General features: G+C 41.8%; 5 protein-coding genes and 1 non-coding gene across 14 annotated transcripts; 3 read left to right on the top strand and 3 right to left on the bottom strand.

Annotated features, from left to right (window-relative positions):
* Window positions 1-33988: 33988 nt before the first annotated feature.
* TRNAT-UGU (transfer RNA threonine (anticodon UGU)) lies at window positions 33989-34061 on the top strand. The gene has a single exon. It is a non-coding gene; the product is annotated as a tRNA-Thr (tRNA).
* A 541-nt stretch (window positions 34062-34602) lies between these two features.
* On the bottom strand, window positions 34603-51477 carry HHIPL2 (HHIP like 2). Of its 2 annotated transcripts, XR_002111702.2 has the most exons (10): window positions 49347-51477; window positions 44551-45203; window positions 43452-43595; window positions 42783-43114; window positions 41282-41408; window positions 40795-40940; window positions 38775-38856; window positions 37273-37385; window positions 35928-36010; window positions 35142-35156 (listed from the first exon to the last, which is right to left on the bottom strand). XR_002111702.2 is itself a non-coding variant. In XM_010706679.4 (9 exons), exons 1-9 carry the CDS (start codon window positions 49719-49721, stop codon window positions 34792-34794), a joined length of 2307 nt encoding a protein of 768 aa, XP_010704981.2. In that variant the 5' UTR covers window positions 49722-51169; the 3' UTR covers window positions 34603-34791. The 2 variants fall into 2 exon arrangements, 1 of the variants encoding a protein (XP_010704981.2); XM_010706679.4 differs by lacking the exon at window positions 37273-37385 and having other exon boundaries at window positions 34603-35156; window positions 49347-51169.
* Window positions 51478-53494: 2017 nt separating this feature from the next.
* TAF1A (TATA-box binding protein associated factor, RNA polymerase I subunit A) lies at window positions 53495-63621 on the bottom strand. Of its 2 annotated transcripts, none has more exons than XM_010706678.4 (10): window positions 63485-63621; window positions 62956-63125; window positions 61564-61677; window positions 60198-60396; window positions 59345-59475; window positions 58367-58525; window positions 57259-57325; window positions 55948-56068; window positions 54689-54849; window positions 53495-53819 (listed from the first exon to the last, which is right to left on the bottom strand). In XM_010706678.4, the coding sequence occupies exons 2-10, from the start codon at window positions 62968-62970 to the stop codon at window positions 53698-53700; spliced, it is 1089 nt and encodes a 362-aa protein (XP_010704980.2). In that variant the 5' UTR covers window positions 62971-63125; window positions 63485-63621; the 3' UTR covers window positions 53495-53697. The 2 variants fall into 2 exon arrangements, with proteins under 2 accessions (XP_010704980.2, XP_085075319.1); XM_085219193.1 differs by having other exon boundaries at window positions 63421-63569.
* Window positions 63498-92009, top strand: MIA3 (MIA SH3 domain ER export factor 3). 7 transcript variants are annotated; one of them, XM_085219192.1, is made up of 30 exons: window positions 66744-66946; window positions 67604-67737; window positions 72924-73010; window positions 73990-76912; window positions 77864-78163; window positions 79060-79100; window positions 79228-79269; window positions 80043-80174; window positions 81061-81082; window positions 83017-83105; window positions 83257-83334; window positions 83426-83536; window positions 84350-84421; window positions 84638-84742; window positions 85476-85598; window positions 85707-85830; window positions 86680-86729; window positions 86831-86921; window positions 87049-87187; window positions 88002-88103; window positions 88205-88265; window positions 88371-88406; window positions 88507-88574; window positions 88907-89004; window positions 89146-89277; window positions 89452-89520; window positions 89648-89724; window positions 89861-89932; window positions 90575-90737; window positions 91096-92009. In XM_085219192.1, exons 1-30 carry the CDS (start codon window positions 66802-66804, stop codon window positions 91422-91424), a joined length of 6015 nt encoding a protein of 2004 aa, XP_085075318.1. In that variant the 5' UTR covers window positions 66744-66801; the 3' UTR covers window positions 91425-92009. The 7 variants fall into 7 exon arrangements, with proteins under 7 accessions (XP_085075312.1, XP_085075311.1, XP_085075313.1 ...); XM_085219186.1 differs by lacking the exons at window positions 66744-66946; window positions 79228-79269 and adding an exon at window positions 63498-63822 and having other exon boundaries at window positions 79009-79121; window positions 89864-89932; XM_085219185.1 differs by lacking the exons at window positions 66744-66946; window positions 79228-79269 and adding an exon at window positions 63498-63822 and having other exon boundaries at window positions 79009-79121.
* A 716-nt stretch (window positions 92010-92725) lies between these two features.
* Window positions 92726-119553, bottom strand: AIDA (axin interactor, dorsalization associated). The gene is made up of 10 exons (XM_085219195.1): window positions 119304-119553; window positions 116145-116214; window positions 110595-110648; window positions 108333-108387; window positions 104588-104651; window positions 104110-104216; window positions 98842-98964; window positions 96867-96989; window positions 96261-96378; window positions 92726-95490 (listed from the first exon to the last, which is right to left on the bottom strand). The coding sequence occupies exons 1-10, from the start codon at window positions 119411-119413 to the stop codon at window positions 95394-95396; spliced, it is 921 nt and encodes a 306-aa protein (XP_085075321.1). The 5' UTR covers window positions 119414-119553; the 3' UTR covers window positions 92726-95393.
* A 76-nt stretch (window positions 119554-119629) lies between these two features.
* Window positions 119630-136094, top strand: BROX (BRO1 domain and CAAX motif containing). The gene is made up of 13 exons (XM_085219194.1): window positions 119630-119766; window positions 121073-121210; window positions 121979-122085; window positions 124286-124382; window positions 125866-125961; window positions 126639-126711; window positions 127037-127142; window positions 127686-127775; window positions 128504-128589; window positions 129424-129505; window positions 130238-130388; window positions 131742-131901; window positions 132382-136094. Exons 2-13 carry the CDS (start codon window positions 121110-121112, stop codon window positions 132466-132468), a joined length of 1236 nt encoding a protein of 411 aa, XP_085075320.1. The 5' UTR covers window positions 119630-119766; window positions 121073-121109; the 3' UTR covers window positions 132469-136094.
* The last annotated feature ends 6343 nt before the right edge of the window (window positions 136095-142437 follow it).

Raw genomic sequence — 142437 nt, 5'->3', positions numbered from 1 at the left:
GTTGATCAGTGGCAGAAAATTTCTTTAATGTGCAAATAACCAAACATTATATGCACAATCAGAGCAGAGGCCACTTTACCCTGCAGCTTCCATCTGTCAAGCTACAACCCCAGTACTGCAATACCCAAGTCATTCAGAACTCTCTTAATATAACTCCTCTCTTTGAGACTGGGGATATTCCATTATCCCTAGTATGCAGGCAAGGAATTCAGGCAGAGAGTGATGCCTAATCAGGCTAAAGACATCTGAACTCTACAGAACTGCTGCAATTAAACTTTACTCATCTGAGTCCAAGTTGACAGTTCTCAGTCCTTACCAATCCCAACCAGTCCCTCTTGGTGGATGGTCTTTGCCTCCACAATTCACCTTGGCAGGCCCTCTTCCTACCTTGCTGAAAGAACTTTTATCCACCACATTGCTCTTCCTCTCTTCACAAAGAACTGAAGAAAGATCTTCAGAGCTAAAAATCCCTAAAACGTAGCTCTGTTTAGCATGGACAGTCACAACCAATGGCCTTATACTAGGACAAACAGGAGACAACGATAATAACATGGAAAAAAGAACATTCTCAATCTAGCAATGCGCTGCTTTCTCCTTCTTTAGACAGCACATCTCTGTCTCTTTAATTACAGCAGCCAGGATGTGAACAGATGCTTACTACACCCAGCAGCCCAATGATTCAGGCAAACTTTTAGCTATTAGCAAATCCTTTAGGTAGCTGACTCAGGCAAACAAGATGTGCAGATTCCCCCCAACTGATTAACCACTGGGTTTGCACAGGCTTGGCTCATTCACACAGATGTCGGAGATACAAATGTCCTCGGTTGACAGCCCTGTTCTCAGTTATATCATTGTTTTGGATTGAAAACAAAAACATTAGCATTCACAGACATCTTGTCTGGAGTTGGGACAAAATTCCCCCATATTAGTAGGTGAGATGAATCATAATTTGAAGTTATTCAAATCAAGAAAATAAAAGACAAGAACAAGATAAGGGCTACAGTGATAACCAGACCACATTTCTCTTAAATATATCCCACAGATTTATATACTGCTTACAGAAATCTCAGTTATGAGGTCAGGCTCTGTAACTGCCTCCCAAGGAAACAAAATCCACGCAGATTTTCAGTGACATCTAAACTGGTGAATTCAATTTCTTCAATAATCAAACCTAGCTCCTAGAATTTCCTGCTGCTGCCTCTATTTTCAGCTTCCACAGTCATTTCATCAGCCTTCATTTACAGTGATGACAACACACCCATTGGCTACTTCTCCCTGAGTGCCTCCAGTTTTACACCTTTTAGAAAGAAGATTCTCCCAAAATCCCATGCCACAACACAGATGTGCCTCTTGACAGCCTCTCCTGCACCAAGCGTGCACAGACAGTTCAAGAAAAGCAGAACTGATCTTCCAGTCCTTCATCTCTCATCACATCTGTGCCTGTTCTTGTCACATCTTTTACCCTGTCTTCTCCCACTGCCATCTTTCTGTAATTCATAGAAACACAACCCTCTACTTGACAATTACAAGGCTTTCTTAACTCATTTGTTGATGAAGAAAAACAGAAATGGAAGCAAGTAGACATGTCTTTTTCCTTATTTACTTTTAGGGTGCCACAGGATTTATCTTCAACTCTAACTGGATGGATCTGAACACTGGAAAGATCCAGACAGCCTTTGGGGTGCCTGCTGCAACTAAACAAGCATTTATGTTTGGAGTGGAGATGCTGGAAGACTGAAGTCACATTAACTGTCAAAGCTGAAGTTCCCCAACATTTTACAGATCTTTGAAGTACCACAGACTTCCACAAGACAGCTACAAAGATGTACAATGGATGTAATTCATTTTCAACTCCATAGGCTCAAACTGTAAGACCCTATGCAAAAGAAACTACCCACTGTTCAGTGGAGTCACCCCCTGCAAGGTGCAGACCATCTCTTTAAACTTCAGTTACCTGGGAATAGTCATTAAAACAGATGCAGAGCACAACTTCTAGGATCAAGCCCTAAAAATGGCAGTACAGAGTGCCAGACTGAAAGATTATCAAAGCTAAGAAGTCTCTTCCTGCAGGCATTGTAAATAATCTCTAAAGCTGATCTGGGGACAAGAACATAGAAACTTCTTCCCTCAAAAACTATACTTGCCATCCAGTGTTGCACATATCTATTAAAAGTCATGTGGCCTTAAAGGCATTTGTGAGTCACTTAAGCTAAAAAGTTCATGTGGTCCATTTGCTTGGAAGACAAACATTTGATCTTGATGGCAAAAAAGGGCAGAAGGGGAAAGTGAGAAGAAATCCTCCTTCCCACCAGGAAATAAATCACTCTGGATTAGCAATGGGAGTAAAAGAAAACTGCATTGCTAGTCATCTCTGCAAAAATCCATATTCTCATCTTGCATATGCTAATGCAGTGCTGGACAGTGACTTTCTAGATGTACTGCTTACCACTTTTGGTTCCTTTTATTTATTTCCTCACTTCAGCATAGTCTTCATCTAAGAAGCAATTTATTGCAGGCATTATTCCTACCATGTGTCATGCTGATGTAAATTTTCCCTTGTGATCTTCAAAATTCCATCCTTTGAAGACCTCTAATTTCATGTGACTGGGTCCAGAGAGGGATAAATGTTTACAAGTTCTGCCTTGGCAAAACATGTTCACCTCCAGTCCACCCTATGTAAGCAATAGACCACAAAAAGTCTAACACACCAGTATTTTTGTCTGCCCATTCAATGTCATCATTGCCATCCTAATGTTAACTCAGCTGCTGACAGGCAGGTATTGCCAGCAGTGGGCTAAGTGTAAACCTTAATGTGACTTATTAATCAGTTCCATCTCACAAGCCCTAATATAACAAAAAGAAGCATAAATTAATGCCTGATCTGTTAGTATACGGCTTTCATATAGAGAAGTGCACCTATTTTAAGTTTCCTGACAGTTTTAGTTCAGGCTTTGGAAGATAATATAGTAGCTAAATATACTAATGGCTTTAGTTTGATTTATGTTTGGATTTAATTTGCAGGGAAGTTCAGCACTGTTGAAAGGTGCTGTATCAATAGTGCTGGTTTTCAGCACATTTGACTTACTGGCTCTCAGATGCAAAGCAGGATTCAGCTTCGCTTGTACTCAGTACTTGCTCATTTCCCAACTTCTGAGGAAAAAACCTAACTAATGAATAACGTGGAAGATAGCAGGCATGAGAAATAGGCACTTTTCAGAGGGGAATTCAGCCACCTGAAGTCTGCTCGCTTTTTCCCTGTTGTCTATAGAGAAAGCTCTAAAGTAATTTTCAAGCTTCAGGTACCCCACTCCAACTCTGTAAGCTGGCAGCATTTACAGCCCCAGGAACTTGCCCCATTCCTATTCCCATGCTGCTCCCCTTGTGCTGCCAGAGGAGGCTGTGTCCCCACTGTGGGGAGTCAGATGGGAGAACTGGTTTAAAATAAGACTGCTCATCACAGCCACACAACCACAGGGAGCTGTACAGGAACGAACAGCCAGAGGGTGGTTAGGTTGTACTTTCAGTAGCTCAGGTGGCTTCTTCCCTGGTTTAAGTGCTTGGACACCCTAATGTCTGTTTACTGCCTAAAATCTGACATGGTGAATCCAGATCTCCCTCTTTTTTTCCTTTGTGGTATGCACACAAGCTGAAGTGGAACTGTGAAGTTCAGCTTAGCTTTAATATGAAGTAATCACAAACAGGGCTAGGTAACGCCTGCCACATTCCTTGTAATGACTGTGCACAGATGTTCTGTATTAAAAACTAATATTTACTGAAATACTTTCAAAGTTGCATCAGAGCTCCTCAGAGTATGTTAAAAATAAGCACATGCAAAATATTACATGTAGCTGGGATCCAGACTCCTGCACCAAAACTACAGACAGGTATACAAGTGTTTCTTTGCTAATACAATAGGCCAAAATCAATCCCCTTCATCTAAACACCTCTGAACTCTGAGGCTGTTTTTATCCAAAACTAAATTTGGCCAAATGATTGTTACCCTCCAGTGAGTACATGACCACGTACAGAAAAGTTCACTGCATGATCAGGTTATTATATGAAGTAATGTAATAAACTGTGATTTAAACTTAATAGCCTAGGACAAATTTGCCTGTTTGTTCAATGGAGTGAACTCTTAACCTCTGCTCATTTACAGGGATCCAAGATTCCTCAACTACACAGAACAATCCACATTGCCTCAGCAATTTGTTAAGAAATATTTGTTTCCCCTAATAATGAGTAATAATAAAACAGCACATGTGGTTCTGATAAGAATGAGCGAAATAGGATGGCCTTGAATTCCTATCTGATTAAGAGACCATCATATGACAAATCCAGCAGAAACAAGTATCTGCCTCAAAACCAGGGAAAGTACTTGATTTACAGTGCTAGGTGGATGTCTGCCACGATTTTCACACACTTGCCTATTTGGCTGACCTCTCCCAGACTTATTTTCTGCTCACCAACAGATTTCACATGTTTTTAAATATGGTGACAACTGGGAATTCATAAATAATATATCTCCACAGAAATATAACTGCCATGTCTGAGGAGTTCCGGCTTCAGGCTGGATCTGCAGCAAAAGCCAGACAGCTTAAGTTTATAGCAGCACTCCACATTCTGTGGCTAACCTGTTAAAGTGACCCTGCTTGTACTCTGCTGCCCAGAAGTGGGAGGCTCAAGCAGGTGGCACCTATACACAAGCACGAAGTACTGCCTCTTGTCATCAGAAGTTACTGTAATGCATGACAAATTTAGGCAGGTTAACACCAGAGAAAAAAATTGAATCAGAGAAAGCATGTACATGAGCACTATTGTTTAAAAAACAAAAATGAACTTGTTGAATTTCTGCTTGCATTGTCAGGAGACCTTTTCAGAGTCATTCATGCCCTTCAGATAGGAATGGCAATCAGCATTCATGGACTGGAGCATCACTTCACTCCTGCACTACAGAGCACACTCCCTGCACTGCTTACGCTTTCCTGGAGAAAGCAAAGCACAGCAGAATCACTTGCAACGGGGCAGTTTGGGAGCTAACTGTTACAAGTCTGCTTTGCTGGCTATCCTGCCATTCTCTCTTGCCTCACAAATTGTCTGAATTACTGTCTTGGATAAGAAATCTGAGGAAAACCAGGATTCACTCTACACCCAAATTTTTTTGTTCTAGATTTCAGTATGAAATCAGAAAAAATGAACATAGAAGGGAGTTTTCACAGATGAAATACATAAATAGATATTTCGACCATCTTGCCATCTTCCCTAATCTTATTAGGAAAACTCTTATTTTTCTTCTGAAGGTTTGTTTTGTTTTTGTTTTTATGTTTATTGAGCTACTGTTTGCTGTTTAAAACACCCCATAAGATCTGTCCTGATCTGAAATCATCAGTCACAGACTGATTGATGCTAAAAATCTCTTCCTATGCCCCCTGCTCTTCTCCAAAATCATCAGAAGCCACCACGTTCTGCCTAATTACAACCATAAGGCACCATCTGAGCAGTAACTGCAACCATACTCCCTCGTTACTCATTCCAGATTCAACAGATTTGCAATTATAATAAAGTTCCACCCCTCTCCCTGTAATATACAAGACATGGCTCACTCAAAGAAAACTGTTCAAAATGCTAAATTAACCCCACTTCAAACTGTCAGGTGAGGTAAGACTTCTCAGTATGCATAAAAATCTTGCCATTTTTAATAACTTAGATGCTAAGAGCAACTTCTAAACTTATTTTAAATATTCCATGTAGTCACTACCATGCAAGTGACTTATGAGTGTCCTAAATGTTTTTTAAATACTGGGAAAAAAGATGAAAAGCAGCCACTGCATCGCATGGAAGAGCCTGGTATTCTGTGGGTGTGAGAACTGCAGCAGACAGCCAAGGCCGTCTGGCACAGAGGAAGAAGTCCTGTTACTCTCTTCACCCAAACATACAATCCTTGAAACTGGAGATGGGAAAGTCTAAGTCCATCTCCCAGTCTAACAAGAAGCATCATTCCCCAGGGCTTACCTACCCATCACTTTCCAATTACTGAAGCAGGGGATTCTTCTACCTCATGTCCTGGGAAAGTAGACGTTGGTGTAATGAAACTCACAGCTACACAAATTTCCTGCACATTCAGCTTGTTTTCCTCTCCTTTGTCTCATTCCATTACTTCTAAACATCATTCTGAAAGTATCTTCTCCTTTCTGTGGCTGTCAACTCCTTTTCTACGCCTTCCCAAATCCCATGTGACTTTCTTATGTATGGTGTGGTTTTCTACTGTTAACGTTGTACTTGGACTTTCTAATCTTTCACTACAATTATCACTGTAATCTCCAAGTCTAGCTAGGGTAGAACTTTTCTGAGACAACTATCTAAGAAATACTAAAAAAACACTTCCCAAGTTGCAAGTTAGCAGACAGCATGAATTATTTTGCCTTTGGAGGACTTTGCAATGTAAGAATGCCGACTTCTAACTGCCAGAAAAATGCTAGGTACCAGACACTGAGGGACACCATCGGTGACCACCTCACAGATGTTTCCCATCCTAGCTGCCCCATGTTCACACTTCAGTTTAAGAAAAGGCTGCTTTCAGCACCAGTCTTGGGACTCGACCTCTTAATTCCCTCCTAAACCACCAGTGGTCTGGCCTAGCAGAGCCCAAACAGACTATACTCTAGACATCCTTTCCACAGAACCACTAACACATTTAGGCTATGACGATCCTAATACCTTGGTAAACTGTTGAGACATCACAACAGCCTTTAACCTATCTTAACCCCAGCAGAAGAGACTGGCGGAGTTGAAGCACAAAAGAACATGAGCACAGAAAAGCTATTATGTTACTGCCACGTCTGTAACATCTGAGCCCCTTTTCACTGTACAAGCAAGTACTGAACTGCAAGCAGCTTCTCCTCCTGTAGTCTGCCCTTCCATCCTGTCCCAGAAAAAAAATACAATGCAGAAGGAAGTTTCGATTTGGTAGAGCTAATGGTCCTGTTTATTTTATTGTACCTTTGTCGTGCATCTGTATCAGTCAAAGAAACAAATATTGGAAATAAAGAGCAAGCTAGCTTGTAACAGTCACGTGAAGTCTGGGGACATCGTCAGGACAAGTAGGGTAGACTGTGAAATGCAGGGCAAGGCCAGATGCGATAAGTGAGTTAAAAAAACATGCATCCTTCCCCACTTGCAGACTAAGAGGGTTCATTCACTCCCTCATCTGAGCGCTGCCCGTGCTGTGGAGAACTGGGACAACTCATGATGATGTATGAAAGCCCAAGTGCTAGTGCAGACACATCCACCTATCCTCTGAGCACAGGACAGCTCAGACAGAGCAGCCATGTGGTCGGCTGAATGTATTAAGTGTTTCCTCTATGCTTACTCCATGCATGCACTGGGAAATGTGATGGCTCTTTGTGAGACATTTTCCAGATCCTGTCTGACTCTTCTGCAGATAGGCAGTTCATATTAACATTTTAATAAATCAGGTCAATAATTGCAGCAAAATCCCCAGCGCTCTGATGTAGTGCTAAGATGAAAAAGCACAGGGAACAGCTCTTGTTTGGAGCACATCCCAACATTACACAAGGCCACCTTTGCACTTACCCGGGTTAGTACTTGTAAATCTCATCAAACTCAGTCAGAAGGTCATATTCATCTTCTTGAGAAATCCCGTGGTGGTAAGAGTTGCAGTTCCTTGGGGACAGGCTTGTTTCAGGACTTGTTCCTAGGAAAAAAGTCAGTGGCTGAACTGCCCAAGAAAGGGTCGCAGTCAGGCAAAAGTCACAGGGGCTGCCAGGCTTGTACACTCCATCAGAATCACTGCAAAACAGGCAGATCCCAAAAAGGTCCAACCAGCAAATGTGCAGGGTAGGCACAATGGTCTGTGAGGGCAAGGTCACGTTCCTCTCTGACCCACAGTATGTCCTGCTCTTTGCTGATGGGTCAGAAAATCTTTCCCAAATCAGAAAGACAGATCCCACATCCTGAAGTTCATGTATTCCTCTCTACTTGGGGAAAATGCTAGGGGCCATCTTTTGGACTGAACCCATTTTCCAACTCAGAGCCAGTATCCCAGTCACATCAAGCAGACACACATCTTAGGATACCTGGCACTTTCCTCAACATGGCAGCAACACAATACATACCATGCAATCTACCTGCTGCTGACAGCGAGCTTTATCTGGCATGGCAAACCACCCCAAATAATTTCACTCAATAAACCGTATTTCAAATATCATAAATCTTTTCTCCTGTGGGAGAGAGACAAAACATAAGTCTAAACAAACAAAGTTCTTGCTGCTCTTTGAAATTAAAGCTTTCTTCCTGCTTTACACAGTGTCTTTCAAAGTTGTATCGTTGGTGGAAAGACCAGATGCTTTTTCAACACAGAAAATACTACAAATTCTGCCTGTGAAGCTGCTCTTAACTATTTGCCATATGCTACACTTCCTCCACTGGCTGTATTTTGCCTTGTTGGCTTGCTAAATTACAAGGTACAGCCTCCTGTACTGCTGTGTGGCTTATTGCCTTAACTGCTGCTGAAAAGAGATCCTGAGGGAATGGCAAAGCACTATGCATACAGCACATTGGAATGGCTGTCCCTACCAGTAATGCCTCTGCAAAATAGAGACTCTTCTTTGCTTGAGGGTATAACAGAAATGTCTCTGATCAAATGCTGTTATGGCTCGTTACTTGGGGAAATCATACGAGCATTTATTCACTACTGGATTCCATGGAGTAAGAACTTTTTTTTCTTTTTTTTTTAATATAAGTAGGCATTCATACTTTTTTTTAACCTAATCCTCATATGCAAACCTGTGTCAGGAATTTGTTTCTTTTGTTTTCTGTCTTGTTTTCAGGCTTAAATCATTCTTTACAGAGAATAACTGCTATGGTTTTAATATAAACTAGTCCAATTTTATGGGAGACTATTGTAGAATTGTACAAGGAAGAACGTGACCACTTAAAAGTATTAAAAGCTCTCCAAGATTTAGACTTCCACCTCCAAACCACTCTAAACAATGACAATACAGTTTATCCTTTTGCTCAGAGTATCAAACAGCCTCTCTCTATAGTTCAGGTTATAGATGTGGACAGAATCAGCCTCTGCTCTAAATTTGCAAGATTTTGATTGATATCTCTCTAAATATGTCATTTTTCAAAATGTAAATCATGAAAAATACTTAAGAAACAGTAGAGTAAACGTGAGATAAAGCCCTGTCAGGTAAGCGGTTTTAAAAATCAATGCTTTTCAACATCTTGAATATATTCTGTGACAGAGGAAATTTTTTCACAGAGGAATTTTTTTCCTGCATTACAGTATTGATCATGCTCTATCTAGCTTCCTTGTCAGACAACTTCTCTGATGTTCCAGTATCTTGCTCCTACTTTATCAGTGTGCAGCATGGCTCTTGACAAAAGCAAAGATCTACTTGACAGAAATTCACCTCTTCCAACAGGAATAAAAGCTGGCATCCAAAGGTATGTCTGCAGTGGATTTTCACCAACACAAAGAAAAATGCCCTGAAGTGGAAATTCTGACTGGGAAGTTTGAGTTTAAAAATTCAAAAAAAAAAAAATGACATCAAAAACATGAAATTGCAGAATGAATGTACAGCAATGCCAGTTGGATTTTGCTTTGAAATAAGCCACTTACTATGCTAGGGATAGGAGGAAATAGAAAAAAAAGGTATATAGGTTGAAGCTCCTCTGAAAACACCAATAACAATAAAAAATAACAGTTTGGCCTATGGTGATGAAAAGTTCATATAAAAAATCACAACAAATTAAACCAAATGTTTTCATTGCAGCAACTTCACGATTTGCTTTTTTCTTGAAGGCTTACCAGAAATGGGCTCAAATAGCAATTCAAGTTCTGGTTTTGTTTAAATGCTTTTTCACGATAAGGAGCATCTGATAAAACAATGCAGTATAAATGACATTCATATTCATTCACGTTGGGTCACAGCCAAATTCAGCTCCACATTAAAACTCCAAACATGCCAAAGTTTAGATGCGGCCAGCGTTGTTTTTTTCTATTCATTCTAATTCTAAGAAAATTATTTCTAATTTCTATTTCTATTCCATTTCTGCTTTCTGCTGGGAACTAGGAGAAGTCCCAAAATAGGTGTATGCTGTACCATCCATTTATACACTCAAACAGGAAGGGAAAACGCTAAACCCAGGAATGTTCAACAGGACTGTGAGTCAGAGCTGCAACTGGAACCTGAGTTGTGTATTTCCAGGCCTTTAGTTATTTTAAACACAGTCTCAACACGGAGTTGGCATGAGATATTGCATTTCTATTATAAACCAAGTACTCAGTAGCCAAATACAGCTCTAATTCCAGGAGCTGTGGAAGGATATAGAAGTTTCCTGTAGCCTTGCTACTACTACCTGCCCGTATTTGTTTTGTGGTACGACGAGAGATGTCTGATCTCCATGAACCGCAATATGGAGAGAAGAGTTGAGAGAGTAAGGAAATTAGTCTCTAGGTATTCTTCTAATTTAATAAATATTTCCATGTCAGGATGCCTCTGTCTTTGTCCAACAGGGTTCTGGGCTCTTGGACAAAACTGACATTGTGCTGGTGTTGAGGGACTGCACCCTTGCTGGTAAGGACCCTACACCTCCCAGCAAGTTTCTCTACCCAGTTCTTTTTGGGGGGAACAGCTTCCCCCTGCTGCTCCCTGACATTGTTCATGGACTTGAACAGCAGCCTCATAGCTTTCCCCTAAAGCTATGACTCCATCTAATCCCATACAGCAAGCAAGATCTGACACAATCTGAATACAGCAGCCACCTGGCTCAGGAACCTTTCTTTTATCCAAGGCTATGTTCCCCACAATTAACTGTTTTCTATATAATGAGAAAGGAGGAGGGATATAGTGGCTGAAAACAAAGCTGTCACATGCTATGTTCGTCTAAGTTACCATTGCACTGAGATCTAGAGATGAAAATCTCTCCCCTGCTTTTTGGCAGAGTGCATCTTAACATCTCTTTTCTTCAGCTGTTGCTTTAATAGGTTCCCTTAATGAGCAAATACCTTAGAGAGCAAACTAACGAGAAGCACAGATGATAGAAACACATTCCATGAGAACATCTCACATCACTTCCCTCTCTCCCTGTTGGCACTAAGATGACTGTATGCTCCACGCTTTAAGGACTTAAAGAAAAAAAAAAATCAACACCAACACATTATTTTCACATCTCATTTGCATCACAGATGAATAGTTTTCAAACCAAATCAGATCAGTAGTCCATTACCATCCATCCATTTTAAGACACTGGGCACTGGGAGAATCTAAAACTAAACAAAGAAGGAAAAACTCTCCTTTTCCAGGCTTATTAACCCCATAGGATACGCTTTGGGGAGTAAAAGACTTATTTGCAGCTCCTCTTTTGCCCTTTTTTAACACTGACTAGAACAGGACTTGATTCTGAGCCTCACTAAAATGCAGCCAGGTACACAGCATAGCCTTCAACTCCTACACTGCATGGGAGTAAAAGGCAAAGGGAGACAAGCCAGGCCAACTCTTGGTGCTAAGAAATATCCTTAGAATTCTTAAAGTCCACAGCACACCTTTTCTTGGAAGTCTTGCCATTCATTCCTCCTCAGAGTAAATCACGCATCTGACTGTCAGGAAGTTACATCTGAGGAACTAGAATGGCTTTCCCTGCACTTCCATGAGTTCACAGAAAACACGGATCTGAGGACAGCACAGAAGAGACAGGGCTGGCTCGTTCCACTATCTGACCTAAATACACGTCCTTGTAAGGTTCGGCCACTGGCTTTGGCAAGACCTGAACAGAACAGCAAGGAACCCAGTAATTAGTCCAAAACTCACACCACCCTTACAACAGGCACAGACCTGTTCAGAGTACTATAGGATCTGCATGAGATCTTTGGGAGGAAATTATTCGTTTCAATTGGAAGGAATATATTTCCACTTTTAATGGATGAGGAACTGAGAGAAAAAAAATGGTCAGTTAATTCTTTCTCAGATTCCTGCATGCATATTTCTGTGGAAATAAGCAATTAGACCCCTGATATTTAGGTCAGCAAGCCAATTCCTCCCTCTCTCACTTCAGACAATGCATTATAACAGCAGTATCCTCATGAGATAAGATACAAAATTCAGAACAAAAACATGGAAAAAATTAAAATTATTTGGGAGTCTAAGCTCTCTCAAGTAGAAAATGAGACGATTCCATACTTCCTATGTGCTTATTGTATTTGTGCAAAAATTGCAAAAAGAAAATGGAGACAAGCACAGTAGTTGCTGGAAAACACTTCCAAATATTGTATAACCTTTGCTGCTATAGTGTTCACACTACATCCACCTTGGAAAAGCAGTTGGACCTTAGCGAAGGGAAAAGACTTGGAGGCCATGGGGAAGGCAGTCTATGCTAATCACATGGGGCAAAGAGAAGGCAGGGCTATGTTCATCTCCATCTAAACAGGAAGAAGAGGTCGCTGATGGACATGGCCAACACATTCCTCACTGAAGCAACAAGGCTATTAAAACTAAATGTTATGTCTGTGGCATCAACTCATCTTTTCTCAGAAGCATCAGCTCCTCCTCTTGTGATCCACCAGGAAACCTAAAGCAACCCTGAGGTGCCTTTATGACACACTCTCAACTGTGGGACTGTAACCAATTAGTTTCCACTCCGTTATGTCTGTGACAAGCATCAGGCAACTAAACTTACATTATGTCTAGTTGAGAGGGGTTCAGTGTACCGCTCAACTGGTTCACTGCTGATACTTCATGTTCAGACAGGATGTTTTAGTCAGAGACCCACACCGCACCGCATAAATATTAAGTACATTGTTACGTGTCCCTGTAATGGGAAATTCCTTTTATTGCACAAACTATACAGCTTCAGTGAACAGGCTTCAACTCAGTCATAAATGGTTCACTCAAATAGTGAGGCAACCATAAGGGCTGGGCTGAACGTTTTATTCCTCCAAGAAAAAAAATGGTTTCTTTTTTGTTTTCTTTGTAATCAGATGTTCGGGTTTTGTTTGTTTGTTTGTTTTTCTTTTTTCTTCTTCTTTTTTTTAATGATCAGAATGCTACATTTTCTGTCAAAATGCCTCTAAAGAATTACTGGCAGCCAGACTCTTAACTAACCAAAATGCCAAGCTTTTGAAGAAACAGTTCATACGAACACTGCCTTTTGTTGCCTTTTCTGAAAAGCTCTGAAAAAACTCTTTGCTCTTCAGCTCACCCACCTCTTCAGCTCAGGTGAGCAGAGTGGGCAGCTCAGCATCGTGCCCATGGCTTCCTCCCTCCGCTACTGGTACTGCTGCATGCAACCACACAGCAAGGCCTGAGCTACAGGCCAAGCCACTCTCAGCTTACAGAACTAAACAAATCTCAAATTGTCATCCCATGGCACCCTCTCCTGGCACTATTGCTATATATGACAGTGAAGTGTAAGTTCCAGCTCAGCAGATTTCATTTCTCATTCGCTGACTTCAAACCTTAGAACTGGGAGGAATGGGACGGCCTCCAGATATGTCACCCGATAAAACTTAGCTTTTAAAGGACATGGATTGTTCAGGATTTCATTTCAAACCAAATCAATTTTAGGGTTCTCTTGTAAATTTAAAAGTGACTCTGGAGAATCAGGATTGAACCTTCTGCAGTCCAAAGCACTTCTGAAAAACACTCTGCATTCTTATTAATCAATAAATTATAATAAATAAATGAATTGCCAGAGTCACGTATACAAATAGATCTCTAGTCTCCAAACAATTTTAAATAGGAATATTTGCTTTATTGGCAAAAGTCTTGAAAACTGAGTCTGCAAAGGCTTCAGCATATAATTGAAAGCATTCTCTGACTGCTTCTCTTTCCTTTCATTATCAGTTACCCTGCCTCCCTTGCTGGCACTGAGTACAGATCAATACAAAAGAGAATGAAAAGCTATGCTGAGCTTTTACAGTGTGGAAAGCCGTTATCCTGACAGCCTTTGGGCTGGCCAGCACTGGGCACACAGAACACATTAGGAGAGGGCCTTAATCATTTCTCCACTGAAAAGAGGAGTTTTCTTGAGCCCACACATATGACGTGTTCACCTGGCCTGGGAACAAGGGCAGCCTCATGGCACACAATATCTCCCACAAAATTCTCTTAGAACTTCATGACAGAATTTTTCCATTTCAGACAGAGAGTGAGCACAGGAACCAGAATGCATGAAGCCAGTACTGAAGAGGCAAGTCACCTTCTCCAATGTGACTTTATTTCTCTGTACATCCTCCTATTGCTACTGTGATATAACCATATGTCCCTTCCTCACACAGACATTGCAAGCTTGTAAGCACTATGCTAATCAGATCTGGACTATCTAAAAGACAACACAGATTTATTTTAAAAGCAGAGTGGGTTTTGTAGACTTATAATAACAAAGCAACTAAAATAACAATGCCAACTGTTTATGGTTTAGATTTGGACTGGAGGGAGTAACTACTCTTTTTGCAAGGACAAGGGAGGCAAGAAAGATGTTTTTTTAGCCTGCTTAATCAAAACTAATGAGCCCCTGAAACCCTATGTTTCTCTCAATCAGCATAGTATCAGCAGTGACACTGTACTAGCCATTCTCCATCAAAGAGCAGCCCAGGGGCCATCCAACAAAACTTCAGTGCGAGCAATTCCAAATTTCTCCATAAAGTAAAGCTTGCCTATATTTCCAGACCAGATGGTTGAACTGTGAGACGATCCATCAGACGGCTCTGAAGTGTTTAATACAATTAAGGATACACAGTCCGGAAATGCCCTGGGCTCAGTCAGTTTGTCCACAGATTTCTTTCAAAAACAAATCTGCACAGCCCCCTTTTGAATAAACACAATGATTTCTTAGCCAACAGCATAGGAATCAGCCATCAAGGGAAGCAAACAGAACCCCTTGCTAATGCCTCCTCACCCCCTGTAAAAGGCAAGATAGCAAAGGAACAGAAGATAAACAGTTGATAACCATCATGAAATAGGATCAGTTTCTCAGAGGCAAACACTTAGTGTGCATAGTGCTTTTCATCCAAGCAACACTAATTCTCTCTACGCTTCTCAAAGACTTGCAGTTGTAACCACTCTGCAGAAAGCAGCTAGCCTTGGTTTTCCTATATTGTTCTCCATCAGAAGATGTTGAAAAAATAGAACGTACTGGGGCTGCCTTTTTTTTCCTCATTACTGATCCCATTCTGCCTTTGTTTGCTTTCCATCTGCACCATCGTCAGCCTAAAGGAGCGGCTCCAAAAGCCTGATGATCTTCCAAGTTTAGGAAGACAATTTGCTCTTGACACCAAGAGGGACAGACAGCTCCTATTGGAGAGAACAGAGCTCACGCTTCTCACTTCAAAACAGCAACTCACACAGTCCTAACTGCCCTTTGTCAGCCATCACACCAACAAGGGGACGCTGGTACTAAGAGCAGGAATATCCATCTCTGAGTCACGCCAGTCACATTTGTACTTTTTCTACTCTGGAGTGAAAAGAGAGACTTGGTATGTAAGATGATCCCCAAATAGAAACAGAGGAAATTATAGAGTTCTTACCAGTAACTTGAGGTACACTAGACATAAAGCACATTGTATATTTCTCCATAACAACTGAGTGAAAACCAAAGATATTTTCACTGAAAGACACCTACCTGTGCTAGATCTGGGGAAAAAGCCAACAAATAAACAAAACCCACAGGTTATATGATTGCATGGCTGCTACTACAATCAATGAATGACTGAAGTTATGAACTACTTAACTACTTTAAGGCAACATAACCACCAGCGGTAGCCAGGAAGGACTCTCCCATTTCCCGCTCCTGTCACTCCTTTCCATTTCCACTGGAACTGAGAGCTGTGCAGAGCTGTGCTGGCTTTTGAGTTTTTCTGCCAGCACTGATAGCACGATCAGAGATAGATGAGAGAGCAAAGGGCTGGAAGTGATCCTGGCATTACCACCTCAAATTGAATTCATATGCCTATAAGAGATACATGCAACTTTTCTTCTTGCCCCTCTTCAGCCCCTCTTCAGCCCGAGCTTCACAGCAGGTAGCGTTCTGTTTTGATCCAGCAGCTCAAGGAGGAGTCTGTTGTGTGGCACTGCTAAACAGCCAAACAGATGGAAAAATACACAACTGCAGGTGAGAACTGTATTTGTTGCCCGTGCTCAGCTGGACAAATTATAGCCTGATGCGTTAGCTTCAGTCCCTGCAACACCAAACTGCTGTATACTTGCTTCTTTTCTACTTCAAGTTTTCTTTTGCACTATAACAAGGCACATGCAAAGTATCTTCTCCCATTGTGCAAGACTCCTGACTCAGGCGTTACTAATTTAATGGCTGGGAACTGCACAACACAGCATGCCTAAGAGCAAGTGAAAAACCTCATACTACGCATTTTATTATGTGTAATGAATGGAAATCATGCTTGTAAGAACAGTGTGAGACATCTGACACCAGAGAACAAGAGCAGACAGGCTGTAGCAGGATTTCAGGTTGAAAGATCCTGTCTACCTCGCATCCCACAACAGACCTTATGTCAGTAAGGATGCCTTTAGCAAAACAATATCACCAAGCTTGAAAATGCAAACCAAGAGATCTTTGCAACTTCTAAATCCAGGAAGTTGTAGCTGATCAAGATTTAAAAAATTAACATGCGTACATGCATTGATAGCTTAAATGCAAGATTTAAAACTCTCTTTGAGTGCTAGAAGGATACGACACAATTGCCTGCACTTGGGGTGTCAAAGTTGCCACTGAACGCAAGCCAAGTGCACAGGGATGCAACAGGAGCACTTACTGGGAGGCTGCATGCCTCCTTGGGTTACCTTCCACACGAGCACTTTTGAATCAGTCACTAGCTGGAAACCTCACTAACTCAAGATGTCTTACAAGTTGTGTCATAGAAAGCCTGGATAAAATGTGAGTTCCCTACTGGTTTCTGTATCGCAAATTCACCATCACACTTTAAGCTGGCAGATGCAGCAACAGACAAGAATTGCAGGAGTCATATCAGCAGAAATGTCACTGTACCCTCCATGACGCAGTCCCGTGTTTTTCTCCTTGCAGCTTTGCTGTACGAGGCTGGCAGGTTTACAGGGGTGAGAAGTGACTTGGTATGGCCTTGCACATGCCTGAGCGACTCCATACATTTGAGCTGTCCAACAGCGTTAAATTTATTGTTTCCATGCAGATAACTTGCAGTGAGTTCAGTAGATACCAGAACTTATTGTAGTGCTGCACATGCAGTTGCACAGAGCTTGACATGGATTGAAACAAATTTTCCAGTTTCTCTAACATATATTCAGGATCTTCTCACACAGCCTGTCTCACATACTGCTAACAAGATCCCCGTGCTCCACATTCTCAGCTCCCATGATCTCATCCCACCTATAACCTCTACCAAAAAACCTACACAGCTCCTAGTCCACTCTCAACCTGTGATACTCTCCCTCCCCCCAAGCTCATGGAAAAAAACTTCTGTAGAAATTCTTGTCTACAGATGCTTTGATAAAACAGGCTGTTTTAGCACAAGGATGTATCTATGAGGCAACACAACTGGTGATTCTGAGATAAGGTTCCCTTAGCAACACCCTAAATTACCAGCTGTATAGCCCTGGCTGAAGTGTCATAGCAAGACAGGTGGGATTGCATAGGGAGAAGACTTATTTGGCTCTATGAGAAGTATGGAAGTCAGCAAATCACTGTAAGGTGGAACATTTTGGCTGACATCTCCCTTATTTTCTTTTTCATATCAACTTTGGACAAATTATTGTAAGTGCAGTTTTATATATTCCAACTCTGACAGTTCCAGATGATGTCCTTCCCTGCATAGTGAGGTGTGTAATTCAGATCTCAGTTTCATTGGACAATTGCAGATTACAGCTCTGAAAAGGTCTCAGTTTCTTCTCCCTGCATCTGAGATGAAAATGAAAACCAGAGGGGAGCACTTGATGGAGATTTTGCTGATGGGATCACCTACAGTTTTCTCTATTGGTACAGATCACAGTTTATAAATTCAGACAAAGAATTATTTTTATTTAATAGCATCCCACAAGTCAAATGATTTTTCCATCCTGCAGCAGTCATGAGGGTCAGAAAGGATGTTAAACATAAGCAATGTAGATGAAATGTACACATCTTAAAACGGTGTCCAGATCCTGAATTACAAAGCTAAAACTCTGATTTAAAATTGCAGGCTTAGACTGACATAAGCTCAGACTGTCATCTAATATAGATGAGAACAGCACAGTGTAAGGCAGGATCTGTTCTGCTCAGAATGAAGATGGTACATGAGAGCCTCAGATTCTCTTCTAGAAGAGAGAAACTCTATGTCCTTCACTTCTACCTTTGACTTATCATCTGACTCGTGTAAACTGCATCTCTGGAAGTACATCACCTGGATGTACCATAGCTCTGCCTCTAATGCTGGCAGTAGTTCCAAGCTTGAACTTGTGATCAGTCCAAGGAGCTTTGAGGAGCTCAACCTGTCATGTTAACTCTGAGTATGAGATTCCACATTTAAAATGTAGCATAATTCATGCTGCTAAGCACAGAGTGCCTTCACCTGGGCCTAACAAAGAAGTGCTTGGCAGGACCCCAGAATCTAGCATACATCCACAGGGACCTATAAAGCAGCTGCTGTCAGATAAGGTGATCATCTAAAGTTTGGCAGCTCCACCCAAGCATAAGGAGCACTTGATAAAGTTGCTTCCTCAAGGACAAACTTTGTCACATCCACTGGTAAGGATGGACACCATGAATGCGGGATTCCTTGCACCAGACAGTGCCCACCAGTGTGAGTTCAGCTGGTGATAAGCAACCAAAACCAATAGGAGATGGATGTGCACTCTCACAAATGCTGTTCCAACCTCTGAGGCTGCTTTTGTCTACCACATACCAGCGAGCACATTGATCCACTGAAAGAACATTGGTCTCAGTGATGATCCTTTTCCAAGTAACACTGAAAGAGAACATGAGCTTAGAGCTTCCTTGCACTGCTTCACAAGAGACAAGTGCTAAAATGGGAGCTGGGAGAATGAGCCTGGAGAAGGCATTTAAGGGAATAGCCACAGGTCAGAGAGATGAGATAAAGGTTTTCAGGCTTTGCCAATTCATCTAACCAACACTGTGGTCAGAGCCTGAGGGCTTTGGGATTTTCATCTACATAATCTTCACATTTATTAGATTGGCAAGCTTTCAGTATTTTTCTCTTGGCAAAGCTGTACTTGTAAAAGGATGAGTACTTTAACTGAGGTGGAAAAACCAATCTTTCCCTGCCTCCCCCAAAAGCACACAGAGGACACAAACAGCACACTGCAGCAGCCAATAGCTGGTGTTACTGATATTTTCTAACCTACCTCCTAGTAGGTCAGGTGGAAAGAGTCCCTCTAGGGCTTCTTCAGATAAAGCATGATTGATCTGCTCTTGCTGAAACATATTGTTTCTTTAAGTGCCTCTGTAAACAAACTAATTATCAAACGCCTACTAGACTGTATTAAATTTATTCATTTAGCAATGGAATCTGCACTATCTAAATCAGACCAGAGCAGTCATGTCCACTTTCCATAGATTATCTAGTGGAGAAAGGATACTAGGCTTCTTTTTATTCACAATCTTTTCTCCTTTTCCTTAAACCCACCAACCCTTTGCAACAAGGATTTATACAGCTAGCAATCTGAAGGGGGTCACTGGAAGCAAACAATCCTAAAACGAACATGGAAGAGAACTGGAGACTACATTAAACCCAGATTGGTGTGGTACAGTTGTTACTGCAAATTCAGGAATTCAGAGGGGACAGTAATGTGTCATGCCTTCTCACTAAGCAAGCCAGAGTGATTTAGAACAAGTTACCATTAACTCAATTTGAAATAACAGCTGAGTCTTGAGATTACCTGGACTTCCTACTTACTGCTTCAAACATAAGCTGCAATGAACCACCTTGCAGCCTGCGGTTCTGAATTCTCGTGAGCCAGTAAGATCAGAGATTTTCAGCAAAGCACTTGTAAAAATACCCCTTGCTGGGACTGCTGAGGAAAATTCAATTGAGACAGAAAACAGAGAAATTAACACCAAAGAATAGAGTGTCTCTTCGGATTGATTTATTCTCCAGTTCACATTCTTAGACTCAATTACACACCATCCATATAAAATGATGTATTTATTACTATGCCTTTTCCAGATTTCCCACAATATATACCAAGAATTCTCCTTCCAAAGAGCTCTCAGTCCAAGGATGTGTCTAATGGGATAGGTACAAAGGAATCCAAGCATCTTTCTTTGCCTTTTTTTCTTAGCTAAGTGCACTAAAACAACAGCTTGGATCTGCCCACACTGACTTCACAGACATGTTCAAGGACTCCAAAAGTTAAACATGTACACGGCTAATTATAGGCATAAGAATAGTTTAGGAGTGCCCATGTACTCTCCACACTAACACAGAAGCATCTGGTGGACTGAAGATTAAATTGGTACTTCTATATGACTGCTGCAGCTTTTTACGTTCTTCAGAGGACTTCAAAAGTGCGTATATTTGTTCTGGGAAGAATCCAAACAAGTTCCAGTCACTCATCATATAAAATCACAATAACTGAATCAATCTTGAAAAGCATTTCTCTTTTTAGTACTGTTTTGTCCACATAATAATTATTTATTTATCAGAAATAGGAACTGGCCAATTTTCATTTACTTGAAGATATGACCATTTTTTCCCCAGAAAATCTCCCGAGTGGTAATCTCTTGTTATTACGGGCATTAGTGCCTTCAATCTTGAAGCAATCCTGCTTCAACTGTAGAACTAAATGAAAACTTAGTTATAAAACTGACAAGACAACAGCAATCCACCATTGGCCAGGAGATTTATCGCACTGCCGGAATTGCTTCCATCAGAAGAGCAGCCAATTAAACAATAGCTAAGTGGAATGTGCAGCAAGTTTTTGCCTACGGTTGCACTGGTGGAAAGGTCACCAGAACTTGGTCCTCTGTACGTAAGGAATATCTTGTCCTTTCTCTTGGTGATTTTTCTGGAACACTGATGCTGAGCTTTTCCACCATGCAGGGGAAACGCTAGCAGGAAAACAAGAACGCACAACACCCAGAAAACCCAATGTCTTAATTGGAAGACTGAGAATATTTCATTAACTGCTAAATTATTCCCTACCTTGTCAGGTAAGATGCATTTGATAGCCCTGAAAGTATAAAGCACTGTGAGACCTAGGAAATACAAGGCAAAGGATGTTCAACATAACCTACATCCTCCTGCACATAGTGCGTTGGGTCATACAGTGACCTAAGGTTTCCTCTGGGGCTGGACCCTCTCTGAGCTCTGGCACTGGGTCTGGCCCTGTGTTGGCAGTGAGGTGCCCCTGAGGCCGCAGGCCAGGCCACGTTCAACACAGTCGTGCGCTCCAGCGGAACTTCAGGTCTCAGCAAAGTGAAACCTACACAGTGCAGGAGAGACTGCACTGTATTTTATAAAGCAATCTCTAGGTAATTTGACTTCTGCTACCTGACTATGTTTTGAAACTATTTTCTATTGAAAAATAAAACACTGCAGGAATACTGCAATATGACATGATATCATTCAACTACTGTGGACACACGCTGGTGTTACAAACACTTTTTTGTTTTTTTAATTGCATGGTTGGAATGTTACTTCTGGAGGTGTTTAAGGCCAGGCTGGATGGAGCCCTGGGCAGCCTGACCTGGTGGGTGACAGCCCAGCTCATGGCAGGAGGGTTGGAACTGGGCATCATTAAGGACCCTACCAACTCAAGCCATTCTGCAATTCTATGATTAGACCTGTCAAATTAAGGCATACTAGGAGGCAGAGAAAAGGCCAAAGGACCATTAGCATCCAGGCATTTCAGCATGCTTCTGAATATCACAGATAGTGACACAACTTCAAAATTTTGAAGATCTAGACATGTTCAGATTCAAATATATATACAAACTTATCATTGGCTCCATTCTAATCCATTAGAAATTAAGTCTGTATTTACCAGTATAACTTGTAGACTGATCTGCTTCTCATTTACGGGGCAAAAGCACATCTGTATCCTGACCCCATCACTTCCCATCACCAACTACACATAAATATTGAACTAGCCTTTCCACAGGTGTTGAATTCAGTTCTATTTAATGCGGTGGAAATCACGAGCTTGATAAATCCACTGCCCTTTAACCAATCCTGATTGGAGGTCACAAGTGAGTCACTTCTAAATTTACTCACATAATAGATAAGTAAATTGGAAAGAGCATTTCCAAACAAAATAAAAGCCTCAAAACATCAGTTACCTAAGTAAGTTAAGATGCTTAGATATATTCTCCAATCTGTGGCAGGTTGAGGCATCCTTTAAAGAAATTTCAGTTAGGAAAATAATTAACATGCATGTATAGGCTTTGAAAAGGATCTACTGTGTACAAAGAGCAGCTGCTGATATTTATGCCCCACAGAGGCTCACTTGGACTTTGATTACAACAGTTTAACGTTCAGACTGTAAATTACACTCAAGAACAATTTATCCCCTCATGCAGATGGGATCTAACTTCATCAGTCTCATTTGACATTCATAGTGGTGTTTTTAAAGCTTTTGAGCACATCTGATCACAGAGTCAGCTTGACAATCCTGCTAGAGGGGATTTGTCAAAGCCATTAAAGCTGAGATTGTAGCAAGTGTCTGAAGGATGTTGTGTCACCTGCCTTAGCCTTCATTAGCTAGCTGGGACCTCAGTGATAGATATATCTGCGCTATTACTGAGCTAATCTAAAAGACAAAAGCCTCAAACCAAAAGCTTAACACAAAGCTTAAACTAAATCTTCAGAATTCTAAACATTCCATTCATTCTTTTCTCCATTTATTATCAGCTCTGCACGATCTATTACATCTAGAAAGCCAAAGAAAACTGCCCATACCCAGAAGAAGACTGTACAAGCAGTATTTCCAAGCAAAAGCAGGAGAAATGGCAAAGGAGACAAGATCAAGTACAAAGCTGAACTGTGATTCCAAGTTTACTCAAAAGAAGGGAAGTTCAAAGTTTGGTCCACAGTTTGGTCCTTAACAAACAAAGGAGGCATTTGGAAACAGCCAGTTACCACCTAGAGAACCTGTGATTTGTCAGCAAAAGCAAACTCTGAAATAGTAGCATCTGCCTAAGCACACAAGGAGGTCAGATTTTCAGTGCTCAGTTAGCAGGCTTACGGAAATAGTGTCAGAAGAGGAGTAGAAGAGGAGTGGATTGCTTAGAAGTTGACCTTCAGATCTTTCAAGCATATGGCTCAGGAAAGCTTTCCAGAAGAAATTTGAGAGAAAGGGATTATACCAATTAGTAGTGTAAGGTTTGAGGGAGAATCACAGTTTCCCAGCATTCAGGACTGTTCACTTCTCTGATTCTTTTCAGCTCATCTCTAACAGAAACCAGATCTGAGGAACAGCTACTCTTCCACTTCTCTATCCTAAGAAAAGGCATGACATTATGAGGCTGCAGGGTGCCTAAGTACTACTGCTATTCTTGTTCACCTCATAAAATACAGATATTCATAATTTGGTCAGAGTGTATGTAGGACCCTCGGCAGTTCGCAGCTGAAAACAAAAAGAGAGAAAACAGAACTGCAGCTGCCTGCATAATCCTTATTCCAAATGGTGACCAGCAATGGGAACCCAGGGACTGGATTGCAGAGAGAGGTTTCAATACGACGAGAAAATTTATGTGGGGGGTAGGAGGGGGAAATAAACTGAGCCCTCCTGCCCACCATTCATTTCAGTTTGTTCTTGGACATATGTTAAACTAGTTCAGTATCTGGGGATGAATTTATTCTTCTAAGAGAGAAGAGCTGCTGAACTATGTGTTTTGTTACAAAACAACTGATTGGCCTGTGTGTAGACAGGACCATGCAAGTACATCCATCCACCTTAACCCTAGAAACAAAAAAAGGAATGAACTTCCAGTAGCTCAGAGAAACAACTTCTCATTGGCACTTGTGGTAGAACTCAGTCTGATGCCCTCATTAGCCAGCTGAAAGACACAGCTTCAAATTTCTTCTCAACCTTATTCAGCTTTCAAAGCAGAACCTGTGATACGTCTCACTCTCTTCAAGATCAAAATCATAGAATCATAGAATGATTTGTGTTAAGGAAGGAACTTTAAAGATCACCCAGTTCCAACATCCTCTCAATAGCTCTGGCTGCCCAGGGCCACATCCAGCCCAGCCTTGAACACTTCCAGGGATGGAGCAGCCACAGCTTCTCATGGCAGCCTCTTCCTGAGCCTCACCACCCTCATAATGAAGAGTTTCTGCTTTACATGTAATCTAAATCTATCCTTTTTTAGCTTAATACTTCTTGTCTTGTCACTATATCACCAGATAGAGTCCCTCCCCAGGACACTTGTAGGTATAGTAGAAGGCTGCTATAAGGTCTCCTCAGAGCCTTCTCTCCACCAGCCTGAACAACCCAAGCTCCTTCAGCCTGTCTCTATAGGTGAGATGCACCAGCCCTCTGATCACCTTCATGGCCATCACAAGAGTGGAGGAGAGGCAGACAATCACCTCCCTCAGCCTGCTGGCCACCCCACATAAAGGCATGAATAATAATTAAGTTCAACTGGTGGCCCGGGCAATTTGTGGCCCCTGGGGGCTAAAAGACCTTGTTCCAGCCACACCCCAGAGCATGTTTCTGCTTCAGCACAAATGTCCAGGAGATGTTGGCAGGTCTCAGAACACCAGGAGCTCTGAGCAGGAATACCTCCAGGCACGCAAGAAAACAGGGTCAGAATATTCCGAACTAACTGCACGAGAGAATGAAACACGGCTACTTTTGTGACTCTGACTTTCAAACTGTTGTCTCTAGCAGCAAACATATGGCAAAATCAGAAATAGAGCTGGGAACAAAACGTTATTTTCAGTTCATTTACTTTTCCCTGAAGAAAAAAGCAAATCACTTAGCTTTCCTTATTGTGTCCAGACTTAAGCAACAGTTATTTTTCACAGTTGATATATTATTTACTATACACACATTTTTCCTCCATCTACCAGAGAAGAACTCCAGAACATTTTTTTCTTGATTAGCATAGGCATTGCCTGTGAGACTCCAGTGCGTTTCATAGAAAAGGGAATGTGAGCACTTGAGAAAGGTGACTGATAACTTGACAGCATTTGTTAATTTTTTTTCACCTTTCTCAGTAATTGAAACTCAGAGCAGACCCACATTTGTTTCTTGCTTGGCATCTTCCATTAAGACAAATATTCAAACCCTTACAAAAAGGCCACGACTAAGAGAACAGGCTCCAGCCCCCAGTAGTGTTGGGACACATTCTCATTTCCTACTTCCCAGTGAAGTTCCAACTTCACAACTATACAGCTTCTTGGAAGAAACTGCCATAAAAAGTTTTATACAAGAATTCTGATGGCTATTAAAGTGCTGTTCCTTGCATCTAAAAACAGCAATAATGAACTTTTCATTTTTTTATTTTCCAGAGATGGGCAGTTTGGGCCATCCTGTTGCTACACTTCCATTCCATTACAGCCCACATGACACCGTCTAAATCTATTTTTACAGTGGTAGTAATAATACCTCATATTTTTAGAGCGTGCTACAAAAAAACACATCTGCCATCCCTTTGGGAAGTCAGAGGGAAATGCTGGACAGCTATGGAAACAGGGCACAAGGAAAAGAGTCAGAATCCATACATGGGGAGAGATGACCTCCTGGCTCCTCTGCCTCACATTCATTCCTGAACTGTCGGTTTTCCAAAGAACTCAAAAGCTCACTTGGAAAATGGGATCAGTAGCATGGCTTTCCCTGGAAAAAGCTTCATGAAATCACGCTGTATGCCAACCCCACTCCAAGGAAACTTCTAACCTGTAAACTGGTTTCAGCCAAACTTGAGAGGATTAACATCCTCTAAGATCATCCTCCATTCCTCACCTTTTGGCAATTCTACAGCAGAGACCTCCAGGTTAGTGCCTCCAGACAGGGAGAACTCAGCTGCTGTATACTCTTGCACACAGCCAGGCAGCACAAACATTCACATGCATATATGTATACACGCAGGCACAAATATACACTTTTAGTGACAGACTGATCAGCATATGCAGACCTGTGAGCAAGCTATTTCCTACTTTGTGGACTTCCATAAAATGACATGTGAGAACAAGCAGCAGAGTAATGGCAGCACACAGCTTTCAGTGTGCTGTGTTTTGGGGCAGCTGGCATAGCTGACACGCACGCCAGGGCTGAGAGGCACTGTGCAGCCATGCATAGTCTGTAGGGAGCTCTGGGTAGTTTCAGCAAGATTCAGGGATTAAAAAAAGCACAGTCAGTGAGATATAGATGTTACTGCACTTCCTTCAGCCACCTGCTCAAACACAGCTAATCCTTCCGCTGCCTCCAGGGAAGCCATCTTGCTCTCCTCAATAGGTGAAGATTTCTCTCTGTCCCTCCCATTGGGTTTCCAGGAATGTCTGTTTCCAAGGAAAAGGCAGACATTTTGAATACTTCAGCTTTTGCTAAGATGCTTTCCTGACCGCTTTCAAAAAGCAGCGAGTATTTTTAATAACTATGTAAATAAACACAACTTGTTTTTGATCCAGAGCGGGGGAAAAAAAATAGTCTAGCTTGTTATGAAGGTACACAACTGTCATGAAACCATCTTTCCCTTGCAGCCAGTTCAGCTTTGAGCAAGTGATACCTTGATTCTTCAAAGATCTTAATCATCACCAGATCTATCACCATCAGAAACACTTTATTTTAACAAGTAGCTTCAAATTTGATCTGGAGAAATAGTTTTGTAGCACAAAGACTTAAATTGGACAGCATCTCTTCTGCCTCAATCCCTCACATTAAGTCCATAAGATGCGTATTAACCTCAAGAAAAAAAATACTGCATATACAACAAGAGTGCACAATGAGTCAGAGCTGTTATTCTGCAGTGCAGCTTGAGAACAGTGATAGCTTCTACATAGAACAGTGGTGATGCTCAAATGCAAGTGATGAGCACCAAAACACCCACTGGATGTGCCAGCCTATGAGCAAACAGGGATACGTGGAATACAACTGCCTTTACATTTCCCTTATGTGCTATGCTACCTTTCCAAAGAAAACAAAAGATAAACGAATTTTCATCAACATTCAGTCCCTAACTTTCCTCCAGAGCTGCTCAAACAGCTGCTTAAAAGGCAAGAATTTCCTTGCACGTGGTAATGGATGCTTGTCCAGAAGACTACTGAGATGACAAAAGCAATTCTGAAAGGTCACCAGATCTGCTGTGCGTTTGAACTGCCTTCCTACAGAAAGCAGAGTATCAGGGAAGGGATGGTCACCTGTATCTCACACTGGGATGCAGTACAGATGGAAGCAGTGCACTAACTCAAACCTGGACATTGCCTTTGAAGCCACTGCTGCAAATGGTAATGCCAGTGGAAAAGTCATAGCAGATTAGTTTTGCTGATTCTTATCTAGTTTCAGCTCATGATGTTTTGTTAAAGGGTATTTTGGTGGTGTTCTTGGTTTTTTTGGGGGGGGGGGGGAGAGCAGTTTTTTTTTTTTTCTTTTTTCTGTCCTTCTTGTTTCATTTACAAGTGGATAATTCTGGTGTAATTTAAGGAAAATGTTTTTTAAAAGAATTGCTCAGGTTAGAACTGCAGAACAGGACATTTCAGGCACTTCTTAACCAAACAGCACTTCATGCTCCACATGCAGAAGAGAAGGCAGGACTCAGCAACAGGCTGAGATCCTCCAGTGCTTAAAGTAACCTGTACAATGGATATACCAATGTTATGGTATAACAGAAAGCATGGCTATGATGTTCTTAAACCAAAGCAGGAAACAGAAAGGATAGGTAAATTCACACGTAACCTGGGCTCGCAAGGGAAACTCCAGTAGAGTGGATCTCCAGAAGGGATCCTTCCCCACTGGCAATCAGCTCTTAAATGGGCCTAGGAGAGGTGCAGCCAGGCTCCACCCCTTCCTGCAGCACAGGAGAATTGCCTTCACCTGTGCTCCCGTGGCTGACTCATTGCTCACCTCAGGTGGTCAATCAGAGGTTCAGGCCATGATTCAGCAGCCCCATACATAACCCAACAACCAGCTTCAAGGCCACCCAAACTCAGCTGAAAGCATTCCCTGATTTAAACTACATTTTATTAAAAAAAAAAGTAATCCATCACCACTTGCCAATTAAAAGGAACTCATTAAGCAACTTTTACTATCACTACAGAGTTTCTTTAAGAAACAAAACTGACTGCACTGAATCTGTCAAAACAAAATGCCCAGAACATCACGTTTCACAAGAAGACCGAGGCGGTGCTGCAAGTCCCTTCTCACAGAGGTTGATGAGGAAAGGCAAGCACGCCAGTTTTGCTGATCTGTACCTCTGCTGAGATAATCCCTGGTGCACCCAGCTTCCCCTGGGACACAGAGCATCAGATGTGAAGAGGACAAAGGTAGGCAAGCCGTGGCAACCTGTTAGGAGACACACCACATCTGCAGAGAAAACTGTCACTGCTATTTACCTCAGATCAAAGCAGCCAAAGCTATCTCTGCAATAAGGGAAGGAATCCTGCAAAATACCAGTAAAACTGAGTTCAGGAAGGACTTTAGAAAAGAAAATACCGTAGCATAAGAGAATTCTTAGGGATAATTTATGAACCAGTTGTCTGAAGAGTCATTCCTTTGTTTTACTTCTGCTGTAAGCAGTTGAATGCAAGATAAGGCGACAAGATATGGAATATGCATGAGCTCGGCTCACTGTTCTTAACATTGAGATGGATGTAAATTCACAGAACGTGGTTGACATCTGCAGACTGACACCAGCTTTACACACAGTTAAACACATATTTGTTCAGTAGGGCTGTTAAGGATATTCAAGCAGCTGATCAGGAACAAGTAATTCATTTTATTAATGATGACGTTGGTCCAGACTGAGGGTCAGACTATATCTGTTTGTGCACCGGCCACCTTATTTTCAAGCTCAACTCCTATCCCTGGAGTCAGAAAGGTTTAAGTGCTCTCTTTCAAATCCTGCTCCTTTTTAACAGCTTTCCTCAGGGAAGGGAAACTTTTCTGTGTGCTGCCCTCAATGACCTTCAGCATTCCTCCTTACCTTGGGAGTGACTCCGTTGCAAAACTGCTCCATACAACAGAAAAAAACAAAATGGGTTACGCTGGCTAGGTAGTTTGCAGAGGGCCTGCCTGCTTGCTTTCACACTGCTTTTACTGAACAACTGCTACTTGCCCTCTATTTCTATTAGCAGTAATGCACTGAAACAAATGAATAGAATTAATGTCTGGTAAAGGTCTTATATAGTAAGGAGGACACATTAAAAGTTTACCTTACTGCAAAACCACAGAAGTTTTACAGATCACATATAAGCAAAGATCTTTCACATTTGGCACACTCTTAAAAGTAAGTTGTCCTATAGATTTGGGTTTGATTTTTGTTGTTGTTATTGTTGTTTTTAATGCATGTTAGAAAAATCACTTTTCGGCATTTTGAGTCTGCTAAATCAGGAGAATTTCCCCCATCTTTTCATGCAGTACTTAGGTTCCACCTAGTGGCTTTCAACAGCAATAACGTCAGACAGAAGACAACACATTTTATTGCCTAAATACTTAATTTTCAAAATGTGTGTTTCCTTGTAGAACCGATCTTACTCTTCCTTAGACATGTAATTTATCTTTCCATCTCCCTAAAGGTTATCTTGGCCCTCTGACAGGAATTCTTCAGCTACCCTTACTGTTTTAAACTAGAATAATCAAGGAAGGGCTTAAGTTGGAATGGAACAGACCTTAAAGCCCACCCAGTCCAATCCCCAGCTATGGACAGTGCTGCACCTCCAGTTCAGCTGCCCAGGGCCCCATCCTACCTGGCCTGGAGCACCACAGCAGTAGTACTGTGCCAGGGTCTCACCACTCTCTGAGCGAAGAATTTCCTCCTAATATCTAATATAAATCTCTTCTCTTCTAGTTGAAAAGCCATTCTCCCTTAAAAAGTCACTCTCCCTCCTAATTATAAGCTCCTTTTAAATACTGGAAGGCCACAACGAGATCTCCTCAGAGCCTTCTCCAGACTGAAAAGCCATAGCTCCTGTATAATCAATGAATATAAAGATGTTATAATTATGAAATAAACAAGAGGGTCTGACAAAGCAGATTATAATAACAAAAAGAGAACAGACAGAATGCTTACCCACATCCCGGGCTCACTGCAAAACTCCAGAGGAGGGATCTCCAGAAGAGACCCTTCCCCACTGATAGTCAGCTCTTAAATGGGTCTAGGAGAAGCTCCACCCCTTCCGGCAGCACAGGTGAATTGCCTTCACCTGTGCTCCCATGGCTGACTCATTGCTTGCCTCAGGTGGTCAGTCAGAGGTTCAGGCCGTGATTCAGCAGTTCCCATACAGTTCCCTCAGCCTTTCTTTGGAGATTTTCTTCAGCCCTAGAAAGGTTTTATATCAAACTAAAGCATATACCTGTGCAAATGTGACTGTGAAGATGGGCTAGCTAAGAGCATTGCACCTTGCATACAGGAGCTGGATAGCACTGTTGTCTATTAAATAAAGCAGTTCTTGTGTCTAACTCCAGCCATGTATCAGCAGGGTAGTGTCTGGTCACTAGCAGAACGTAGCAGGTAACAAATCTGTCATGACTGGTAAAATCTGTCTAATTTCATAGTATTATATCATTAAGGATGGAAAAGACTTCTAAGATCCTCTAGTCCAACCCATCCCCACCATGCCCACTGACTACATTCCTCAGTACCACATCTACACGGTTCTGCAACACCTGCAGGGACAGTGACTCCACCACCCCCCTGGGCAGCCTGTGCCACTGCCTCACTTCGTTCTGAAAAGAAACTTTTTTGTAATATTCAGCCTGAAAACAGTTGACATTTTCAGCTCAGAATCCCTTCAGAGTCAAGCAAGAAACAAGCACTTACTAGACTGTGATTCAAACACCTATTTGAGACGTTTACCTTCAGGTGAGAGGAATTTTGTCTTAGAAGTGTCTCGCTTCCTCATTTCCATTATAAAGACACTCCAAGAAGCTCAATGATACGATGCTATCTGCATCGCATCTTAAATCCCACCCAGGGCGCCTAACAAAAACTGTGCTGCACCGCATGTAGAATCATAGAATGGCCTGGGTTGGAAGGGACCTCAAGGATCATCAAGCTCCAACCTCCCTGCCGCATATAGGGCCACCAACCTCCACATTCAATACTAGACCTGGGTTAGTCTAGTTATAAAAGGCTGCCCAGGGCCCCATCCAATTTGGCCTTGAACACTTCCAGGGATGGGGCAACCACAACCTCTCTGGGCAGCCAGTTCCAGCACCTCACCACTCTCTTGGTAAAGAACTTCCCCCTGGTATCAAACCTAAACATCCCCAAATCAGCCTCCCACCTGAGACACCTCTGCTCTGCCTGTCAGGAGGCGCGCGGGCCATGGAAATATGTGGGGTTGGTGTCTGAGTACCCAGTGTTGTAGAGTGACAAATATGTTTGCATCAGCCACAGCTCAGAGTGTGTTGAAAGCTCCACAGGCATCCACAAGTAAGAACAGAAACAAAATATGGCTATTTTCATAGAATCATAGAATCATTAGAGTTGGAAGGGACATTTGAAGGTCATCTAGTCCAACTCACCTGCAATGAACAAGGACACCTACAGCTAGATCAGATTGCCCAGGGCCCAATCTAGCCTCACCTAGATTTTTGGTCTCCAGGGACGGGGCATCCATCACATCTCTGGGCAACCTGTTCCTCACTCTAAAATACTTTTTCCTTATATCTAACCTAAATCTATCCCCATCAAACTTGAAACCATTTCCCCTTGTTCTATCACTAGCAGACCCTGCTAAAGAGTCTGTCCCCTTCTTTCCTATAGCTCACCTTTAGATATTGAAAGGCCACTATCAGGTCATCTCGGAGCCTTCTCTTCTCCAGGCTGAACAGCCCCAGCTCTCTCAGCTTCTCCTTATGGGAGGTGTTCCATCCCTTGGATCATTTTTTATGGCTCTCTGGATGCACTCCAACAGGTCCATGTCTCTCCTGTACTGAGGACTCCACCTGTGGCTGCAGTACTTCAGGTGAGACCTCACCAGTACGGAATAGAAGGGCAGGATCACCTCCCTCACCCTGCTGACCTTGCTTCTTTCGATGCAGCCCAGGATACAGTTGACTTTCTGAGCTGTGAGGGCACAATGCTGGCTCATGTTCAGCTTGCTATCCACCAGTACTCCCCAACTCTTTTTCAGCAAGGTTGTGCTCAATCCTTTCATCTCTTAGCTTGTATTTGTAGTGGGGATTGCCTAGACCCAGGTGCAAGACCTTGCATTTGGATTTGTCGAACCTCAAGAGATTCACCTGGGCCCACTGCTCAAGCCTGTCTTTGGTCCCTCTGGAGGGCATCCCATCCCTTGGGCATGTTGACTGAACCCCACAGCTTGGTGTCATCAGCAAATTTGCTGATGGTGCACTCAACCCCAGTACCAATGTTGTTTATGAAGATATTAAAGAGTATTGGTCCCAGCACTGTTGTCTATTAAATAAAGCAGCTCCCCCCTGGGGGATGCCACTTCTCACTGATCTCCATCCAGACACTGAGCCATTAACCATTACTCTCTGGACTCAGTCCTAGAGCCAATTCTTTGTACACTGAACAGTCCACACATCTGTATCTTTCCAATTTGTTGTGGTGTCAAAGGCCTTACTGAAGTCAAAATAGATGTCATCAGTGACTCTTCCCTTGTCCATTGATGCAGTGACACCATCTAAAAGGCCATCAGGTTGGTCAAGCAGGATTCATAGAATGGTCTGCGTTGAAAAGGACACAATGACCAGCATATGGGCCCATTTGTTCCCCATCTCCCAGTGAGCTCTAGGAAGACAGAAAAGGGAGCCTGGAAGCAGGACTATTACAGCACTTCGCACTTAAAAAACAACAGTGACAAGTAGATACACCACCACAGAAAACTAGCTTTCAATACTATTCTGTTTTCGGAGTACATCTCACCCTACTGTTCAGTTCTATTAAACTGGCTAAAGTAGGTTCTTCATAGCGTAGGAAAAACGTAATAACATTTAAAACAGCTCAATTTCATGATTTGTGGAATGGATGAACAGTCTATATTTGCCTTAGGGCAGCTTTTTCTATCCATTCTTATTTCAAGGAGCTTTGCTTTTGGTCACATGAAGACAACTGTCTCTTCTCTGCGGAGAAAAGGAGGCAACCTTTCACAGTTTTAAGTTTTCTTGCTCTGTAAAAAATGGAGAAACTGAGGCCACACCACGTCTTCCTTGTTGTTGAGTCCAGCCCCTGCTTGTGGTTTATCTGCGAGAAAAATCGTTCTGCAGCAGTTATTTCACCAAACCTGAGGACACTTACAACAACAAGCTGGTTGTAATCACTCAGTTTACACTGATTTTGTTTGTGGTGGTTGGGTTTGGGGGTGTCTTTGGTGGGGAAGCTTACATCATGCCCTGCCTCACAAAGCCTGGAATCACCTCTCCCTCCATAGCAGGTTACTCTGGTGGGCTCAAGAGAACACTGAAGAAACCCTTCCGTAAAGCTTCACTTCGTCACAGAATCCTTCTTGCTGAAACAGCATATTTTATCACATGTAAATGCTACTTTATTCCACGCTTATACAACTGTACTCGCTGTCCTGTTGATAAACCGGCCAGGCCGACCCGCTGCTCACAGACGATAAGTGAACTTCGGTGCTCGCCTTCCGTCAGCATTTCCCGCCAAGAGCAACGGCTACGGAGAATCTGCAGGGCGGGATAGAGCGGAGCCGCGCGAGATCCCAGAAGCAAGAGGCAAGGCGTGGCCTGCCGTTCTCTGCCTCTGGTGTACACGGTTCCAGCTGCTCGGAGCCGGCGGTGCCGGCGAGGAGGCAGCAGAACGCGGAGCTGGGCCGCAAAGCACGGCGCGCGTGGGGGCGCGCGGCGCCCGACATCCCCAGCCACAGGAGGCATCGGCAGGGCTGGAACTGATAGGTGGCTCCATAGCTCAGTGGTTAGAGCACTGGTCTTGTAAACCAGGGGTCGCGAGTTCGATCCTCGCTGGGGCCTTCTAAGCTTTTGGCTTTTTTTTTTTTTTTAGAAAACTTTCTCTTTCTAATCGAATAGTTCCGTTCCGAACCCGCCTCCCCACTCCACTGGGAAAAAACACGCATGGCCGCAGGGAAAATGCGTCGCCGTCTCTGCCCCGCTCCCAGCTCGGCCTGAGGGCCGGTTGCTAGCACCCCGCGCTGCAGTGTCAGCTCGCAGCCGGCCTCGCGGCAGGGCTGCAGCCAGCAGGTGGCAGCAGCAGGAAGCCCAACGCGGGAAGCAGCGCCGGCTGAAGCCCGAACTGCAAAATGGTGCCACGCGCTGCGGCTCCAACCTCGCCCTTGGGGAAGGCGGTACGGGCACAGCCTCGGCAACGCCGCGGCCCCGTTCCTCCAGTAAATAAACCGCTTTGGGGGGGAAAAAAAATGGCGGTTTGTTACAGCCCACAGCCGCCGAGAACGCAGCGGCCCCAGGCGCGCTGATCTCACGGTACTCCTAACAGTGCCAGCCCACGTCCCCAGCCCTCAGGAACCCACACGTTTTTAATAACTTCAGTAAAATATTGTTAAGTGCAGTTAAGGTTTATTGCCATTAAAGTTTAATAGAACACATAGAAACTGCTAACACTGACAGAAAGGGAGGAGGAACAATGAGCAACCAAAGGAAAGAATCAATTCAGAACATTTGTTCCACCACCTTATATGTAACTTTCTTGTTTGGGGGATGGTTGTGAGGTTCAAAAGCTGCTGCTTCATCTACTCTCCTTCCTCCTCCTTCCCAGTTTTTCCTTAGCTTGTGCAGCTTTCTTTGGGAGAAGCTTCTTGGCTTCAGTTAGCTGGGAGCTCTTCCTTTTCGGCAAAGATGGTGCTGGTGTTGTTCTGGAGGCCCTTGCAACCTTCTGCTGTTTCTGCTTGGGCTTGTGGTGTTCACCACCAGCCTCGGTTTTCAGTGTCTTTTTATTGGACAGAGCTGGTTTCACTGTTGATGCTTTTATCTTGGAGGATGCCATCTTTTTTGATTTCTTAGAAGAAGCTGGTGGGGTAGCTCCAGGGGGGGTGGAAGATCTTTTTGGAGGCTTGGTTGGTGAAGGTTCATTAAGGAAATCAAGAACAGTCTCTGAGAAGAGTAATTGAGATGTTTTGTTATCCCTATTTTAAGGCAGAAGGCTAATTTAGAAAAATACTGATACAAACTCTTATTAGAAGCTTAGAAAAATATCTGTCATTCTAAAAAGAATAAACAGACTGCATAGACATCTATCAAAAGATTCTTGGGTTTCTTGCAAAATAAAGTCTGTTTAATCTTAGAAATTATGAATGTCTATTTAGGAAAATAAGTCCTGAAGGAACGTAAGAAAGCCTTGCACACTTCTTTCTGACCAACTTAAGAGTATGAATTTTTCTCATTACACCAGTATCTAGAAATCCCAGATAAGGCAGTTTCAGCTTGCTAAATCTTGTTTCTACTTAATAACACAATGTAACCTCTGCTCTGGTCTACTAGGACTTAGAACAGGAAAAAAAAAAAAGAAAAAAAAAGAAGAAGAAGAAGAAAGGAAAGATGACTCCCCTAGATTCATGGAGGAAGAATGATGTTATTTGACCTGAGGAGCTTTTCACAAAGCAAGGACAGGCACTCAGAACTTCCCAGACCAAATCCAATGCCTAGGCAGAACCATCAATTCTCCTGTGACGCCTGTGAGCACTGTTGCTTTGGAAAATTCAAATACCAAGGTCTATCAGTCAACAGAAGCACACAGTACATGTGATTACCTGACTTCAAGATAGGTCCTGCTTAGCACTTTGGCTTTTAACTTCACTAGCTACATCAATCATATACAAAGCTGTTGACAGCTTTGTTTCTTGGTAAAATTAAAGCCCAACTTACTTGCACGTGGAACAAATGCTATCCGTTTGCTCTTTATTTTCACTGTTACGGGCTTGTATTTACATTTCCCTGGTGGAGCTCGCCTTGGGAAAAAAAAAAAACAAACAAACAAAGATGCACAGATACCTGAGAAACTGTCCAAAAGTTTATAAGATCACCTAGTCCCAGCCCCCTGCCATGAGTAGGGCTGCTGATCACTAGTTACAGAGCTCTTTTTGCCCACTGACAGCACAGCATAAGGAGCTACAGCCAGTCCCACAGAATTTGGTGCGACATTCAAAGGGTGTTGCTTTGGACATAACCGAAGGGACTACACAGAGCAATAGACCTACATTTACCTATATTTTCTGATCTCCACCAAGAGAAGGGCTGAATGACAAATAAGAACATGCTCTTCCAATTTGGTGTGCTTTTAAGCACAGAGCACAACAGAGCATGACCTCAGGCACAGCATTTTCTTGTGATCAGCACTCTCCTTCAGACATGGGCAACAGCCAATTGAGTGCTTTCCCCACACCACTTCAATTAAAAAGAAAAAAAAAGACAAGCTACTAGGGCAGGCTTGGTGGTGGCTTTTGTTGTTTCTCCCTCCACCCCAACTTTAAAGCACCTTCTAGCACCTCTTCCCCCTCCACTCCTGACTGGGGAGTTTGGTGCCACTCCAGGTAGAAGCACGCCAGCCATGTGGGGTACAAACAGAACAATCCTATAAAAAAACATGAAATTGCGAAGAAGAATGGGAAGAAAATCTCCACTGAGAGTATGGTCAGAAGGCCAAAGCGCAGCCCAGGAGCTGGAGATATCAGCATTCTACTCCAGGGCCAAGCTTTGCACACCCCGGACAAACTTGCCAAGCACTTAACCTGACAGGCAAGGGCAAAGCTGAGCAGTTCTGCATCCAGGCTAAAGGAAGCCAGAAAATACAAGAATACATTCCAGAGATCCACCTAGAAACAATGGATATGAAGCTCCAAAAGCACTGGACAGAGCTGGCTTGTTTCCAGCAAGCCTTTCAGAGCAGTGAAAGCATCACGCTCCTGGCAGGGGGCTTGCTGCTCCCATGGAGCCATCCTAATGCAGTGCATTACTGCACAACAATTTCTGGGCAGGAAGCCTCCTGGAGAGGCTCCTGCAGGGAAGCAGAAGGCCACACTTCCCCTCTTACAGCAGGGAAAGGAGAGGACTTATAATTTTCATATTATAATGAATGCAAGAAGAAGTGGAGCATATTTAAAGTGGTCAGTGTTTATGGTTGCTCACAATATTATATTTTTTTTTAACCCAAAAGTTTGGAAAAAGTTGCATAAGTATACTCACAAAAATAGACTTCTGCAGGGATACTTACATAATGTGCAAAAACATTTTGCTTGGAAAACTCTGGTTCACACTCCAACTGTTTGAACGCTGCATGAACTGCCAGGTTTCACTTCTCTTTGTTAAGAGGAATTGTAGCTAAACCTGGGATTGCATTTTTATTTTTATTTAATACTAAAACTCAAAGTACATCACAAATATCTGCCATCATTTCCAGACTCTGTAAATGCTAGTACATATTTTTGGGATTTTTCCATTAGACGACTAATCCCTGCTGATTTCAGGGAGAACTGGGTGCTTAACCTGCAAGGGATGATCTTGCAACCTGTTTTCCTCTTTGCCACATCAGCTTTAATATTTCTCCAGTTCATGTGGAGAGGAGGATTTTCACATGGAAAATTAAACAAGATTCAAAACTATCTGCCTTCCGTGTTGTAGTTCTTAAGGGCACATGAGGTTGACTCCGTAAGTTGATTTCCTTGCATAAAATTAGGGACAGACATCCATGCAGTCCTGTGTCTGGTCAAGTGTCAAGTTAAAAAGAGCAGTAAGACATCAAAGAATCGGACTACCTGTACTTTTCAGTTATGTAATAATCAGCAAAACGTCACTGTTAAATGTTTTAGGGAATGTTCATAGCTGAGCTTGTTAAACTGCATCAGCCTCAACATGTAAAGAGCCTTGGCATCAGGAGAGTGTTCATCTGTTTTCCATTTAGATTGCTTTAGCAGCACTCAACACTGTTATGACCACGCAAGATAAAAGTCCTTCATATACAGAAATTGGGTGCTATGAGGGTTGGCAGTATCTTCTTTCCTCTCACAGATGAACTGTGCCAGGCAGATTTGAGTTAGAGAAAACAAGCCCTGGTAAGATGCTTGGTAAGACAATTGATTTGCACCTTTAATTTGCTAGTAAATGGAAATACATTCAACCCTTCACAGCTTAGGCTAGGTTTGAATTTATGAGATGGGCCAAGAGACTTGCCCATAACTATTTGCTTTCGTGTTTCCACATATCAGCCTTTTACTGTGATTTACTACTTTATGGCTTATCATTTTCTGACTTCCCTTTCATTATAGAAAGGAACATGATGCCAGCACAAAGTAAAATCAAAAAAGAAAAGTCTCCTTGCTGTAATCAAATCAATTTTCTTTAATTTACAAGATCTCTGGTTGAAGTGTAAACAAAATGTTCCCCTCTCATAACCCTGAAGAACATGCATTTAGATATCACTGTGTTATACTTTAAAGGCGCAAACAAGGAGATTCGATTTTTATCCTCACTGTCCCAGATTTTAAAGTTATCAGACTTGGTCCATTTTTGGGTACACATATGATAAGTGAGGAACAAGTTCATTGAAACCGAAAAGTTGCACCAGATGTACAGTGGGTCAACAGAATTCAAGGTCTGGAGGTAGAAGGTAGTGAGATTATGCTTCAGAAGTACTTTGAATTCTGTTTCGCATGATAGTTAAAGAATGTGTGGTGATTACAGAAGAATTTGACATTAAAAACATCTTTAGTTACTAACCTTGCAGGATCAACAAATTTGTAAAGAGATCCATGTGGCGCATAGGCACTGGGATAAGAAGTGGACATAAAATACAGCTCACCTAAATGGAAGCGAAGAAAAGCAGTTTCAGATTCAAGTGTCCAAACTGAAACCCAGTTCCAGTTTTCCCTGTTTTCTGTCTCTTCACTAGTTAACATGGTCAGAAAGAAAACCCCTTTGGTTGCTCCCACAGTCGCATCTTACTTCACCCTGCCATATTGTAGGCTGACTTCTGGAGCCAACAAGCGATCTCCTGGTTGCAGCAGAGTTTCACATAAGAAGAGCAGCCCTCAACAAACACAGAGCATGAGCAGGGCCTCCACCTGGTTACTTTCCTATGTATAAAGATGTGCTTTTTAAAATTGTTTTTACCAAAGAAACATGCAAAAGCTAGAAATTAGAGAGGAAAACTACAAAAATATTCATCCATCTCTCAGAGGTACCAAAAAAAAAAAGCATGTAAAGGGTCTAGACTGGCTATCCACATAAGGCAGAAGCTTCTTATTACTGTATGGCTGCCAAGGAGAGCAACTGCTCTTGATGTCTTTCCTTCAGCACCCACTAAAATAATATTCAGGCAAATTATAGCAACTTGTGAAAGAGAAAAAATTATTGTAGCATTCCAAATTACAGCACCATATTAGTTTCTGAACAGCAACAAGTAGAAGAGACATTTAACATCCACTCACCCCACATGTAGTTAGAACAATTAAAAATTGTACATACCTCATGATAAAGCCTAAATCTGACAAACATGCCAGACAAATGGCCTAGGATCTTTTTCTGACAAGCAAAGCTCTTTTCTACTAAATCATGAAATCTCTCTCTAAAGCATATCTGAGTATCCCATAAATTTGCTCTTGCTTTTTACATTGCATAGACCTTTGTCAGGAGACTAAGCAGAAGTAAACAAAGTGTGCATTTTATCTCTGTGGAAGTCTAGTCACCATGACCACAATAACTCTATGCACTGAGACATTTCCACTGAACTTTGAAACTAGCATCTGTTTTCATTGCCAGTAAAATCTTGGTCTATAATCTTAGTGTGAAGTGCTGTTGCTTTGAATACATGGAGGAATTTAATAAGAGAAAGAGATTCAGATAAACTATAAGAACTCAAACAAGAATGAATCATGGAATCACAGGGGTTGAAAAGGACTTCAAGAGATAGAGTCCAATTCTCTGCCAAAGCAGGTACGCTACAATAGGTCACAAAAATAGGTGTCTAGAAGGGCCTTGAATATTGCCATAGAAGGAGACTCCACAACCTATCTGGGCAGCCTATTCCAGTGCTCCATAACCGTTACCATAAAGATGTTCTCCCACATGTTAGTATTGAACTTCTTATGTTCAAGTTTTAGGGCATTATTCTTTGCCCTATCACTACGTATTATGGAGAAGAGCCTGGCCTCATCTATTTGCCTCCCAACTCTCATTAGAGATTTATAAACATTTATCAGATCCCCTCTCAGTCTTCTTTTCCCCAGCCTAAACAGACCCTATTCACTCAGCCTATCCTCATAGGGGAGAAACTCCAGGCCCTTTATCATCTTTGCGGCCCTCCACTGGACTCCTTCTAGGAGATCCCTGTCATTTTTGAACTGGTTAGCATGGAACTGGACACTACATTCTAAATGAACTGTCACAATGAAGGAACAAACTGTCTTGATGCAGCCTTTTCATTAATAAAATAACAAAAAAGAGGGTGCATCATGAAATCAACAGCAGTTCAAACTCTGTAGGGAACCTGGAGTACTCCAAGTGAAGTTCACTTGAGGATCGGATTCCCGAGCTTCATGAAGCCAGCCTGCAACAGCCTCACAGGGCACAAGACATCTCTGAGCCCCCTACTTGCCACACTGAAATTGCTACAAACCTGTCATGTAGTGCTTACTCTTTAGCAAGATTTGTGAGAAGCAGCATAAGCTCAGTGTTTGCCCCGGAGCACAAAACTGACAGTACCATTTCCAATAAAGGTAGGACTGGCAAGATACTCTACCTGCTTCATCCTCAGCAAATGAGATGATGAATTTATTATAAGATCTGATCATCCCAGGGAAAGCACAAGCTTTTGTGCTACCAATGCAGATATCTTGCTTCTTCCACCTATTTGTCTTCTCATCTTCCCGTAAAGCCATAAGTCGACTAGATGAAAAATAAAACTTTTATATTTTGGTTATCAAGATTTGTTCCTGCCAAAATCATGCATCACTGACATTGAAGTGTCAGCTAAGACCCCAACTGTTGACTAGTTTTGATCATCTCTTTCAGAAAAAAAAAAAAGCCAGAACAAAAGCAAACTCATCTTAAGGACTTAACTTGGAAGAAGTTTAGAATCTCACCAAGATGTTACAATGGTTACAGCCCTTCATCTAATACACAAGCATATTGGGTTCTCATTTACTCCAGCTCAAAAGGTCTCTGCTACACTGTTAAGATGCATACGTATGCAGAACGGGAGATGCAGAGAAAATGACTCATCTCACCCATTCATGAAATCACCGAAGATATAGAGGCCATTCAGGTTGGGTGATTCACATCCTCTGTATACATAACCTCCAGTGACAGACTTCCCCACATTGCGGCCATAAGCAAATATTGGAAGAATATCATCTGTTAAACACAGAAACATGAAAACAGAAAATTTATATCCAGAGAGAATCAAAAAGCAGTTGTTCAGTAATATTGATGGGCACAAAGTGACGTGAAGGAGTGGAAGAGTTGAATAAATGGCATAGTTAAACTTCAATGGGGATTCAGTCATTTACTCCAGGACAGAACCAACCCAGGAGCTTTAGAGAGCTCTCTGCAGAAAGGCAGCAATCTGCAGGCAGTAATATCTTAGAGACCTGTCACTGCAACACCCAGCAGATTGCCTTTATGAGTTCCCGTACTTCTACAGAAGAGGATAGAATCAAACAACTGCAAGTGAGCTCAGCATCTTCATAGGCTTGCTGCCATTCTCAGAACAGAACATGCATGAATATACAACCTACAAACAATTTGTTGTAAGATTTCTGAAGATAAATGCTTTGTTTCTGGCAACATTAACACTGAATTCAACACTTCTTCAAGCCCAGAATCAGATCCTACAGAATTACGCAGCCTGGGGGAAAAGGTGAAGACAGGACTATATTTCATCTTTGATCTTAATGAGGATACAGATGACAAATGTAGCTAACTAAAAATTAAAGGCAAAATCTAAAGTAGGTGTGTTGTCAATTAAGACTTTGGCCATTGTTAAAAAGTTAAAATTTTTGTTAGTTTATTTTAAGAGCCATGAGTACAAGCATAAGAGAAATGTTGATGACAAATACTCTTATACTTGCAAATGCAAGTTTGCTCATGCAGATGTTTCAGAAACATCCATACCAGCTTGAGACCAGATGTTTTCCTCCAAGAACTGAAGGAACATTATATGACATAATACCCAGTCATACTACCATGCTCTGCAAAGACCACCAGTATCCACTCTTTTTTGAAGGAAGCCAAGTGAGTCGAGTTTGTCTGGTCACACCCACATTCAGATCCAGAGCACAGAGTATGTGTTCTGCTGCAGCACTCTACTCACTGGGATACACTGGCTCTTCTGTAAGATGTGTTTCATGGTCCCAGCATCAGCCTGGTTGCCCTGCCTTTTCCATAGCCATGGCTCAGAGCTTCTGAAGAAAGCTCTGAAGGAAACAGAGCATCAGTTTTGTATGTAAACCCTATCTGTTGGGTTCCCCAGGAAAGCAGTCTGGAAAAGCCACAGGCTTTGACCTTAAGTTCCACCTTCAGTGTAGGACAAGGAATTCCCTTCCTGAAGGTGGTCAGCATTTCATATCAGCACAAGGGTTTGGGAGAAGAGATTTCTGCTTTTAAGTAAACAATCTCCATTTAACACACAACTGGATTGTTCAGCTACATGGAAAAGTAATACTATAGTCAACTAAATACAAGTAGTATAAAAATAAAGTAAGCTTCTACGAGAAGCTTCTTCCTTACCCAAGGAGGAATTATGGCAAAGCTTTGTGTCATAGCATTCAAATCCTTCTTTTGCTCTCCAGCCATAGTTTCCTCCTTTAACAATTATGTCGACTTCCTCAAACCTGTTCTGTCCAACATCCCCACAGAATATCCTCCCTCTTCCCTTTTTTGTGACAGGATCCCCCCGGTCAACTGCACAGCGCCACATATTCCTGACTCCATAAGCATAAACTTCAGGGCGAGCCTTGAGATCAGACACAAAAGGGTTATCGGGAGGGATGCGATAAGGCTTGCCATCAGGACTTCTTCCATCCACATCAATCCTCAAGACTTTCCCCAGCAAAACACTCCTAAAGAGATCAACAGAAAGACATTCACAAGCATGAGTGTGAGAAACAAGAGGAGACACGGACAGTTCCCTCCCTCCTTCCCCAAGGAAAAATTATCTGTTCAGAAGTAGTAAAACAGCAGCTGGTATGTTTTGCAACTAAATCACAGAAAACTCTTCCACTCTTCTCAGTGAATTGGGTCCCCTCCACTTCCAAAACACAAAATTTTAACTAAGTTTTGAAATTATGAACAAGCACTTCCCAGAAGCACCATTACTTTATTCTTCCACACTGTCTCATTTCCAAGCTCTGCGACTTGGTAGATGAGCTCAATGTTTTTGCCTGCACTCCTACTTACTTGTTCTGAGCATTCCCAAATTTCCCAAAAGGGTCTCCAGCTTTTCCTCCATCCCCTATGAATAGATACAGATAGCCATCCACACCAAAGAGCAGTTGCCCACCATTATGATTTGCAGCTGGTTCTTCAAGTTCCAAAAGATTCCTAAAAGAAAACAAAATAAATGAAATCCAGATGTAGTTACTGGAAGGAACAGACCATTCAAGGCAGGCCACAGAAGTAGTGCATCCCTACTATAAAAGCAAGCAAAATTTCCTAGCTGTGCAGACACCTCAGATACAGTGCAAGGGCTGAGCTACACCCCAGTTCCTGTGAGCCTGCAGTTTAGAGCTGGCTGCATGCCTTGTAGCAATGCACTTTATGGCATCCCTTGATGAACAATAACCACAAGCCACGCAGCACACTCCTGTTCCATGTACTACAGCTTTAACCTGCACTGCCTTAATATCTCTAGTGCTAGCTGCAGTGCTCATCCAGCACCATCGGCAGAGCAGCATCACAGCTCACTTGCTAACACAAGCAGAAATACACAATGCATTCACCTAGAGCAAAGAGTTGTCGCCCTGTGAACTCTAATTGTGGAAGCTGGGTTCTGCTTTCTTATACGAAAAACAGCTGGTGGTTCTGAAGGCTTCAGCACCATCTTTGGAGTCTCATATGGTGACTGCAAAACTTGAAAGAAAATAAGTCTGCTATTAACAAGTTCTTCTCTATCACCGAGACTAGCTTTGGCAGGGGGTGGGGAAACATCAGATCAAATGAATGTACAGTACAGTACTGAAACATCCCTGTTCTCCCAAAGCACAAAAACTTTCAAAGAAAGTTGTGCTTTATAAGCTTCAAGGTTTGAAGTTATTACTGCTCTTTAAAAAGGCAAGAATACAGAAAGACAGAAAGAGAAGATGATTCAAAAGTCTGGATACTGGGTTGTTTTCATGCCTTTTTAGTTTTCTGTGCAGACTTCATCCAACTTGCCCTAGTAGCTTTTTAACAGACCCACTCGACATGGGAACAGTGCAGGTTCTGCAAGGGGGAAAGACAGGAGAAGAGAAAACTATTTCTTACCATGGCACACAGTGACATTCAACATAAACTTTACCTTTCTGAGTGTGGATCTGCTTTGTTGGCATCAGAGGCCAAAACCTTCAGTTCACTGATTCTGATCTTTTCCACTTGCTTCTTATCCATATACGAGTAATAGATATAAAATTTCCCGTTGTTCTTGTAGTTGGGGTGGAAAGCCATCCCCAGAAAGCCCCTCTCATCCCCTATCCACGGCGTTGCCAGCACGATACTTTTAATATCCAGAAATGGCTCCTCCAGCCGGCTGCCATCAGGTAGGTAGACCCAGATGACCCCCACCTGCTCAGCTACAAACATACGGTGGGTCCGGTCGTTGGCATGCAGCATGAGGACCGGGTTCCTCAGGCCATTGGCAACCTCAGTAAGGCAGAGCTGGAGGCAGCCTCTGCGGTCCTCCACCACTGAGCCCAGGTTGCGGTTGAGGGCTGTGTTCCTCAGCACGTTGGGGAAGCAGTAGTCCTCGTCATGCAGGCGAAGGAGGTTGCAGAAGCGAGTCTTATTGGTCTCACAGCATTCTTGAATGTGCTTATCACTAGTGAGCAAGCTGATGGCAGAGCGGCAATTGAAATGAAACTCAGAGCAATAGTCGAAACAAAGTCCTGGAAGGTTTCTGAGAGGTGTCCTTGGGTTTTCAGCATCATAGAGATGTGCAGCATATGGAGAACATTCCTAGAAAGTAAAAGAATGCAGCTGTGCACACATCCAGGAAAAACCAAGGCTCCTCTTTGTAGAAGCAAAGCAGTTAAATGAAAAATTAATAAGGTAGAGGAGCACGAGTCATCTTTGGAATAGCAGAAAGTCAATATACAGCTAAAAGGAACTTGGAGCTCAAGTAGCAGTTTCCTTCAGCAAAGCACCTTCAGCTACACCTAAATTACTCCCAGAAGAAGGACATCTATTTATGCTGTGGAATCCTCCATTGCTAGAGGCTTCTATAGATTTAGGAGACTTTTCTATCAATCTACTCTGATCTCTGCTATTAGAAATCTCCCTTTGCTTCCTCTGCTAGATTCTAAGCTAGGCATTTTATTCTCTGTCTGTTAAAAGGTTATGTTTGCTACCTTGCTGTAGGGATCTTTTGCTCTGCTCTCCCACAAGAAAAAAGTCACAAGGAAAGAGGCACAGAACAGCTCAGTAAGCTGTCAGTGAGCAGTATTGAAGAGATGTGCAGGATGACAGCATGACAAAGGTCTGTAAAAGTCACATGATACTGAAATGATGAATGAGGATTACTTGTTCAACCTCTACTCCAGAAGAAAAATGAGGGAGCACAAGATTAGCAGGAGACAAGTTAGAAAAGGAAGCAAAATACTTTCTTTGCCAGAGAAAATTGCAGTTACTAGAGATGTACACTGGCTCACAGCAAGACTGGATAACCGAATGCAAGAGAAAACCACTGATGATTGAGTGCCAAGAAAATCACTTGTAATTTCAGAAGTGCCTGAGCTGAAAACAACTGGAAGCTGGGAGCACATTCTGTGCATTCACCCTCCTTTTACATGCTCCTCCTTTTGGCTACTTTTGAACAGGACACTGGGCTAAATTAGTCTGATGCTGCACAACTTCAATTACATTCTCACACGCATAAAAGCCAACTGCGGTTGAGATTTAGAACTATTCTAAGAAAACGAATCTCATCCTGTGCAATTCATGTAGCAATTCATTGGCTCCATGTAGCTACCACTGACTCTATATGCAATCTTCAGCAAAAAAAGAAATGCAGGAAATGTTTTTCAAATATTGTGCATCTGAAATTCCCTTCATCTGTCATTAGATTTTAGCATGTGCAGTACTAAAAAAAAAAATAATCAAGCAGTAGACTTGAATTTGTTACTATATCCAAATTCATCATCTTGCAAAAAAAATTGTGGCCAGAACTTCCATAAAACATTTATTAAAATCTCACCAATTTATATTAGTCAGTAAAAAACTAATATAAATTTAAAATTTATTTTTAATTTAATTTAAAAGCAAAGGAGCTACAGAGAGATTATTTTACTGGTTTTCATGCCAGCAGCCTGAAATAATCTATCCAGAGCTTTTATGGATCAGATATGTTAAAATTATAGAATCATTCAAGTAGGAAAGACCACTAAGTCCCTTGGCTAGGGGTTCTTGAACGCTGCCAGGGATGATTACCACCTCCCTGAGCAGCCTGTGCCAGTGCCTCACCTCTCATACTGAGATTTTTTTTTTGTAATATCCAACCTGTACCTCCCCTGCACAACTTAAAGCCACTACCTCTCATCCTGTCAATGTTAACCAGGAGGAGAGGCTGACCACCACCTCACCACAACCTTCTTTCAGGAGCTGTAGAGAGCAATAAGGTCTCCCTGATCCTCCTCTTCTCCAGACTGAACAGCCCCACTTCCCTCAGCTGCTCCACATGATGCTTGTACTCCAAACCCTACACCTGAAGGTAGCTACACAGACAAGCTCAAGAAAGGAGAATTACTACACTAGTATTTTTACTGCTACATTAAATAAATCTGCTTAAACAAAATTCAACATCCCTTAGGCTCTGCAGAAAGTCCAAGGATTAGGTGGCCTTACAGTAGTTACTGTGAGTCTGCCTTCATCTTGCTCAAGTGTGTATGAAACAATAGAATTAATCCAGCTACACTACAGAGCAGAATCAGCAGAAGCTGCTGAGATAATATTAATAATTCTGTTATTTTCTAATAGCTTGCCTGCAAAAAGAGTGTGCATTCAACAATAAAACGAGGCCTGAGATTTAAAACTCCTTTAGAAGTACGATGATTGTCTGTACTTCCTATCCCATGCAATGTTTTCCTAATTCATATTCATTGCTTTCAATCAGCTTTAAAAAGGCTTATTTTGCCTTTGGTTTATTCTTTGGTTTTGCTTTTTCCAGCCTCTCCTTCAGCAGCTTCCTGAGCAGAGAAACATCCCTTCAGCCAGCAGCCAAACAGCTATTCTACCACATGGAGCAGGGTTTGCATCCAGGAAGATTTCACAGCCTTCAACTCGAACAACACCATCTTAAGAACTTTACAGGCTGTTTTCAGAGTTTCGTTTTCCATTTTTGGGCTAAATCCTCAAACTACACAGCTGAGTGTCAGACTCCAAAGCTACCAATGCTTACAGCATGCTTAGCTAGCAGAACTACACAAAATGAAGCAGCTCTACCAGCAAAGACAGAGGGCTTTATAGCCTGCTTGAAAACCTCCCCAAGTCAGTTATCAAGAGAAACAAACTTAGTTTAGAGTTACAGCAGGAAATCCGTGATCCTGAGCACGTCCTCATTGAATCCTCTTCTGTCTGCAAAGAAACACAGCTCATTGCAGAGGTAAAATGCACTCTGTGGCACGGTGCCTGGGTTCTGCAGGACCACTGAGATTGCTGCAGCAACTACTAATTATTGTGATGCTGTGGAGGTGATAGAATAAAGGCTACTTTCCATCCCTTTCAGATGAGATCAGTAACAATTTGATCCAGCAAAACGACATCACTTAAGTGAAATCACTTTGTAGATCTTTGCTTTTCCACTGTTTCAACAGCCAAATAACATTGGCTGTGTCAACATGGTTGTGACAACACAAACAGGAACAAACTTTACAGGAACAGCAAGATATAAGAAACCCAAGTTCCTCCCCATCAAATAATGAGCAACTGAATTCTAGAAAAATAAAGAAAGCCATAACTTATTACATAAGTATATGTATCAGTTGAGGAAAAGGACTGTTGCTACAAAATACGTTTATAAGAAATCCAAATTGAAATTATGCCCTACAGAATGAACCACCTAAATCTGAAGAGGAAATAGCCACGTTTTTACAGTGTTTCTTTTCTACTTGGATCATGCAGAAAACATTTGTAACACCAACACCGGCCATCCTGCCAGTACCTGCAATGCACTGCTTGCTGGTTTACTGACTGTAAAGCGACAAACAGAACCCTGCTGTTACTCTACTCAGCCCTAACGCTGAAAGAGTTCTCATCCCCCATGCAGATGCCAGCACCTTGCCAGCATCCAAAAGGATGGTAACGTTTTGGTGCTCAGACAGTTTTAGGGCAAAGGAAATTTTAACTAGAATAGTTTTATATGTTCTTAGTAAGAAGTGTGGCTTTTGGCTGCTCGGTGTTCTGGCATGCAGTAAGCACTGCTCTGCATGACTAAGAGCTGTTAAAAAGGAGCTCAGATCTGTTCTTTAATTAGGGGGACAGAGAAGGAGAGCTCAGGGAGAACGGAGCAGTGCCTATGGTCTTTTGTCACCACACAATGCCTGCTTCTGTGAGGCAGGTGGACATCATGCAGACAGCACCAATAGAAACACAGCAGCTGAAGACTCAGGATTTTGCTGCAGCTGCATGAAACCACTTCCTAATAAACTGCTGTACTTCTAACCACCACTACATTTGAACCATTCTCAGCAGGATCATTATTAAGATGTCTCCTTCTTGTGATCCAGGGATCTAAGTGATTTGCCTGATAATCCTTGCATCATTTCATCCTGTAGAGTTTGTAATCCGGAACCCACTAACTGCAAGCAGATAATAAAATATTGATCTATAACTCTCCCCTTTGCTACAGGAAAACTAGCAGAGCAGCAGGATTCCCATCATCACCTGAATCGGGCAATGCTTTCATAAACCATTATTGCTATCAGATGTCACTATATCTTGCCAAAGCACTTTGCTAAATGCATGCTGAAGATTTGATGCCATTATTCTGTCCACCTACTTCTCCTCTGCTCCCGCACCTCTTCTCCCAGCAAGACAGCCATGACAGACTATCAGAACTACAACTGACCCAAAGCATAGGACAAAGCTACAGATTTTCAACCCTACCTGACAGAGAATATCTTTGATATATGTTCCACACAGCTTATGCCCCCGAGGATCAATATAATCCAGGATCTCATGGTATTTTGCTGCAATACTATTGTCTCTCTCCCGGTCACAGCAGCCAAAGTTTTCATAGGCAGAGCAGAACTCCAGGTGAAAAGGAGGCTGGAAAGGTGGCCCATAATCCAGACACTGAGGATGCCCCAGAAGACTGCCTACCCAGCAGAACAAGGAGAGACAGAGAAAGACATGTGGGCAAGAAAAGGAAGCTTTAGAGCCACCGCTTCTCCTTCCAGTGCCTGGCCAAACATTCACTTTCTTCAGTGTAAGCTTCCTGAGGTCAGATGTATGGAAATCTTGGACCTCCGGTTCATTCATTCTCTCTGCTTTATTAATTGCCAGCCACAGAGCTCAACACTCACTCGCTCAGGTTTGCTTACATTCCCGCTCCCTTTTTCTCTGAAGTTTACTATTTGGCTGGAGAGAAACCTTCCAGCCTGCCCCTTTGGTATTTCACACGTCACATGGCTGAACACTCCCCCCTGGATATTTCTCATGTCCCAAGGAGCACTCACAAATCTAATCCCTACAGCTTAGTTAAATTAACTGAGAAATCATTCCCCAAGAAATACGAGCATGGAAGCGTAACTTACGGTTGTTACACACAGAATGGGATAACCTCTCCATTTGCAAAACAGAAGATGAACAGTTTCCAATTGGTATCAATTTGAGTCTGGTTTGAGATTGAACAGGGGTAAGTAAGTAATAATTTAGAACCAAACTGAGGAGGCAGCAGCTAACCACGTGTACAAGTCATTCCAGGACAAGAGCATTTTACAGAGGTACTGCTGTTACCCACAAGCCTAGGTGGGAATTAACATGAAGAGATACTCAGAAAGAGTGAAGGAGAAAACACTTCTAAGGTACCAGAACCTGAAATTGACTGTATTATGTGGCAACCCTGTACTTAAGCTGATTGACTTTAGTGATGCATCTTGAAAACAGTTTAACATCACATTAGATTTTTGTCCAATTTTCTCTCTTGTGAAGAACATGCAGTGCTTCTCCCAGTTGCCTGGTACAGCATCAGCTGCACGTGCAGATGCACTGTGCTTGCACACACTGCCCTCAGCCTGGCATTCTGAGGACAACACTTGTCTCACTCCTCATTCCTTCAGCATTGAGCTCTTTGTGTTAACTAACCTCGTCCACAGTTTGAACCTTTCCTGTTAGGAGAACTAAAACCTCCCTCCTCCTTTCCTAGAGATATGCCAGCTGCAGACAAAATAACCCAGAATATTTATATACATGCAAGAACTTCACTTCCAAGTTAATGCACAACAGCAGAGGCAGCACACATCACTGCTTTCACAATGAGGAGAGAAAGCCCCAACAGTTTAACTTGCATTTAGATAAGGACAGAACACGATGTCCCTACTGCTCGCTTTACCCAAACACTCTTAACTGAAGAAAAAAGATAGCCCACTGCAAACGTACCACCTCACATCACTCTAAATGCAACAAGACAGGACTGAGTGGAACTTTCCATTTACCATCACAGATAAGATCAACTATGGAAAGCCCCAAAGGACTCCAAATTCAAAGTAGCATAAAGCACACCAACACTAGTTCTGCAGGGACTAGTCTGAGGGTAAAGTATACACCTGCTTAGTGTTGACACCTGTGTAGCACTGCAAACATGCCTACAGTGCTCCAAATGCAAATCCAAGTCTTGTGTAAGTTTCTGGTATCAGTCAGCTGCCCACAGCACAGAACCTGGTGAGCAACAGGGGAGATATCAGAACAAAGCAAGCTAACTCTTTAAAAGCAGCTGCCGTTTCATCATTTTGCTTTTCTTGACCCTTAGTGAATATATTCTTAAAAAAAGAAAGCAGAGGCATCACAAACATGAACAAAACAACATGGAAGGTGAGGGAAGAGCTGAAGTGAATTGTGTTTTTGTGAAGCTGTCATGTTCAGTTTGAATATTAAAAATTCCAGAACAGGAGATGGAATATCAGGAGGACAACACACTGGGCACGTGGACCAAGAGATTTGGATTCCCTTAGGAAGTTCCTTGCTTCAACATAAACGAGGCAAGGAAAGATCTGCTTTTTGCTTCATGAAAACACCTCACGAGTTTTGTACACAGGATGAGGAGTTAATTCAGAAGAAAACCAAACCCTGACCACAGAATTCAGAGCCAAAGCAGAATATTCCAGTGCACTAGGAGTCAACATATTAAAAGTACAATGCAAAAAAAAATTTTTGGCTTTGAAAACACAGTATGGCATTCAATAGTATGAACAGGAAATTCCACTAAGGACTTGAGATCAACAGGTTGTTTTTTTTTCCTCCAGGTACAAGTCCTACATGTAAAGAAACTTGTGATTTCCCATAAGACATGAAAGTAATACTCAAGACTGTCATGCAAAAACCAGTGCCATGCTCATCTTCCACTGCTGACTGCAGCGCTGCAGTTCCCTCCTGCCACTAGAACATGATCCCTGGCAGCAACCTTGTTTCCAGAGAAGGTGACAGAGAAAGCTCTGAGCACAGTGGATTAACAAATTTTTTCAAAGACATCAACTCCTCCTTGTTCTCACATTCTCCTTAGTGTCACACGAATCTCTGCTGCTGCCCCACATTTTTCCCCCTCTTTATTGAAAGGGTGTACAGGGTTTCCCCACAGGCAGCTAAGGGGACATAAGGGGAATGAGCATCTAGTTTTGTTATTCTTCTATGTTAAGTCACACGATATCAACTCATCTGCACACCAGCACAGAGATGAGGGAAAGTGGCACAGAAGACAAATACCAAACCACACCCAGGCCCATCTCACGGGAGTCATCTGCTCTATCAAAGGTCCAATTCTGAAGCCCAGAGGAGCACAGTGTCAGGCAGAAATCCAAATTAAGGACTCCAAGGAAGGGGCACCCTGTCTGGTTGCCTCCCAGGCTGTCCCAGGAAAGTACCACATGCACAAATCCCATCAAGATGGATCACTGCACAAAGCACTTTGGATGAAAGTTGGATGAAAGGGAGCTGCTTCCTGAAGGTGTGGGATACTTCAATAGAAGCAGAGCATTTTGAAACAATCAAAATTCAGCTCAAGACCCATAAAAAAGCAGTAGATCATCACAAAACAAGGCAGCAGCCTTCTTATGAAGACAGAAATAAAGAAGTGGCTACGGAAAGTTTGTACTGTTCAAATACTCAGAGCACATCACAAGACCCAACACTAACCTAGACTAAACTCCCAGATAAACACTCATCTATTAAAAGCACAGCTGAACTTATCCATAGAGTACTACACTGTTAAAGACATCTTTATTCATTCCCAGCAGTGGCTCAAGCCAGCCATCCAACTGAATTCTAGAGAGCTGTCATTAAAACAGAAGTAGTACTTGGAAAGATATTTGTTGTTGTTTTTAAATGAACTGGAATGCTAGTTTGTGACAACACATTAACATTTGCTTTCCAAACACAGCAACAGTGTGTATTTCAGCTCACCAGCAGGACTGCAAAAGAGGTTCTAGCAAGCCTCTTTGCAGCTTGTAACATTTTTAGTAGTTCTGTGCTGTTTCTGAAGCTCTGCAACACCAGTTTTCCCATTACCACAATACAGCAGCAACCCTACCTTCAGCTACCCCCCTCCCCCCAGCAGTAGGAGGACTTTCCTTGAACTGGACACAAGCCATGAATACAATGCATGGAAACCTGGGGTATGTCAAAATGCCTCAGCTATGTGAACAGGTTGCAGTATACCTTCATGGCCTATATATCAATATGCAATGCAAAGAGTAAAGTACAGGCCTCTCAAATTTCCACGCATTTCAGGAAATCAGTCATAAACAGCAAGTTATGCAACATTTGTAGCGAGAAACTTGCTTCATGCTGCATCACACACTGTTTCTAGATTAAGGCATCCCACTTATCATGATTGCCACAACTATCCCTGGGTGGATTTTGAGCCACATTCCAGCAGCCATTTAAATCAGCAGCCATACAACTGAACATAAGATCCACCCTACAGTATCAGAGAAATTCTATACCATAATTCCCAAGTAGTTCTCAAAGTATGCTTGAAATTACTGATGTTTGCATTTCACAGAAATCAAAAACTAATTTAAAGAAGTTCTTCAGCATCATCTGTTGATTTACATAATTTTATTAGGAAATAAATACAAACCAAGTGTTTTTAACAGGAAAAAACAAAATCTACTAGAGTTGACAGTTTCTCTTTAGAGCAGATTTTAGACTAATGCCAATACAAAAGCCAGTTTCACAAGGGGAAAAAAAGTGCAGCAAGACCCTTGAGGAGACCTTTTAATCACAGCTGTACAGAGGAATCTCAAAGACCAGATATGCTCAGGTAGGCAGTGCTGTGCTTATTCACAAATTTCTTGAGTGTCCGAAACTTTTTCACCTGAGCTTTGCAGCCGTGGTGTGACACGTATTTAAAGTACTTGCAATCTAAGCAAGAGAAGAAAAAGTAATGTCAGCTTTACCACAATACAAGCAAACAAGATGCTTCCACTTTCTAAGTAGCATGCAAGCCCTCTATTACAAAAGGCAATAAAACAATCCAAGACATGCACATTACCAACATAATTGCCGCACCAAAATTACTCAGAGCTGAACAGGCTTTCAACTCAAGAAACTGTTGTACAGAGTCTGGAAAGTTATAGAAGAACTGAAAGAATAAATCTTCTAATTAACTAAAGGCCCAAACTTAATAGATAAGTTATCCACACCATATTCTCATTCTTAATTTTGTCACCAATTCTTGGTCAGATATTCTAACTGGTTTCAGCAACGTTTCAATGAATACTACCAAAGAAGTCTTGACCTTCACTTTTTTTATTGAACTATTACTAATTTCACTCAAGACCTCCTTCCTCCTCTTTTCTATGAGATATCACTCACAAGGTCCTTAGGGATGACCTAATTCTCAGTATTTGCTAAGACACTGTTTAGACTGTAGCTCAGAGAGCAAACTTTCTGTAGTCCTCACAACATTCGCTCAGAATCCTGCTGTATATTTTTGAAATTGTGGTTTCAAGGTTATAAGCAGAGTCTGTAGTATTGTGACTGCTCAACAAGGCCAAATAAAATTGAACTCAAACCCAGGAGAAGGCAAGTTATGCAAACTACGTCTCTTAGTGAAAAATATCAAAACCATTTAAAATGTTTTTCTCCCATTTAACTTCAAAGACCGCAATCTTTCCTAGAAGAAAGAAACAGCATTTCTTCCAGGGAGTACCAGATGCATCTTATCTCATTAGGGCTAGAACTAGATGTTATTTCTAGTGTATGTAGTGAGAAAGAACATTTAGTATTACCCTTTCCTAGAAGGACTCCAGCCACCAGAGCTTTTTCATACGAAAGGCTCTCATTTTCCTGCCAATTGCTCTTTGCTAAGTAGCGGTTAAAATGGAAGGCTGGCCACCAGTCCTTTCTGGAGTTCCACTCCTGCTTAATCCAGTCAAGATGCTTCTCAGAACTGCAGAAAGGTAAAACAAAAATTGAGATGAAATAGTGAAGAGGAGGCACTGAGTTTTACAATCAGCTTGGTATGTGACACTACACTGCAGACCGAAGAATTTAAGCAGCAATATTTAAAAAAAAAAAAACCTTTGGGTTAATCTATGAATAATCAAACACTACCATATTTCAAATACTTACCTTATCCCATTATCTTAGGCAGTGAAGACCTTACAGTATTTCAGAAATGAAAACAATCTGTACGCCAGGGAAGTGATATTCCTATGAAATGACCACAGTGCCCTGTATTTCAAGGTACTCTGAAGTTGTGTCCTCAAAAACAAAGCTGCAAAGTTCAAGCATTTTTCCTAACTGTATGCAATAACATTCCCAGTTTTAATCCATTAACTTCTGGACCTTGTGCATAGGTAGATGCAGCAATAAAATAGCAAAATGGTCAAACAGTACTAAATTGATTCACCATAAATATACAAGGCTTAAAATTAAATCAGCTCTTTTTTCTGGAAAAAAAACAACACCCCAAATGTTAGAGACCTTTCGGCCTGGAGATAGGGCTCCTTCTGAAATCAGAGTCCTCCTCTGAACAATAAGCAAGTATGTATTAATCCCCAGGCATCTGACTTAGCTTTTAAGAATACATTGTATTCTGTAACAGTTACTACCAAAGTTACCACCAAAGGAGAACACAACACACCATGACCCTTCTGCAGTCCACTGATGCCCAAACCTGTTACAGCCAATGTATGTTTAACAGCAGAAGATCAAACAATTTTTTTTCTCCTGGAAGGAGAATAGTGACAGGCAGTAAATGTTATCCAAACATTTGAACAGCATTTTCTGCACAAACACAACCTGGTAAAAACCTTTTTCAGCTGATGATTATACTGGAAATTTAAGAACTGTCCTCAGTAATAATTTCTTCTGCCACTGAAAGCACACTGCAGCCAAGCACAGCCACGGAACTCAGTACAGGCCAGCCCACTCTTTCATCTACCAGCATGAAAAAGGCTACAAAAGAGTCACTCCATCAACTGTCCAGAGGTGGAGATTTGATACACAGATTCCTTTTTTAGCACCTTACATCAGTTACACTTACATTACAATTTGTTTCACCTGTCTTGCCAAGCAACTCCATGCTTTTACATTTTTCTTCCAGCCAGCATAATCCAAGACTGCAAAAATAACTTCTAGCCCCAGTCGACGTCTTTTCCGTTTCTCTGGAAAGAGATTAGGCTGATTAATGAATTACCTGGACTAATCTGAACTCACTAGTAAGCAACAATTAAAATATTCTCCAAACTTCCTTCCCACATACTTCTGCTTTCCCTATTACTGAGGGCTCCCCCCACTGCTTTCTGCCTCTTTCAAGAGAGAAAGTTAAGGAAGTGTTCATGGGTCTAGTGCACAATTCTCAGCAAAGACCCTCCTTAAATGCTGCTGACTCAAAGAGGCACACAAGACCACTCACTTATCCCACACTGCCTTGCTTACAACAGATGCTGCTGTTATAATCACTGCTTCCAGCCAGTGCTGTTGTTCAACATGTTCTTCCTATGGGAAGAGAACACAGTGCCCTGGAACGTTTCAAGTCCTGAGATATCAAAACAAAGAAATTGGACTGATATGAATAAAACAGGCATTTCACAACAGCAGCTAATATACCAAAGGTGTTCTTAAAAACGACCTACCACAGCAGATAGAAGCTGGGAAGTATAAATTATTACTTCAAAAATCAGATTGCTCTTAAGAGCTACAAGAATTTAACAAATGTGTCATGTGAACAGAAGAAGGGAGGTTTCAGACAAAAGGGATTTTTATTTTTCACAAAGAGGAACAACAGAAGAGAATAATTTTGATTCCAAGACATTGTATCTATCTGCAGACTTACATACCAGGTTGCAAGATGCTGCCCATTTTGGAAAGCAATTGATCAGCATGGAAAAGCAGTCTCCAAATGAGAAGACTTTTCCAGCAGCTTAAAGATGAAACTCACCAGTACTTGCTATTGTTTCAATACATAACAAACCAGTGCATAAATCCATTTCAACTCCTCCAGAAAAGAGAAAATGCCCCCCATAATGGAAATACTGAGTTTAGCATTTACAACAGTGTACCTTGGAAATAGTCTGAATGCTAGTTTCACCTCCAAACAAATTATTTTTGAGGTCCTGACTGTGCATTACAACCTACTGCTTGGTCAGCCTTTGAACTCTGACAGGTATTTGTTCACACAAGCCTGCAAATACCTACTTGTCTGCACTGAATGTTCCTGTGATCTGAAAGTCAGGCTGGGATTTTTCTTTTAATAAGTACAACTACTTCAGTAAGTACAAAGAAGGCTGTAGAACAATTTCATTATATTCTAGATTAACATAAAATAAGAGAGCAAATATATTTAAAGACTTACTTGATTTTTGAAGCATAGTATTAAAATCTATCATTAGTTCATGAGAAGGAACAATATCATGCAAGATCTGGAAAAAACCAACACCCAAAACATACATTGAAATAATGTGAAAGCTTCTGAAGGCTTCTACCAAATCCAAAGCAGCAATGTCTTCAGAGTTCTTTGGTGCCTTAGGAAAACTGTGCAATCAGTACCCAATTGCCCTGATACTAAGTATGACTCAAGAGCTATTTTGCACATCTGTAACACTACTCGGTGACACAACAGATAAAATGCCCTCATGACTACTGAAAAACCCTGCAACAAATGCAACATTTCCAGGAGCAGCCCATATCAACGTCTTCTTTTTAAGAGAGCTACATTATTTTATTCCTACACCTGTTCTAGCTCCCATCTACTTCTCTGTGCATTTGCAGGATGTATCAGACCAGTTCTCAGGTTTGCCACTATCTTATAAGATAAAATTAAGTCTATAAAATTAATGCTAAATCAACACTGAAGATGAAACTTCATATATACAGGCCGTGATCTAAGTCTAAACTTAATGAAGTTGTTTTAAAACCATTTGCCCAACCAAAAGCATTTTAGTGCCATCAAGTGGCAAAAGAGATTCAAAAACACTGCTGGAAAAGTTATCAGTGCACGAGGGCAACAAAAGAGGAAATCTAAAAGCAGCTACACAAAGGGCCACGCTGCAGCAGGGCTTTTCCTGACAGCCAGAAGTAAACTTCTACTGAACCTTAAGTTAACTGCTTACTGAGAACAATGAAACTAACTGCTGGACAGAATTAGCATGTGAGAAAAGCAAGCACCTAATCATTTATTCAATAAAGATCAAACTACAATGGAAATTAATGCATGTTTACATACACGCAATTCCTGAGCCATGGAAAATTGATCTGAGCTTGTTTACTGACCTTATGATGCATCAGTTACACACTGACAGCAATGACAGTAAGAGATACTATTTGCTCCACCTGAACACCCTTCCCAACCCTTTGTTTCCCACAAAAAAAATACAATAAGGCAAATACTACAACAGGAGACAACTGAACCATCATACCATCATGCAAAATGAACACCACAGATTGCATTTACGATGTTATACCTTGAGTGCAGATATGAGTGATTTCTTTGGTGCACCGTGTCTCTTTAAGAACTGATAGAGGTAAACATGAGCATTGGGATTTGCAGGAAACTTTGAGTTGTAAGCATAATCCGTTAATACTTCACGAGCTTCTTGGTGGTCTCCATAGAATTCCAACAGCTAAGAAGTTAAGCCTGTCATTAGTTTGCTTCACATCAGCAATTAAACTCTTACAGTTCATTCTAGGCTGCTACAGAACTATCCAACAGCACCATTTGTATCTAGCAGCATAGCAAACTGAAGGTCAGTTACACTAGAGTATTTTGATTTTACTGGTTACTTTTAACACAGGTAGCTAAAAATTGACACATAGAAGCAGCTACAGAAGAAAATCACATTTGCACTTCCTTGATCATTAAAGAATTATCATCATTCCTCACTGGAAAAAAAAAATTGAAGCAGACTGCCACGTCTTTGAAGAGAACTCAGAACTTGGCAGCTGTCAGCACCTAGTAAAATTCCACGAGAAACACTCAAAGAAGTCAAAGCTCGTCTGCACTTAGAGTAAATCTTCTTAATTTTAAGATTAACTTTATTTATTAGTTAAAATTTGTAAGCAGATATTTAAAAAACCAGAAAGACTGCATGTTTGGTGTCCAAGATTTAGTACCACCAGAAAAACATCGCCCTGCCAAAAAGACAACTTGCTTTCAGGAATTTAAACAAAGCAGCTGTGCTCCAATTTCTCTGCTAGCACCAGGAAAACAGAATGTGCAAGTTGGATGTCTCTTTTTCTTGGCAGCCCACAGATAAAGCTCTTTTTGTACACTATGCAGGCCCTATGGTCCCACAAACATACCTAAATCAAAGCTAGTGGGATATCATTACATATGTTGTTTTTAAACTACTTGTCATCCACACACAGCTGAACTGCAGACTTGCATCTAAATGACAAAACAAAAGAGACAAAAGGAAGAGATCTATAAAATACACTCTTACATCCACATAGGGTTTCACAAAGAGATCCCAGACTCCAGGTATTTTAATGATCTCCTTTAAGTTCACTGCTGCCTTCCGAAAGCAGCTATGCATTTCCTGTTCAACAGACAAGTCTTCAAATCCATCCTTCTCTATGAAAGCATGAAAGAAAGCCACAGAGTTAGCTTTATTAGTTCAGAAATATCTTGAAGTGGTGTATCTACAAAGTGATCACATTTTGCAAAGCAAGGCCTCAGATCCACCAGTACTGGAACAAGAGATTTTCATTGCTCTGTATCCCAACTTACAACCAAACTCATGATGGGCAGTGTTCGAAGAAGATACCAGTATAAAGTCTGTTTATCTTGTCAAATAAACAAGTAGAGATTCACCACACAGCCAGTAGGTGTATGCTGAATTAGATGCCGCATCCAAGTGGCAACCTCTGTACCTTCACCTTTCCAAAAAGATAGAACTCAAGTTTGGGTGGCTTTTGTTAGCTCTCAAAATTCTAGCAGCAGTACAAAGTAGTCACTGATATAGATGAATACATTCCTTTGATGATTGTTTTAGGTGAGGCTGACTGAATGCAAGAACTATGATTCAGGGTGAAAACACTGCTTTGTTTCAGAACAGTATTCCTGGACACTAGAAAAGTGCATGTTAGTATTCTATTTTGGCACCACCATTGTTGCAGGATTATCTGTATACCATCAAAACCCAAAGCTCTTGAAGACTAGTACTTCCTTTTAGTACCTTCACATGTAAATGCAGACAGAAGAGCAGCCTATGTGGAAATACGATTGCAACAAACAGCAATGCCTGCAAGAATAAGAAGTCTACAGCTCAATACAAAAGCAGAATTTGGACTTACCATACTCTAACAGTATGTTCTTCTGATTGGACCAGCTATAGTAGTCCAGCAGTCCCCTGTAAGCCTGAATCAGCTTCATTTCTTTATCCTGAACAACTGTTCTTTCTCCAAACCTCCAACTCTCTGCCAGCGACAGGTTTTGGTAGGCTTCATCTATCCGTCCATTACAAAGGAGATGAAAGGCATGCTCTAAGCAAACCTGCAATTCAAGCAGTCCATACCACAGTGTTTCACATCATAAATAGAAAGACTCTCAATAATAGAGCAAATATCTGCATGGAAGTGAAAGGGAAGAGACACTCATTACTGACATCAAAATAAAAAATGCAAACATAGCAAAATATTTCTATTAGAAGCAGGTTTTACACATTGTTTTATTCAAACAGTATATTCATACGGAACTTCGGAAAAAAAAAAAGCAAGAATGGGAGAAGGCAAGTGTCACTAGGAGACAGAAGTGTGCACCAAGAACCTAAGTAATTTTTTCCTGTTTGAAGATGGTGGACAAAGATTATTATAAGGTTCTTGAAATCTGTTTGGGTGAGAGTCAGCAGTCAGGTAGTAAACATTCAGCTGTACTTATTATCAAGGCAGCTGAAAGCACATGGCCCAAAACCTTGCTTGTCATTATTAAGTGCTGAATCTATTTTAGAAGAGCTAGATATGACCTGAAGAAATCCAGTAGGGTTACACTCAGTTTCAGTTTGCTATGCAACTGCCAAGCACCTAAAAAAAAGAATGCCCAACCACACTGTCATATTGATTAGGCACTGGATGAGAGTCTAAAGCTTTCAGTTAGTAAACTCTTGTATGGAACTAGTGTTGGAGGCCTTGAACAAATACAACAGATTGAAAGATAGAAACATCAGAAATCGGAAACAGCCAAGGAAACCAAAACAATATAAGTTTAAATAAGTCATCATCAGAAAAGGGCTGGGTTCTGAGTGAATAGAATAAGCTTTACTATTTCATATACAAACCAGCTACTTGAAAAGTGAGCAAACTTGAACTACAACTGTATGACCAGGAGCACAGGGGTCAAATTAAAGACTGAAACAAGACCTCACAGGTGTTAGCATGTAATTAGATATTAATGGGGCATGTATGAAAATGAATCTAACAGTTTTAAGAGTAATTAAAGAATCTAAGCATTACCGAAAGCAGACAAAAATGCATCGACCAAATGAGATGCGGTCAGCTATGGAACAGCCCTTGAAACATCATGCAACTGGTAACTCAGTTGTACTATCTTTTTTGACACTATTATCAGTGATATTTCAAGAGAGCTTTCAGAAGCAGTAACACTCAGGAAGCCGTTCAGATAAATGTGTGGAAAAACCATCAAGATTGCATTAAGTACACTCACCTTCAAATACCTTTTTACTCCTAAAGTTTTCATCTGTTCTATGAAAGAGTTGAACTCTCTTATGTTGCTGGGGGAATGATTACACAGAATTTCTGTTCCTATTCTCCAAATTATCTATTGATATGGGGGGGAAAAAAGATGCAAAAAACCTTAGTACAAAAATGGGAGCAGTCACCACATTGTACAGATTTATCAAACCTGTAGCTACTGTAACATCTGAATAAAATGTACATTTGCACTGCAAATAAAAAGTGAGTATTGTGCTGTCTACTGTTACACACATTAATCTAGAGTTTTATTGTTTCTTTTTTAAACTGACATTCTGTGTGTGCTTCACAACTGCACATTATAAATACAGCACATCAGCAAAGCTTATGAAAACTGCATTTGTTGCCTCTCTTCTTACTAAAAACAATACGCTTCAAAGTTATTGAAAATTTCTGTTTCCCTTTTACTTGTTCCCATTGTGATGTAATACACACAATTCTTAAGATTTAGCAATAAAGATTGTTTGCAATCCGATATAGCTTTTCCATCAACAAAATTTGCTTTCAATGCCTGGATGCAGAAGGTAACCAAATCAGTTCATTCATTTCATGTTCATTTAGAAACACCATTTGATTCCCTTCCTGCTGCTTCTACTTCAGTACCAGCTTAGGAGCTGTCAAAGTACTGGAAGAGCTAGCACAGACCTCAGTGAGTCATTAACTTTCAGATTCTGATTGACGGTATGCCAGTTGCAAACATATTCACTGCTTTTCCATTTCAGAAGACTACATGAAGAATGATTTCCATAGATATGCTATGAAGTTAATTTATCTAAGTTTTCATCTGTTGTGCTATTAACCTCTGTAGATAAATTAAAAAAGCAAACAAACAAACAAAAAGCAAGAATGACCAAAAAAAACAAACAACCAACACACCAGTCTGCAGCCTAGAGAACTTTTCAGGAGTACAGTCAGAAAAGATACATCAGAGAACACTATAGACCCACAGCACCCCTGAGAGGGAGATCTCAGCAAAATCCAGGCTCCAGCACAACCAGTTAACCTCCCAGCACAAAGGCATACTTGTGTAAAGATAGCCTGAGAGACATTTAATGGACAGCATGCTGCCTTCAGCACTATCAATGATGAAGTCTGGTGTTCCTCCTACCACATACCATCCAATGGTTTCTTAGCTGTTTTTAGAAGCTCCAATGCCTCCATTATTAATTTATTTTTTAAATGAGCTAATTTTAACTTAAGAACATTTCCTAACTTTTCAAGTTACATATATAACATTTAATTAAGCTTATGGACAGTTAAAGAAGATAATGGCCCTGAAATGTTATAGGCACTTCTTGCAAGTATCTTATCAACTGCAGAACTGTGCTAAGGGACACAGGCTTACCTCTGATGGCCCCATGTATTCTGTAGAGAAGTCTTTCTCCAGTGACTCGACGTAGGAGGTCAGGAACTCTGCAGCTCTCTTCCACTGCTTCTGCAGCAGTGCATCCTGGATGTAATTCAAACACAACTCCTTGCTTCTCCAGAAGTTTAACCTGCGCTCACCGGAAGACGCTAAACGAAGCAAAACACGAAGAAGTCAGCTAAACCCAGCAATCAGAGCTTTTACCCCGTAACAACCTGCCTGCTACTTCAGTTACCCCTCTTACAGGAGCTCTCTCAGCCACTACGGAACATAACGGTAAGCTACGTGGTTTAGAAGCTAAGCACATCCATCTTCCGCGGGGGCGAAAGAGACTGGAAACACGAAGCGGGAACAGCACAACGGCCGCGCCGGAGCCCCCCGCTCGCCTCAGCGAGGGCGGCAGGCCGGCCATGAGGGGCTCCCGCCGCCCAGCCGCGCCCTTACCCGCTCGGTAGAGGTGCCGCGGCAGGAAGGGCAGGTGCAGGGCCGGCTGCAGGGCGCTCCCCACCTGGAGACCATCCATGGCCTCACAGCGAGGCAGCCGGAGCGGCAAGACAACGAACTACTCCTTTAACTACTCCAAACGGCGCCGGAGGGCGGCGGCCATTTTCGAGCCTGGCGGGAAGGGGGCGGGCCCCAGCTGCCAGTTATGCGGAGAAGCCCGGAGAAAGCGCATGCGCTCTGTAAGGCGTGGCGCAGAGCGGCGGCCATGTTGGGAGCGGATCGTCTCGTGCGCCTGCGCGCTGAGGGCATCGGGTCGCCCCGTCGTCGTGAGGGAAGGGGAGCGGCGTTATGCCGCCCTCCGAGTTCCTGCCGGGGGACTGCAGGACCGTGCCTGGTGCAAAGGTTACTTTAAAAATAATGGCTGATTAGATCCTGTAGTCGCTTTTTCCGTTTTCTACATTGATTCTTTGTTAGTCTGCGATGGGTTGGGTTGGAAGGGACCTCAAAAGCCCATCCAGCCCCAACCCCCAGCCGTGGACAGGGCTGCCCCCCAACTCAGCTGCCCAGAGCCCCATCCTACCTGGCCTGGAGCACCTCCAGGGATGGGGCACCACAGCTCTTTGGGCAGCTGTGCCAGGGCCTCACCACCTTCTGAGTGAAGAATTTCTTCCTAACATCTAAAATAAATCTCCTCTCTTTTGGTTTGTAGCCATTTCCTCCTGTATTACCACAGTCTGCCCATGACTCTGGTACCTTGTGTATTGTAGAAAAATAACAATGCCCGTGCCTTCATGTGGTACCTGGATCTTAGGGATCTGTCTGCATCAGCTCCACAATGTTGCTTGCACCTTTGTGGTAGAACTTGTTTCATTCACTCGTTCAGCTACTGACCACAGTGGAGTTCTCTGGGGTGTTTTCCAAGTAAGAATGCAACTTGGTTTCATTGTTGGTTGCCTGATTCTGGTTTTTTGTTTTTCCATAAAAACTCACCTATCTGGGATGAGTAAGTAATGAACTGACTCAGTTTATGGATTCATCTCATCTGGTGTTCTGGTTCATCCATGATCAATGACAGATGTCAAAGGGAAAAGTATGTGGCAGAGCAGCTGCTTGTAGTGTCTCAACACTCTTAATATCATTTCTTTATGACATATAATAGCTCTGGGGGTTGTTCAAATAAGTGTCCCTGTACAGTTTTTTGTTTGTTTGTTTGTTCATTTTTTTAATTAATCTTGTATTCTAGGGTTTGGCAAGAATTTCAGTTCATACGTATTTGGTATTATTTGCTGATAGTTAACATGACCATAAACTGTCTTTGGTCTGTGGCACAGGTTCTTTGCTGACAATATCTTCTTTGTCTGTTCTTTACAATTTGTCCCTCCTATGAGTGTCTCACTGATCACTGTTGTTAACAAAGTGTGGTGTCACATCCCACAACATTTCTGTTCTCATTACATCAGTACCCTAGTTTCACTATCCTGCTTGCCCCAATTTATTTCTTAAAGTTCTAAATTTGCCTAGAAGAGTACTCACATTTGGCTTGTTAGTTTTTATGTACTTTTATCTTGTGTCATACATGAATGAGTTTTTGCTGATTCTTATGTGAATGATGCCAGTTGATCTTGTTAATAGCTACTAATTATTAATGTGATCGTACCTTAAAGCAGAAAAACTACTTTGTAAGTGTAAACACATACAAAACTTTACATTCTCTGCACATAAGTGAACTCTTATTGAAATACATGCGTTTCTATGATTTGTGTTGAAGGCTGAAGTAAATTTTGCCTGAAATATCTAAAATGATGTGAAATATTTCTCCTATGTCTTACATTAGAAGAAGCTGTGGGTACATTGTTGCAATCAAGTAATTGAAGATGTAGGGAATGTTTCATGGTTGTAGCGATGAAAGTCATGTACACCTATTGACTGCAAGGTACTCATTGCACAATAAAAATAATGACTTATGCAAGTAGTATGTAATGTTTCTCTTCACATCTCCCTTTCTTGCCCTTGTCTTTACGACTACAAACACTGTTAACTTTTATCTTGGTCTTTTAATGTGGATAAGCTTGATAACCTTGTACTGACAGTGTTGAACAACTCTGTCTTCACAAGCAAGTGGAGCTGCAAACCAGGCTAGGAATTAAGGCACAAGGAAATTAATGTTAAAGGAAAACTGGCTTGTCTTTCATTCTTCAGTCATCATAAAATATAACTTGAATATACTTCCATATACAGTAATGTTTTACAGTCTATTAAGTTTGCCACGTTTGTATGCTCTTATTCTTTGGTACAATTTCTTTAAGGTTACTTTAGGAGTTACGTGTTCTTTTGAGATATTTCTCAGGAGAAGTGCAGCTAACAACTCACACTAGTTGCAAACTGATACAACTGACATCTGAATTTTACAAATCAGGCTTTCTTAGAGTTTTCAACAGACAGTATTAGGAATGGCTAATAGGTACCACCTTTTTTTACAGGGTATGAAATACAAAGAAAGTCAGCTAAATCCCAAGGAGGACATCAGCAGTACTGCATGCTACATCCACAATACCGCGCTAGGCCTGAGAGAATATCTGTGGGCATTCTGTCTCTTGAGCTGTTGTATTTCTGTAGTGTTTGCTTGTTGCCTTTATCCTCAGGCTGGGCCAGGCTGTCCCAGCTGAGTTTGGCGGAGCTGTATACACTGTGGTGCTAAGGAAGGTGATCTGCTTCTGCTTGATGGTTTTTCACAATGTGATTAAAATCCTAAACTGGTGCAGGTGGAGGGTGAAGATGAAGCACTTACAGTTTCTCAGAGGTGCTGCAGCATTAACTAAGCTCGGATCTCAGACCTTGTATGATGTGGCTGTGGAAATGAATGTGTGGAAAGCAAAACCCAGTAATGGTGAGGATACAGTAAGAACAGGAGCAGCAGCTCTAACGCAATTAGCAGCAGTGATTGGTGAGTGCTGTGATGGAAGCTGGCAGTAAGTGTAGCAGTACGATCGGCTGCTTCCATCGCAGGGCACACCCCAAAGAACAAATGTTAAGTACAAGGGAGACAGGCTGAAGCTAGCTGCCAGGGGCTGTCCTTCGCACGTGCGGGCAGAATCCCTCAGTTTGACCGCCAGTTCTGCCAAGTATCTCTTTGTATTTGGAGCGGCCTCGGCATTCGTCCATTGGAAAGAGCGTTTTATTTTCCCCCCGACATTCGATAACTCATCGATAACACTCAATGACGCTCGACGCCCCCCGCCCCGCGTGCTTCCTACTCCTTTTCCGACGGAGGAGGAGGGTCCGCCCGCCGCCTCCACCCGCGCAGCGCCCTCCCCCGCCGCCTCGCCTGCCGCCGGCGCTGCTGACGTGTCTGCTCCCTCCCTGCCGCCGGCGCCCGCCAACATGGCCGCAGCGGCGCCGCCGGACCCCCGGCTGCTCCTGGCCGTGCTGCTGCTCCTGCCGCCGCCGGGCCCGCTCTGCGCCGCCGGGCCCGAGCTGAGCCGCCGCTTCACCGAGCGCAAGCGCTGCGCCGACCCCGAGTGCAGTAGTGAGTGCCGTGCGGGGCGCTGCGCTGCGCTGCGGGCGGCGGGGGGCCCTTCTTTTCCTTCGCGCCGGGCAGAAAAACGCGCCCGCGGGGCGGTCGCCGCCTCTGGGAGTGCCGGGCGGTGCGGGTCCGGTTGGCCACGGGATGCGTGTCGATGTCGAGTTCCGGCGGAGGGCTCTCCGTTCTGTCAGCCCGCGTGGGGCCGAGGGTTGGCGTGGGGACGGGGCAGAGCCGCTCCGAGTGGGACGCGTTCCGTACCGCGGGCGCCGGCGCTGGCCGAGCTCGTCCTTCGCGACAAGTTTCGGAGCCCACTGGCTTTTTCTTCTGTGCTCTCCGGGTATTTTTTACGTTTTGGATAATGTGAGCCTCATTGCTACGAGACAAGTTTCAGCCCGTCTTATTTAATATTAATAATTAGTCTCGTAGCACACTTCTCAGAAGTAATTCTCAAGTGCTTTATCAAGCACTCCATCGGTGAGCTTACCTTTTATCTCCAATCTGATATCTTCTGTCACATCGTCATCTCTCGACCTGAGATTCACCCCTGTGAGCGCAGCGAAGTCTTGTTTTCTGCCAATTAGGAAAGGCTCATGTCATAAAACTATGTTTTTTTTAATTGTTATTATTTTAAGTAATACTCTCTTTATTTTCTCTATACAGAGCTAATGTGCCGAGGGAAAGCAATGAAGGATTTTCAAGGTCCGGACTGTCGTTTTGTAAATTTTAAGAAGGGAGAAACAATATACGTGTATTACAAACTAATAGGAATGTCAACTGAACTTTGGGCTGGAAGTGTAAGTGCTGCAAAGCATTTGTTCTCTTGCTTTTCTTGGTATTTTCCTGTCGTAATGTTTTGTTTGTTTTGCTTTGTACAAGAAAACTCAAGTTTTTCACCTGGAAACACAGCATGATGAATGCCATTTGATCTCGAGGTTGATGTGAAATGGGATGCATTTGCATCAGACTCAAGGCATGCTAACATGGGATTAAAATATTTCTTTTAGAAAGCTTTCTTTGTGTTGAAGGACTTGCATTGCAACACTGGAACTGGTGGCTTATGAGCTATCTAGAAGCTGAACTTCCCATCTCATCTAGCGAGACTTAAACCTGCACTTGTGTTTACCCATGAGGAGGTGTCATTCTGCCCTTAGTATGATCTTGCTAAAGATTGTCCCTTAGATGTGTCTTAATTACATTCCTATTCTTAATATTCTGCTTCCAGATTGGTTTTTTTGTTTGTTTGTTTTTAATTTAAGCTGCATGTAGAATTGAAGGGAAAAAAAGTAATAAAACTAAGAAGAATTATGGTAAATTGGATTTTAAGAGGTCTGTCTCTGTCATTCAGCTTTAGGGGCTCATTGTAGCAGCTTGTAGAATAGTGACCATATCTGAGTTGTCATTTTCTTTGGGCAATCTGAGGGCAGCAGTAATGGGAAAGGAGTATTCATGCAGCAAGCCCTTCTCTAGGTGTGAGCTTAGAGTTATTTTAAAAAATGAATAAACCACCACCACCAAGAAACTCCTCTGGGATTTAATGCTGTGCGTGTTATTTGTCTGGTAGAAGCAGAGCTGTAATACCCTAGAGGAGAGGTTGTGTTTGTGGGCTTCCACTGAAAATCTGGAAGGTTGTTTGGTCCATCTCCCTGTTGCCCCCTGCCCTTGCTTCTCCCCACACCTTCTTGTGTCTGAACTGTTTATTTCCACCTCGCTCCTTGCTCTGCTGCCAAGGGAAGGCAGTTGCGCACACTGGTGGAAGCCGCACCTGGCTGTGTGCTGAGGGACTGGTGGTTTGGTGATGACCAGGATGTGTGGCTTTCTCTGACCTGCTCGGGCTGGGTGTGGACGGCCAAGCTCTCAGCAGGAGCTGAATCCAATTAGAACAATACAGAAGAGAACAGAAAGCTGCAGCATGCAGTTAAAGAAAAATTCGTAATTGTATCGTGCTGGTAATTCCCTTCTGACATGTACTGGGCCATAAATAATCTGGTTAATTAGATGGTGCAGGTTTCCAGGGCTGCCAGTTGCTAAGATGAGGAGTAGTAACATGGGGCCGACTGTGCATCTCCTACTGACAAGGCGTAGTCCAGAGTGTAAGATCAAACAGCAGCTTTAAGGTAATTGCTGCGTTAATGTGCAGTTCAACCCTATTCACCGACTGGCAGCTCATGCAGCTGTTAGGTGTGTCTCCAAGTTAAAAGGGGTTTTTTGTCTGAGTTTAACAAGAAAAAGCTGAAGTTGGCAGGTCTAGAAGAATGGTGGAACTTCAATTGTTTACTGTCATTTTTTTTAACTGTGTTACATGCTTTTCTGTTTTTCTTACAATGATCATGGGTTAATTCAGTCTCTTTTTCTCATTTATCTGGTTGTCCTGCTGGCTGATGCTCAGCTGGTAATAGTGCAAGTAGTTTGCAAATGCTGTGGAGGGACCAGAGATGCCTTCCCATGCACATTCAGCAGGGGACTGGCACATCTAACCCTGCTGCTGACCCCGCAGTCGCGCACTTGTGGGTTGTGCTGTGGTTTCTCTCATGCACCGTGACTTCTTATGCCAGCTTTTGCAGCTTGATTTTGGTGATCAGCCATGCCTGTGGTGTGCAGTTTTGGAGCTAAGGGGAGGCTCTTGCTGGCTAATTAAAATCAGGCTACCTAGTGGGCTCTGCGTTCAGACAAATTCCTTCTGCCACAGCCTGGTTAGTGTCTTGCCGCATGAGCTTGTGTCATTTGATCACATGTGTATACCCTACTGACTTCTTCCCTTTGCTGGAATTTTAGAGGAAATTATTTATTAGAACTGAAAAGAAACTATGAATTCAAGAGACAACTTTCACTTTGTGACCTTCAGATAGAGGCAGAGGTTAGGAGAATGTGTGTGGGGGAAGTTTGGATTACTGCATGCTGGGGTTTGTTTCAAATGAGTTAGAAATGTGGACTATAGTCCTGGAGCTGTTTTTGAGGAGCTGTGAGAATTACAGCACTATTTCTGACCTGAAGGGAGGTGATCCCTTAAGGAAGGATTCACTAAAGGTGAACAGTCTGTATCAGTTGGGTTTGGGCTCTATTTGCCTTTGCAAAATTCATTCCATCCTTCTCAAGCTATTGTTGATTTTTTTGCCCTGTGCTGGCAAACATGCTGTAATGTAACAAAATAGAGCCTTCATTTTATGATCTCAGCCTTGTATACTTTATTACTTGCAGAATTTCCATTGAGTTCAGTATTCTGCATGTGAAAAATTTCTGGAACTCAACCGTAATATATATTCTGCACGTGACATGGCAGGCTGCTTTTGGCATTAGTACAGCAAAGCCAAACGCTAGGGCACTATTCCACAAACATTATTTATTTGTGATTTTTATATAATGAATTTCATGAATAACTCAGTTCTAAGAAAATGTGAGTTTTTCCCAAAGCCAGAAGGTGGAGCATATCTGGCGCTGTCACTGCCCCGTGCACACATCCTACTCCCCAACTATCCTCCTCTTTAGTGTTCACATCTCACTGTTTACAATGTTGTGTTTTGCAATGTAGATTTTTCTCCTGTGCAGTTCACCTGCACTCTGCCCTCAGCTTTTGGAGAGTCCAGAGCTCCAAAGCCACACAGGTAATTCAAGTTAAAACTGATCCTTTTTAGCAAGACATTATAGCAAAGACACTTCAAGTTCTTGCTGAAAAAGGCTATTTCATCTTATGGCAAAGATTTTTTTTTTTGCTCTGATTCAATGTTGAGAAAACTATTTCTGACATTATATTACAAGAAATAGACTTTGCTGTGGATCGTGCTCCCCCCCAGTCTCATGCATAGGGTAGCAGAATGGGAAGGTGGGATAAATTTAGATTTCAGGTAAGCCAGGAAAGCATGTGTCTCAAGGCCTAGAGTGTGAGGGAATTTATTCCCATCATCTCTGTTTTCCTTGATGTTGCCAGCATTCAGAATGGGCCGACCATATCTACTTCCTTCTTTTGGCCGTTTGGAGTACTTGTGATGTCAGTGCTTTAGGGTTTTAAGATTGAAAAACCTTTGAACTCCTGTTTTTCCAACTAACTGTCATCTCGTGGAGGTAATTAGTGTGTAGGGCTGGCTTTTTGGTCAGCAGTGTTTGCTGAGGCTGCTACAGCTGGTGTCGCATGTGGGCATTGGAGGAGACAGATGCTGTATGCATTGCTGCATGGTTTTGTCTCCCCAGAGTGTTTTATCTGGGAAGGGAGTGAAATTGTCTTTTAAAGTGGTCTGAAGGGTGCATCTCCCTTCTTTATTTGGTGTTCCTAATGACTTTTCTCTATAGGATGAGGAATGTTTCCTTCACTTGCACGATGGAGCATTATTTTCCTGTACAAGACTGGACCTGCAGGGAGAGGAACAAATAAAATTTGGGGCATGCAGATCCTGTGTGGTTCATAAACCACATAAATGGCAAACTGGGTCACTGCAGTGGAGTTGTATGGTCAGCAGCTAGGATTACACCAAATGAGTTTCAAATTGTGATGTCTAATTATAATGGTAGTCACTGAGATTAGTCTGTAAGAGGGCTGCTTTGAAGCTTTTGCTTTCAAGAAAGATCATTTAAAACTGAAATACAAATTCATGGAGAGAAATATGTCAGTTTAGAATAAAACTGTACTATGCAGCACAAGGACGAAAGCCAGCATCTTTTCTGTAAGAGCATAATTGGTTGTCTCTGTGGTGTGTTCACAAAATAAATGTGTCCTTTTGGGGATGTAATAGATTTAGTTTTTTCCCTGTCTCTAACTTAGCGGTCAAAACTACGGATAGGAGGTTTTGAGTGGGAAATAGCTAACAAAGGAAATCCTGCTATGTACCGGTACTCACCTTGCTTGCACAGTTTAGAAAAATGTTAATAAGTATCTGCTGGATACGATTTTTCTCTATGCCTTTATAGATTCAGAAAATTTCAATCCAGTTGAGCCTGTTTCAGTAACATCAGTGTAGCAATACTTACCTGCATATTCCTAGCTATTTGAACATCGTTACTTTCCTTTTTTTTTCTTTTTTTTTTCCTTTTTAATTTGATCTTTACCTGTCTGCACTTCCCAAAGAAATGTCATGAAAATTGGTAATTGTCTTCTTCCTCCTACAACAACAACAACAAAAACTGACAAAACAAAAAAACAAGAAATGACCAACAGATTTTTGGTCCTCTAGGAACCCTGTACCTTTCTGGGTGTGTCCACTAGGCACTAATTGCCCAAACTATCTTATCTGTGTAGTGATAGTATGCTTTTAATATTGGCTTCTTAACAGCTGTTGTCAGGGCTCTCGAACAAGCAGTACTGTATAGATCTTATCCTGTTAGTGATAAGGGAGTTTCATGTCTTCTACTATTTGCATTGGCGTAGCATGTTGCCTGTCTTTAAAACAGCCATCTGTAACTAGTTGTTGCTCAGTGCAGATCGACAATGACATTGCAGAGGGGGGCATATTTTCCATACAGGTTTTAAAATAGACTACAGTATTACCTCAGGGGCAGTTTTGAGTTTTCCTAACATCCATTTTTTGCCTTGAACTTCAAAGTGAGTATATTTACTGAAATATCGACTAATAAGGTTTACATTCATGCACAGAGGCACTCTTCTGCTTACTAATTGAAAACATTCCTGGTGCAAATATGGCACTGATGAGAGAGCATATGATAGCAGTTAAAGCACGTGTGACCCAGAGTGCTTGGCTTTCACTCCCAGCTCTGCTAATTCTATATGTTGGTCTTTAAAACACAAGTCATAAAACTTAGCGACTTCACAAAACTATGGTGAAATGTAAGCATAAAATCAATGGCAACTATTGTATAAACAAGGTATTGCTAACCTTTTTCTTCTAGTCGCGGTGTTAATTTTCATCTAGAAATACTTGAGAATGAGATTGACACGTTTGTTACAGTGTCTGTAATTAGGATTTTAACAGTAAAATGATTTCAGCAGCTTTTTTTTTTTACCACTTTTTGTTTGCTTGCTTTTGTTTTCCGGCAGATTGGAAGTGATTTTGGATATTTTCCAAAGGATTTACTTGAAATAAATCATAATTATACCAATGAGGAGCTAGAGTTACCAACAGAAGTAAGTCTTATATGTTGTTATTGCTTTTTTAGCTGGGCTTTTTACTGTTTCTTACGTTAGCATTCAATAAAATCACTGAGAAGGAGAATGGGGAGTGCCAGCAAACCTCAGTTACTCTTTTTTTTCAGTAAGCAGCTAATTAAGTATGTTCAAGTATGTGTTGGGAGGTGAAATGTTTGTATAGATATGCATGTGCAGTCACCAGCTCAAATTCTGGGCTTGATGTTTCACTTCTTGAATAATGATGCTTTTTTAAAATAAAAATTATTTTGATTGAGTTCTAGAAATGCTGCTAGCTAGCACGCAGAAGTTGTTTGCTATGTATTCAGAATCGTTTATTTTTCCAACGGCAGAAGTTGGAAAGTGCTATCAGAAACAAGCAAAACTCGTTGTGCTATTAGTCTTTTGATTTTAGAATTGATCCTTCAAAGCTTATGCAAATGACACTCAGTCATAGTAGTAATAGCCAGTAACTCCAGAACTACTGCTACAGATGCAGCTTCAGAACCTGATAAAATTGTATTCAGTGGCTTGTGCTGCAGTTTATTATTTCAGAAACTGTGACAGGCAGCTCCTGCTTGGAGGGCTCAGTCAGTTGAGAAGAAACCAGCTAATAAAGCTTGGGACAGTGACATTTGCCTTCTTCTCCTTAGTAGCATTCAGCAATAAAATAGTTCTTAATTCTTTTTAATTAATGTGATAAATAAATTAAAACACTGTCGAGTCCATTGCTGGCTTCTCTTCTGTAATAGAAGGTCTTGGAAGAGATTAAACCGTTTTCTTTTTATTTAAGTTTTTATGAATCCTTTGGCAAAAGTTCAACTGATTTGAAAAAGAGTTTTGGTTAGGATTTCTGCATGATTAATAACGTTACTGCTGTATCTCTGTATTTCTGTAGCTGAACAAGAGGGTTGGGTCTCATCACTGTAAAATGTAAAATAAATAAGTAATTATGATTTCATACTGTTTTTCGTTTCAGGAAACAGACTTTGTTTGCTTTCAAGACGGAAGAGATGATTTTGATAACTATAACGTGGATGAACTTTTGAAGTCATCAGAAGAGGCGATAGCAAATGAAAGGGAAGCTGAATCAAGTGATCCAGGGACAAAACCATCTGAAAGAACTGAAAGAGATGAAGAGGAGGGAAAGGTTGATACGGTAGTGTTCCATGATGCTTTGGAGACAGACAATCTTGAACTAACAAGACTCGAAGACAAGGAAGCCCTTGCCATGACAGAGGAGGCAGACAGTTCTCTTAAAGAAGGAACTCAAAATGCTGAGATAAACCCCACTGTTAATAGTCATGAAGAAATCTCTCAGGGAGAACAAATTGCACATGAGCACTTACAAGGAATGTTAAATGAGAATCTAAAAGGGCTAGAAAGTGAAAATACCAAAAACTCTAGTATTCCTCAGGGTGAAACTAGTCAACTTGACAAAGAGAGTGAAGAAATCAATGCCTATACGCTTTTAAACAGAGAGCTCTCTGTGAACTTGAAAACAAAATTTGGCTCAACTGCTGATGCTGTTGTATCAGATGATGAAGTGACTCGCCTCGTTACATCGATGGAAAATGATTTTAATGAAGATTTGAGCGTTAATGCTTATGATGCAGAGGAGAAGTCAGACTTTGTAGATCAGTTTGAAGAAATTCCTTTGCTGTCATTTATGACAGAAGAAGAAAGCATATCCCTAGTGAATTCAGAAGCTGATGAAAGCAATGGCTTTGAGTCAAAACATCATAAACTTGATGAATATGCAAATGGTGCTACAGAGCTACACAACCAAAGAGACAATGAGGAAGCACGTGATTCAGATGCGTTAATTACTAATGATGCCTTCAGTGAGAACAAGAAGTCGGGTGATAGTATAAATGTGGACATGTTTGAATCTGAACAAACGAAGGAGAAGCAGGATGAAGCGATGCCAGTTAGCAAGAGAGATGCACCAACAGCAACTCAACTTGATGATCTCTCCAAAGAGCTCATTGGAAGAGAACCTGTAGGTGCAAGTGACACAGATTCAAAAGAAAAAACAAACAAAACTGAACAGTTTGAAGAGCAGCTCATGACTGATGAAACGTTGTTGCAACCTGAAGAGCTGAAGAGTACAGCTGTGCCTGATCCTCATGTTTTGCCTAGTCCAGGAGATGGTCTGAAGTTCAAATCATTTGTTGAAAGTAAGCAAGAGGCTTTAAGTCCACCTGCTGGTGATGTAAACCAAAGTCCAGAAGAAGTGCCGCTTGCTGAAATAGAGAAGGAAGAGGAAAAGTTTGAAGGTGACACCTTGAAGGAGAGCTCTGAAAGTAATTTTAAGCACAGAAAGTTATGGGAGAAAATGAAGGAGCCTTCTGGTGATGTTCCAGCAAAACCAGTGGAAAATGTACAAAATGCATCTCGAAGTGATGCAGGAGATACTGACCTTCTAAAAGACAAACTGGAGCAAGGAATGCCTGCGGTGGAAAAAGAAGTCCTAAGGCAGGAAGAAGATTTGAAACAAACAGAGGAGGCTGACCCTGAGAATCAAAAGCCCATCTCTGTTAAGAAAGAGACAGAAATAGAGAGGGAAAACACAAAAGAAACTTCTGCAAATGAGGGAGACCCAAGCCACAGAGGAGCTGCTGAACAACCCAGGCCATGGGAAAATGAGACTGAGTATTCAGAGGCAGATGTGAAAGAAGAGCTTTCAAGAAATCTTGGCAAGATGACAATATTTGAAGAAAGTATTCGGAAAAGTTCCCCTGAAGAAAAATCAAAAAGTGCTACACAGAATACTAATGCAGAGAATTCTACTCAGCAAGGAACTGTTCATATTGATAATGAAGACTCGGACAGACTCGGCACAAGTTCAGCTAGAGAAAAAACCCCAAGGCTAGAATTGCAGTCTGAAGAGCCAGATGCTGAAGAAGACCCTGACTTGAAGCAAGAGGAAGAACTACTGGAAGATGAGAACGCTGCAAGTGCAAAGCTGTTGCAAGCAAGGCTTGCAAATGTTCAGGGTAACACTCGGACAACTAGAAGTACAAATCCTGATTTAGGAGTACTGAATGAAGCTGTTTCAGGAACTGGAAATCCTACTTATGAAACAGGAGAGGAAACAAACGCATTTTCTGAGGAGACTAAAAAAATAAGCAGGCTGCAGGATGCACATGAGGCTGGAAACAAAGAGGTTGACGAACCAGTGAGTGAAGATACCAAATTTGATGAGATTGAACGTGCCATGGAAGACAACAAAGGGTCTTCTGAAGCTGAGGACCCATCAGCTATGGAAGAATATATTTTCAAATCCCCTGACAGAAAGGACAGCAATGAGTTTAACCAAAGGAAAGACCATCTCCCAGAGGGCATTTCACTGGGAGACTCAAAAGAGATTCAAAATTCAGAGGATACAAGAAACACCCACCAGCATTCTGCACATTTCCCCAGCTCTGTTGACATGTCAGCAGCCACAAATGACACTGTAACAGACTACAGTGAGTCTGTGAAGCGACTCACAATAACAAGAGATTTCCTTGATGAAAAGCGTGTGATACGCCTACAGAAGTACCTTGGGCTCCAAAATGTGATTAGGATTGAAGCCATGTTTCAGGACATGAAGATAGAGATGGAGCTTGCTCGAAAAGCAAGCCAGGACAATGAAGAAATAGAAAAAGCTTTGGACCAGATACTTAAGTCTTCAGACTCAAGCATTATGGATGTTGTAGGAAAAGTCCTGGATTCCAGAGTGGCAGAAAATCAAGAGGAGGTGGTAAAAGAAATGGATTTGTATGATGAAGAAAGTGCACTGATGGATGATATTCAAGAATTAATATACTCTTTAAGAAGTAAATACTCATCTGCTAGTGAGAGTGTCCCACTTGCTTCTTTTCTAGAACAGAAAGAAGATGAGCTGCATGCTCAAGGTAGGATATCAGAACTCATGTATATGGAGAGTTTGAGAGAGCTTTCTGTTCTGCATAAGAAGACCAAAAAGAAAAATAAATCATTGTCAACTGGTTTGGTGTTTAAATTGATAAAGTGGAAGTAAAACTATATCCTAAAGAACACTGCATACACTAAAAAAGTTTTAAGAGGGTGAGGGAGCAGAATTGGAAGAGGCCCTGCAGAATCTGCTGGTGTTTTCCTTTATTTTTAATGCATATTTATGCTGTTGTTTTGGGTAGGAAATCCTGGGAGAAAACAGTGTGTCCAGTGTGCCTATTCTTGTGGGCCAGCTTCTGTGTAAGAAAGAGGGATCTGAGAGTGAATAGGAGGAGATGTTGAACTCCTCTTTCAAGAAATTATGGATTCACATACACTAATGTGCTGAATTTGCTAGAATGCTTGGAGCAGTCTTTTCTGAACTAGCTACCGTATTATGGGTCATGCAGTGACTAATGCAAATTTCAGACACTAAATCTATGTGCCTAAAATCTCAGGTGTTCCTACCATCTTGTTTTTGTCCACGTTCGTAAAATGTGTGTGTAAACATAAATACTGAAACAAACTGATCTTTTGGTGGGATTAGAACCAGTCCTTGAGTCTGTTATAGTCTTGCTATTTTTTAATTAATATGTAAGGTGCTCTTAGCAAGACTCCTTTCACAGCAATAAACATTCAGTATGTGGTTTCTTATAAAGTCCCATCAAAAAATATTATATCTATATATCTGTCTCACTGTGTGGTCAGTGGTTGATACTCTGCATAAATTCTATAGAGACATTTAATTAGACACCACTGAAACTCATATAGGTTCAAGTTGGAATGTCAAAAAGTATCAAGAAAGCTTTGTCAGTGCAGTATTTCTCTGGAGACAGCTGCCAGCAAGAACTACATATCACTTCAATGCTTAAATTCTTGTCTTTCTGTCACAGGTGCTGCAAAAGAAGCTGAATATGACACAGCTCCTGTCAGAAACCTACATGGCATTGATGAGAGCAATCAGAAGTTTCAGCAGCTTGAAGACAAGAGGCCATTTCTTCCTATGGAGGAGGAGGAGGAGGAGGAGGATAAGGAGGAGGCAGCTGTTAATATTCTACCTGAGGATGAGGAAGCCGCCTTCTCGGATAACAGAGAAGCTGTAGATGGATACAGCAATGAAAGAGGATTGCTGCTGGCTGATTCCTTTGGGGCAGCTGGTGCAGGAGAGAGTGCCAAGGGAGATACTGCTCCAGGTAACCTTCTGGAATTCGGCTGTTTTGTTATTTTGCTCTTAAAGAGGAGTATGGCTGAATAGTTCTTTGAGAGATATTGCGGGGGTTTTCACTAATGTTTTTGTTGAATGTTGGTGTAATCTTGGTAGTTTTTACTAATTACTGACATCCCCTCTAGTGGTACTGTTGTGTAAATGCCGCTTGCCTTGGTAAACATTTTTCTGCTGTATTTTTGCTCTCTATAAAGAAGAAGAGTAATCTTCTCTTGTGAGCACCTTTAATCTGAGCTCAGTGCTGGGGCTGGTGGGCTGTGTCAGGGTGGCAGCAGATATGAGAGCAGCAATGACTGGCAGCCCAGGTTTTCTCCACTTGCAGGAAGGATCGGTGATCCAGCCACTGGGCTATAGAACCACTTGTTCTTTTAAACCCATGACTTGGCTATTCCTCTTCCAAAGACACTTTTCAGGGGGACTCTAACTTCATTCAAGCAGCCCAGTAATTTCTCGCTAAGATTTTGTTGGAGCGGGAGAAACATTTGACTTGGTTCTGCCATGCGGGAGAAATTGGTCCTTCTGGAGTGTGTGTGGGCACTGTGCCAAGTGCCCTGCTGCTGCCTCCTCTTCTCGCTGTTTTGGTGTGGGCCGCTCGCTGTGCTACGCTCGGCTTTGCTGCTTTGCATTCAGCTCTGATTCCACTTTGAGGCTTTGCCGAGCACTTAGATAAAGGCAGGCACACCTCGCTTAGCCTTTGTACCTCGAGAGGTACTGTGCCACCCCCGCAACCGAGTGAAACCTGCTTGTAAAGGTCCCTAACGATGTTTAAATGGCTGGTGGGGTTAAGCGCTCAGCGGTTCTGTTGTGTTTCAGACCACGCTCCGGGCGTCTCGCCCTCCCTCCCTCCGGACCCCAGCGCCGTGCCGCCTGGAGGCGGCGCCTCAGGAGGAGAGCCGAGCGGGGCGGTGCGCCGTTTGCTGCGCCAGGTGAGTGGCGGGCCGGCGGCGGCGGCGCGCGGCGATGACGTGGCGCGGGGCGGGGGGCAGCGCCGGGCTGACGTGTGCCTGCGAGTCGGCCGGCGCCGCCATGGAGCCGGCGGGCGGCGCTGAGCCCCCGGCACAACGGCTGCTGCAGGTGGGGGCGCGCGCCGCGCTGCGCCGCGCCGGGAGGCTGGCCGGTGGGCCGTTAGCGGGTGGGCGGCTGCGTCGGGCGACGCGCGGAGCCTCAGCCTTTCTTCCCTTCAGGACGGGCGGCTCCGAGGGGGGGATCCCGCAGCGCGGCGGGGTGCCGCTCGTGGCGCCTGACAGCTGAGGCAGGGCGCCGGTCGTAGGTCTCGGGGCCGCGCCGAACTTCTGTCGGCTTTGGTGCACGGACTGCGCGGCGAGCCGTGCTGGCCGGTGGCAGCCCTCGCTCAGGGCCTCTAGGGAAAGGCGTATCACGAGATAGATGGCATATGACCCTGTGACAAGGGTGAGCGGCAATTACAGAGCTGTCGGCACTGCTTTCTTAATAACGCCCGGCTGCAAAGTCGTATTTTTTTCCCTGTTTTTCTGTCCTTGGGGCTGTGTGTGGAAAGGGATCGGGTGGCTGCCGGTGCTTTGTAACGAGATGTGTGTGTGGACGTGTGTTCTTCGCTAGCAGGTGGGGGTTGTCGGGTGTCTTTCAAACGCTCACGCTTCTGAGCAGAAACACAAGCGCCGAGCTGCCGTGTGGTTTTGTTCCTCTTCGGTTTTCGATTTCGTACAGAAGAATTGCAGGAAAGCTCTAGATGCTTCTCAGGCTCTGCGAGAGGCACAGAAATGTTTGTCAGACTGCTCGCTTTACCTGTCAGCCCTTACTTTACTGCTCGCTTTACCTGAGCGCTTAACAGAAACGTATTCACTGCCGTGTGTGTTGTTGGCTTTCAGCTGGCTGCCACCCTGCCTGAGGATATCCGTCCTGGGCCTGATTTCCACGGCCTTCCGTGGGAGCCTGTCATTGTCACTGCCTTAGTGGGGATGGCCACACTTGCTATCGTTTTCTGGAGAACCTGCCTTTCGGTGAGTGTACCTCGTGCTCGTGAGCCTGCTGACACTTCAGGGACTGTTGTTTGTGGCACTGGGCATGTCAAAGCAGTAGGCTTTTCTATTTAGAGCGTTAGTATCAGTTAAATGCTGGGCTTCCCTGCTAGAATTTGTAATTTTTTTATTAACTAAGACGGTGTTCCTTTTATGCTACAGATTGAGGATTTCCTTGTAAGGAAACTTTCTGTGAAAGATAAATACCGTCAATAGCTCTCAGGTGTACCGCTGCGTCTCTGAGGGAATGGATGGTTGAAAATTGCTTAGGACTGTTTATTTTATAGAAATCCCTTTCAGTGGTGTGCATTGGAAATCTGTGAAATAGTTCATTTTTGCTTAACCAAAATAAATTAAAACCAAATATTATCTAAACAAAACTGGTAGATTTTTTTCTTCCTTACTGCTTGAGTTCTGATATCTAATACACTAGATCAGTCTCAACTCCACAATACTGTTGCGATTTAACGGCACAAAAGAGAGCTTCTGAGTTCCTGTGTTGGTGTTTTGAAATGAGCAATTGCTGAGGATCGAAGTGAGGTGCATGCTTTTTTATGTTAGCAAATTCATGATTGTTCTTTGCAAAGCGGTTTGATTTTCTTTATTCCCTATGGGATGCAGCCACTTGCTGTTATCCTTTTAGTGTCTGAGTAAACAGATACTTGCTTAGGCTCTTGGACAGGTCATTAGCCTAGAAGCTTTTATTAGAAAACAGCTTAAGCTTGTTTGTAGTGTTATTCAACTCCAGTTGGCAGGGAGGGATGTACTTTCCATGTGCTGCTTTAATCTGTGTATACACGGCAACTTGCTTCCATAGGAAATATTAACGTCTATATTACTTATGGCTATTTTCTTTTTTCTTCTATAGGTAAAGAGTAGAATGTATCAAGGTAAGTTTCTCTGTGCTTTTTGGTGTGCTTGCTACTGAGGCACTTACAAGGTTCTCTGAAACAACTTTCCAAACAAGTGTTAATCTTCAGTTCCTTTTGAGGAGAGCACTGAGTTCAGGGTTATGGTGTCAGCTGGGCTGGGAGATGCTGCTTACCTGAGTGAGGATTTTGAATATGCTTTGAGTTAAGAGAAACAATGTGACCCACACCGCGGGTTAGAGAACGGGCAAGGAAGAGCTCAGTGTGGTTCAACATAAATGTGATCCCCAGATTAACTGGTACAATGGCAGTGGGGAAGAATGGTTTTCTGACTTGCAGTGAATTTGCTTTTCCTTGGTGCTTCTCTTGCCATTTAGAGGGTTGCAAGGAGCCTGAAACTGGCTGCTGTGCAATTAGGAAGGGCCTCCTAAATGCAGATCTAAATATGCATGTGGCTTGAAGTGTGTGCAATTGACACTTATTGAGAAGAAAAAGAATTTAAAGTGGGGCAATTTGTATTTGAATACAAAATGAAAATATGAAAGAACTGTCTTCACACTAACTACCGTGTTTCCTCACCACAAACCATACTGCTTACTTGTCAGTACTCTGTAGTTTCATTTCAGTTATACTGCAGTTTTCTTTCATACAGTTCATGTGGTTAGTGAGATGAAAAAGTCTGTCTTAGATCTGTAAGGAGATTTTTGGGCTGAAAAAAATATGTTTTTGTAGAGGGGAAAAATGCTGTTGTACTGCTGGTGCAGAAATTACTTAGCAGCCTTCTCTGAAAGAATGAAGAACATAGGTCTAACTTTTTTTCCTCAGAAAATATTTTCTCTCATGATACTACATAGTAACTACTAAAGCTAAGAGCAAATACATGCTTTTCAAGCATGATGAAATGAATGTTACTAAAAATCTATACAAATAGAAGAACATTAGCAAAAATGCATTGAGACAGAGATCTTGTTTTCCAGTTGTTGTAACCTATTACTCATTGTTTGTCCCTGCAGTGAAACTGGAAAGACCAATTTAATTGGGCATTCCTGCCTTTAAAGTGTTGGAAAGTGTTTTGTACCTCAGCAGTCCCTTGTCGGACCTCCTCTCCTGCAAGCAGAAGGGCTGAGGATCCTCTTTGCCAGGAGCCCCCGTGTGGGAGAGGAGGGGAGGGAGGAGCAGCAGTTGCCATCACACTGTGTAGGATGTGGTTGGAACAACCGGTGCTTCTTGTTTGTGCTGCAGGATTTGCTGTGCAGCACGTGGGGCTTTTGATGCTCAAATGACATAATGCTAATTGGACAATTCTTTAATTTATTGCACTTCATTTATTTTATTGCACTGATGTAGGATGTATCCTAAAGGTTGGTTGGAGAGAAACAAAATATGTGTCTAAACAACTGCTGCTTGATCACAGCCATTTCAGATGTCCAGAAATAGTGTCTGTTAGAAAGCCACGTGGCTCCTTGAGCGTCTTGAAGTTCTTTCGGAACTTTCATCCCATTACTTTTGCTGACCACCCGGTTTCAATATTACAGAAACAGGTTGTTGTTTAGGGAAGGCAGCTGCATCTCCTCGAGTATCAAAGCAGCAGTCTGAGACGTCTTCAGCATTCTGACTGTCACTTCTTTTGAAGTAGCTCCTCTGTGCATTGCCAGCACCTCACTCTGCTCAGCTGTGCTGTTTGTGAGCAGCTCCCAACAAGCAGATGCAAGGGCTAAATTATTTGCATCAGTGTTTAACAAGCTTTACTGTCTTGTTTTCAATCCTCACTTTAAATGAAAGCTGGAAGTGCTCGGACCCCTGCAGAATGAGCTGATTAGCAGGAAGTGGACAACTATCCTAGTCTGTGCTGTAGTCCTTTCTTGCAAATGCTCCCTGAAGTGATAGCTCTGATTTTGTTGTTTTTTCCCCAGTATGTGAAGTACAGTTATTGTAAGCTTTCTTTTTCTTTCTAGTGACTGAAAAGCAACTGGCTGAGAAGATTCAAAACCTCCTACAAGAAAAAACAGAAATGTTAGACAAGTTTTCAGAATGCGATGAAAAGGTATCGCTCTAGGTTCTTGTCCCTTTGATTGCTGATTTTGTTATTGGTTTAATGGCACAGTCAGTGCAACAGCTAGTATATTTTTATTTTCCATTCTTACTGAATATTGTGTTGAAATGTCCTCAATTCGGTTGGTTGTGTTCGTGCTTAGATAAAGCAAGCAAAGGAATCAATGAAAGTGGCCCAAGAACAAAAAAGCATTCTCTCAGATGAAATTGCGGGGCTTAAGGTAAGGAGCAGTTAATAGTCTTTGTACTGAAACCAAAAATGTTAATAAAATAACTTGCTTAATTGATCTTATACTCTTTTTTTTTTTGTAGGACACTGTCAAAGGACTAGAAGAAATGAATCATCAGCTAGATGACAAAATAAAAAGTCTGTGCACAATGCTTGACACAGAGAGAAAACAGAATGCGAAGAAACAGAAAAAAGTAAGAGCAGTCACACCTGTGACTGGCATTGCCCTTACCTTAAGTGTGCCCTACAAACTGCTCACAGTCTGTTGGTTAACAGATAGAGGTAGAGAAAATGAGATGAACCACTTAAAAAAGACCTGAAATTAAACTTTGGGTTCATTACAAGTTCAAGGGGGAGATTCTCTTGTAGTCTTTTTTCTTACAAGATTTTTATCAACTTCTGTGGTTGTGTTTTCACACATAAATGGATTTTGAGCCAAAGCCAGGAAGTTCCATAACAATATGGGCTGAAGTTTTTAGGTCGGTAAGAGAGACTTCCTTGTGCTTAGAGAAAACATATAATTCTGTAACAAATGTAAGAATCTCTAAGCTGTCCCTAATTTGCATCCAGAGGTGGTACTTTAAAAAAAAACAAAAACAAAACAAAAAAAACTATTTTTTTCTTCCCTTTTTTAAAGCTTGATTTGCTGTAATAATAGTAAGTTCCAACAGGTTCTTTTGTGTTTTGATCAAAGGTTGTTGCTAATGACAGCAACACATGGTACTTTTGTTCTAGGCTGTGTAGGTCTAAAGGGAGCTTTCCCTGCCATGCACAGGCTGAGTCAAAGGGGAAAGTTGGTGCTAATGTGCAGTGTGTTTCTGTTCCTTGCTTTGCTGAGAGTGCAGCACTGCGTTGCTTCTAGTCTAATGGCTGCTCTGAATGGAAATGTATTGGTGCTCTGAATTTCCACTTACGCTTCCAAAATGCATAGATTACAATAATAACAAACTCAGGCTCAGCTACCTACCCGTTCAATAGAGCTCATTGTTCATCTTTTTCTTACTTAGCTCTCTGAAACCCAGAAGTCCTTGGAGAAGTTTGAAGAGGCTTTCAATGTGCATTCTGCAGAGCTGTCAGAGGTAAAGCATTATCTGTGTCCTTCTGACAGTCACAGGTGTCGGTTCTGTACCTGGAAAACTCAAACCTGGAACCTGATAGAAAATGCTAGCTTGACAGATTTCAGCTGTCTGCGCGTGTATGCCTTCTTCTTTTCTGTTAGCAGGTAATATGTAGCTCTTACTCCAGTACAGTTTGGGTTTTAGGCCTCTTTTTGTTCCTTTTTGTTTCATATGTAGGTGCAGATAGCCCTTAATGAATCTAAACTAAGTGAAGAAAAGGTGAAAGCAGAGCTTCAGCATGTGCAAGAAGAGAATGCTAGGCTGAAAAAGAGCAAAGAGCAAGTAAGTTCTGCCCAGGGGAGGCAACACTGTTTCTCCTCTGAATTAAACACTAGCACTTTACTCCTAGTTTTCTTGAGTATATTTTCACATTGTCTTCGTTTTCTTACCAGCAGAATCTCACATTTCATGTTAAGATTAAATTTAAACCCCTTAGGCCCCACAAGCTGTTTGTGCAAACAAGCCACACATCTCCATTATTTTTGTCAGTAATTTATCAGGAAGTTTGTGCTAATGTGGTGGTCGTTGTGTGATCAAGAAATTGCTGCTAGGGATCAGGGCTGAAGGATGTTATAGCAAAGAGTTGCCAAAAATCAATTCCGAAGCAAAGTTAATGAAGATCCCCTGTAGCCCTGAAATGTCACGACAGTACTTCTGTGGATAATTGACAATATCTCTGTTTTCATTCTCCGTATGTGACATAAATGCTGTTTTAAGAAATGTGGCGATATGGTTATCTCTGAGCTGCAATTAACTCCTGCTATTCTGACATGTAGGAGTAGTTTGTTTCTGATGTTGAAATATTAGAGAAGACGTCAAGTTTGTAAAATCACTTAATCATATAACTTGCAGAAAGATTTTAAGCATCCAGTTCTGCCAGTAGACCATCATTAAGTTTGCATTTCATATGTGACCTGTGATGATCAGTTCTTTGCAGAGATGGTAGTAAAACAGATTTCTGTTACACATTCTAAGAATAAACCAAAAAACTGTCTTGCTTTTGTGTTTCGTACAGCTGCTAAAAGAAGCTGAAGGTTGGAGTGAGAGGCACACTGAGCTCACTGAGCAGATCAAACTGTATCGGAAGTCTCAGAAGGACATAGAAGAAGCACTTGCCTACAAAGAAAACGAAATTGAAGTAGGTTAATTGTAACAAGCTTTAAACATTGCGCGTTGTAAAATATTTAGTATGCTTTACAAAATGCAGAGCAGTCCTCCTTCAGTGATCCTTTGGTTTCTGTACTAGGTTTTAACTAACTGCATTATGCAGCTGAAGCAGCTTGACACAGATTCAGCATCTGAAGCCAAGAAGGACGGTGAAGGGCTCGAATGGAGCGCAAGAGACGATCTGGCCAACGGAGAGTTGCCAGGTACAGTAGTCCGACCTGCTGGCTGCTGCACATAGCAGCTAAATAAAGCACATCAGGTGATTTGTACATCTCATGTGGGGAACAAGGAGAATAATGTGTGTAGCTGCTTGTGCTGCAAGAGTTAATCTTCAGACAACACAAAGTACTGAATGGAGAAATGCTTAAACGGTCCATAGTTTTTAGTTTACTGTTTAGGTGTGTTGTAGATGTAATGACAGTTATAAAAATTAACTGTACGAAGCTAGCAATTAAGACAATTCTGAAAGCTGAAAATCTCTGCCCTGTTGTTATGCTATATTTATGTTAATACAAGTTTTTAGTCAAGAAGCCTGGTTATCTCAGGATACGTTCAGGTAATGGTGTCTTTTAATCTGAAAGACTGAAACAGAAGTTGGCAAAACTATTTAGGAAGTATATCTTCCTTGATGTTGGACATGTTCATAATGTCTTTGATTCTGGGGCACTTCTGTTTATGTCTCTGATTCCCTCCTTCCAGCCTCCTGTGCTTTTCTAATCCTACAGCATAATTAGGATGAAAATTCCCATGGCTTGAATTTCACAAACTGTGTCCAGTAACGGACACTGTTCACACTAATATTATACTGGTGGCTAGAAAGAAAAGCTGCAAGGAGCAATCTTCTGGAATGCTTTTTAGAGTAATTCTACCAGTTTCCTTGTGCTGGGTGGTGAATTACTATTGTGTTTTGTTGCGTTTCCTACACAACTCCCTGCCTTTTTTTCTTTGGACCTATCTGCCATTGAAAGGTGGGGAATGTTATTTTTAACAGCTCTGGAGTCAGGGAATTGGGATTAAGAAACACTGAAAACAAATGTATTTTTCTCTTCTAGATAATGAGAAGATGAAGACTCAGATTAAGCAGATGATGGATGCCTCTAGGGTATGCTACACAAGAGGACAAATAAATGCAGTTACATTACTGCTATGCCTGAGATTGTAAACTTTCTGCTGATTTTTTTTTTTTTTTTTTTTTTTTTTCAGGTAAAAACTATGTTATCCCTAGTTGAAGAAGACAGAAATTCTCTGCAGTCCAAGCTGAGTGATGAAGTAGCAGCAAGACATGAGCTGGAGGGTGGGTAGACTTAGTAAAAAATTGCTTAGAATGAAATGCTGTTTGTGATTTTTAAAAGAAACAGAATGCTTGAGTTGCATAACAGTTCCAGTTGCAAATTCCTCACTTACCTTTGCTTCTCCAACAGAGCAAATAAAAAAATTAGAACATGACTCCTCCTCACTGCAATCCGCCAAAGCTCGACTGGAAAATGAATGTAAAACACTACAGCAGAAAGTGGAGATTCTTGGTGAACTTTACCAGCAGAAAGAAATGGCACTCCAGAAGTAAGCCATCAATTACTCTTCCACGAGATAACTAAACTGTTTGAGTTCATGTTGATAGCTGAGGTGAATGAATCACTAGCACTGAAGAACTACTTGTGTATCTGTAGTCATTTGTCATTCATGTATTGCTTTGTTTTCTTACTGAGATGTCTATAATACAATCTCAGTGTAGTGGGGAAAATATTAGGTAAGATTCAGGGATGTTTTCAGCTAGATGCTATAAGACTGAGGTTCTGATGGCAAAGCAGTTGAAAGATGTAAGGCTCAAGTGTGTGGGGTTGGAGCAAACAGCACAGGAAGAATCTCAATAGTTTAGGTTCTGCAGTACCTCAGTACCAAAATTTCTGATCTTATAACCTCAGGATCCAGATGTAATAAACACGTACTGGAGAGGAAAAGGAGAGCCCAGCTTTCAAAAAAAAAAAGCCATCCTTTTGACCTCTCTAACTGAGGGATTTATATTCCTTCCAAAACTTTTAGGGAGTTATACTGCCTGTTACTGTGTTGATTGATTTGAGTTTAGGGCTTCCTGTATTTTTTTTTCTTTTTTTTCTGGGAAACTGTTTGCACATGTAAGTTGAACTGTACGTTAGGAATAGTAAACTTGCGAGTAGTTCTGTGGCCTCACTTTTGTGGGATAGCTCTTGTAAGAGAGGAAGACATTAGGAGCTTCCTCAGTACTTGTAGAGAAATGTCAAAAACCATATAGTTAGTGAAGTATAAGGTTAAAAAGGGTGTGAAAAATTATCACATAGTAGATGTAGGATGGTGAAATATTCTTTTTAATGTTTGTTTTTGTATTTTCTCTGTGTAGAAAACTAACTCAAGAAGAGTATGAACGCCAGGAGAAGGAGCAGAAGTTGTCTGCTGCAGATGAAAAGGCCGTGCTGGCTATTGAGGAAGTGAAAGTTTACAAGTAACTTTGGTTTCTGAAAGCTGTTGTTTTTCTTTATTTCAGCTACTGAAGAAAACTCATTTAATTCCCTCTTTCCCCTCCCTTTCTTTATATTTATAAAGGCAGAGGATTCAAGATATGGAAGAGGAATTGCTAAAAACAGAGAGATCTTATAAAAACCAGGTAAATTAGCTGCCAATTACTGCATTATTCTAATGCTCTGTAAAGAGTTCTTAGAAATGAACTTGTTAGAAGAAAAAAAATTAATATACTTATTTTCTTCTTAAGATTGCTGCTCATGAGAAAAAAGCACACGACAACTGGGTAAGAGTGTTCTTCCCTTTTTGATACGAACATTTTGTACATTTTGTATTTGGCTTTGGGCTGGTGCAGTTAATGCAGCTGGCAAAATTTTCCCTGACAGCTTATTGCCCGCTCTGCTGAGAGAGCTCTGGCTGAAGAGAAAAGAGAAGCAGCCAACCTGAGACAGAAGTGAGTACAGTACAGGCTGGTTTTTATTGCTCTGGGATCATGCTGTTTCTTAGGCAAGGAGGAGCTTACTTTCTGCAAGGTGCATGGCCAGCTTGTTTCTGTACAGTGTGGGAGAAGGAGAGGTCGGTTTGACCTTTTTGAATACTGTGTGGTGCACATATGAACAATAACTTTAAGCTTTTAACTTGTTTCGATGGTTAGAAATAGGATTACTTAGTAAAAGCTCAAACATTTTACCATATACATATATATATATTTTATATATATATAAAAAATACTATATTTGAGAGTCATTATACATTATAAGTTAAAAAACTATTTGTTAAATTTAGATTAATGGAAGTGAACCAAAAAACCATCATGCTTCAAAGGCCGCTAATTGTAAAGCCAACTCCAGGCAGACCCGATCGCCAAGTCCCACCACGACGAGGTAAGTGCTCCTGTTTCTCCCAAAACTGTGGTCTTAGAATCAGCTAATTCTTAACAAAAAAAAAACAAAAAAACAGCTATGATACAGTAATAAAATCAGTGTGATTTACTTTTCTTTGTTGATTTTTCTTACCTGATGTAGTGCCCTTAAGTAGAGATGGTTCTTTTGGTCCATCACCCGTGAGTGGAGGAAATCCATCACCCACACAGATGATGGAAGTTCCCAGTAGGCCCCTTTCTGCTCCTCAGAGGGAAGGCTCGAGAGCTGAATTTGGTAAGGAGAGAGGGTGCCTTTCTGTCATGCCTACCTTACATGCTGCATAGAATGCTAAGGTCTGATTTTGATTCTAGGGATTGTGTAAATATTGATATTTAATACACAAATGAATTTATTTTAAAGTAGCTCAGGTGTGTGTTGAGTAGAATCTCTGGTGTTGTTTCTCTTAAGGTACAGTGGTAGATGGCCCCCCTGCTCCACGGAGGCCACCAGAGCTCCCTGGAAGGATGTCCGTTCCTGGTAAGTTATGTGGCCTGCCACCAATTGCACAGTGTACTCAGTCTTTCAGTTCAGAAACGGAACCTGAGGAACCACATTCCTTTTCCAAAAACATGACTAAGACTTGCCTTTGTGGCTCTCTCTGCAGATCTTGGGCCTGCTGTAGCATCCCTGATCAGCAGTGGGCCGAGAACCTCCTCTCCTGCCACTGCAAAGGATAGGGCGGTAAGCTGCAAAAGAAACAACCTTCAGGAAACGTTTCTAATACACAATTCACTGTACTTCCTGCTGCTGCTTTAACTGTGTCATGTTCTGTCTTGTCACTACTTTATTTGATGTCTGCCCCTTTCCCCAAAAAAAGCAGCCCTCTCCCAAAGAGCCTGAAGCCCCCTGTGTAACTACTGATTCACCTTCATCTATTGAACCAGCTACAGTGAGTATTCAGAGGCTGAACATGGTGTTGCACTGCTTTCATGGAAAACAGTAACAGGCTTGGTGTTCTGAACTGCTCAATAACAAAACACTCTGCAAAACTAACTAATGGCTAATACTTCTGTCTCAGAGGTTTCTCTAATGATGAACACCTCCTGTCTGTGGTTTGTTTTTGTTTTTTTTTTTAAATGGAGTTAATGAAATTAGACCTTTCTTTTAAGGGCTGCAGGGAAACACTTCGTTTCAGCGTGACAATGATAATCTTAAGCAATCTCACATGTGGTATTTAACTGCATTCCATTTTTAACTTTGGATGCCAGGCCTTACACCAAAGGGGTATCCACTTGAAGATGCTTCACAAGAGAGTGATCAATCTCTTCAGCTAAAGCTGTACTTGAAAAATCTGTCATCTGAGAAGATGCACAAATTGTTCACTCCTAAGTAGTGCACGCAGTGTTCTGGTTGAGGGGATGATGATGCAACATGCCTCCTTATGTTCTATTTGGTTAATGAGTTTTGGGATGTCTTTTTTTTCCCCCCCTCCATCTCTTGGCCTGTGGTGAGTGGTTGCAGCGTTCAGCGGTGTCGGTATTCTTCTGATACAGTGACTAACATGCTGGAATATTAACCTCATCTCACACAGGTTAACGTTGGTCCCAAAGGCCCACCTTCTTTCCCTGGGACGCCCGTCATGACCTCTCCAGTGATGGGACCTCCGCCTCCACCACCAGTTAACTATGGTCCACCACCAGCTCCTTTCCCTGGACACTACGGGCCTGGGCCTCGACCTCTCCCTGTGCCCCTAGGTACAGTTGCATTGCCTTGTGCTCAAACAGAACTCCCACTGAGCTTCTCAGAAGTGTACTGTAGAACTGGGAATGCCAGCCGGTAGCACCAGTTTCCCCGTTCTTCATGAGGTTTAGCTGTCTTGCTCCAAATGTTTGGATGAGTGGGTTTTTCCCTAAGTCTCCATCACACCCAGGTGCTCTTCCTTGATTAGGCTATAACAGAAACCAGCAGCCAACAGGCACTAGGATAGAATGAATGACTGCTGAAGTCTTGCATGTGGCAGTGACCGACCCCAGAGCTGCTCCAACAAATTCAGAAATGAAGAACGAGTCAGGTTCAAGTAAAATTTAACCCCACCTTCTCCTTTCCTTCCAGTTTGTGGTGCTCCCTTACCACCACCAGCTGCAAGAGATTTCTTACCTGGCCCACCCTTAGGAATAAGAGATCTGCCTCCCGGCCCACTGCCACCCTTTCCGGATCCCAGAAGCTACAGACGTGGGCCCCCTCATTTCCGACCCCCAGGTCCTCCTGGCCCACGCGACTATCCGCCAGGCCCGCCACTACCCCCGCCTGCCTCCAGGGACTACGCACCTTCTCGGAGCAGAGACTTGCCTGCAGCAGGACCCAGGGATTACCCTGCAGGCCCTGCACCGCCACCGGCGGGCTCAAAAGACTACACACAGCCTCCTGTGCAGAAGCCCTAACTGCAGCCTCCGGTTGGTCAGCAGCTCAACGGAACGGCCTCCCGTGCGCTTCCTGCGCACTGCAGAAACAGTGGTTGGTTCTCTCATTGAAGCCATTTGTTTCATTTCAGTATATCTCAGTTTTTTCAGGATTAATTTTTATCCAGTCGCTGCAAACATCTTACGTGCATTTATGATCACCTTAAACTCATCCATCCTCTTGGGCTGCAAGAACCTTTTTGTGATGGACTTGAATCTACTCTAAACGTGCAATAGAACGGAAATACCTGTGTGGCTAGTTTTAATTAAATGTAGCCTTTGTTACCAGTTGGTGAATGAATTAATTTCTTGAAAAATGTAAATCAAATCATTTCCTGTGGAAATAATTTTTAAGTAAAATGCCATCTTACCTGCCTTCTCCATCACATCATTAAGCTGCAGTTGTTGTAGGCCAGGAGTTTACATGAGGACTGTGAGGTGTGGTTTTATTTTTCTTTTAAAAAAAAAAAAAACAAAACTGTCTGGTCAGAGATCAGAAGCACAAATGACACTGTATTCAAAGGAAAGTTATAATAAAAAGCAAAATTCCTTTTGCTAAACCCTGAAGGCTTTGGTTCAGTGCCATTTTTTTGTTCAGAGAGAACATTGGCTTAGTAATTCAACCAGAGAATGCTACAGCTACGACCAAGTTGAAGAACCGAGTCAAAACTGAGTAACTGCAGATGTCACAAGGTTTAGGATTGAATGAGTAACTTGCAAGCATAAGGCTGACCTGCTTCATGCACCAAGGGATACAGAGCCCTGCTGAGGGCAGGAGAGAGCTGGAAGCTGAATGGAGGCCCTGAGCTCTTGGGCTCTGTGGTCACACAACAATACAGAAACAAAGGTTAGAGCTCCAGAACTGAAGATTTAACAACCACCTCCAATACTGACTTGCAGCACTCTAAGTAAGCAGTGGGAAGTCAGTTTGCATCTCAGTATAAAAGAGTAATTTAGCTTCCTTGGCACTAAGTCTGTATTTCATATTTATATAACAATAATAAAATCTAACTTTCACTAAAGCAAAGTGGTTTTATGTAAACCGTATTAAACTGTTTTGTTTTAAATCAGTTTATACACACAGAACACGGGACAGCTTTAAAAACATACCTTACACTTACAGATGTTCAGAGAAGTCCATGAAAGTAAAACCTGAACAACACAAGGATGGTGCAGTATGTGGCACAATGGGCTCACTTTCTGGGATTTTAACAGTGCTCTGTACAGAAGTACTTCTTAGCAAGGTTAAAAAAAAAAAAAGGGAAAACTAGGAATAATAAAAATCTAATGAAGGCCATTACAGCTTTACTGCCAGAGTACAAGCAGCCATTAAACTTGCCATGTAGGTGTTACACAGTCTTACAGTACAAGTAATAAGCTTCAGGTTTAAGATGAAGGACAAGATAGGTAGAACATCACTAAAGCATAAAATAATACAAGTAGGAGCTCGTGGTGTGAGGGGTAGTAGTCCTTTCCATGAAAGACAATTCACAGGAGGGAAAAAAGCAACTTCAAAAATGGTGTTTCACACTCTACAGCCATTAATTCACGATTAGTTAAATACAAAGCTCTACTTGTGTATTTAACAAAAACACTTCAAAGTTGACATTTCCTATAACTGGAGTTAATACAACATGTACAAGCTGGAGAGGAGTCAAGGTAAGTAGCTGAAACAATGGGTTTGAAATTTTAAGTGAGAACATTCAATTTGAATAGCGGGTAATTACATACATGTGACGAATATTTAAAAGTCAGGATCTTCCCAACACCAAGCTTTGTGATGTTTAATGTCTCTTCCCTTCCTCACCCAGTGAGCGTTAAGACTACTTAAAGCCGGAAGGAATCATCCTCTGGGAGCACCAGGAGGAGGCCGAGTGTGCTGTCAGTCACAGGCAGAAACATATAACTTACTTCAGTGCTTTCACTGGGCATTGAATGACGCCAGAAGAAGCAAGAGGATGGCAGGGACAGAGCCAGAGCTGGTGCCTGCAGAGTGAGACACTAAGGCTTGGCACTCTAGTTTCCTAGTCAGAAAGAGACCTGAGCCAGCCAAGGAGCATTGGCAATTAACCCAGCCACTGCCTAACTCAGATTTATTTGCAGCCATAGAAGTTAACTAATGCCTCTGCTCTATCTTTTAGCAGAATCTGAAAGATTTAAGAAAGAAAAAAAACCCAACTTAGGTATCCTCCTTTTGTGTGGTATTTAGAATGCTTCAGTCAGAGGTATTCTGCACTCACAGGGAGATCTTTTCCAGGGCTTGATATCCAGATGTTATCACGGCGTAATACCACTGGGGTATTGCGAAGACCCGTAAACAGGAAAATTCAATTGCACTTTTTCTTCCTTTAAGAGAAAAACAACCACCTCCAACTACTGGTAGTACTTGAAGAAGCGTTGCTGGCTTTTGTAATAACAGCTAATCAGTTATTCAGTGAGAAAAAGTTAGGAAAATTGATCCCTACTTAAGCCAGAACAGAAGGAAGGTGAGAAAAATCAGCACATTCAAAAATAGCTTCTTATCCTCATAATATGTTGAAGAGCTGTCTACAGACAGACGAGGAAAAGTAACATCCTGTCCCTGTAAAGCATACTGCAACATCTCAGGGCTACAGGACAGAGAAAAGAAATTGGTGAGACACCTGCATCCAGACTGTCTGAAATAAACCTTGTGTTTGGCACCAGCTGGGGAGCTGGGTCTTTTGTTAGCATAGCAGAGTAGTTAGGCACTAGTTAGATACGTAAGAAGTATATCAAACATTAAAGTATTGTATTAAATATATGAAAGATTTGACTGGGGTCTACTTCTGTCCCTTTATTAGGTCAAAAGGTGAATGCAAGTGTGTCATAATAAGCCAATGTCCTGCAGCTTAATCACACACTGAATCAAAAATATAGAAAATAAATGATAATCCTATCTACTTACATAAAAAGGTGATTTTTGGAGTAAGTTTCCAGACTCGCACAAAATATGCAGAAAACTGCATACAATCAGTTTCCATAAGAACAGCAGTTTCTTGTAAAAGGGGGGAAGAGGGGCTCCAACCCGCTAGCCAGATCTACTTCAACAAAAGCCTTGGAAAAGTGACTGTTGAACACTGAGGGGCCCATCCTGCTACCACTAGAACAGAGAAACACCCACTGCTGTGAGGATGAAGCCTCAAAGAAAGCCTTTCTCCTTCCCCCACCCATCTTCACAAATCATTCTGTGCCAAGATACAGAAAAATCAGCTCTAGGGAATAACTGTGATTTAAAGGACTGTGATTCATACTGTGTCCAAAACTCGCTAAGAGTGGATCAGGCAAGGCTAAGAACTAAGATTCAGCTGTTAAAATCATAGTTCAGTTTTCTCATCTGCAGTCGTCCTCTTCCTGGCCCAAGCAAAGCACAACAGCTGGCCGAGGAGCTCTTCTGCGGCCACCTCACTTGACCCATCCTCCTCCCACTCACTTCACCATCACTTCCAGCAGCTCAAGCTCCTTCCCACCCCACCTTCTCTTTCTCCTGCTCTTCTGCCACCCAGCCTGCTACCCAGGACTCTGAAATGCAGATGAGAGGAACTACAATAGCACGGCAAGTGTAAACAGGTTAGTAGGCCTGCCACATCTTTATTGCTACAGGTCTGGCAAAAGGGCAGTCTCCGACCTTTGGTGGAGTTTGAGGCAAAAGGATAATAATGGTTAAGATAAAGGTGATGAACAGCAAAATTAGGAAAAGCAGTCAAAATATTTCAGGGCTCTCAGAAAAACCTGCATCTGGAAGGTACTGAAAAATTTTGCACGTGGATGGTAGGCTTGCCTCTGACCCTGAAGTAGTGCTGTGCAGTATGTGATGGTCCCGTTTGACCTACTGGCATGAATACAGTCATTTTCCTGCCCTTCGAAGCCTAAGGCTACTACACACAGCTACCATGACTTGTGGTTCAGTTCACAGAAGTCTCACAAATAGGGTCATTCCTTGTGCAATGTTTGATGGAGGTGAAGGTAAAGTGGTTTCTTGGTCAACAGTTGCAATTTCTTCCTTTTAAAGTCAGTGGGCTTTTTGTACCTGTAACCACAAGAAAGTGAGTTAATGCAAGTGCTAAAGGCTATGAGGAAGATGAAAGCATGCCAGGAAGCTCGTCCTGTCCAGATCCTATTACCATAATCTTTTAAATACAACAGATAAGACTGACTGGAACAATAACGAATGGATTTACAGGAAGAAACTCAAAAAAGCACCCCAGCTAGCACAGATTCAGTTCAGCACTCTTCCTACAGAAGAGTAGAGAATTGCAAGGTTCACTTCCTTTCTGAAAGAAAATCTCTCACTCAGTGTAACTTCACCTACACAATACTGTTAAAACTCACATCATAAGCACTGCAGAGTAACAGGCTGATCTGTTCAAAGTAGACAGAGAAAAACAAACAAGAAGCACTACTAATCACCTAACAAAGCTTTGAAATGCTCATAAAAATATATTTCAAATCAGTCTCAGATTTTCTTTACAGAAGTCCTCCGCCAGAAGATCATGGGAGTTCACATTAATTTCTTAAATACAGCTGATAGCAAAACAAAACTCTTCCCTGTAGATCTTGCTAACTTCACATAAAATTCAGTTACAAATACCAGCATTTCCACTGGAAATAGTCTCGTTTTTGAGAAGGGTCTCTAGCCATTTTGTTTGTCTAAAGCCTGTTATTTTCCCTTCTTTATTAAAATTAGAATATTCCTTATGTAACTCAGCGCAATGAGTTAACTAAACCTTCCATGATACAACAATCTACACACAGTTACTGAAGCATAGTTCATTTCCTCTGTAATCGTCAATAACTTACAGTTCTATAACAATTGCCCCAGGTTTAATTTCATCCATCTCCATGAAAGCAAAGCACTTGGTGCTAGTAAACCTTTTCTTAGGCTTGTAGTGTTTGAATTCAAAGAAAATAGCTGCACCTATAGTGGAAAATGGTAGAAGAAAAGTGTTAGCAATTATGGCCAACACTCATCAGAAAATTTATCTGCCATTAAGATGCTCTATGCACACTGGACGGGGTCATCTCCAACATTTCAGAGACTCCAAAGAGACACCGTGTTCTTACAATGTTCATCACACTCACAAGAGTTTGTATTCTTCACTCAGTGATTCATACCCAGGGAACTGTCCAACTACTGGGAAGGTCACAAAGAAACACAATACCCTCGTAGCAGAGCAGACTGCCGCATTTTATTTGGTTTCATTCATTCCTCCCCTGCTTTCAAATCATCACAATGACCAATTTGAAAATGACACAATGCAAAGGTGGGTTTTTTTTTTATCTCCATCTGGAACTTCAGCCCTGCAGCAGCAGCTCGGGCTCAGCCTGTTTATTAGATCAGGAGCAACTCAGTGTCTACATTTTCCAAGCTCCCCAACCCCATTTCTGCTTTCTGCTACTACATACCTTTTGTTAGTTTTTCAACATGTTTCTGAATCTCGATGTCCACATTAAAATGGACATACGTGTCCTCTTTCCTCAAAGCCACAGGAGTATCTTGCACAGGAGTCAGATCTATTCCATTCAAATCTGTGAGAAAGAAACAGAATGAGAATGGGAGAGGCACTGCCTGCAGTCCCTGCTTTGCTGCCCAGATGCAACATGCGTTATCTCTGCTGGATCTTCAGATGGGTGTGGGCTGGACTCCAGCTGCAAGCACAGCCACCACAGACAACATTTCTCACAAAGCTTCTGCTCCCAAAACTTGGGAGCATCTTGAGCATCAACATCTTGAGAAACAAAGAATGAATCCACAATCAGTAGAGCAGGTGATAGGCTCCTCCCACATACACTTTCTGTTCTACATCACAACCTCTCAGCTTGCAAGCAGAGCACCATGTTAACACAAAGCCTTGGTGGAAATGTGAGCCTAGAAATATGCAGTCTTTCTCAGCTCCAGAAAGGAAATGAAAGCTAGCTCTGAAGGCAAGCAACAGTTTTAACAATATGCAATAATTTAAGAAAGACAAACACTGAGGGAAAGGAACAACAAATCTCTGCTTTACGAATTCTTTTCCAGGATTTGATGTGAGAACCCTGTTAGTGCTGGTGTTTTCCTGTTGGCCAGGAGAAACTCAGCAGGAAAGAATGGAGTTTGATTAAACCACATCCATCCAGCCAGCCCCACCACTGAAGGTGCCTGTCCCTCAGCTTCCTGGCATTCTGGAGGGAAAGAAAGATCCAAAATGACTAGAGAAATGCATGCTTGAGAAATAGTCACATAAGCTAAAAATAATGCTGCGATGCTGTAAACACAAATTTACAGCATGTTTTTAAGACTCTTGCCTTTGTGTCATGCTTTAACTTCACCATTGAAAAACCATCAGAGGAAGCAGGGTTAGATAAAGCTTTCTGCCTGTGTGTTTTGATAAGTAACATCTGAGAACATCCTAGGATTCGACTGACGTTCAGTACTGTGCCCCTTGTGCCTGCCAAAGAACTCAGCCAGGAGATGAAGCAGCCTGATCATACACCTAATAAGTACTTCAGCACTGCCTTTGGAATCTAATAGCACATCTAAAGGACAAACTCAAAGTCACTACCACAGCTGAGCAGAGGCTTTTGTCTCATAAAGAGAAATAATTTGCTTCCAATGATTGTAAAGACAAGCAGAAGTCAAACAGGGTGAGTTAGAGGAAAGCAATTCTGACTATAGTGGATTCCTGCTAACAGATGGGGAAGGGGCAGATGCTCCCGCTATGAGCATCATGAGACTCCAAATACCAAAAATCTCACTCTCAAGCATAAGCCATCAACCATGTTGTCATCTAAAACTGCTTATCTGCAGCTGACAGAGGCACTGAATCCTTCAGACTCACAAAAACTCTCCAAGATGGGGTAGTTAGCCCACCAGACCAGCTGAAATACTTTAGTGCCAAGGCTAAAATGTATTTTGTTTCACTTTCAACCATTCCTTCCCAACTTCTTATCATTCCTCTAAAAGCTCAAACCTTGGTAGGAAGATCTTTGCTTTAAAGAAATAATTGGTTTAATGACAGGGCAAGAATGGAGCCACTGAGCTGTGGTTTGCTGTCTCCAGGAAGCTCAGAAACCAGTAAGTGCTGGGGAGTACAAGGAATCCAAGCACTTGCACTTACAAGTCAGCTACAAAAGCTGAAATAGATAAGAGCAGCCTGCCAAGTCACTGTTACTCAGCTCGCAGCTCAGGGGCAGCACCCCTCAGTGCAGTGATTTGCCTCCCATTATCTGCTAAATACAGATTTTTCCCACCCTTGGATCAGCCTTAACACCACAACATATACACGTAAGAACAAACGCTGTTCCCTGCAGACAGAAAATAAAAATAAAAATCCATACAGCTTTCAGGAAATGCACGCTTTCTCCAAACTAGAAACGAGGAGCCAGGAACAGAAGTCATTACCCTTTACACTGACTGTGATGTAAGGATCAATGCACTGCCCAGCATCTTTCAGACCAATTTTCTCTATGTTGATGGTGAGTAACGTCATCCCGGGTTCAGATGGCAATCTGGGTAATAAAGTACCTGAAAAGAGTAAAGCACATTGTTAACCCTTTGAGTCATCTTCTAACAGAGCCCATGTGCATCCCACCACCTCTCATGGAGGAGGATGCTCTCCAATGGGAGTTCCAAACCCACAGATCTTAACCCAACAGCACACAGCACTACAGGAATGCGTGCACAGCCACGCATAATTTGACAGATTTCAAAGTCCACACCAAGAAATCCAGGGTCGCTTCAAGTCGAATGAATTCATAAAAAAACACTGATGTCCTAAGAACAGAGAAGAGCTTTGTTTAAAGCATTCCTTCTTGCTCTCATGCAGAGTAACTCATGCATGGAATTCCATTTATATAGTTTTCAAGGATTAAGTTTGGGAAGCTGGATTCAATCTGCAGCTGCAGGAAGTTCAGACACTTAATCAGGAGCACCCACCCCACTGAACATGACTTGGCTTCATGCTGAACACTTAAGCTGGGAAAACAAGGAAGAAAATGGCATTGTTGCAAATCCCGCTGGACGCAAGGGAACCAGAAGAGAGATTCTTAACGTTCTGAGTTCTATGGGTCTGTACCTATATCAAAGCATTAAAGGAGGAGTTCCTAGCACTGCATATCAAGTTCAGAATCAGGTAATTTTTGTCCACAGTGGGTGGCCATAATGTAAATAAATCCTTGTAGAGTGAAGGAAGACAACACATCTGACAGAAAACCCAAACTGTCCAAACCTGGTATCATCCGTGAGATTCCATAACCAACAACAGGCTAGGTTTCTTCATGCTGATTTTAAAGAGAATTGTCAGGCTTCAAGTCTGTCTCTAGTATTAGATGAATAAGCACGAAGACAGAAAATGCTTAGACTCATGAGCAAGTTTAAATTAAAGTCTCGGTTTTCTAATTAAAAAGAAATGTTATTCCAAGGCTTGAGATCTAAATAAAGTAATAATTTCCTTTGGCAAGTTCCAGCTGGGTTTTCCTTCATCCCTTTTTTCCTTTGATCTGCTTGAAGAGTTGGAAAACCGAGGCGTTTTTGTCATATTAGAGGGCTAACTTTAGAAGAGGGGGCAATGTGTTCTGCTGCAGAGCTACAGCGAGATTTCACGGGCATTCCCACACCCAGTCCTTCTTTCAGGGCAAGGAACAGCAGGGCCTGAATTCATATCTCTGTGACAGCACATCTGTACCTTCCTGTCTTGGCAGAGCCATGTCCCAGACATACAGTACACATGACAAGGTATCGTGACAGTATCCGACTCACACTTCTGAAGTAATGGGATGGGCTTCTGATCATAACATAAAGAATGTTTAAATTGAATTTATTAGAGAGCATCCATTTCTGTCAAGAAGCACACACACTCTAGCTCATCTTGCTGCTACCTCCTGAAGAGATGTTTGAAACCACTTTTTATTTCAATCTACAGGAACGTAGATCAAAACCTTTTCTCTCTTGGGCACAAAACTCTGGTCTGCCATCTTTTAGTTGCCTCCTAAAAGCAGCATGCCTTGCCAAGAGCTAAAAACAACTGTAACTTGATTTTCCCTATCCCTCTCTAAATGACAGTATAACCAACACACAAAAATCACCTATGAGATATATCAGACTCCAGTACTTAGTATAAACATTCTGGCTTTTGAAATGCTTTTCTGCTCTTGAAAAATGCTTTCCAGAATGTACAAAGTCATGGAGTTACAATGAACAGGAAAGCTGGGCTCACTTCCAGTAGGTAAGAGGATAGTGGACAGATGGTCCCTAAGGAGCAGGGTCTCACTACTGCCTCAGCTGAAGGACTAGTCACACCAGAGACTGGCTAAAGCAGCTGGCCATCCTGTCCCATACAAGCCACAATCATCCAGGTAGCTCTTTTACTGCAGTCACTTCACATCGGAGCCATGACCTGACAGTAGCTTAAGGGATAACATTACTGGGGCTGGCCATTGCAGTGCTATGGGCCCATGATCCTTTATCAGGCTCATACTGGGGCTTTTCATGGGAAAATATCAACTGCTTCCAACACAACTGAAAGGAGTCATTCTCAGAGATGGAGGAGAGCATCCACAAATGCGCTCTTAGTGTTCTCCCACAGCTGCGTATCAGATATACTGAAGTGAAGCAACCTAAAGGCTCACTGACACCAGGACAGGGGTGGTGCCCAGTCTCTCCAGCCCCAGTTCCCAATTCAGAGTCTCCTGCTGGGTTCACAACAGAAATAGGTCACAGAAGGATCTACTGCCAGCACAGCACTCTAGTGAAGGTAGTATAACCAGGAGAAAGGCAGATAGGAAACCTTCGCTGTTAAGTGGCTGCAAGTCATTGGTCAGATCATCTTCACACAGCCCAGAAGTGTAACTATATATGTACTTTTAATACAAGATTTCCCCTTCAAATGTGTATTCCACAAAAGAAAATCTAGCTGCTCCTACCTATGGCTACATTGCAAGTCAGCGTATCTTTAGTAGCACATTAAGACTTCTAGAGAGCTACATGTGACACCAAATAGGACTTTCTCTTTTTCTGGCGCTGAAGGGAAATGAAGATTAACACACTGACACCTAGTAATGTGACCATTACTCTTAACATTGTACTTTGAGCTTTGAAATTAAGAGCCGAATGATGAACATCACACTTACAGGACCATGATCAGAGAAATAACAGTATGTACTAAAATGTTCTCATATCTTCATCGGCTCCTGGGTTAGATGAATGGTGCAATGTGATAATGATGAAGCCATGCATGTAAAGACAGTTAGACAATACAATTATGCACTCCGGATTAAAGGCATACTGAAGCAGAGTGCAACACAGTTACAAGATCAAAGAATCATAGCGGTTGGAAGGGACCTTGGAGATCATCTGGTCCAACCCCTCAGCTAAAGCAGGTTCCCTACAGCAGGTTGCACAGGAAAGAGCCCAGAAAGGTTGCAAGTATCTTTGAGGGAGACAACCACTCTGAGAAGCCTGTTCCAGGGCTCTGTCACTCTCAAACTAGGGAAGTTTTTCCTCTGTTTGTATGGAACCTCCTGTGTTCCAATTTATGCCCACTGCCCCTTGATCTGTCACTGGGCACCACCACCAAACAGAGCCTGGCCCTATCCATATGACTCCCACCCATTAGATATTTAGAAGCTTTCCTATGATCCCCACTCAGTTTCCTCTCCTCCAGGCTGAACAGCCCCAGGTCTCTCAGCCTTTCCTCATTCAGGAAATGCTCCAGAGCCTCATCATGTTTGTGGCCCTGTGTTGGACTCTCTCTAGAAGTCCCCTGTCTTTCTTCAACTGAGAAGCCCAGAAATGGACATGAAGTACTCTAAATTCAACGTGGAAAGTCCACTTAAAAAGCTCACCTCAAAAGGCTGCAAACTGCATTTGCTTAAGCCTCTCTGCCCACAGAGAGAGCTACCAATTCACATCCAAACAGGTAAGAAACACCACACAAATTCAAGGGGAAAACAAGATCTGTGTTCCAGTTATACAGAACCATCTTAGGGGTTCAGATTAACATATGGGGAGGTTTAACTTCATGCAGAAGTTTCCAAAAAGTCAGATAGACCATAAAGTAGATGACAATGGAAAATGTCAATAAGAGGAGGAGGCGTGAGCAACTTCTCTAAAAGCACCATTTTACAAAGAAGTAATTCTATAAGAAAGTATAGACCCCAGTTCTCCTCTTTCTGAATTATTCTTAGAGAATAATTTAGCTGTAAACACAACCTTCTTACAGTCAGCTTAGATTCTTTCTTATGTACACGAACAGTCTCTCTGTCCACCGTATGCAGATAGCTCCAATGGCCTGCACAGAGAACTACAGTAATAGTTATGGCCTCATTGGTTTGCCAGCACACCAAGAGTTACTTACTCCAAGTCTCTCACTTCTTTCCCCAGCTTAAACCTTGAATAAACAGTGTGCTGAAAGGTATAAACAAAATAAACCCAGAAGTATCCCTCTTCCTTAAACTTGACATTTATCTAGTTACAAGGAGACGTCAAAGAACAGAATTTAATACTTAAACCACTCAGAAAAATCTAGAATTGAGTAGACTTACACAATCCAAAAGAAATTTGAGATTGATGTGTACCATACACACATACCCAGAGGAAGCTTAAATGAATCTTCTGATAGATGTTGTACTTAGAACAGACAGAATGTACCTTAATAAACAGATTTATCACAAATGGATAGCAAAGACCAAGACAGCAGTAAGTCAGCAATAGAATATCCCCATGTATTACAGCCTCTTTGTGTGCCTAGCATAAACAGCTACAGACTGTGCATATCTACACCACACAAGTAGCAGGGACTACATCCAGTAGCACACAGACTCAAATCCAAGGACAGAAACATGTTTTCTTCCTCAACAACAGCTAGTTATTACTCATACAATTATCGTTGCCGAAATATTGAAATTTCTCAGGTCTTTCAGACATAATTCCAGTTCTAGTTTCCCTATTTGTTACCTCCTTCTTGAAATAGGAAGTTTTCCAGTTTGCTCCAAAACTAGAAATTTGTTTCTTCTTCAAAGAAACTACATCAGGAAGGAAAGCAAATAAACCTCAAAGCCCTCTGTTGGAACATTTTATTCCTTTACTGCTAAACTCCCAAAAGTTGAGGTTGAAGGAACACCTCTAGAATCTGCAGGAATATCCATTTCTAAAATGCCTTTATGTGGACAAGGACTTCAGCTAGTACAGCCAAAGCTACCCCTCTTCTCCCTGAGATTGGCTTTGGTTCAAGCTGTTGTCTTACTAGATAATGCACTGGAGGACTAACCAGCAATACTTCTCACATCTCTAGCAAGATGTGATACTCCTTGAAGGGGCAAACACTGCCACAGGTTACATCTGAACGTGTTCAGAATGCTTCACATAATACCATTAAGAAGACACGTGGAATGACAATACTGAGTTTGAAGAAAGAACAAATTACTTGAGGTAGATGGCACCACCTTGCAGATCATGGGTACAACCGTTTTGCAACAGGACATTGTTTGCTGAGAAAAAAAAGTCCACTGAACACCCTAACACCCTCGTGGTTTTCCAGTACAACACTAGAGTTTCCAATACAGTTTGCTGCTCTTCATCCAAACTTTTAAAATCAAGAAGGAGAACAGGGCTTCTCAGGGACAGAATTTACACACGCTGCACAGATAGGTAATGGAAAGGTGGTGTTCCAACCTGGAACTCTAGCAGGAAAAGAGTCTGGAGACCCTGCTCCAGCTCCTCCTTCCTCATCATCTTCCTCAAACTCCAAGTGTTCCTCTTCTCCTGGTGCTAATATCTTCCTGTAAGTACAAAAAAGATGACTGTGACCAAAGATCATTCATCCTCTGATTTTCAACTTGCACAGCAGCATCTGAGTATAAAAGCAGGAGCAACATTTTTCAATGTCATTTCACTTTTCTGATTAGCTACTACTGCAAAAAGCTTCCTCCTACATATAGCAGTCAAAAACCAGGAGATCTACAGAGATGTAGGACCTACCAACTACTGATTTTACCAACATTGTACTTTACTTTTAGCAGTAATTGGAAAGCTAGATTTCAAAACTTCTTTTTTTCCACCTGCTTACCCAATGCAAGGCAGCAAGTGGGCAGCTCTAAGAAATTCTCATGTCTCAGATGCACACCATACAGTGATGCAGTTCTCTTCTTACCTGAGTGGGACAGGTTGAACATCAAAGGGGAACTCCTTATTGTAAGTGAGGATATTCTTTAAGACTGCAGAGAAGGAAAAAAAAAAAACAAACAGTAAGAATCTATACCTGTAAAGAAGCATCTAACACGTTGCAGATTATAGTAAAAGAAAAAAAACCTGCCACACTCATAGTTTAAACATGGATAAAGTCCTGATGAAAGGCATATCACTACAACTTTCAGACCTGAGACTGTGACTGCAGAACTTCATCACCACATATTTATATAGGCGGGGGCGATAAACACAGCAACAATTACAGGCATCATAAGGAATAGTGACAGGTCCCCGGGTGATGGTACCTTAACTACTAGGAGTAGATATTTCCAGAAACATATAAACAAACATTTCATGATGGCTAAAAGGCCTAAAAAGAGAAGAAAGCTTTCAGAGACTGGGAATGAGGAACCCAGACCGGGCAGCCTTCCAGCACAGCTGAGGTTCAGGAAAAGAATTCTCTTACTCTCAGAGAGATGCATCATAGAAAGTGAAACTGTCCCTAACAGAAAAACCTCAATGAAGTAGAATCTCATATTGATCACGTGCATATTAAACAGAAGCAAAAAAACTGCAGTTGCTCTCCTCCCTTCTTCCAAAGTTTCATATGCATGAGATTTCTTCCTCTTCCCAGTAATATCTGTTTCTCCTCCAATGTGAATGAAGATCCCCTGAAAAAGCCTTTTTGCAAATAATCTCAGTTATCACTAGAGGGCATAAAGTACTACAGCGATACCAGCACTGTGAGAAAGAGGTGAACAGCCTTACAGCATCTGAAACCTTGACACAGCCTGAATGCAGAGTTAAGGATACACATTTCTGCCACATCAGCTGCATCTCCACATGTACAGGTTGGTATCAGCCCTGCTTATGACAGTTTATTCCTGGCAGTGTTAGTAACAAAAACGATACGCAGAATGCTTACATCAGAAATGTTTCTAGAAATATCACCCAAAATCTTTCACAGCGGAGCAGTTTTTAAACCACGTTTTTAAAATGCATTCAATTCTGTCTAATCACCAACAGTAAATAATTTCACTTATAGTTATAAGTTATAATATCAGATTTATTGACCCCACACCATCAGGTAACTCTCACACCTCAGGAGGTCACCAAACCCACCCACCAAAACCCACTGGTTTTCAGCTAGAACATTTCCTGATCCACTTCATCTCATCTATGCACAAATGCCAGCACATGCACACAGCCCATCCACTCCTACAATGCATTATAACACCGATATAAACTCTCACAGGGAAAGTATTTCCATGTTTCAGTGTGTGAGCAATGATTTCACACAGCATAGACTCAAAACCACCATCTGCATGTATGGACCCTCCTGCAGCATTATCCCAGCACAAGAGATTCAGTGACAAATCCTATAAACAAACAAAACCAGTCAAGTTTCTCAGTGTGAAATGCAAGCAATAACAAGTAAAAGGAGTGAGAAATTGACAGCACAGGGAAAAAAAAAAGCCTGAATCTTAGGGCTCTGGTTATTTACAACAACATTCAAAATTTCCCATCCATTTCCACAGCTTCAGGTGCAAAAAGAATTAAAATAACCTAAATTTTCTTAACAGCTATTTTGATTACACCCTAACATCACTTGGCCTAACAAAGGAAATGCTTATTTGCATTGCCTGTCTTTTTTTTTTAGCCTTTTCTGGTGGGAAATAAGAGAAAATTGACAACAGACAAATTATACCGCATCATTGTGTATTTTATGAAATTGTCAGTGTTGGCCTGATTAATATTTACCCTATTCAAGATATACTCAAAAACCACAACAAAGACACAATTCAGACAGAAAGAGACCAGAACAATCTGAATCAGACAGCAACATCGAGAACATCAATGTTCAATTGTTGTTGCAGAAGCACTCATTCTCCTCCAAGGAAAATAACTCAGTGTCTTTGAAGACTGATGGTCACACACTCACCCCTCAGCTTCAATATAGTAATTTGTATGAAGTGTGGGTTGAATGGGCTTCATGCTGCTGAACAGTGTTTTGACAGCTAGAAATCAATTCTCAGAAGAAGGGCAAAATAAGCAACAACAGTGCAATTGAAATTTGGGCTTTTTAGAAAAGCAGGCATCTAAAAGGAAGTTATAACCTTCAGTATTCACTTCCTTTGATTTGCAGAACAGAGTGATCAATTAAAACACAACTCCTCTCCAGTCGTTAGCTAATGAAGCCTAAGATCTTCAATCACTAAACTACCACGGCACTTTAAATACTTTGTAAATAGACAGCAGGAGTATTTGTATGAAATAAATCCAAACCAGAGGATGCAGAGGCCAGACATGCAGCACGCAGAGCGAGAAAGACCTAATAGTTTTAACACAGAGTTAAAGCCTTTCCTGAGCGTTTGGACTTCATAGACCTACCAGTCTCGTAACACAGCTCCATTAAAAGCACTTGGACTCTCTATTTTGGTGCTGACATTAGGAACCTCACTTCCACATCCTGCTTCCCACAATCTTTTCTGTAGGATGCTGTGCTACTTACTCAGAGAGCCATAATGCAGAGAAGTACAACTTACTCATAAGGTGGCAACACTGCCATCAGTTATCCCCAACATCTCCCCAAATGATACAGGTGTATAAAGAGCAAAATAAACCCTTCGCCCCTCCCCCATCATGAAAACACCTCTTCCACATCTCCCGTTCCCCAAAAGTAACAGAAATGTTGGCATTGACGATGATATTGCTTAGATATGGAAGCTCTGATCAGAAAGATGCTTTGAGAATAAATCAGTCGGTGTTACCAAAAGGAATATGTAGCTGATAAGTAGGTAATTCCTACATGAAAAAGAAGGTCTTTTTCTGGATAGACCTATCAAAAAATGACCCAGGATCAGCTGGGAAAAAAGAACAGCACGCAGAACCATTCAAAGACTGACTCACATCCTTCACTTCGACTCTTAACTTTGTTAGCCTCACAACATCACTGTGGCTAAGTGGCAAGTGATTGGCTACCATCTGCACAAGTTAAATATTTTCAGAGAAAAAACACATTCAATACTACAGGCAGGAAGTGTTGGAATTCTGTTCAAATAAGTTATGTGCAGGTAAATTTTCCAGCTGAATATATACTGCACTGCTGATAGCTTAAGTCACTACTCTGTGCAAAGTCAGCAGTATCCAAAGCATTACTTGAGAATAAAAAGTATAAATGCACCATCTGAAACGTTATAGGGCTACTACACTGCAGCGTCTGATGCACGGACTCAGATGTGAATGATCCAAATTGTTTATTACAAGTTCTCACATCACTTATATACCTTCACAAGCTTTCTTTTTCTAGCTTTCCCATCCACCCACCCCCTACAACTTTCCCATCCACGTTTACATGCCAACAGAGCATTCTACAAAACACTCTTCAACCATTCATGCAGGTGTTTATCCAATCAGAGCTGTGAGACTTCTTTCTCCTTCTACAGGTGTCTTTGGTTCTCATGCTGTTTATCTTGCTCCACAGCTGCTGCTCTGAACAGTCTTTCTTGTATTCCCACACTACAATTTGAAATTACCCACACTACATTCCTTAATACATATCAATTTTTGTCTACGTGGTAACAGATATTTGGAAGAACCAGTAGTTAATAGCACTGTCAAACCACACTGTGATCAGTAAGTATTCGTATTGCTGTTATATTTTTCACTGCAACTATGAATGTCACTTAAAATACAAAGATATTACTTACTTGGTTCCAACTTCTTCAGATCCTCAAGCTTAAATTCATCCTGTGATTGAGTGGACTAGGAAATAAAGAAAGAATTAATCTTGGATGCATCTTCCCCCTCAGACAAAGCTAATACATTTCAAAGTAAGCATGCAAGCTGTTCCCTTTGTTCAAGCACACTGCTACTTCAAAGCTATGTCTTAAAAGAAACAAAAATCTGCACAAATCTCCTTGACAGGAGGCGAGGTTCACAGATGAGGCAGAAAGTATGCCTCTTATTTATTGACAGAAAATGTACCCAACATAAGATAAAGAGATTTCAAGTAGCTCATTGAGCTTTCATTCCCATCACAAACAGGCACATTAGGACAGAGAGACTTGTTTCAATTCCCCACAGCCAAGTTGTACCAAAGCGAGATCACCTCTAAAACTGCAAAGCAATGCTCCAAAAAGAGCCCACACAGTTCAAGACATACTTGGAGCATTATGACACTGGCAGAAATTACAGAATGAGTTGACTAAACAACTCGGCTGACCTAAAGCTCACCACAGGGATTCTCATCTCTTTCTCCAACTGTGATGATACAGCTTCCTCATCTGGCTTGTAGCACATCTGCTTCTCTCAGTAAGCCTATTCACTTACTAACTCAGAAAACTTTTTTTTATTTTTTATTCTGAGTTAGTTCACAGTTTGGCAAGCGGAACCAGCGACTTCTGAGATGAGTGGCAGAGTTAGTGTAAGAAAAGTGCAAGTAAGGGGATTGACATTAGACATCCCCTTTTAGGTAGAGAATCAGGTCTTAACTATTGTGCCACTGCACTCACGGCATCTGTTAAGATTACCCATCATTTCAACATTTCCATAAGGCCTGATTACTGTCTTAGTTTTCTTGCACAAGTGTCAGTAGGGACCTGAGAAGACTGCAGAAGGACAGTAAAGCTGCTATAACCACACTGTCTGGAGAAGAGGTGATGACCATACTCATTAACTGCTCTATTCTCTGCTAAGAAATCATAACAAAACTGCAGCATATGAAACACTCTCTAAAGTGTGTAGGTGAGAGTTGCAATACCCTCTCACTAAGTTCTGAAATCCTGGAATTACTGCTGAAGAACCAACAGCAAGGAAGACTATTCTTGCAAGACATCCTCCCTTCAGTTCAGCAGCCTATCACATTTCTGTATCTTCAGTTCTGGAAAGTGATTTGACCTATGAAACCTTCCTACAAAGGAACAAACCCACCCTTATCACAAAAATCACTGTAACTCATAACAGATGCAACGCTGTTCAAACAGTCCAGGTAGGGTCAAAACAGAAAGACAGGAGAGCTAATCAAATAATTCTGACTGCTGCCTAGCATCTAGACTAGTCTGCTCAAACCTCACTCTCATTCTCAGCTCCAGAATGCCACAATGACTGAATTTTCAGTGTATTGAAAGCTCTCAGAGAGCTAAAGGCAGCACAATGGCACTGTTGCACTATTTACACCAACATGAAGCATCCAGAAGTGCTGCTATTAGTAACTTGATGCAAAAATTCCCTGTCACCACTCTTGATTGGGAAAGAGTTAATCAAATAACTCAAATTACCCAACCTACCAGTTCATCCCTCCCTACCTGCACTCTTTTTACTCAAGACACAGAATCACAGAATGGCCAGGGTTGAAAGGGACCTCAAGGATCATGAATCTCCAACCCCCCTGACACAGGCAGGGCCACCAACCTCCACATTTAATACTAGACCAGGCTGCCCAGGGACCCATCCAACCTGGCCTTGAACACCTCCAGGGACGGGGCATCCACAGTCCTCCTTGCACTCCATTATGATCTATGAAGTGGGCAGTTTAGTGCAAGGGTGACTCCAAGGGTCTCCTTACCCTCATGCGCAGGTTAGGTAGACTAGCTCTGCAGGTTGCAAATGAGGCAAGCAACCAGAGATACAAAACCTGAAGTCAAATTCCAGTAAAAATGATAATACATTCTCATACAAGCAATGTATGCATACTCATACAAGCTCTTAGGGAGCTGCCTGGGGCATCACATTGACAACTTGGAAAGTCCAAGCATTCAAGGAGCTGTTGGACAGCTGTACCTGTGCGACCTGGTGTAGGGAACCTGCTTTGGCAGAGGGGTTGGTCTCGATAATCTCCAGAGGTCTCTTCCAACCCTTACAATTCTGTGATTCTGTGTTCATTCTGCTTCCAGAAGTTTTGGCTATGTCTGAAGACAGCATTAGGGTTGCCTACCACAAAGTATGAAATCACATGGGAAAGAGAACTGTACCTGTAAAGCTGCACTTCTCAGTTCCAAGCATGTTGCAATTTTAGCTATGGTTTTCTGAAAATAAAAATGTAAATAAGTAAGTATTGAAACTGCATTAAACCATGTTCTTATTTATATTAAAAACACGTGAATAATAGTTACAAAGATTTCAGATCTATTCCTCAGTATCAGATCATCCAGCATCAAAAGCTCTTCAATACACAAGCAAGATTTTCTCAAAGTGCAATAGATGAAAATGAAACACCTGCCATTTAACTTTTCTTCCACAGCTCATCAGCACAGATGGGGGTCACTCACTTAGCAGAAACTGTCATAATGCCTACCACATCATAAACTGTTTATAAACTCAACTATTCTGAAGTGATAGGAGAGAGCCAAAAAAAAAAAAAAAAGGAAATCCAAACAAACCAACATTTGTACCTTCTGAGAATGAGTGGTTTGCTCAATTTGCCCCTTTAAGGAGCCATGCTTACAGTTGCTTCAGCTTACAGCCTCAGCAGACCAAGTCAGCCCTTCTCAGACATCAGATGCTAGAACATCAGCACAGAAAAATTGTGGTCTATCCTCTTCTGAGAGTTTTGGAGGGAGATAAGGTACAAAGGTGGATTAAATTTCTATTTTTTCCTATTATAACTTCTGTAATTTGTTAATGCATTTAAAGTCTGAGAGAAGTGTGAAACAGATTTTATTTGATTCAAACCTGCCAGATGCCTAAAATATCCCCAAGCATAACTGCTAAGTAATTTGCCATTCTGATTTTAAAACACAGAAGGGAAGAGCTTCAAAACAGCCCTCCACTAGCAGCTGTACTTTTTAGGACAGCGCTACTAAAGCTTTTATGCCTCACAAAATAAGAAGCTGGGGAAGCAGCTACAGTTGTTTCTATTACTACCAGCTGAAAAACATCAAGAAGAATTCAGAATTGTGTAGTATGTCAAGTGGATGTACCTGCATGGTTTAATTTTATTGGTTTTGACCATCACAGGTTTGTTAATTAACCAAAATGTTTTAGTGCAGAAAAAGTCAAGTTTTATCTGCACAGTTCTCAGCTCTCTTGGACACGCAGCACATGCAGCAGTGCCTTGCTGCCCTGTATTATAATTCCCAAACTCAGCAGTACGTTTGCGTGCAACACGGCAGAATTAAAATATCATCATTTCCGTGAAGGTCCGTGTCACAGACTAGGTTCAGTCAACAAACTTCTATATTATTAAATCATGTTACTTAACAGAGATTCACAGCTGCTTCTCCAGCATGGAGAAAGACATTTCTGAATTGGGAAGGAGCACACACAATCCTGGGTTAATTTTAATACATTCAGTCCCACATTCAGGTTCTACAGATTTACATACAGTCAGACTGGGTGAGAGGAGACCAAGTACTGCTACTGAAGCAGATTCTGCTCCCCAGGGAAAGAACACAAGACAGCTGCTGAGTAACATATGGAATTCCTTTTTATAAGAGAACACTGGAAAGATATGTTTGCATGGGCAGAATCTCAAAGAAGAGAAAGGTGTGAAATAAAGGATAAAAGACAGGAATGCACAGATTCCCCAAGGAAAGGAAATCTCTGAGCAAAGAGCATGCCAGTTCCACGTTAGATCGAACGTCCTTCAACTGCACCAGAAAAAGAGCTACAGGTGAGTTTGCAGGGTGCCGGCTCACGGTCTCCACTATGGAATCAAAACTTGTGAATGGATTTTCACATGGCTCTTTTCACTGTCTTGTGCACAGAGCATGAAGCTCACACCATAAATCGGGTCTCAAGAAACATTACTCATCTCCTGTCTCCTACGTTAACTCACTGAGAAGCTCAGCAACACCACCGTTCCCAATCCTGCAGATACTTAACTCTGTGTTCTTAACATTGCCTGAATCGGAGATCTCATAACAGGACAAACAGCTATAAAATGCATGCCCTCTGGCACCTGGGGGCTGAAGGGCAATAACGCCCCTAGAAACAGATTAATTGAAGAGAGTTTGGAATTCTTAAAATAGTAAAGAATAGGTTTTATATGGAATCTATTGAAACATGGCAAGCTCCCAGCAGGCATTATTCATAACTATTTTTTTAAGGGACCACACCCAACCCAAAAGTTAAAAATGCAGCTAAACACTGCTATCATTTTCAGCTGCAGCTATCCCATGCAAAGACTCATTTTTGCAGCAGGGAAAACATTCTGCATCTCATTAAAAAGACTGAAGTAGTTATTAATTTTGCTTGTTTAAAGTCTTGAAGATTCAGTTTTATGTAAACTAGTGATCAGAAAGGGAATAAAGTCAGTTGATCTCGTAGTCAAGGTTTCTTCAGTGCAGTTGTGTGAGTAATGACTGTGCTAACTGTAAAGCAGTCAAAGATGTTTGCATAAATACAGAGCCAGAGCAGAGTTTGGCTTTAAAGAGAAGCCTAGGCTGTTAGGAGACCACTAGTTTAATGAATCATGCTATGACTGTGCAACAGTGCTCTTACTGCAGCAAGTTACCACTGTGCAAAAAGCATGGTTTTCCAGAACTGCAGTAAAAAAGGCACATGAGAAACAACAATTGAGGTCAGGAAAGGGCTTTAAAGGTCAAATTTACTGCGTAGAGAACTGAGAGAGTAGCCATAGCTGGAGGAAAACTGACAGTTACAGCCAAATCCAACTGGATCAACTCAGCGAAACGTAGCGGTTGATCATGAATGAAGACAGAACTTTAGAGTACAAAGGTAAAAGATAACAGCAGAAAGCAGATGTTAAGAGTGAGGTCAGCCCACCAGACAATAGCTGATAATATCCAACATTCACAGTTTCTAAGTAACAAAACTGCTGCACAGCCTCCTTAAGACTGTTGCAGAGCAATTAGATTTAAACTTTTGAGTTTGCAACAAAATTCATAATTGTTAATGAGGGTTCCAGCACCATCAGTTTTGCAAGTCAAGACAGAGCCTTTTCTAAGTACTGAAACTCCAGAATGACATGTAGCAGTAGATGGAAGACAGAAAATCCAGGGAACTGCAAATTATGGAGACTGGTTTTTCCTATCAAATGAAGATGCATGAAGTCCTTCAGAACGCACTCCAGATCTCTAGCAAAAAGGCAAGATGTATGAATACTGAAATATCTGAATTCTTACCTAAATGTATATGTTTATTAGAAGGTAAATGATAGCTGCTCACACTACATCTATGTGAAACAAATTGGTAGTATCTATGAAGTGTTGTTTGACTACAGGATTGCACAATTATATTAGCAAGTGACACACCATCAATTATACGATTTGGCCACGTCTGGACAGTAACACTACCTGTGATGCATGAAATAAACCCAAACATGTTAAGTTTATACATACAGACAATATCAAGAATTTTAACATAGCAATGTCCCTTCCTTGTAGTTGCAAAGCCAGGAGTTCCAGTAGTTCTTCCTTGCTACAGAGGAATCACTGCTGAAATCCATCCACTCCACATGGTATGTCAAGTAAAAAACAGTGACAATCTCACGGTAATTCTCAGTACTACTTCTGGTCCTTTAGAAAACAGCTCAGCGTAAATCCAGGCAAAGACTGGAACAAGGGCAGACCGAGCAACTGGAAATCATAATTAGTTTCACAAACTTGCCTTCTCCAGACATGAAATTCTAGGCATAGTCTGGCCCGTGACATCAGATATGTAAACTGAAGCAAACAAATATGAATTCAGATAAACAAAGAAGAGGTCCTTACATAACAAATAGTAACTAGAAAATACAAGAAATTAGGGAATGAGTAACTTTCCAGACCTGAGATGAAAGAGCAGGGCCAATGCCTTGGCAGGAACTTATTTCAGTAAAACTAGCTGGTCAACTGTGGACATTTTAGAGAGGTAGCAAGAGAGAAGGTATACTTCCTGTTAACTAAATTGACTGAAAACCCAGAATTGTGCTTAACTCTATTCCTATATGCTGAGTGAACAATAGTAGCGATGATAGTAATTTGTCATGATCACTGGATTATACTTGCCAAGCTTCTGAAGAAATAGGGAACACCAGAGGAGTAAGTAGTTGTCAGACTAAAAGATCTTAGCAGCACAGAAGCTTGAATTTTGTAGAAAGTGACAGGACTACCATTTTTTGCTGTGACTAGCATTATTCATGAGAGATGGGGCTAAGATGTTCCCTTAATATATGAATGTAGTTGTGCAACTCGCATCTGAGGTCAGTTATCACCACTTGCTGAACCTCCCAGGCCTTTCCTCATATCTGACCTCGCTTACTTCCCCCATCAGGACAGAAGTACTTTCCCCAAAACTCAGGGAATACCTGCAAGCAAAGCGCTGTGTTATTATGGTTCTTATGCTCTCAGGAGATGGTGCCTCCAAAGTGGCACTAACAGCTTCTCTTTGCTAAAATAACCATATTTTCCAAAAGTCTCCATAGAGGAGAAACATGCAGTAAAGATGATAATAGCTGAGAAATACAGAGAAAAATTTTAGAAAGGGGTAGAGAGCAAAGCAATGAATGAGTAAACATCTGCCCAATGTTAATAAGGATCCTCCAGTTCAGGAAAGGTGGCCCCAACACTTCTCCTAGATTCTGACTCAGTTTAAGACTATCACGAGCCTTACCCTCTTCTTCACAAAAAGGCAATAGAAAAGGGAAGGCCAGTTCTTGGCTCTTTTTGATGGTATACATCAAGAAAACATTTACAGACCACTGTCAGACTGCATGTAGAGGTGTATTTCCTAGTGATAAATGATTGAGTTCATCTCCAATTTCTGTAGCCAGAGCTTGTTTTGAGGACTGACATTAACAAACACAGACCTCATTACTCTAGCACCCTTTTAGCATACATAGGATTCTAGGCTAGGAAATGTCACTGCTGCTCAAACAAGGGACCTCACAATTTACAAGTCTGGAAATACAGATTCTCTCTAATATAGTATTCCTACGAAAAATGTGGCCTTATACATGGTACTAAAGATTGGCAAGACCTCATATCCCAGATTTCCTTGTATTCTGCTGAAGATACTTGCGTGTGTTAGACCTCAACTAGCACATTCCTCCTAAAACCTGTCATAGAATGACAACTATATGATACTCAGACAAAAAACAGCCTTTTCAGCTGAGAGAAGGGAGGAAAGAGTAGACAGCTCAATATTTTGAAAGATTATAAGTAAATAACATTGAGACTAGTAATGAATATGCAGCTAGGATCCTTCCCAGTCAGGCATTACACGTTTGGCTAAGATCCTCCACACACTCTCGACATCTACAGCTCAAGACATTTTGCATTCAGTCTTCATAATATAAATCCTGTTAATGTTGTATAAGCAAGTTATCAAAAGGTCACCCAGAAAAAAAAACACCCAGATTATGAGAGACTCTGACCAGCATGTGAGACATTAGACATTCAATATTACACAGTGGAGCATCTGTCACATCTAATGACAGTAGCAGTTTCAGCCACACTGGGTTCTGCTTCTGTTATTGCATATTAAGAGTGGAAAACAGGTATCATAAAGCTCAGGTCTGCCAGACACAAAAACAACATCTGTGAGACAAGTTCCTTGACTACACCAACAGCAACGCTTACCTTTTGATCTTCTGTGAATTCTGAGTTGTTGTGCTGAGACTGTGCTTCTTTTTGAAGATGTCTTGCTAATCTAGAGGAGAAGGGGAGAGAATTGTACAGTGAGAGGACAACACAGAATCCCATCACCATTTTCACAGTCTACAGAAAACATGCCACAGGCTGCTGCTCCAAGCAGTTTCTTTTTCACAAAGATTTCAATAGCCACAGTAGGCCATGCCAAATAAAAACAAACAGAAAACAAAGTATTATGCAGGAAAAACTACTTATAGTGCGTCAAAACAGGTATGAAGATGCTTCTAGCCAACAGCTCCTTCTATAAGCACTGACCTTTTTTCTTTCCCCATCCATTTTTTTTTAAATTAAACTATCATAAATTATACTGCCTGTGAAAAGGACCCACTGAGATACAAGTGCTATGTTTCTCATGGAGAATCTGATTGCCAGGAGGAGCGGGTGCAGGCAGAGGAGCAGCAGGTAGCCCAGGCAATGGCCACATGCTTTCCCAATGAGGGAGATGGGGACATTGTGGCTGAGGCTCCCAGGGTGCAGCAGTTCCCATTTGCGCCTGTCAGCATCATACGCAGAGCTGCAGCTCCACCCATTACCACCACAGAGACCAGTGTCAAGGCGTTTGGGAAGTAACAGCAAGCAAACAGCTCATGAAAGCGAAAGGAAGCTAGAGGGAATCTATGGGAAGAGTTACAGTTTCTGTCTAGGGAGGAAGAAGAAAATTAAACAGGCGAAACTGTGCAATTGGAAACTGCAATTGTTGCCATTCTCTGTGAATATATACATACATTTAGTGGCAGTGGAGAGAGGGATTGAGGGGAAAACCTAAGACAACAGCACTGTGGACATCTCAACACACTCCCACTGGGAATCTCTTTGTAATTTTGTGCTCTTAAAGAAACTCAGCTTCTTGCCATGAGTGTACAGGCACTAACCTGCTTTTTTCTGAGGGAGTGAAAACAGACACAATCACAGTCAAAGCCTGTGAAAGGAACAAGCTGAGAACTCAAATGTTCCTTTGCTCATCCTAAAATAAGCACTATTAAAAAGACACAAGAATTGAAGCCACTGTAGCTATCTGATATAAGCAGCAAAGAACCAACAGAACGGTATGAGATAACGACACAGCTTGGTTACAACATCCTCCTTTGTGATGGAAGAAAATGGAGGCAGAGGAAAGTCAAAAAGCAGAGGCACTTGAACCTGAACATATGGTCACCTCTTCCTCAGTGGTACAGCACAAGTGATAAACAGAAAGCTGTGTACATACATCACTTGGGCATTTAAAAAACAATTTCAGAAAATAAATAATCATAGCAGCAATACACCACCCACAACAGACAACATCTTAGCAATAACACCTCTGTGAGCATCAGCGACAATGCTCTTTGCATTTGTTGTTAATGAAAAACCACCAACAAAAAGCACTCTAAATCAAATAAGTGCATCTGGTGTCCCCCTGATGCTTGTGCAAGGTTGGACCAGGCCAAGTCCTACAGGTGGTGATGCCCAATGTGGGAAGTGCTGCTGGTGGCCGAGGCTCACACATGGCCACGCACCTGAATGAGTAAGGGTCAATCTCAGCACCAAACTTCTAGGAGCAACACAAAGACCTGAGCAGACGTAGGCCCCCTGGACAAGGGAGGCAAGCAGTTCAGCCAGGAGCCATTCAAGTTCTGATTTGAACTCAGCCTAAAAAGATCTTTCTCAGTGTAAGCAAGATCATCATAGTTTATCACAATTCTTCCTACACTGATCTGTACAGACCTGGCCAATTGCTAAAAGCATCCAGCCAGCCGCACCAGCGTGATCAAACTCCCATTTAAAAAAAAACAGCAAGTAGCATAAAGCCACAATGGGATGTTTCTCCAGAGCTAGAGGCTGGTATCTCACCCTATGCTTCTTAACTGTAGCCTCTATCCTAGGGATCAAAGTGTTGTTGGTCTATCTGCTACACTGAAGAGAAGTGGATACACAGACCGAAAAGGTTCTGCTCCTCCCCAGGAAATCCCTGTCAATCTTTGATCTTCTCCCTCCTGGGGCCACAGAGTTCATCTGCCGACTGCTCCTCAGAAACTCAGTGCTAAAGCTTCCAAGGGCAGCTCACAACGCTGCTACCCAGAGGAGCTTTCTTATAAATATATCATGCTGCTACAAAGTTGGAATAAAGCACAGGCACCAAGAGCACCTCAGTTCTTAACAGGCATAACAGAAAGGGAATGAAAATCATGCCTCAGCACTTCCCTTGGTCCAGCTGCAATGATCAAGTGAACTTACATCTCAGCAAAGCAAGCTCTGAAGGAGAAGCCTGAGGACTTTCTGTTCTGAGGGGAATTCCTTGAAGGAAACTGACCCCTAATACTGCCAAAGGGGGGTTGCAGCGTTAGGGTCACAGCACACTCCTCATGAATGTATATGTAAGGTCACTTATTGAAACGCCTTTCCATCCCCGTGCCAAGGTGTGTAGTAAGTAACAGTTTCCCCTGAGCTGCAACCCAGCAGCAAGCAGCAGATAACTGAGCACACACCGTCCTACCCGCTGAGGGACCGTGTTGAGGAGACGAGCACGTCACCATACAGCGCCCACCCGGGAACGGCACTCAGCTGGGAGACAGGGCAGTTGCACCCCCGGCCCCGAGCAGCCGTAGAAGACCTCTCGGACGGTGCCCCTTCGGCTAATACTCTACCGAGGGAGAACTCTCGGGACTTCTTCCAGACGCCCACCGCGAGAACCTGAGCCTGGAGCGCTCAGCTCGCACGCATCGCGCTCAGCCCACAGCTCCCAGCCGCTCGCTCAGGTTCCCGCCAGCACTCAGCGGACACCGCAGCGTGCGCCCACCCGCCCAGTCGGACCCCGCGGTGCTGCCCCGCGCTCTGAATCACCCGCACCGGGGGGCTTCGGTCCGGCAGGGCGGGTCCCGACCGCTCCCGCTCCCCTCAGCCGGGGTCCCACATCCCGCCTCGCCTCGCGGGGCGGCCCCACGTTACATAACTGCACTGGCGGCGAGGCTGGGGGGGCTGCGGCCTAGGCCCTGCAGCCACCCGCCCCGCCCCGGGCTGCCCGGCGGGGCCGTGCCGGGCGGTAGGGGAGCGTTGCGGGGAGCCGCCCGCCCTCTCGCTCCTCCGCGCCTTCCCCGGGGCCGCACTCACATCTGGTACTCGTCGATCGCCTCCACCAGCTGCCCCCAGGAGTCGAAGTCGGTGCCTTTCCTGAAGCTGGCGCCCCAGCGCTGCAGGAGGCTCCGGGCCGCCTCCGACATAGCCCCAGCACTAGGGCACCATGCTCACCCCGGGCCGGGGCACCGCGCCGGGCAGCCGCTCCCGCCAGCCCCACGCCCGCCGCCGGCCCAGCCCAGCCGCCGCGACAACCAAACGCGGCGGCCGCCTCCCGCCAGCGCCGCCCAGCGAGGGAGGCTGCGCCGGCCGCGCCCGCCCGCGCCATCGCTACCGAGGCGGAGGCGCTACGCGCGGAGCTGCTTCCGCCTCGCTACGTGTCATGGCGGCGGTCACGTGATCACGCAGGGCGCCGCCACCACCGAGAACCGGCTGTAGCGCCCGGGCGGGGATAGCTCGTCTCCTCTGGGCCTCGCCGCTCCCGGCAGAAGGGTACCGGGTGAGTAGCAGGGCTCCCGCAGGTCTCCCGCCCTTCGTCAGCCGCTAGCGGAAGCGGCGGTGGGGCTTTTGCGGCGTGGGCCCGCTGCTGGAGCGTGCGGCCTGGCCGGCCTTACGCCTCCGGTGTCGTCGGGGCGGTGAACAATGAGCGGGGCTCTGCCGGCGGGCCGCCGTGCTGCCGGGGGGCGGTGCCCAGGGCGCTCCATTATCTGACCGAGCGCATCTCGTGTGGGCCGGGCAGCGAGCACGGCCTGCCCGCGCTGGGAACGGTTGTGTGACCCGCGAGGTAAGCAGCAAGCAGCTGGGCAGGCACAAAGAGGTCACAGACAATGAACTTTCTCGTCCCTCCATAAGGCCTGGGCTCTAGGAGATGCGGCAGGACGTTGCTTTTTCAGCAGGCCTCTTGGGTTTCAGCTAAGCTGTGTTGTGTTCTAGAATAGAGAATTTACAGCCCCAAAAAGGATCAGGCTGGAGAGGTTCCAAGGGGGTTTGCAGTCCAGCATCGGCTGTGGAGTCAGAGCAGGGTGCTCAGGGCTTCACCCTCTTATATCCTGAAAACCCGTAACACACATCCTTCAGTGTCACATGTCCATATGTTTTTAACACCTCCAATATAATGACGTCAATGAATTGAGATACAGCCGTGTAACAATTAGATGAACACAGTGGAATGGTGATAAAGGAGGTGTAATGACAAAGGGACTAGTGCAATGGAAAGTGACAAAGGAAAGATGCTCAGCGGTCTCTAAAGATCCAGGCTTGCAGGGAAAAACTCCACAAGGGAGGGATCTCCCACCAGAGATCCTTCCCCCAGTGGCAGTCAGCCCTTAAATGGTCTAAGAGAGGCACAGCCAGGCTCCACCCTTCCAGTCACCCAGCTGAATTGCCTTCACCTGTGCTCCCAGGGCTGACCTGGTCCTTTCTCCAGGTGCTCAATCAGTAGCTCAGGCCATGACTCAACAGTTTCCATACAACCTGTAAATATGGGAAATATTTAACCTTACACAGACAGTAACAACTGTTTTGAGTAAGAAAGTATGCAGTAATATAGAGCAAAAGTATAGCTTTTTTTGCTCTCATAGAAATAGTTACCCTATAGAAAATAGGTACTCCAAGTGGAATTCTAAAACTAAGCATATGGGTGGTGAAGGCTCAATGTTTCAAACAGAAAAAAAACGTTTAGCATAATTGTATATGTGAGCTTTCAAATTATTTTATTTTCTGATTGTTTGCACTTGAAATGCATTTTTATGAACTGAGAAACACCTCAGCTGTGTGTGTTCTTACAGCTGCTTGTTTCTTTCCAGGCTTTAGATTTGGTGTAAACAACATTACAGGAGGAAAATGACACACTGGTTTCATCGCAACCCTTTGAAGGCTACAGCTCCTGTTCAGTTCAATTATTATGGGGTAGCTACCACTCCAGCTTCATCTAAGATTTGCAAGTAAGCGTGCTTGTAATCAACTTCAGCCTTTCTCTGTTTGGAGGATGTCTATAAAAGTAACGGTTATTCTCCTAACTTCATTTTGAAGATAACTAGAAGTAGTGTGTAGGCTGAGAGACAACAAAACACTGATAGCACTGAACAAAGAAGGAATTATCCAGTTTTCAAGTTTCTTACTGTATAGCAAGGCCTATTGTAATAATATAGAGGCAAAAGACTAAACATTTCTTTGTCTTTCTGGTGACTGGGCATTCTTCTGCAAAAGATTACTCTGTAACTGAATAAGACATGAATGTTCTATTGTAGTCAGGAATATAAGGAAAAGAAATCACACTTTATTTTGCAGATTTATTCTTATCTCTTCATATGCTCACCCCATTCTTATGGTGATGAATGCTCCTACTTGTTACTGTTCTTTCTTCCACTTGCACCTAACCTCTCGGTAGATAAAGGAATATTCGTTTTAGTCTGTGATAAAACTTATAGATAGTCATTAATTTATTTGCTGTTATTCAATGCTATCTGTCCATAATGGATTGTGCTTTTAACAAAGAAAAATCAACCTTACATATCCAGAGGTGAAAGGAAGATTTTTTTATATTTATTGGCATCTTCCTTTCAGAGTACCTTTCCTTGTGTTAAGGTAGCTGACTTGAATGCTTATTTTAACTTCCCTAGCCAAAAGGATGGTGGTAACACAGGATGGTTCAACAGCATGTTCTTTGGTAGAGCTTCTTAGTTTTCTTCTTTTTTCCCTTCCCCATCCAGTGATTTGAGGTTATCTCGAACACGACTGCTGGAGCTGTTTACAGACTTGAGTTGTAATCCAGAGATGATGAAGAATGCAACTGACTTGTACTTTTCGCTCTTGCAAGGTAGGAACATGCAGAACTGCTAATAAATCAAGTATGTAGTCTGAGTTTTAATAATGCTTCTCTGAACACGTGTTGAACTAATCTTATGTGAAACTCTACACTTCTCAGGAAGGAGAATATTTTTGTGGGTTCTGTGCTTGATGCCAGTCACAGACACTTGCTACACCCTCTGTGCAAGTTTCAGTGTCCTTTTTCACCCTCAGTAGAAAGCATTGGTTGGCTTATCCTCTTGCTTTTATCCTCATTCTTCTTCCCATCAGAGGAGAAAGTGTCATTTCTTACACTGTGAATTGCTCTTGAAGTATAAATTGAATCTATGATTTAGTTAATAAGAGTCACTCTTCAGTGTAAACTCCTTTATCTAATACTAGGTAATAGAACTTGTTGCAAATATACTTCTGCTCTTTATCTTAGGTATGTCCCTAGGTTCTTATTTTCAGTAGTTGCTATATTCCCTTGAAACCCTCTTTCTACCAATGCTTTGATAACTCTCTCAGCAATGTTTTTTGAAAACTCTCAAACAAGTTACTTAGGATCAAATTTACAGGCATCAGATGATTGATGAAAACTCAGTTATCCTTCAGTCTGTGGAAAGGAAAGCAGCTCAAGTTGGCATAGTTTCCTCTGTCTCTCTAGTGGTGTAAGTTAATGAAATATTATAGATAAAAGCAAGATAACAGACAAAGTTACTGCATATAAGATTCAGAATTTCTTCAGGAGAACATGCTTTGTCACTAAAATTTCTTGTACATAATGTATAAGAAATAGATATACAGATAGTATATCCAGGAGCTTGGCTGATATAATTATTATATTGGAATAGGAAAAAAAAAGACACTCACCTTATCCTGGGCTCACAAAATAGACTCCTGTGGAGTAGATCTCCAGAGAGATCCTTCCCCACTGGCAGTCAGCTCTTAAATGGGTCCAGGAGAGGTGCAGCCAGGCTCCACCCCTTCCTGCAGCACAGGTGAATTGCCTTCACCTGTGCTCCCGTGGCTGACTCATTGCTCACCTCAGGTGGTCAATCAGAGGTTCAGGCTGTGATTCAGCAGCCCCATACAACATAAAAAAAGTATTTTCTTTCCCTGTAAATCTGTGACAGAACCTAGAATTAATTATAACCCAAATAGCTGCTGTTGCAATTCTTGAGTTCTTAAAATCTGTAAGACTGACCAGACCCAAATCAGTCTGTCTCCTTCTGGGATTTCCTGCTAGGATCTGAACATCTATCATGAGCTCTGTAACTGTTGAGTCGTGGCCTGAACCACTGATTGGGCACCAGGGAAAGGATCCGGTCAGCCCTGGGAGCACAGGTGAAGGCAATTCAGCTGTGTGACTGGAAGGGGTAAAGCTGGGCTGCACCTCTCTTAGACCCCTCTTTAAGGGCTGACTGCCACTGGAGAAGGATCTCTGGTTGGAGATGCCTCTGTAGTTAAACTTTCTCCTATGAACCTGGAACCTTTTGATACGGGTGAGCAACCTTCTTCCCTTCCTTTATAGCATCTCTCTCTTGTGTCAGTCCTTTTGTCATCACACCTTTGTCGTAATGCCTTTCCTGTTGTATTGAACTGTCTAATTGCTACAAGGTCTATCTCACTGATGCCCACTTTCTGGGTGGTTGGATGTATAGAAGCAATTTCTTGTAGCCCGGGAGGTAGGCTAGCTGGTGATTGTGTAAATCCATGCTTGTAAGTCTTTTTCTCTCTACTTGTTGACCAGACAGCTTTTCCTGGACTTTACTTATCATTGTTACAGTAGCAGGGAGCAGCAGTAAGCATCCTGTGCTCAGCTCAGTCAAACTCCTAGCTAGTCATGGTACATGCAAGGTTATTCTTGAGCTATGAAGACTTGCTGGGTTGAAGACCTGCAACCTCACCTAATGAAAGATGCCCTTGCCCACAGTATAGATGATATTTTAAAGATCTCCAACCCAAACCATTCCCTGATTCTGTAAGCTGGTAACCTGGTGTGCAAAGATTTTCTTCTGGTAACCAGTTTTTATTTTTCAAGTCTTATTCTCAAGATACTGAAGAATAGAAGTCTCAGGAGGTAATATGCGTTTTGAGCAGTACAGCAATAAACACTCCTTTATCTATATTCTCACCAATTCTTGTTCCTTCATTACTTCTTTCTGTTCTTTATTTTGAAATTGGCTGTCAGTGCTGTTTTGTTTAAATTATTTTATTTTATTGTATAGGTTTTATCCTTTCACTGGATGACTCTTCCCAAGAATGCAAACTGCGATATATTCAGAATTTCAAGTGGACAGACACATTACAGGGACATGTTCCATGGTATGTGTGCTTTTATGATTGTGTGGTATACAGTTATTTTCTTTTGGTCTATTACATGTGTGTACGTATCACAGCACAGATGAATTAAAATTTGAACGTGTAACAGAACTTTGGACACGAGGTAGTTTCCAACAACTTGTTGCTTTGCATTTTTTCTAATTGCCATACTGTAATAGATGTTCTGAAGCATCTGTTGGCTTTATGTGGAGGTATGGTAGTGCTTGTTAATGATAAAATACCCCACTGTTTTTTAGTTTGTAAACAAAGTATATCTGCAGTTGGCTAGCGCAGTGCAAAAAACAATCCAAGTATGAAAGCACAGTTTACTGCATTTAAAACTTTTTCATTTGGCACCACTGTCTTCTAAATGTTTTATTGATGTCCAGATGATGATCAAGGTCTGACTTTTGTTCTTTTCCTCTGAAAGTCCTAGTATATATACTTCTAGTGCAAACAAAAAAGCAGCTGTTTTAAGTAGGAATGTAGATCTGGAGAGAATCTTCTGGATTACTCAATCGTCTCTTGATATCATAGGAAATCATGTTGTGTAATTATGCTTACAAATCTGTCATGCTTTATTTAGAAGTTGTGCTTCACTTCCTCAAAGCTTCTATTACTCTTGGAAGACAGTCTGCTGGTCAGAATTTTGTCATGGATGTAGACATTTGTTCTGATGCTAGTATTATTCTCCCCACCCTCACACCTTTCTTTTCAATGATCAGTACCTAAACTGCATTGAATTTAGGATTGCAAGTTGCAGTCTTTTCAAAGGCCACGTTGAGGGTGGTGAGACACTGGCTCAGGTTGCCCAGAGAGGTTTTGAATGCTTCCTCCCTGGAGGCATTTAAGGCCAGGTTGGATGGGGCTGTGAGCAACCTGGTCTAGAGGGAGGTGTCCCTGCCTATAGCAGGGGGTTGGAACTACATGCTCTTAAAGGTCCCAAACCATTCTGTGATTCTATGATTCTGCATTTTTAGCTTTGGAAACTTCCTGCTAGTTGTGCATGCCAGTTGACTGCAGTTATATAAATACTTGCAATAACATTCACTGGAAAGAGATGTAATGGATTCTGACTTATTAACTTAGCAGCTACAACTTTTAAAAGTAGACATTCCAGAGCAAGGCTTTCCACAAAATGTGCAATTAAAAAAAGGAGGAAAAAAAAAAAAAAGAAAAAATGTCAGCCACACCCAAAACTAAACAAATCTCAAGTTACTGTTTTAAAATAAAAGTTCCCCAGTGGTATGGGTAGGCATCTGAACATGGGAAGTTAAAATTATGAACTCTTAAAGGGAATAAGTAAAAACTGAAGTGTCTTCTAGGCAGTCCAGCAAGTAGAAATGTCTGAATTGGGAATTGTTGGCTTGTGGAGAGGAATGCCCACCTCTGCTGAAAACTATCAGCAGAGAGAGGTTTGTCAGAACAAAATGGGAAACATTGAATTGTTTGAGCGGGTTGTTCTCTCATATTTTTCTCTCTTTAGTGCCCAGCAGGATGCAGTATTTGAGCTGGTTTCCATGGGTTTTAATGTAGCTCTGTGGTACACAAAATATGCATCAAGACTCGCTGGTAAAGAAGAGTAAGTGTTTTTCTTTTCTTAGTTATTGTATTGCAGCAATATTCCAGTAAAAATCAGTAGGTTCAGAATTTTGACTGCTATAGTTCATGTGCAGTGGAGATGGGAGGAGTCCAAGGAGATAGTTAATCTTCATTCGTGTGCCTTTAACATCAAAATGCTCTTCAGTCACTTCTTTTGATGGACAAATAGCATTGATATCATTAGGCTATGGCATAGAGAAAGTGTCAACTTTGTGTAAACCCCTCATCCTTCCTGCTCTAGATACCTAACTACAAAGTTCAGATTCTTAAAATCACTGTTCTGCTGACTCTCAGTCCCATAGATTTTTAACACTTTGTCTTTCAACACTAAGGCTCCCTTCTACTTTAAAGCCATATGTTTCTTTTTCTTTCTGTTCCTTTTTCAAGTGAGTTATATTTGATTTTTTTTTTTAAATGTCTGAACACTATACGAAGCTTTCTGATATGAGAGTAATGCAGCGCTGGGGAAAGTTACTTAGTTACAAGTTACAGGGGACTCTCCATTTAAGTTTCAAGATTCAGGTAGACAAAGCCCTAGCTGGCCTGATCAGCTGTTGGCTGTAATCCTGTTCCAAAGCTGGAGGTGACACTAAATGACACTTAGGTCTTTCCCAACTAAAATGTCAATGATTCATTCTATATTTTGTCCTTTCTTAGTATAACAGAAGATGAAGCAAAAGATGTTCACAGAAGCCTGAAGATAGCAGCTGGGATTTTTAAGCATTTGAAGGTAGAAAAACTGTCTTTGCCAGTTCTTTGAGTACTTTTTGTCTTAGAAAAACTTTTGCTTTTCTGATGAGGTTACAAAGTAAATATCTCAGACTGCCTGGATTATTCATGGAAGAGAAGTGTGTTAATGTATTTTGCTGTCGCTCAATCCCTTTTTCCCAGTGGAAGAGTAGTCAGTCTGTCTACCTTCTAGTGCCTACAACAGTGCAGCCAGCTGGTTAGGGCCTTCACTGAGTGTTCTATCATTTTAAGAATAAAGGATGTGCTTTGCATTGACAACAGTGATATTGAGCCTAAACTGAATTAGAGGCTTGCTTTCTACTTAGGAATGTCATATTCCAAAATTGATTACACCTGTAGAAAAAGGAAGAGATTTGGAACCTCGACTTATAGATTCTTACATCATCCAGTGCCAAGCTGAAGCTCAAGAAGGTATCTTCAAATATACTTTTTTACTGGGGTGGGAAGTGACAGCTTTTGTCTGTGGGTATCTGTGATGTTGTGCAGTCTGTTTTGCAGCAATGCTGGGTTTTTTTCCTTCTACTGAAGTTCTTTGTCTTAGTAAGGAGGGTTGCTTTTAATGAAGCATAAATTACAAATATAGAGGAAATGTCCCAAATCAGTCTGATACTACAGATTTAATTGGGAAGAACTTATGTGCAACATTCCTTTCCTTTTTTTTTTTCTTCCCTCATCTTTTATGCAGTCTCCTCTGTGCTTGCCTGACATAAATTCCCTGTCCTTTTTCTTTAAAATATTTGCAGTTCACTGCTTAGGTTTTAGACTAACAGTTTTTCCAGCTTTCCCATTAGCTTGCTGTTGGTCTGTTCAAGAAACAGACCATCTTCATCCTGCAGCTTGAACATAATATTTGTTTTCTGCTCATATAGGAGTTTTAAAGTGCTCAATGCCTCCACTAACTTGGAGTGATGTTTTCAATTAGGCTTTATACCATAGTGTGGGATTCTTTTTCAGTGACAATTGCTCGGGCTATTGAGCTGAAACACAATCCAGGTCTAATAGCTGCCCTTGCTTATGAGACGGCTAACTTCTACCAAAAAGCTGGTAAGTGTCTTGTTTTGTATCCTTAGTGATTTGGTGTATGTGTTATTGCCAGCAGACATGCTTCAACTGCTAGTTAATAGCAAAATTAATGCTATTTCTCTTCGTGTATTTAGTTTTCTATTTAGTGCATTTATGGCTTCAGGTAGCGCTGTAACAAACGCGTTCTGTTAAGAGCTTTTCTTTTGGGGATAATGGATAATCTTGTTCTGTAGTTAGTGGTGGAGAACTGTGTTGAGCTGTCTTTGGGCAGTGAAGCATGATGCAGGCTGTCAACCCTGTAGTGGATTAATTGTATACATCTGCACAGAGGAGCAAGCTGATCTGTGGCCTTGTGAGGACGAGTTGCAAAAGTGCAAACGTTTGTGAGTCGATATGCGAAGGAGAATGCTGTAATGTATGTAGGTACCTGTAGTCACTTTGTGAAATTGACCTAAGGAGCCAACTTTGAAGTGCTGCATAAAGATTCTTAGTAAAATTAACTTTCCAAGCTCAGTGGACAGCTCTTTCAGGGATTCTAGGAATAACTGCATGATAGCTCAGTAAACTGCATGCTTCTGTTTTTCTGGTAGCTCCTCTGTGTTTCTGCAGGAATAATTTGTCATTGATTTCCAGCCACTCTGTAGTTAAGGTCTGTTGCTAAGCTTATGAATTCTGACCTTTGAGTGGAGCTAGGGGGTATTTCCTTTTTGAAAATGTTTTAAACTGTAACTTTACATGCATATTTTCAGATCAAACATTATCCAGTTTGGATCCAACCTATGCAGGTAAATGGAGGAAGTACTTAAACTTGAAGTCCTGTTTCTATATGGCTTACGTAAGTACTTCATTGATGTAATTCACTGTTTTCAAAGTTGTCTGTGTGCTGGATTGAGAGTGGGATTTGCATATTGCCTTGACTTTATTTCCATGCTGTGAAGAAACACTGTGTAGTGTTGGTAGCATTTAAAGTGTTTCTGCTGAGCCAGGTGAAATTTCCTCACTGTGGAGTTTATTGTGACCTTTGAAGCAGATCAGATTGAGTGTAGTATTAGTTTTCCATTATATGTATCAAAATATGATTCTAGGCATAATTCAGAGCTGCTCATCTTTTCTGAAAGTTCTGAAGGAAACTGCATCAAATGTGAAGTGCCATTCCAAGTACTGTCCTTTTCGACACGACTGATTTGTTAGTATAGTAGCAGCCAGATCATCAGCTGCTCAGTGTGCTGGTTACTTCCTGTAGCCTGTCACAGCACATGTGGTAGAGTTGGAATCGAAAGTTTTGAGAGTCTTTGTAAACTTACTGGAGTTCCTTCTCACCCTTAGATGGGGTTTAATGCTGCACGCTGATACAGTGAAACAGACTTGAACTAGACTGTACACTGCTACTTGTGGTTTGAAAGCCTCCGTGAAGCTCCAGGCTGCTCATGGCTAGACTTGAGACATCTTGCTTTAGACCCAGCTCAAGAGTTTGCATTGAATTGTGTTGGTCAAAGTAAATGTACTTAGTCATCAGTGAGTGCTGCTTTGCCTTACATTCCCAAATTGTCAGCTGTCTGCAGGGAATGGCAGCTTCAAAGACAGCCAACTTGATGTAAGGAAGGACAGAAGTGAATTGATGTGGGAAGTGCCTGGTGACACTGATAACAATTTTGTCCTCTCTCATTAGGCTTACTGTTACCATGGTCAAACTTTACTGGCCAGTGATAAGTGTGGGGAAGCAATTAGATCTCTTCAAGAATCAGAAAAATGTAAGTGTGACTGAGACTGGATTATAGGATCTGACGGCATGCCCCCTTCATTTTTCTGTGTTGTGGGGTATTTTGTTTCTTATAAACTTAAGCTTTTATCTTTTACCTGGTTAAAATCCAGCATACAAATCCAGTGATACTGTTTGTACTGTATCGTGTAGAGCAGGTGGCTTTTTCTTTTGTATCCCAGTGGCCTGCACTGCTTAACTTTACCACAACGTGTAAAGATGCTCAAGTAATCCAATTAAAAACTTTTTTAAATAGTCAAAAAAAGTAGAGTAAGAACAAGTAAAATTGGATTAATTGTGGTAAAACAGATACTGAGTTTATTCATTGTGCCTGCTGTTCAGAGAAGAGTGCTTCTTTTCCAACTCCATATTAATGATTGTTTATTTTTTGAATGTCTGCTCTGCATGGATACCTTCCTATCTATTCTTGTTCTCTACAGTGTTGCACAGTTTTCAAGCTTACTGTTGCATTGTGCCCCAAAAGTAAGAATGTTTCCCTGCTTCTCTCCACTCAAAAAACTTTTTTTTTTCTTTTCTGTTCTTAGTCATTTTTTGGATGCAGTAAATCTTGGCTGGAAGTGCTGCCTTTTAGTTTATTTTTGTTTCTGAGAAGCAAGAAGACTGAATGGAGTCTGATGTCTCTTAAAACTCAAGCAGTGTAGATCAGAACAGTCATTTAAGACACTCGTGTAACTGATTTTTATTACATTTCTTTCCTGCACAGTTTTTGCTAAGGCTGAGGCATTGTGCAAAGAATATGGAGAAACCAAAGGGCCTGGGACTACTGCCAAGCCTTCTGGACATCTCTTCTTTAGAAAATTAGGAACTTTGATTAAGAACACGCTTGAAAAATGCCAGAGAGAGAATGGATTCATGTAAGTAATTTGGGATTGGTGCAATACTCTGTATGGCCTGTTAATATCTTATCTGCTGTCTTGTTGCTGATATTCTTCAGGATACAATAGTAAATGTTATTTTCCAATTCTTATACTGTGATGGAGCATAAGATGTAGTTTGCAGAATTGCAGTTTTCTTTGTGTTTTTTTTTTTTTTTTTCTTCCCCTCTTGCCAGACTTGTATGGGTCTGTGCTACCACTCTGGCTGTGTAGGTTGGACTGACATACTGGCGAGGTTAAGCTTGCTTTCTTCCTTTGTTCCACAGCCACTTTGTTCCTTTTCCTTCTGCACAGGAGAAAGTCCTGCAGCTGTTGCTGTGTTGCTTTAGTGCCCTCTTCTCTGGTGATGGGATCTAGTAGACAGAAGAGAACAGAGGGAAAATTGACGAGACTGGTGGCTGATTCTGATTTGCTAGTGGGAAGACAAAACAGTCCTGCCTTCCATGAGGAAGATATCGGGAGCTATTATTAGGAGCCTTCCATGAGGAAGATATTAAGATATTAGGAGCTTTCAAAGTCTAATTAATACTATCAATAAAACTCTGTCAGCTCATGCTCCTTTCAAGAAGGAGTTTGGTAATGGCTTAAAATAGTAAGATTAGTTTGGCTTTAGAATTATCTTGATGACTTCTTTCTCCTTTTCTCTTCTCTTATAAATATAGTATCTACAGTTGGCTCATTCCTCTTTTTACAGTACTTGAACACCGGTGTGGTAGGGGAATTGACTGAACAAAAAGGATTGTCAAGTGTGTCAAACTGCAAATAGGAAAGGAAACTAGATACTCAGGAGCTGTTGAGGGTGATATACCTGCCACAGAGCCCTGCCACAGCACAGGAGCTAAGGTAGCACGTAACAGTAATAGTTGGTTTTCAGCTATTGTTAGTTTGCCTAGGGTAGTTTTATACCTTCATTCAGGCTTTGCATTGTATCAAGTCTTTGTGAGTGTTGCAGTGTTGCTGCTAATATGCAGTGTAGCACACTAAGGTTGGTCTTGCAGTAGTGGAGAAAAAGAGCTGCCTTCATTTTTCTTCGGAAATATTTTCAGATTTTTTTTTTTTCAACATCTTTCTGGTCAAAAGGTGCTCTTCTCACTGAAGTGCTGGGAATGATGGGTGCGAAGCAGGAAAGAACCCACCTGGCTCTTTGGGGATGAACAAAGAAGGAACTGCTTTTGTTGCAAATCTTGCTGACAGTGCACGCTGGATGATGCCTTCATGAAACAAAATGAGTGTAGTGCTGTGAAAAAACCTGAATTGTTTTTCTTTAGTACTGCAAATGAAACTTTCAGAGAGAATGTGTTGTTTCCAATACGTTGCTGTATTCTATTACAGCTATTTTCAGAAGGTGCCTGCAGAGGCTCCCCAGCTGGAACTGAAAGCAAACTATGGCTTAGTAGAGCCTGTTCCTTTTGAATTTCCTGCCTTGAATGCACACTGGACTCCTGAAACACTTGCTGCATTTGATCTTACCAAGAGACCAAAGGATGACACTGTAAGAATCTTATATATTTTTTTCTATTAGCTTTATTCTGTCTATAGTAAATTACTATTTTAGTCTTGTATAATGTTTCCCACCTCAGTAGGAAAAGACTTAGATGCATGGCTACCACCTGAGCTCGTGAGCTTCCCCTGTGCAAGGAGACGAGTTGGTTAACCCCTCTGCCACACTAGCAGCTACTGGAGAATGGGGTTATGTTTTTCTAAGTCCTGAATGAAAAGAAATTCTCCAATGTATGTAAGGTGCTGAGATGATATGGCAGAGAATGTTATAGAGCAATCCTTTTAAGAAAATGATTCATTGAAAGATGCTGAAATAGTCAGTATTTGGTTTTCTTCCCTTGTCTTTGCTCAAAGTCTTAAGCCTTAAAAAGAGGGAGAGCTGTTAGATGAGGGTGTGTAAGTTAGCACTGCTTGAATGCTGTGGAGACCCAGCGGTTTGTACTTGTGGTATTTTTCTTTTTCTTGTTTGCAGGCTAAACCAAAACCAGATGAAGAAGTAAAGCCTCTGAAGGAACCAGATATAAAGCCTCAAAAAGACAGTGGATGCCAGATTTCTTAAGTGCCATAGGTGCTTTGAATTCACTTTAAGACTGTATTAATTGGACTCTGGAGCTTTTATTCCTGATCTCCCTTTTTCTGGATCTTCTTTTTTTTAATTTGGAAGACTAAATGGTTTACTTTTGTTAGTATCCATCTATCTTGCTTAAGAATGTGACGCATTTCTAGCAGTTTATTTATATCTGACTTATTTTTTTGTTTTAGTGGGGTATCATAGAATGAATGGGCTTAAATGTTCCTCTTGTGCCTCTAGAGAGTTTCTTTTTGTGGGTTTCTATCCACAAGCAGCAAAGGAAATATCACAATTGTAATGCTTGAGGATTTTCCATTAAAATATATGCTATATAATGTCACATTCTGCAAACAAAAGTTTGCATGAGCAGTTACATTTATTCAGGTTTTTCATACAGGCTTAGCATCTTGCCATGTTACAATTTACTTAATTGCAGTGAGTGAAGAAAATACAGGTTTGTATTTAACACTCCAGTGGTATTTCACAAGACTTGGAAAACCTTAAGTTTTGCATAATTGGAGCACAATGTATATTCTTCTGAAACTGAGCCTCTGTTCTTTCCTCTCTAGATTAAGGTTCTTGTATAAGAATTTGTGATGAGACACTTTAGCTTGTATGTCCTTAAATTAAAATCCTTTACTATCACATTGTATGTGAAAGTAATGCAGCAAGTAATAAGTAAATACTTGAAAGTGATGCATTGCAACATCATACATTCGTAACTTTTGAATTTTTAAAGTGCTGGTAACTTTGAAAGCTGCAGATATTTGAAATCTCCTGACACTAGAAAAGCTCAGTTTGAATATATGGAGCTGTAATGCATAAGGCAGTAGAATGGTAACTAAGGTGCTGTGTTTCCATTCAGGTAATGTCTAAAAGAAGCTGTTAAGATAACAGGTGAGATTAGGTGAATTGCTGAAAGAACAGCTGGGAAACCAAGCTCTAGATTTCCTTTATGCTATGTGAAAACAGTGCTGTATCTCAATTTTTGCAGTAGTGCACTGAAGTCAGCTCCTTTTGAAGAGATTTTGCAGAAAGCCAAGCTCAGTCAAGACTGAGAAAGTATTTTGCAGAACTTGCTTTTTCTGTATCTGCCTACTGTGGAAAATGTGATAGCATTCTTTAGTACTGAGCACTCAACACCACCCATGTCAACAAAACTTTCCAATTTGTTGTAAGAGGAAAAAAAAAAACAGTGCATGTATTGAAGTGAGAGCCTTGCAGTCTCTAGCTACTAGTTACTGCATTTCACTCTACCTGAGAAGGAAACTGAATTTGAGAATGTTCCTGTTTCAGGAAAACATGATGGCATGTGCACTTAACATGACGTGTGCTGTAAAAATGTTCTTTGCATTGTACTGTCTGGATTGGTTCTCTTTCCACTGTGGCGTAATTCAGTTTTGTTTTTTTTCTTTTTTTTTTTTTTTTTAGTTTTCAACATTCCATTGGACCAGTGTAGCTTAGTTTGCAGAGCTGGAGCATAGCTCCTTGAAGGCCTGTGGAACTAAAACCTTGTGATGAGGTTAATATGAGCCCCAAGACTCTTCCCATGGTAATGGACCCGACTGTAGAATTCATTGCTGTAAAAGGCAGAGAGGGTCTAATACTATTATTGTGGTGAATCAAATGCAGAACTTGCACTTTCCATTGATAGATTTTTCTTTCAGCCAGGTCTGTACACAAAAATAAGCATAAAATCAACTGAGTTGCTTCTTTGAAAGAAGTTTCATTTCTTTAAGGACTTACGTAGGTAGAGGATAATAACCATCAAGAAGAATTTACTTCCAAAATAGGTCTATTTTCTTCTAATGCTGCAGAATTAGTTGGGGTATATTTTATGAAGAGTTATTCAGATCTGTTTGTAACTGATTGGCTGAGTTTTTAGATGTCTTGCATTGTTAAAAAACCAGCTTAAATTTTGCCAAAATGGAGTGTGGAGCTATTTTGCCAAAACAGATTTTTAATCCTTCTACAAAGCTTATTACAGCTGTAGTCATCTGCATTTGCTTAGCCTGCTCCCTTTAAGGATCAAGATACAGTAAACTCCATTTCAAAATTGTGAATTTTTTTTAGTTGCTCATTGTTCTTAAGAAGTCTCTGTGTATCAATATTTATATGTCCCAGCCCAATCAATTTTCTTTTTAGACAGACTGTATTATTCCATTTTTTTTTTCCTTCTCCCCTCCCTCTCCATCTGCTAAGCTCTGTGGCACAGACTTACCTTTGTCTGCTAATGCACATGTAGATGCCAGGGCTTGTTTCCAGTGAGGCTTTGACCATGGGTGTATTTCAGTGTATGAATATCTTGAACAAATCATGACTAAATCATTCCCAAACAGCTGCTTAGGGAAGATTATTTTAAGGACTTGTAATTCTTAATTCCTTGGACGTTTCCTTCAACCAAGTGGTTTGTTTGAATCAAGCTCGTTGTAAATAGTTCAGAGCATAACCAAGTGGATTGTGTCAGATTATGGCATTACTTAAGTCTAGCTGTGAAATTTCTTATGCCATAGCTGTTTTGGTAAATATGATGTAGTAGCTTAAAAATAGACTAATGGAACAAACTAAGTCACTTAACATGTGTTGCTTTTCAAGACAAACTTTGTTTACTCGTAGTTAAAATCCTATGGTGAACTTCGGATAGTTTTGCCCAAGAATAAGGAACTAGAGACTGCTTAGTGTGCAAAGTATAGAGTGTGGCCAACCGGTGAGCAGTTCTCTTTGGTTTTGTTGGATGGTGGCAAGAATTACTGTAAATCTATAGATTGCCTGTTGAATGTGCACAAGAATACAGGTGAATTGACTGAGAGTTTCAGGAAATTTAGAAACTTAGCAGCTGTGTTCCGTCAATTATGATTTCCTTTTGTAATTTTTAAGAGTGAGGTATTTTGAAAGATGACCTTTTAGTATTCTTTTGCTGCAAGAGCCTGCTTGTGTGGCCTCTCTTTGGTTTAGAAGCTCTGCTGATTAAACCTTCAAATGGTGGTGTAAATAGTCTTTATAAACTTGTGCTCGGTCTGAGATAGGACAAAACTGCAACTGAATAAAATACTGAGTGCTGGGCCCTGTACTTCATCCTTTTAAAATGTATTGATTATCTTTAATCTTCTATAAATCAAACTATTGAGCTATCTGTAAGACTTATATTTAAATACCTCTAATACACTTCTTCCATGTTCCACGTTTCTGGTTGAGAGCAGTTAACCTCCACGCAGTATGTGAGACTCCTAGAACTAAAGGACTGCATTTGGCCCTCGGATGCTGATGCCCAACTCCCTTCAATAGAGAAGTTTTGCCTGTCAGCCTAGGGATAATATTTGATCACCTGATGGTTCAGCATGAATAAGTGGTGTGTCTGTAATGATGGTGCTGGTTCATAGTATAAGCAAGAAAACAGATACCTGTATCTGTATAGGATATAGTCACCTTTGCACTTTAGAATTTCTGATCTTGCAATTTTAGTACAATACCATATGATTGTAAATATTTTTCTTCCTGTCCTTTTAATTTGGTTGCACTGATTTCACTACTGTGCTATTGATATGATGTTTATGAGAAACATTACTAAAATGTATTTTTAATTGTCTATGTGTAAAATAAACTCATGAAGCTTATCTCTGTCTTCAGTGTTCATGGAATACAAGAGAAGGCAGTAATCCCTCTATGTTCCATGTAAATTCAGAGTAGCTGAAAGTTTCTCTATATTGGCTGAGGGCTGATACATTACACCTTGTCCCTGCACCTACTATCCAACTCCTATCTAGCCTGAGGTTCCAACATTAACTAAATTCCTGTTTGTGTGTGTTACTTATCCCTTAAAAATAAACTAAAAAGCCATATTTAAGGGTCATTGTGTTATCACAGCAGGTGGTGTCAGATACTCCTTTTAGTGGGTATTTGTTTCTAGATTTAGAGTGTGCAAAATGTAGGTTTTTCCACAGTAGTGGTTGAATTTACTCAAGTCTTCTTCCACTGACAGTGCTCTGAACAAATGTCACCTGGCAGCTGAGGGGCACCTGGATCAGCTCTTGATGTAGGAAGGCCTACCTCCTTTGATGGTTGGGCCCTTGTGGATTTCAATCTACAGCAAGCAAACCTGTACTGTGATCAAACCTCAGTCGAACCAGTTCTGATGAGACTGAACTAAGCAGCATTATTATGTGAAGATGGTCACCATGCAAGCTTCATGGTTTGTAAATTTGTATATAACCTCAAGTTTCAGAATATTTAAACAATCTGAACGTGTTTTGTTTCACCACTCAAAATGCTAAGTATAGTAGCAAGAAGCAGCATTTATTTTGAATGTCACTTTCTTCAATTCAATATGAATGTAATAATTATATAGAGAATACTTTGGCTCTGTAGTATGGCCACAGGGGAGTAACGTGAATTGAGTGCACAGAGAAATTGTAATTATAATGAGGCACCTCATGGTTGGTTGTTTTTGTTTGTTTTTAGTATTTAAGCGTGATTCTGTGTGCCTGTACAAAGTCCTAGTGCTTACCAAGTCCTGTGAGAGTGCAGGACATTCTGTATCCTCTGGTTAGGGACTTTAGTGCTGTGCGGACTGCTGGACACTTCTCTACATTGCCAGCAGGTGGCAAACGAATTGGTAACAAATGTATTATTTTCAGAGGATTAGCTGGCTGTTTCAGTTCTTTGTGTCATGAGAAGTCCCCAGTAAATTCCTACAGTGAGTTTCCTTTTTAACTCACTGATGTCAAATATTTTTCTAAATCTGTCTGCTGGAACCTTTATAGCCCTTGAAACTTCAGAAGGTAGCTCCACACTGAACTTCTGCCATAAGGAGATTTGGGACGTTACTCTTGTAAAACACAGCAGTGTTAACCTCACTAATTTGTTTGCTGTTGCACCTTTTTGTTTACTGGATGAAAGCTGGAAGAGTACAAGTTGCATGTGTAAAATATATACATACTGAAAATATACTTTTCCCTACCTGGCTTACAGCAAGAGAAATATAAAGAATTAACGACATGACACAAAAGTGCACCTGTGTTTAAGAGAACATAATGATGCTGTAAATTACTCATCAGGATTTCCTGGTTTTGATGTGAATCAAGATAGAACTGCACAACTTCAGCAGTTCTTACTGAGGTTTCTCCTGTTCAGCTCCCTTAGACCAAGAAAGGAAAATAAATAAATGTAATATGTAATATTCTTAAATGAATGGTAAGGTCTTGAGGGCGACACCTGTGAGTTACTGTGTGTCAACCTTCTACTGCCCTGAAATTACATTTCCTGAGATTCTGTCCCTTCTCTGTGATGCAGAATTGTTGTTGTTGTTGTTTAAGAATAGACTTGTACCCTCAGCATCTACTGCACTAGAACCGTGCTCCCAGTAGCTGCCATTTGTTGAGCAGGAGGAGGGATACTACTTTCCGGAAGAATGAGGAGGACAATGAAGTTTTTGATGGAGCGAAATCTCCAAGGATTGTTTATTTTGCAAATGGTGAGACTGTGAAAGAATACAGCGTGGGAGAGAAGGAGCAGCAGCAGCCTGTTGACATGGTGAGCCCCATATTGTTTCTCCAGGAACCAGCAGGGTGTGCTACATGAATGAAACACAGTTTCTAGACTTACTGAGCTGAAATATGATGTTCTTACTAAATAGAAAGGGAAAAAGTATTTCATAAAAATACTTAAAGCTGATCTCATTTTCGCCTAGTCTTGGAAGAGATTAAAACAGCTTTACTCTCACAAGCACGTCCAAGTGGTGCATCTCTGAAACACATCTTTCAAAATTCAGGTTTCTGTGCAGCTGTTGCCTATCTTTACTATCCTAACAAAATATACTGCTTATGGTGAAATTCTTTAAATATTAGCTGAATCTAACCATGGGCAACAACCTGTGAGAGATGGATTTACACAATGACAGGCTTCTTTGCGAAGTTTCAGATCACTTCATATTACGAGTTAGGTGATGCAGGACTGTGTTTAATGCAACTTCATGAATGAGCTTGTCTTTAGGTTTTAAAGCTTTCTGCTCTGTAGTCTGTGCTCTCCTGGGGGTCACGTCTCTGGTTTTGGACAGTTTGAATTGCAACCACTTCATTTCTTTGTAAGTTCAGGTTTGTTCTTGTTTATTCTTGGCTTATTTTACCAATGGACTAACTGAAATGCATTTGCTGCTTAAGTGACCTCTGACCTGCTGGAGAAAATTTTAAAATTTAAACATTTTCTTCTGGTCAAATAATATAATCAATCAACAAATAATTCAGAATAGACTGCTTGATATCAGCCTACTGGTCATTTACAGTAGCCTGAAAGATGTTTTCCTTGCCTCTGGGTACCTAGCGCCTTACTTGTGAGCAAAAGAGCAATTAGAAAACAGTAGGAAAAAACCTGGTTATGACACAGGCAGGTAGCAACTGGGATATGGTATGTTAGGTTCACCGTTAGTTGTGTGCTGCCTTCACACTTAAAGCAATGTGGCAGAATACACTTGCAGAAGAATCTGAATGGAGTGATTGTAATTAAGGATAGGCCATTTTGTCTGACTCGTGCCCCAGGACAGATCAAACCATTCTTGACAGGCTTGTCAGCTTTATTCTCAAAGACTTCTGGTCATTGTTACCGCCTCAGCTCACTTAGTAATTGATTCCAGTGGTTTGAAATGCTTCCACCAAAAATTCTCTATTAACGTAGATCATGCCTTCTACGTTTCAAGCTTCTCTCTTATCCTATCAACAAATCGTCCTCTTGTCTTTCATGATCTTTTCCTGTATTTGACCGTTACCATGCCTCCCCTTCGCTTTTCTATCTGTAGACTAAACACCATGCCTCTGCATCTTTCTGCTTTGGTCTTATTTCCTGAGATACTTACTCATTCTTGCTGCCGTCTTCTGGACTTTCTCTCATTTGTCCACATGCTTTTCAAGTGTTGTCATGCCCAAAACAGAACAGAAGCCTCCAGCTGGGGCTCACCGAGACAGAATAGTGCGTAACTGCTACCTAAGCAGCTGTTTCCCATCTTCTCTGTGTACAGAATGGTGTTTTCAGAAACCTTCTTACGTCCTGGTAGGTTTTTTTTTCCCCAGAATGTTTCTTTTGTAGATAATGTTTTGAATTGTATTCCCATTGTTCATGTTCCTTGCAACTGTTTGCAAAAATGTATTCATAGATACATCTATTGCATCAACCCATCCGCTTGTGAAAGTACCAAGTATAGATGTCCAAGCCAAAGCCTTGCTCTGTGTATCCCTTTGTGCTGACAGTGAATTATTGGTAGCTAATCCCTGTGTGCTCTTTCACTAAAAAACAACTTTTCTAAGAAAAGTCCGACCTGTGGCTGGCCCTTATTTGAAGCAACACGATGTTACTTGCTGTCATTTCTCTTACATTCACTTTCTCCTATAGTGAATTTTTGAATGAGCACATCACTATACATAGAATTATGACTGCTGCTTAGATTAGTTATTGTTTATTACTGTATGATGTATTATAAATTAAAATCATTATTGTTAAACAGCAAAATGGATCTCAAGATGGTGAAATAAGTTATGTGAAAGAGGTACTTACGGCTATAGGAAGCGTGAATTCCATCCTCTGTCTTTATGCAACTTGATAGGCTTCAATTACAAGATCCTGCACCACCTGCCTGTCCTCAAGATAATTGAATAATTGCTTATTCAAGGGAGCATGGGCTATTTTCAGTGTCTTTTATACATCTGTGTAGTCTTATTCTATTTTCTGTGCTACACTGAAATGTAATACAGAATGGGGCCTTACCATCTCCTCTTGGATTTATAAGGAGAGGTGGCACGGAAGCATCTGAATGCTCTGCATTTGTACGTTTTTACAATACAAAGATGAGTCAAAATTGTCAGCAGTCAGCTAACTTAGAGTGCCCAGCTGAAAAGGTCATGGGACACTTAGCATGGAACACTGGGGATAATGTTCCTACTGCGCGCTTCTGTAGCAGCTACGTATGGTCAAGGCTTCTGCCCAGGGACTGCAGGTGTTTCAAGGCACAGCCCAGTAAGCACACATCAGGTAGCTATGAACTGTCAAAATTCACATGGGGATTATATGGGAGCTCTAGGTTAGAGGCTGCTGTAGCACCTACCTTTCTCCATCACCTTCAGGCTACCTCTGCTATACGAACATCTTTTCTTCATTCGCATCTTCCAGGCCCTCCATGACCTTGGGTGGGGTTCCTATGCACAGCATTATCCTTCACCCTGATGTTGTGACCCATACCAAAAGCAGTACCTGCTCAGTCCTACTGATAATGAGGTGTGACTCATATAGGGAAATACAGGACAGACAGTCTCTTCTCCATTATTCAACATAAGTAAGGGATTTAATGAAAAGATGCATTGAGAAACACTCTGAAACATGTTTGAAGTTTGAATTATGCCAATCAGCTTTCTTATAACTAAATTCACTCTAATGTTGTCTTCTCAAATAGTTTAAGTACTCCAGGAAAAAAAAGAAACAAAAAAAGCAACAACAGTATTTCTGAGGAATTGCCCTATGTGCCTTCCACACATGAATCTTCTCAACAGCTTGTGTATTTGATCATGGGCAAACATTCCCAGGAACAGCAAAAGCTGGACCTGTGACCCTTTCTGTCAGTTCTCAACATGCTGAGACACTCTAGTTTCCCCATGGTTTATGGCTGTTAAAACAACTTGTTTTAATGTGGACTGGAGAAAAACCATTATTTTACTCCTGTCCGTGTTTTCAAACATTTGGAAGTCCCTTTCTTCCCCATGTGACACAAAATATCTCAGCACTAACAAAAATGAAGTGCCTGATAAGTTTGTGACCTTCGTTACTGTATTAGAATCAGTGTGACCTACAAGGTGTATTAATTAGTAGGTAGTAAGTAGGGTTGGAGTTAAATCTGCTGCAGTTTTATGAGATGCAGTTGAGCCCTGTAATAGATGAAACTGAGTTGAATTTGTTCAATTGAAACATAGCATGGACAGCAAGTACAGTAAATGGGATTGACTACCCCAGAAATACTGGCCAGCCTTCTGGAAAAGATTTAAAGGCAGGGTTATGAAGGAGGTAAGTAAGGAGGAGACTCCCAAGTACATTTTCAGTAATGTAATAGGCTGCTCCCTGTGTCATCTTGTCTGCTGATCCTTAATGTCCACGTGGGTGTGAACACAGCTGTACCATTTTCTGCTATCGGATAAAATGCCCTTTGCAAAAAGCCCCTGAGTAGAAGGATGACGTTCCAGGTGTTATTTTTGTTTTATGGGTTTTCAGCTTGTGAACTCCTTGGAGGGAAATGTGCTGTACTCTTTGGACTGAGTGAGCCTAAATACAAATATGCAGTAGATGAGTACAATAGAGGATACAGGAGAGGATGTGCTGTATTCAACTCTACTCCTATGCTCTATGCCTCAAGAGATGTTCAGGATTGAAACCAGCTTTTAACAAATTGTTGGAGTAAATTTGGTTCTGTAATGCTGTTTCAATTAAAGTTATTTGGAAGCTTCAGAAGAGTCTGAAGTGTGATTAGTTGCTATTACATGCTCCAGTCCAGTATGGTATGCTCTGCAGTTATTGTATTTAAGCTGGATTTTTGTTGTAAATGCTCCATGAAACTGAACAGGTAAGAAGTTAATATAGTCTTGAGGGGTTTGTTTCCCAGACTGATGAGTGGGGGTGATGCAGGTGTGCAGTCATGTTGTTTGTTTTAGAGTTGCTTTTTGATAGAAGAACCAGAAATCAATATTGTTTTGGGCCCTGGGGATAAATACTGGCTCAATTTTGGGTATAGAAGTCAGGATATCGTGTTAGCAGTACCTAATAAGGAAAAATCCTCAGAAATAAAGAGGCACCTTAGAAAACACTCTGTAAGCGGAAAGGACTCTTGGGAATGCAACTGATATAAAACCATTCCCCAAAACCAAATTATGGAATGCTTTTCCTGTCACTAACTCTGAAAGTCTCTGAGTGTATAGCTCTGTTGCAACACTC

This window comes from Meleagris gallopavo, chromosome 2 (assembly GCF_905368555.1).
Source record: "Meleagris gallopavo chromosome 2, MGAL_WU_HG_1.1, whole genome shotgun sequence".
Lineage (NCBI taxonomy): Eukaryota > Metazoa > Chordata > Aves > Galliformes > Phasianidae > Meleagris > Meleagris gallopavo.
This window is presented reverse-complemented; position numbering and strand designations above follow the sequence as displayed.

What these genes read in the sequence shown, in the direction of transcription:
- MIA3 (XM_085219185.1), top strand. Translation starts at nt 63,498, where the DNA reads ATGGCCTCACAGCGAGGCAGCCGGAGCGGCAAGACAACGAACTACTCC. An exon ending in TCTGGAGAACCTGCCTTTCG is followed by an intron (nt 80,175 to 81,060) that starts GTGAGTGTACCT and finishes TTTCTTCTATAG; the next exon opens with GTAAAGAGTAGAATGTATCA. An exon ending in ACAAAGAAAACGAAATTGAA is followed by an intron (nt 85,599 to 85,706) that starts GTAGGTTAATTG and finishes TTTCTGTACTAG; the next exon opens with GTTTTAACTAACTGCATTAT.
- AIDA (XM_085219195.1), bottom strand. Translation starts at nt 119,413, where the DNA reads ATGTCGGAGGCGGCCCGGAGCCTCCTGCAGCGCTGGGGCGCCAGCTTC. An exon ending in GCGATCGACGAGTACCAGAT is followed by an intron (nt 116,215 to 119,303) that starts GTGAGTGCGGCC and finishes CTTCTCCTCTAG; the next exon opens with ATTAGCAAGACATCTTCAAA. An exon ending in GTTCAACCTGTCCCACTCAG is followed by an intron (nt 104,217 to 104,587) that starts GTAAGAAGAGAA and finishes TTGTACTTACAG; the next exon opens with GAAGATATTAGCACCAGGAG.
- BROX (XM_085219194.1), top strand. Translation starts at nt 121,110, where the DNA reads ATGACACACTGGTTTCATCGCAACCCTTTGAAGGCTACAGCTCCTGTT. An exon ending in GGATTTTTAAGCATTTGAAG is followed by an intron (nt 126,712 to 127,036) that starts GTAGAAAAACTG and finishes CTTTCTACTTAG; the next exon opens with GAATGTCATATTCCAAAATT. An exon ending in CCAAGCTGAAGCTCAAGAAG is followed by an intron (nt 127,143 to 127,685) that starts GTATCTTCAAAT and finishes ATTCTTTTTCAG; the next exon opens with TGACAATTGCTCGGGCTATT.
- HHIPL2 (XM_010706679.4), bottom strand. Translation starts at nt 49,721, where the DNA reads ATGAATGAACCGGAGGTCCAAGATTTCCATACATCTGACCTCAGGAAG. An exon ending in AAATTTGTTGATCCTGCAAG is followed by an intron (nt 36,011 to 38,774) that starts GTTAGTAACTAA and finishes TTTTTTCCCAAG; the next exon opens with GCGAGCTCCACCAGGGAAAT. An exon ending in AGCATTTGTTCCACGTGCAA is followed by an intron (nt 35,157 to 35,927) that starts GTAAGTTGGGCT and finishes TACTCTTCTCAG; the next exon opens with AGACTGTTCTTGATTTCCTT.
- TAF1A (XM_085219193.1), bottom strand. Translation starts at nt 63,499, where the DNA reads ATGGATGGTCTCCAGGTGGGGAGCGCCCTGCAGCCGGCCCTGCACCTG. An exon ending in GAACATACTGTTAGAGTATG is followed by an intron (nt 59,476 to 60,197) that starts GTAAGTCCAAAT and finishes ATGCTTTCATAG; the next exon opens with AGAAGGATGGATTTGAAGAC. An exon ending in TGGAGTCCTTCTAGGAAAGG is followed by an intron (nt 53,820 to 54,688) that starts GTAATACTAAAT and finishes TCTCTTGCTTAG; the next exon opens with ATTGCAAGTACTTTAAATAC.